Source organism: Cucumis melo, chromosome 4 (genome assembly GCF_025177605.1).
Source record: "Cucumis melo cultivar AY chromosome 4, USDA_Cmelo_AY_1.0, whole genome shotgun sequence".
Classification (NCBI taxonomy): domain Eukaryota; kingdom Viridiplantae; phylum Streptophyta; class Magnoliopsida; order Cucurbitales; family Cucurbitaceae; genus Cucumis; species Cucumis melo.
In genome coordinates this window covers 22,303,298-22,404,949 of record NC_066860.1, presented here as the reverse complement: position 1 = coordinate 22,404,949, position 101,652 = coordinate 22,303,298, and the positions used below count along the sequence as shown (strand labels likewise).

Here is a 101,652-nt window from a genome sequence, read left to right as displayed (position 1 = left end):
CTGCAATATGAGTGAATTGAGGAGATCTCAATTCAATTACAAATCACAATCTCTCTTGCTTCCTCCGCTCAAGAAAGTCAAGACTAAACTTCTTTCTACAAGACTGACTTTCCATCTCCCGCCTAGCCCCTTTTTAAACTCTCTCCTTCTAACTACTCAACTACCTCTAACAGCTTCCCTTCTAACTACTCAACTATCTCTAACAATTTTTAGTAACAACTTACTTGCTAGTGTTTATTTAATTACAAGGGTGCCCCTGCTTTCTCATTCTTTCTTTTATTCTTTCTGCTGTACTGGAATAATATTGGAGGTCTAACATTACTCCTCCCTTCCAAACTCACCTTGTCCTCAAGGTGGAAGTCCGGATATTTATCAGCAACATCAATATATGGTTCCCAAGTTGTTTCATGAATTGACAGCCCATCCCAACGTATCATCACCTCCCATTCCCCCACCTTGTTTCGACGGTAATCGAGGGCTTCCACCGGGTGTGTTTTCCAAACAAAATTCTCATCCAACTGCTGTATCGTTGGTTGTATGTCAGTATGCTCTCCTACCAGTTTCTTTAGTTGAGAGACATGGAAAACAGGATGAATTAGTGCGCTCTTGGGTAATTCCAGCTTATACGCCACTGGTCCGATTCTCTCCAGGATTTTGTAAGGACCAAAATATTTGGCTGACAGTTTCTCATTCCTCTTTCGTCTCAATGATAGCTGACGGTATGGTCGTATTTTCAAAAAAACAAGGTCTCCCACCTTATATTCAATATCCCGGCGTCGTTTGTCTGCGTATTTCTTCATTTGTTCTTGGGCTAATCGCAGGTTTTCCCTTAAGGACAGTATCATTTCATCCCTTTCTTTCAGTTGTTCGTCTAAAGTAACGTTAGGCGTGACTTGCGTACCATAAGACAATAATGGGGGAGGTTTCCGCCCATAAACCACCTGGAAGGGTGTCATTCCTAGAGCCTTTTGGAAGGTAGTGTTATACCAGTATTCAGCCCATGTTATCCACTTAACCCACTCTTTGGGTTTGTCATTGCAGAAACATCTCAAATATACTTCAACCCCTCTATTTACTACTTCGGTTTGTCCATCTGATTGCGGGTGATAAGCTGAACTTCTATTTAATTTTGTTCCTGCCAAACGGAACATTTCTTTCCAAAAATTGCTAAGGAACACCCGATCCCTATCTGATACGATGGAGGCTGGAAATCCATGTAGCCGAACTACCTCCTTAACGAATAGCTCTGCGACTGTCTTTGCTGAGTAAGGATGTTTTAATGGTATGAAGTGGCCATACTTACTCAGCCGGTCTACTACCACAAAAATGACTTCGAACCCGGCTGCTTTAGGTAGTCCTTCCACGAAATCCATTGATATATCATTCCAGATTAGTGTAGGAATGTTTAATGGCAGTAATAGGCCTGCTGGTGATAGGCATAGAGTCTTGTTTTGTTGGCAGATCAAACATTCAGCGCAGTATTTTTTTACAACAGCCTTCATGCCTTGCCAATATAATTCTCCTGAAATACGTTTATAAGTGCGGAGAAAACCTGAATGCCCTCCTACTGCCGAGTCATGATAGCTATGTAGTATCTGTGGTATTAATTTGGACGTTTGTGATATTACCAGCCGGTCTTTGTATTTCAACATTCCATTATGTATTTTGAACTTGCTATCTTGTAGAGCCATGTTGCCATTCATTTCAGCTATAATTTTCATCAGCTTTGTATCTTTTTCCACCTCTTCTTTAATGATCTGCAAATCAAGGGAGACTGGGACTGTTATGGTACACATCTGCACAGTGGGGGTTATTCTTGACAACGCATCAGCCGCTTTATTCTCGACTCCCGGTTTATATTCTACGTCGAAGGTGTATCCCAACAATTTAGCTAACCATCTTTGATATTGTGGTTGTACCACTCGCTGCTCTAACAGGAATTTCAGTGATTTTTGATCCGTTCGCACGATGAATCGATTGCCCAGTAGGTACGGGCGCCAACGCTGCACAGCTAGTACTACAGCCATTAATTCCCTCTCATACACTGGTCTGCCCCTGTCTCTGATGGCCAATGTGTGGCTGTAAAACGCAATGGGGCGCTTATTTTGTATTAAGACAGCTCCTACTCCATACCCTGAGGCGTCAGTTTCAATCTCAAATGGTTTATCAAACATAGGTAAGGCTAATACCGGTAGAGCTATCATTGCTTTTTTGAGCTTTTCAAATGCTTGTTCTGCCTCCGTATTCCAATTAAACCCTCCTTTCTTGAGTAACTGGGTAAGTGGAGCTGCCAAGGTACCATAGTGGTGTACAAATTTTCTGTAGTACCCCGTCAATCCAAGGAAGCCTCGTGTTTCACGTACGCTTGTCGGTTTCGGCCAATCAGTTATGGCTTTGATTTTTTCTGGGTCCACTTCTACACCTTTGTTTGATATAAGATGTCCCAAGTACTCTACTTAAGCCAGGCCAAAGCTGCATTTTTTTCGGTTTGCGAAGAGCTCGTGTTTTCGTAGCACTAAGAAAACAGTCTCTATATGTTTCAAGTGATCTTCCAGGTTTCGGCTGTATATTAATATATCATCGAAGAACACGAGGACAAACCTTCTCAAGTATGGTCTGAAGATCGAGTTCATCAAGGATTGGAAGGTGGCCGGTGCGTTAGTGAGCCCGAACGACATCACTAAGAATTCGTAGTGTCCTTCGTGTGTTCGGAAGGCGGTTTTCTCAATGTCCCCATCTATCATTCGGATTTGATGATACCCGGCCTTCAAATCGATCTTGGTGAATAGCGAGGCACCTCCCAATTCGTCAAATAATTCCTCCACTACTGGGATTGGAAACTTGTCTGGAACAGTAACATTGTTCAAAGCTCGATAGTCAACACAGAATCTCCAGCTACCGTCCTTTTTTTTAACTAACAGCACTGGGCTTGAATAAGGGCTTGCACTCGGTCTTATGATTCCCGAAGCCAACATCTCGTTTACCAATCTTTCCATTTCTTCCTTTTGATGGTATGCGTATCGATATGGTCTGACATTTACCGGATTCGTACCTTCCTTGAGATGTATCTGGTGTTCTATGCTTCTCCGTGGCGGCAGCTTCTCGGGCCATTCGAATATGTCTTTAAACTGATCCAATATTGGGAGCAGTTTTTCTTCTATTTCTCCTTTTTCTTCCTTATGCAATGTTATCGGTTCAGCAATTTCAACTCCCATGGATCTGCACTCGATTAGATAGCCGTGATCATGCTCCTCCCAAGTCTTTACTAAGTTTTTCAAACTTACCCTTGCTTTAGTGAGGCTCGGGTCGCCCTTGATGCAAATCTTTTTCTTGTCGTCATAGAATGTTAGTGTCAAGTTCTTCCAGTCACACACTGTTACCCCTAGCGAATATAGCCATTGCATTCCGAGAATCACATCAACTCCTCCAAGTTCTAGTGGTAAGAAGTCCTCCTTTACTGTCCAGTCTTTCATTTGAACTTCAATCGATTCACAGATCCCTTTCCCTTGTATTGCTGTCCCGGATCCGAGAATTACTCCGTAGTGGGCGGTTTCTTTGATCGGCAATTGCAATGTAGTGACTAGTTTTTCAGACACAAAATTATGTGTGGCGCCGCAATCGATTAAGATCGCAACCTCCTTACCTTGTAGTGTTCCTCTGACCTTCATTGTTCCTGGGTCATTCAATCCAACTACCGAGTTAATTGACAATTCTACGCAGGCTGTTGCTTGTGGTTGTACTTCTACGGTTCTCAATTCGGCAGTATCGGTTTCAGTTTCCTCCACAATTTCTAACTCTTCATTGTTGTCTTTTACCACAAACATTCTAAGCTCACTTTGTTCTCTCATTTTGCACTTGTGATCAGCAGAATATTTTTCATTACATTTGAAGCAGAGTCCCTTTTCTCTTCTTAATTGGAATTCCGCATCCGGCAATCTCTTAGACGTTCCTTCCTTCCTTGTTTCTCCCGAATTTGGGCTTTTCAACGTAATCGTTCTTATCGGAAATGGAGCATTAGCTTTGTTTTCCTTATTTTGCTGATGGTAATAGTGTTTCGTACCTGTCGATGTGGGTGTCGAGGATTTCCCGCCGATGTACCCATTTAAATTTGCTGCGTTTCTCAGAACCTCCCTGTCTTCCACCAATTGCGCTGTTCGCATCATCTCCGCCAATCCTTTCGGTCTGCAGAGTATGACTTCGGCTCGAATCCACGGAAACAGACCGCTCATGAATGTTTCTTCAACGACCCGATCTTCTACGTCGGATAGGGGTGCGACTAATTTATCGAATAGATTTCGATATTCTTCCACCGTCGTTTCTTGTTGGGTCCTTAAAAATCGGCCGAAAGCGGTACCTTCTCTGGTCGACTGAAATCGAATCAATAATCGCTCCTTCAAATTCGTCCAACTCACGAATTTCTCCCTTTCCTCTTGGGCTCGGTACCAGTTCAGAGCTGGTCCGTCGAAACAGATCGTCGATACCAACATTTTCTCCGATTCCGTCAGCTTGTGAATCTGAAAATATCGCTCTGCTCGGAACAACCACGATTCCGGATCTTCTCCGGTGAATACCGGCATCTCAACTTTCTTGAATTTGCTTCGATCGTTAGAGTTTTCGTCCGGTTCTTTTTTTTTTGTGTTGATTTCCTCGACATCGCGGCTGGAAGATGCCTTGTCATTCTTTGATTTTACCGTCGGCGAGTTCTGGGTATCCGATTCGTTCATCCGTTCTCCAGCCATCGATCTTTCTTTCGCATTCATTTCCATGTATGACAGAATTGCTTGTTGCTGTTTTTCGGACTGCAGGCGCATCATTTCCATGTTTCTTGTTAATTCGATCAACGTAGATTCGATCACTGGCATTTTTGCTAATTCTTTCTTGATTCCGGCCACTTCTTGTTCAAAGGATTCCATTCTTTCTTCAATCCTGGTTTGCACCATTCTTCCTTTGTTTCACGGATCGTTTCGGCTCTGATACCAATTTGATAGGAACTGAATTTCAATATGAAATTCTAGTAATCTTTATTAGTAATTCTCTGCAATATGAGTGAATTGAGGAGATCTCAATTCAATTACAAATCACAATCTCTCTTGCTTCCTCCGCTCAAGAAAGTCAAGACTAAACTTCTTTCTACAAGACTGACTTTCCATCTCCCGCCTAGCCCCTTTTTAAACTCTCTCCTTCTAACTACTCAACTACCTCTAACAGCTTCCCTTCTAACTACTCAACTATCTCTAACAATTTTTAGTAACAACTTACTTGCTAGTGTTTATTTAATTACAAGGGTGCCCCTGCTTTCTCATTCTTTCTTTTATTCTTTCTGCTGTACTGGAATAATATTGGAGGTCTAACATCAAGCTCCCTTTGTGTATTCAAATACCTTATCCATCTCAAAAAATTCAATTAAATCAGAAGGAAATAAAGAAACTCAAGATTGGGTTCTTGATTCAAGATGTTCATTTCATAAAGGGATGATTTACAACATACAAAGTTTGGGATGAAGGCCTAGTATACATAGAAAATGACGATGCTTGCAAAATTATAGGCATTGGATCTATTACACTTAAACTCAAAGATGAGACATTAAAACTTCTTAGGAATGTGAGGCATGTTCCATCCTTGAAAAGAAATCTAATTTTCCTTATATGTTAGACTACATAGGCTGTGAATAAAGAGGTTCTATAGGGTGGTTTAAGATATTGAAAGACTCCAATATTGCCTTTGTTGGTATAAAAATCGGTGGACTCTTTCTTTATTAAAGAAGTGTCCATGAACCACGTTGCCTTAATTGCTTCTAATGATAAACTAATTGAAGGGGACTTATGGCATAGAAGACTTTCTCATATAAGTGGAAAGGGATTGAAAATATTGTCAAAACAGGGCATTATTCCTAAAGGAGTAGCTGAAAAGCTTTCATTTTGTGAGCATTGTGTAGTCGGAAAGTCCACAGAACAAAGCTTTCAAAAGGCTAATCACAACACCAAGACATCCTAGACCACATTCATTCCGACCTATGGGGACCCTCACAAACACCATTCTTTAAACAATTGTAATTATTTAATATATTTTATAACTCAAAAACCATAATTCTTTTATATATGTGTGTATGTGTGTGTTTAAAGAAAAGTTTTGGGATGATCTCTTTCTTTTCGACAAAACAAAACCCTAATTTTTCCTTTTGATTCTATTCCTAACTCTCGCGTGGTGCACTCGCTTGAGTTTGGAGTGCACTCGCTTGAGTTTGGAAGTTGTGTTTGCTAGCAGTGGTTTGATACGGCACAACAACGATGATCACATTTGTTTTTCCAACAATTTGAAAGCAAAATTGTAATAGAATTATTCTTTTTGCATCAAGAATTGCCTGCACGAAATCTTATCATCGAAACTTCTGATTGTGTTCCTCTCTACTGGATCCACGAGATTGAATTTCGTAGGGTTGAAATTGTCAATCCCTTGTTCGGCTTCAAAGAAATTGAAATGGAAGTACCTTGTGCTTCCTCGTGTATAAAAGTCTACATTGATGGCGGAACCACCTAAAACTGTAGCTCTCGCATTGAAGGCTTGAAAAGCTGACATCGGACAATTGTCGGCAACACATTCTTATTTGTGACAATGTTGTCGGCGGTACACGCTGAAGTTATGTAATTGTAACCAATTTTCCCTTTTTCCTTTTTCATGGTCATCATGATAGAATGAAGCCTGTGCGCTTGATGAAGGAAACGAATGGAAACAAAATTTTGAGGCTGAAGAGAGCAAGGAAGAGAAAGAGCTTAAATGTCCCAACCAATGTCATTGATCTATAGAAAAGGAAAAGGCGGTCTCACTAACAACGGAAGTTACGTCTTCCAAACCTTTGGAGTTTTGGATCGCTCTATGGGTACGAATATTTATTGCTTTAGTAGCATAATTTTTATTGATGAATGTAATTTTTGTTGATGAATGAATGGTTTATTAGTGAAATAATCTAAAAGGGATAGATGAAACCATTTATTTTCAAGAGTTGTGTAAATCATTTATTTGGGGGAAGGGTTAATTTAGGGAAGGGTTAGTGTTATGATAATACTAGTGTTATGTTAAATCTAGTTTTATCATAACCCTTGTTTGGAGGAAGAGTTTAGAAATGTAGTTTTATGATAAGAGGTTTTTGGGGGAAGAGTTATGTGGGAAGAGTTATGATAATGTTATGAATAAGATGTGTTTGGGGGAAGGGTTATGAGGATTTTATGATAAGATGTGTTTGGGGGAAGGGTTAGGTGGGTAGGTTTATGTGAAATTTATGATAAAATTTATTTGGGGAAAGTGTTATATGGGTTGGGTCAATAAATTATTTTTATGTAGTATAATATTTTTTAAATGAGATTGTAAATACGATAAAAAAAATCTTATTGCATACTTTTTTACGAAAGCGTCGAACCTGTCTTATTGCAAATAATTTATTGTATGTGTAATGTTATTAAATTAGTAAAGACAGTTGTCCAATTTATAAATAATTTATGAACATATTATGAAAAATTTATTAAAATTGATTTTTTAGTAAGACAAATTAATTATTTCCTATTTGTAATTGGCGATAGCGATGTCCCCCTAATTTGAACATATATAATTACCTGTTATAACGTTTGGGTGAAATTGTGACTATTTTCTTTAATTTTAAATAAACATTATGAAGGAAAAAAATAGTTGTCTACAATAGCAAAAGCATAAACAGTCAAATATCATACAGAAAAAAAAGTAAGCAAATAAGAAGCAAACCAATGTCGGTACAAACATAAACTATCTCGTGATGTCTCGTAGGAGGACTCTACAAAATCCCTCATTTCATCCTCAGGCATGAGCACGAAATCCTGAAGGTCGTCCATATGAGACAGAAGATGCCTTTGTAATAGCGCCCTATCCAAACTCGTTAGTTTCGACATCTCACGTAATATGCGAAAGAATTCCGTGGGCAGATGGTTATCATTGGCAAGGGCGCGTACAAGCCACTCCACAATCATTCTGAGTTGCTTGTTTGTTTGGTCAAGCGTCAGATCTATGGCTTCAACATCCACCTCTCGCTGACTTCCCCTCTTCCTCTTGGATCCACTCAATCCGGTCCTACCCTCTGAAGCGCGAGAAGGTCGTCCTACGACAGGTCAATCTTCTGGCTGTACACAGGCGGGAACTCCTCGTTTCCATCTGCCATATCAAATCCATCATACCCGCCAGGCTCGTTAGACCCACGTCGGCGAATGTCTCAGCGAACTGACCCGTTGCCTTATCGCGACCAAACACATATGTAAGTTCGTTATAATACGAAAACGGTTTGTTCAGGAATCCTTTCGCTGCAGGATGCAACTGCGGGGAAAAAAAAGATCACTTATGAGTATTGATATAAAAATTGCGAACGTTGTGTAACATTTATATTATTTTCTTTACCCTAACCCAATTATCAAATAATTCTTTCTCCGCAATGATACATTTCTGTTTATCGTTCCACCCAAAGCCACTACACACTGGCCCCCGCATTTCGGCAATGGCCTAGAATGTCCGCTTTAGTGTCTTTATTCTACAGTCAATTACAGTCTTTGCGCAGACCTGACATCCAGGTAGTTTCTCCGCCATCATGCGTACCAACTGGGCCAAGTAACCTAGCCGGAATGTACCATTATCCGATTTCCATCCCCCAATTGACACCAACTCCATTAAACACTCCACAAGAGTGCCCTCCTTCTCCTTAGTCCAAACATGTCTCAGGGCACGGTTTGAGGTTGCATACTGAGAATGACAAATTACAAGAAATACATGGAGTACGTTAGTAATTTCACAATTTCACATTTAATAGTCATAAACAAAAGGCACACGTACATTTCATATGCAACAGTACATTTTACAGGTGATAGAAATTTGCATACAATCGATGACTTGTAATGTAAAATTGTCTTATCTAAGCATTATGCAACTGCCAATCAGTGAACATCGATTCGGCTAGTTCTTCGCGCCACTGAGACCACTCGTTTTTCACCTCAATGTAGTGAATGTCTTCTGAAGCGATGGTCGTCGTGTACGTGGAGTCCCCCTCGTTCACGTAGTCAACGTCGTCGCAATATGTCATTTCTCTGTTGATCAAATTGTGGAGCAAGCAACATGCTAGTATGGTGCGATACTGGACTTGCAGGGGATAGTACGACTTTCTACAAAGAATGGCCCCTTAAGAACACCGAAGGCGCGCTTAATGACATTCCTTGCCGAGGAATGCTTCATGTTGAAGTACTTATTTGCATTTGCTGGCGCATTTGCAGCACCATGCCACTCTTGCAAATGGTACCGCTGGCTTCTATGCGGGACGAGAAACCCCTCCGCGTTTGGATAACCCGTATCGCACAGATAATAATATCCTGTTATTAAAACATTCGTTTAAGCGCTTTGAATAGGTAAGTAGAAAGCGGCGTTGTTTTATTATAAATAAGATATACCCTTTGCACTTGTAGTCTATTTTCTCGTGAAAGGGCATCACGTAGAATCCGTGAGTCTGCCGCAGATCCTTCCCAACCGGCGAGGACATAAACGGAATCCCCTTTCGTGTCGTACACGCCCAGTACGTTTGTGGCAATTTTCCTCTTATGCGTTCTAAATGTAGGCCGATCTGTTGCGGGACGTTCACCTTTATGTATGTCCCGTCTAACTCGCCAAGGCAATTCTGCAGGTTGTAATAAATATGCCGATATAAGTGTCCCGTACATTAAGCTCAAATACATTAAACTTGTACCATGTCCACCTCGAAACACTTCCAACATTGATCATTGCAGTTGTTTGTCACCGGAACAGGTCTCTTTATCAACTCCTCGTATAGTCGGACGACAACCAATAGTACAAGGTTAAAATATCGCGATACTGTCTCACCGAACCGTACAAATTCCCTTTGAATGATGCAGTTCTTCACGTCATGGGTAAGGACGTGCAAGAACATTGCTACCATTTCCTCAACGTCGACAATCTCGGTGGACGAAAGACCAGATACAGTCAGAAGTAAATGACATAGAATTGCGAAAGTTCGCCTGTCCATTTGCATGCTTTGGCAACACACAAGATCTGAGTCGTGTATCATGTGAAAGTATGCAAGCTGCCTTATTCTATGGCGTGTATCGAACGGTGTATGTGTGATGCGCCTATTGTCATTCATTAGTAGCTCCAACGTTAGTAAGATCTGACGTTGGACCAACGTGAACACAGTTAGGACGCCAAGGAGTGTTTGTTGATCCATTACAAACTATGTAAAGTTTCCTAAAAAATATGTACTAAGTGAATTAGAAAAATATCCATATATATTGTGAAAAATTCCTAAGTAAAGCTTATTACGCACTTACTAATACCATAAACTTAGTAACTTTACTTAAAATTTACGTACAAAAAACAAATAACATATATACCAATGTTTCAATCTTACTTCCATATGTAAGAGAAGAACGTCTTAATTTCAAAACTTTTTAAGTAAAGATTATTTGGTACAAAAAAAAAAAAAACATATGTACAAATATTATTTTCAAACTTCTTTTTTTTTTGGTATGTAAGAGAAGAACATCTTATTTTCAAACTTTTTAACTAAATAATATTTGGTACAAAAAACAAATAACATATGTACAAATATTATTTTCAAAGTTTTCTTTTTGTATGCAAGAGAAGAACGCCTTATTTTCAAACTTTTTAAGTAAATATATTTGGTATAAAAAACAAATAACATATGTACAAATATTATTTTCAAACTTCTTTTTTTTTTTTTTATGTAAGAGAAGAACGTCTTTGGTTTGTAAGTAATAAGATGTTAAGTTAATTGCTTTATTTGTGTTACTTAGAAGGACTGTACAAACATTGAAAATTTTTTATTCAAAAAAATTGTGAACTAATAAACTATAGTATGGTCTTAAGTTAATTGCTTTATTTGTGTTAAGTGTTAATTAGAAGGATTATTCGTGTTAATTAACCGTCTATTCTATTCGGTAAAACAACTTATTTAATAATTTAGCATAACCGTTTAATACTTTTTTGCTCCACAATTTGTTGCATGTGAAAGTTAAAAATAAACAGTAATTTAAATCATAGAATGAAAGAAAAAATTATTAATTCATTAAATAAAAGAAACGTCCATGAAAGAGTATATATTACATAACCAATACTGTTTATGTCTTAACTACATAATTTATACTGTAATGAAAAAACGAATACATTATCAAAATTACATATGACTAAGCCATAATACCTCTTATAAGGGTTGGATGACCGCAGACGTTCTGAAAAAAAAAGAAAGAAAGTTAGGATACAAGCAAGGTTGAAAAATTGAAGAAAAATAAATGACAAACGAAAGGAATACATACCTTGTACATAAAAACACTCACCCGAAATTGAAACGTAAAAAAAAAAAAAAAACAACGTTGGAAATAAAAATTCAATTTTGAAAACAAATGATAAATAGGCTCAGAATTTACAAATCGGTTCAATAACTTGAACCAGATTCCATAGTTGTAGACACATCAATTAAGATGGATTAAAACAAATAACAAAGGCAAGAAATATATATATCAAAAGAAGGCAGACAACAAAAGCATAAACAGAGGGGAGAAACAAAGCATACACATACGACATAAAACATAAGACAAACATACCAAGTAAGTTAAAAAAGGCAGCAAAATGAAGGCAGAAAGTAAGGCAGAAACCGTGAGAGAAGAAGGCAGAAAGTATGATTTTTAAAACAGTATACAAAAGGGCAAAAAACATAAACATTTGGCAACAAACAAGGCAGAAACCGTGAGAGAACATGGAAGAAACCATTTACCTACGAAAGATGAATTTGAAATACAAAGGAAATGGCCAAGCAATGATAAATGGAAGTGGTAAAGCATAAGCATAAAATGAAGGATTATATAGAGTATGTAGGGAGTTAAAATGCAAATAAATGACCCAACCAAGAAAAGGTAAGGGAATCTCAGAAAAAGCAGGCTAGAAGATAAGTCAAACAACAGTCAAAGTGGATATTGGAAGCTATTCTGCAGCTAAGTACACATGAAAAGATAAGATAAACAATTGAAGGGACAAAATAGAAATGAAACAAATCTAATTCTGAAGTAACTCCCTACCATGCTCAGGTAACAAGAAGCAACATAGTAAACCAAACTAAACCAAACAAAGTAACCTAAACAAAGTAACCGAAACAAAGCAACCCAAACAAAGCAACTGAAATAAAGCAACCAAAATAAAGCAACCGAAAGAAAATAGGATAAGGCCAACATACATTTTTTAAGAAAAAACTTAACCAAAAGACATAATGTAATCCCATATACATCAGCAATTAGTAATTAAAGTAGAACAGATTCCACAAATCAAGCTACATACATATATGGAAAACAAAAAATGTAACAAAATCAGTGTATGTCAATCATAAAACTCATCATCGGCTTTGAAATTGGATTTAAAATAGTCCAATACCTCCTTACCAAGCTCGACAACCATTGGCAGACAACGGTGGTGTCAAAGCATTTGCCTTATCAGTGAAGGAATGACACTAAGCGAAGCGAAACATCCACCCATAACAATGGAAACTCGAGCGGCAAGGATTTTCTGTTAGGGTCGTCTTCAACAAAATTTATTTGGAGGCAAAACCCTATACTCCAAAAGGTTGTCGTGTTTGAAGCCAACGCCGTGGAAGGGTCGACTTCAACAATCACGACATACCCTTTTGGGAGTGAGAGAGACGGATGAGAGAGATGTAGATAGAGATTCGGCTACACGAAATCCTCCCCAATCGACGAAACGCAACGAAAAATAAATTTACATGAAAACGGATCAAGGAAGAACATAGAACGAAATAAGAAGAAAAAAACATTTTGATGAGGGAGAATAGAGGGTCGTCAGACAAATGAGGGAGATGTTCGGATTGAGGGAGAACACAGAACGAACGAGAGAGAAGACGGATTGAGGGAGAACACAGAACGAAAACAGGTCAGACCAGACCTTGTAAAGGACACCGTGTAAAATACCAAAAATGCCCCGTCAACAATGCGCGTAATATATTTCGTAACGCGATTTGGTACACGATCGTTTACATATGACTACCCCAAAAACTTTGGTACACGATCGTTTAGATTTGGCTACATGATCGTTCACATTTGGCTACACGATCGTTTAGATTTGGGGTTCCAAATCTAAAATTTATTTTTTCAAAATTTGGTATACGATCGTTTAGATTTTGCTACACGATCGTTTAGATTTGACTACATGATCGTTTAGATTTACCTACACGATTGTTTAGATTAAAAAAAATCGTTTAGATTTGGAACCCCAAATCTAAACGATTGTGTGGCCAAATCTGATCATGTAGCCAAATCTAAACGATCTTCTAGCCAAATCTAAACAATCGTATACCAAAGTTTGAAAGAAAAATCGTTTATATTTGGAACCCCAAATCTAAACGATCGTGTAGCCAAATCTAAACGAGCATATAGCCAAATCTAAACGATCTTCTAGCCAAATCTAAACGATCGTATACCAAATTTTGAAAAAAAAATCGTTTAGATTTGAAACCCCAAATTTAAACGATCGTGTAGCCAAATCTAAACGATCGTGTAGCCAAATCTAAACGATCATGTAGCCAAATCTAAACGATCGTATACCAAATTTTGAAAAAAAAATTTGGGGTAGTTAAATCGTGTACCTAATTATTTAATAATTATTTTAATTTATATTTAATTTTTTTAATTATGCGTCATTATTAAAAACGATTCATCTAATTATTTATAATTATTTAGAAATATTCATATAAATTTTAATATTGAAGAGCAATAACAAAATTTAAATTTGTTTGACAAAACTATTAAAATGAATACAAAGGGAGACCAGACAACGAAAGTGGGAGAATTGATGGGATTTCATGAGGGAAGACAAAACACGGGTTGAAGACGACGATTGAGGGGAAAACGAAACACGCGTTGAAGACGAAACGTACGCCGGGTTGGGGGAGAAGGAAACCGTGTTTAGGAAACCCTACAACTAGGGTTTCCATAAACCATAGGCCAGACGGGGTTAGGGTTGGGCTAACCCAAGCCCATAGTACTAACCCTTCCCCCAAATAGCCCCTTAGTCTTAACTGAAACTTTTGTTTGATGGTGAAAATTTGAGTTTCTCAATATAAATTAAAAAGGAAAGTTAAGAAACGGTAGAAAGTCGATAATGCTTTATTTTCAATCATTTCTATGAATGAATTTTATTTTGAATTTATTCCAGAGTGATTCGTAGACTAAATCATCCAATTGAAGAGATGATTTGAAAATCTTCGAAAAACAATTGAGCACATTAAATTTTCATCTTTTGTCAATTTGGATGAAGATGACAATGAAAATTTCTGAAAAATTCAATTTTTAAAACCTATTGAAGGTTTTAAGATGTAGCTTAATAAGTCATGCATTTATTTATTAATGGCTTTAATTGGATTGTTGGTTTGTGTTGTTGATATATTTTGGCTAGTAATTTGTTCCACACACATAACTTTACAATGTTGAGATTTCTTTTACTAGATTTAATATTTGATATCTGATACATACTTTATAAATATATATTTGGATATTTCACGAGTATAAGCAAATTATATCATGGTACATGTGATAGAGTCAATTCATTGTAAGTTTTGGATAATATTTCATATAATTTGACAAATTATGTTGTAGTAATGAATGCTTTTGTGATGATTTGAATTAGTCTATGCATTCTTGGATGAAAATAATGTATGACATGAATCATACATAAGATTAGAAGTAGAAAGTCAATTAAACAAAAGGATCATGAATACCTTAGAATAGAGTTTTGTGAACTAAATGGATTTGTTCATGAAATTTATTCCCCGCAACAAAATAGTATTGTTGAACTTTAAATATGTTTTGCATTTAAATATTTAGAAGTGTGGGAGTATCTAACTAAGATAGCATATCTTGTGTTTAAGGAATCTTCAGCATGATTGAAAACCCTTCACTATGTTTATTGATTATATTCATAATAGTGTTGCATATAGATTTATATATTTAAATCAGTTTGTGAATGTTGAGACACTATTGTGATCTACTTGAGCATGTCTGTTAGCATGGGTAGAAATGTATGTCGTATGTGACAGAGTTATACATGACTTACTTCATGAATCGTTGATTCATTTGGTTGCTAATTTTCATGAAATTGAAAATATTACTATTACTTGTAATTAACTTTGATTGTACAACATTATTTGCATATTACTAAAGTTTGCTAGTAGTATGAAAATATGCAAAATTCATTCTTTATGAATCTTATAGGATCTTATGAAAGTTTAAGATATTGTCTAAACTATTGAATATGTAATATCTTATAAGGCATGGGGATTTATACCCTAAGATGTCTCTAAATTAAAGTGGTATCAGAGTCATGTTGTTCTTCATTTAGCCTTGTTGATATAATCCTAGGTCGAACAAAGGTGTAGTGAAACCTTAAAAGTAGTCACAATATTATCCATGGTTAAGCTCTATTGAATAGGCAATATGCTCTAGAGAGGAGTTAGCCTAGATAAAAGTTAAATGGATGGATGTCTACTTTAGAGGAGGTTCAGTTGAAACTTTGTTCGAGGGAAGGATCGTTGGGAATGCGACCAAAGTCCCACATTAGATAAAGAAACTGATCATAAGTACATAGGTATAACTTTAGACTAATGAAAAATATTTTGAATCAAACGTGGAATTTAGAATGTCTTGATTCTTATTCTCGTACGATTAAATTAGCCACTATAGAGTCTTAAAAACTTTTGTAGCTATATATGGTCTTCTAATACATCAAGTGTATGTAAAGATGATATTCCTCAATGGTAACTTGATATAGTCAAATTTCTTTACGGTGTTCAACTAGTTCTTGAAAATTAGATGAAGAAAAAAAAACAATAACAACATTATAAGCAATGTCTCGAGTAGTGAATTGTTGATATATATGTTTACTAAAAGTTGTTTGGAGTTTATTGTGTGATTATATGTTTATATGTTGATGTGAAAGATTTATGTGATACAAACATAAATGTTAGTAATGCTATAAAGTTATCACATCTTGAAGTCATGAAATATTTATGTGAGACTAATGTGATGAGTTTAGTATTATTGAGAATGTTTTGATTTATGTCAATCACACATTGAATACTATTAAAGAAATTTTAATAGTTTGATAGTGCTTTTATGATGCTAGTAATGAGCCTTAAGAAAAGTAAATGAGATAGTGTTTCTCAATTTGAATAAGCAAAGATTAACTGTACATGACATGTTGCTACATATGCTGTGAGAAGATTGAGTATATACACACATAAGCCTGATTAAGATTATTTTATTGCTCTTCGTCATTTATTAAGATATCTTAAGGTTACAATAGATTTTTGTTTGCATTGTAATAATTGTCTACCGTACTAAATAGGTAGTGTATGAAAACCGGGTAACTTAGAATGACGAAGTAAGCTTTACTAGTGGATATGTGTTCTTAATAAAAAATGTACCATTATATGGGTCCATTGGTATGAATGACATAGAAGCCTAATGAGAGATGTACCATTGTGGGGGGCCTCTATACCAGTATGTCTGTATTAAGATTCATACACGGCCATAGGGTATTGCCAAGAATAGTGTATTATGGCAAAATAAGACATATTCGTCTGAGACATGGAGTTATGAAATGATAGTTAAATAAAAGAATTATCTTCTTGAAATATGTGAGGTCTGAGGAAATTTGTAGACCATCTCTCTAAAGGCCTAACAAGGAGAGAGTAATTCTATAATTTTCAACAAGTATGAGACTCAAACATTTGATGGTCCATAGCCCTTGGTCTATTGCGATAGACTTGATGGTCTGTAGCCCTTTTCTAGGTGGTCTATTGCGATAGACTTGATGGTCCATAGTCATTTTCTGGGTGGTTTACTATGGTAGACTTGATGGTCTATAGCCACGAATGGGTAGTCCTTAAATGGATTTGATTGATAAAACTAAAACCTTAATAATTTCCATAGCCTTTCTTTGGGGTGGTCTTGGTATGGACTTGATGGATAACTGTAAAATTTTTAAAGCTCAATTTTGAGTGGTTTGTCTTTGACAGACTTGATGAAGTTGGTCTTAATATAGACTAGTTGTGAAGTCTTCATAGCTCAGTTTTGAGTGGTCTATTATGATAGACTTGATGAAGCAATAACGTGATTGTGAAGGTGTGGCCGCCTTCTATAAAAAAGTTTAAGGATCTTTTTCTAGAGCTTTCACGTTGACTCGAATATCTATGTGCACGACCTTAAATAGCACAATTTTGAGTTGTCTAATGTGATAGACTTTATTGCAGAATCGATGGAAAATTAAGAAGTAAAACGTGTTGTGGGAGTCTCAACCATAGTTATTGAAAGTTCAAAAGGTAACTTACTTTCTTTATAAATTGGATTGTTGCCCCACCTCACTACGCATCAATTCAAATCGAAAGATATTGATGTTTAAGTTTATACTACTTCTTTCTTTGCTCAGAGAAAATGCTTTATTACTGTTTTAACTGGATTGCAATGGTAGCCATTCGTAGAGATTGTTGTTATTATTTTATATATTTTATAAGAGTTGGAAACTAATAGTTGTTATTATTTAATATATTTTATAACTCAAAAACTATAGTTCATATATATATATATATATATATATATATATATATATATATATATATATATATATATATATTATTATATGTTTAAAGAAAAGTTTTAGGGGTGATCTCTTTCTTTTCGACAAAACAAAACCCTAATTTCTTTCTCTAAGCGTTTTCCTTTTGATTCTATTCCTAACTCTCGCGTGCACTCACTTGAGTTTGGAAGTTGTGTTTGCTAGTAGTGGTTTGACACGACACAACAACGATGATCACGTTTATTTTTCCAACATTCATTTCTTAAAAACTAAAGACCAAACTCTAGGAAAGTTTAAAGAGTGGAAAATTATGTTAAAAAAACAAACATCTAAGCAAATTTTTACCTAAGAACTTATAATGACTTTGAATTATGTAGTGAGGAGTTCAATAATTTTTGTAAAGAACATGGAATAATAAGACATGAGACTAATTGATTCACCCCCAACAAAATGGTGTTGTTGAGCGGTTAAATAAAACCATAATGGAAAAAGTTAGATAACAAATGTCAAATGGTCTAGTCCTGAAAGATTTGGAGCAGAAGATGTTTCCTACACTGTTTACACTCTTAATAGGTGCCCTCATCACTCTACAAAATTCTTAACACCCGAAAAAAATGATCCAAACACCCTCCTAATCGATAAAACCTTAGAATCTTTGATTGTATAGGGTTTGTTCATCAAAGTTAGGGAAAATTAAAACCTAGAGCTATAAAATGCATGTTCCTAGGTTTCACAAAAGGATAGAAGGTTCTAGAATGTGGTATTCTAATAGAAAACAGGTGTATTGCAAGTCGAGATGTGGTTTTTAAGGAAGATCTTATGTTTATGTTTGATAAACATATTAAAACATACGATTCAAATCATAAACCAAATGAGATTGAGGTGGAGCACACACCAAACCAGGATTCAAATGAACTTCTTAACACCACTGTATAAGAAACAGAATCGAGTAGCTCTCTACAACTTACTCTAGAAGAAAGAGAAAAAAGTTCTCAAGAAAGAAGAAGACCTATCAAATTATTCTTTGGCTAGAGATAGACAAAGAAAATCCATTATTCATCCTCCTAGATACAGTAAGGTAGATTATGTAAGCTTTACCCTAAATGCTATGAATCATCTAAATGATGATGAACCTAAAACATTTGATGAGGCAGTGAACTGCCCTAATGCTAGACATTGGATAAATGCTATGAATGATGAAATGAAATCTCTAACCATTAATGATACTGATAACTTGTAGAAATACAAGTTATTATGGCCTTTTAATAATGAATCCTTATCGCATACAAATAGATGAAAACATGGAAAAAGTAAATAATTTGATTAACTTGTGTATAGCGTCTTACAGAAGAACTTTATCCTTATTATCGCGTTTTACATGTTTTATTGCAGGATAATAGGCAAAACGAAGTAGAGCTTGGCGATAGAACGTTATGCGAGATGTATCCAACCAACGCAATGACAAGCAAGGTAGGCGATCTGATGCACTAGCAAATAAATTTGGTTGGCGCGAATATCAGAAAAGAGATAAAAGGACGTCTACACGATGCCAATGCAGCTTTTCAGAAGCATTAATGAAGCAAAGGATGTCTTCTCAACATCATTCTTCGCCTATAAATTGAAGACTTTACTTTAGAATAGGGGCTGCAATCTTTGGAACGAAGAGTAAGTTCATATTCTTCCATTCTTTCTCCCTTGAGTTTTAAGTGAGAACTTAGAACAAAAAGAGAGAGAGAAAGTTCTTTCCCTACCATTTTCTACTCACAATCAGGCAAAAGTCAAAGCCGAAGAGTTTGAGAAATCATACTCTAAGGCTTGACTCACTTCTGTGTATTCCATTTTCTGTTTTTATTATATTGCTTTATAATATATACTATGTGGTTGAGAGGTCTAAAGATATGTTTATAATAGTAATTCATTTCTTCTATCATTCTCCCATTTCTCTTCTGACAACAATGTTAAATCTATTTAATTAGTTATGAATGCAATGTGTTATTAATACTAGAAAATTCAAATATATGTTTTAGAAGTTTTGTTTAGCTAAATGCATATGTCAAAGCATTATTTATTCGAGAGAAGAACAATTATGTTGGTAGCAATCGCCTGACAAGTGAAATCACATATTTAACTAAACAAACGGTGAGGAGATTGTAGTAATATAATCTCATCGCCAAATTTATCATTCGCATAAGTTGCAAAGATATCAACGTGTGCGGCAAAAGCACCAAAATGTTGCTTACTTTAATTTAGGATACAAATCATAGCTTAAGTTTAAGTATTTGGATCCTAGGAGGCAAGCAAGTATAGCAAAGGCACCGAAAGGACATTCACCTTAATTCTGAAGTTAATAAATGCTTTGTATCGCCTCGAACTATTAATGTACAATACATCGCAATTAGTTAATTAAAGATTCCTTCATGCATGCCATGCCTATGGAATTGAGTTCATTTTCCACCTCACTTTATCATCATAACCACCTTGCACGACCAAAGGCACCTTAGTGTAAATAATTAGGGGAAACTATACTGTCCATATCAATATTGTATAGATTATACTGCATGAGTTTTAGCTATGCGATAAGACCATTAGGAACATTAATTCCTCATGTTCGACCCTGTACTCACCAAGAAACCTCTCTTCACTTACACTTGGGTGATAGAGAGGAAAGCTTGTATTGCACGCATATCTTGAGATGTTTAGCAACACATAAACATGATTTACTCCTTTTATTGTATCAACCAAGTCTAGTCGTCTAATAGGTCACTCAATTAGAGCTTAACCATGACATATCCACGAACCATTGCATATGCACATAAATTAACAAAGAAATATGTGGACTCTTGTAAAGCTACCTAGAGGATGTAAGACCATACCTTGTAAGTGGATCTATAAGCTTAAAGAAGGATTACCCGATCTCCAACCTCCTAAATATAAAACTTGACTTGTTACCAAAGACTTTATTCAAAGGGAGAAAATCGATTACAATGAAATATTCTCACTAGTGGTTAAACAAACCTTCATAGGAATGGTTTTCTCATTAGTAGTTTAAGAAGATTTAGAACTTGAACAACTCGATGTTAAAACATCATTCTTACATGGGGACATGACAGAAAACATCTACATGAACCAACCACAAGGATACATTTGAAAAGATAAAGAGGATAAGGTATGTTATCTTAAAAGGTCCATATATGGTTCAAAACAACCATTAAGGTGTTGGTACAAAAGGTTTGATGATTTTATCTCTGAACTTGACTTTTACAAAAGTTCCTATGATAGTTGCATCTACATAAATTCAAATTCTCATTCCTCTAATGTCTATTTACTCTTGTATGTAGATAATATGTTACTTGATGGAAAACATAAATCAGATATCAAAAGAGTAAAGATAGCCTTGAAGGAAGAATTTGATACGAAGGAACTTGGTGAATCTAAAAGAATTTTAGGCATTGACATCACTAGAGACAGAATACAAATGACCCTAACAATAGACCAAAGTAACTACTGCTATAAGGTACTTAAAAGGCTCAATATGCTAGATGCAAAATAAGTGGTTATTCCTCTTGCATAACACTTTAAACCATCAGCAGCTAATTGTCCAAACCCAGAAGATCCAACCATGTTAAGTACATGGCAAACGTCCCTACTCACATATGGTATGTAGTATAATGTACCTAATGATTTTTGCTAGGCATGATTTATCTTACTCATCTAGTATGATAAGCAGGTACATAGCTAACCCAGGAAAAAGGCATTGGGAAGCAGCCAAATGGGTTCGTGGGTACTGAAAGGGATATATGAATGCTTAACTTATGTGTAAAATATGTCTTAAAGAACTATTTGAGCTCTATGGTTTTGTAGACTCTGACTACACTAGGGATTTGGAGAAAATGAGGTCTCTGACAGGATATTGTTTCCTGATTGGAAGCAACCTAATTAGTTGGAAAGCTTCACTACAACCTATCGTGACCCTATCATCTACTGAAACTGAATTAGCTCTTTCAAAAGCTATTTGGTTAAAAGGCCTCTTGAAGGACTCTGGCATATCACAAAAAGATTAATTGTGATAATCAAAGCACCACTCACTTGTCCAAAAACCAACAATATCACTGTAGGACTAAGCACATAGATATTAAGTTTCACTTCATTAGAGAGCAAATAGAAAACAAGAAGTTGAAGTGCTTAAAGTCCATACTAGTATGAATGCAGCTGATATGTTGACCATCACTCAAATGAAGTTCCTTAAATATCTTCAAACAATCGGGTTCTTGGAACTCGAGAAGGAGTGACTGCATCAAAGGCTTAGGAGTCAAGACACAAACAAATTTTTTGCACTCTATGTCTTTTAAGGTGGAGATTTGTGGAGTGTTCAAATAAATTAGTTTATTTTCTTTTTAATCTAAATGTAAAAGAAATCCTTTTAATCTCTTCTTTAAATAGAGCCTTAAGGGTAGAAGAATAAAATACCTTTTTCAAATTGAAAAGAAATTTCTATAAATAAAATCTTCTCCCAAGTACGATAAATGTAGGTTGCTGATAATCAAACCACTTTAAAAATCTCCTAAGTTGATTCTTCTCTTTCTTCTTCTTCCTCTTTCACTCATTCTTGTATCGCTTCTTAAATCTCTAAATGCACGGTTCTAAGACTGAAAGCATAAATAAACAGAATTAATCTTGGGCACTCTAAATTTCAATCTCAATCGAGTTAGACCTTGACTGGGGATAATCTCGGGACACGCTTATAACGAGATAGTACAATTTCAGGCGAATTCTCAACAAGACAGATAAATCTTTTCTCCTTTTATTCAAGTTTATCCTACTTTATTCTAATACTGATATTTATATAGATATTATTTTCATCGGTAAGGGAAAGAAGTATAAGAGAAGGGAGAGAGAAAGTAAGGAGATAAGATAAAGAAAGATTTAGAGAAAAGATCTAATTTGACTATGGAATTTCACAAATATCCTAAAATAAGATCTTTTTACTTAATTAGGAATTCACATATTTGTAGGACAATTTTTAACCATATGATTAACGTTAATTATATAGGTAATTCGAAATTAAGAAGTATATTTTGCCTTATTTACATTATATTTATCATTATTGTGTAAATTATAACTTTTTTAATTATGATCTTAATTAATGTAAAATCTTAATTATTGATGAAAAATGTTACCTTATATAATTTATTTTAAATTATCATTAAATAATATATCTTTGAATATGGAAATAATTTTTAAAATTATCTTTCTTAATTATTCATCAGCCGCGTAATTCTTACATCCTCATCTCCGTCGTCAACAGTCATTCTTCTCTGTTACATCCGCTGCTACAATTTTATCTAATTTCTCTACCAATTTCGGTACATCCTCTGCTGGAAAGTTATCGAATTTTTTTACCAATTCCATCCAATTTCATTCATCTCCTTATATTTCGTCCATCACCGATTCTGATTCTGTTATTCACAGAATCTCAATTTATTTCGTCCTTTCGTTCTCCTCATGCATCTGGTTAATTGTCTTCCTTAATTCATTATATTTTTCTGTACTCCATTAAATCATAGTATTCCTAGAACGTTTAATGTTATATTCTGGAATATTTGTTTTAGGACATATACCATTTCATATATATAACAATGCATATATTTTTACATATAGTCCCCAAGAAATTTCAATTGCCTGTTATGTGAATTAGTTTATATATACCCCTTCATATGTACAATAATGCATATAAATTGAGATACAATAACCGATTAATATGACATGTGTGTTCTGATATTTTTTAAATATATACCCCTTCATATATACAATAACATACAGTAATTGACGAATATGATCTGTGTGTTATGTTTTTTTTAAGATATATACCCCTTTTTATTTACCATAATACATATATATAGATATCCAGTAACCGTAGAATATCATATGTTTTCTTTAAGTAAGCCTGATTCTGTCACCGAAAAATCTCAACATTCTTTCAATTCCAGTACATTTAGTTTCCTTATTCACGTAATCTTATTTCCTCCATCACCGATTCCGATTTTGTTCTTCACCGATTCTCAGTTTATTTCATTTTTTTTTTTGTTATCCTCATACTTTCGGTTAGTCGTCTTTCTCAATTCCTTATATTTTTCCTTACTCCATTACATCGTAGATTTCCTAGAACGTTTTAAACTTCGATTCTGTAATATTGCATTTAGATATATACCACTTGATATATACAATTTATAAATATATGTTGACATACAATTTCCAAAAAATATGATATATCGGTTCTGTTATTTAATGTATATATACCCTTCATATATACAATAATACATATAAATTGACATACATTTACCGAAAAATATGATATGTTAAATTGATTAATGAATAGTATATATGAAATAATACATTGTATATTTTATAAATGAAAGATTGTGTTTTCAATTTGTTAAATTGAGTAAGAAAAAATTACAGAACATGAGAAAAGAATCTGTGTATGTATTATTGAATATTATATGCAGTAGTATATGTATAATAAATCACAAAACATAAATGTATTATTCAGTAGCATATGTGAAAATCAAAATAGGAGGAACACTACCAGAATATATGCTATGAAACGGAAGAAGAAAGAACAAAATTTTGAAGGAAAAAATATTCATGCTACGAAACGGAAGAAGAAAGAATAAATTTTTTAAAGAAAAAAATATATGATACGAAACAGAAGAATAAATAATATACGGAAAAAAAAAGACTAATTGTATCACAAGAAGGAAATCGGAAGGGAAGAAGAAAGAACAATTTTTTTCGTAATAGAAATCAAAGAAGAATGCCGGTACCGGAATTGATGATCGTGAGAAATTAACTTTTGGTTGGACAAGAAATTGAAAATATTTATTTGCAGGATAATTAAAAATATTATTATCATATAAGACAATAATTTATACCATATTTAAATCATTCTAAAGTTAATAAATATTACATTAATAAATACAAATATACATGTATTAATAATTAAAAAAAAGTTACAATTGATATAATAAATATGGTTGTTGATAATTAAGGAAAATATTATTCAAGATTAATGAAATTTAGGTAATAAGGTAAATTCGCCCATTCTTTTATGAAAAATGTTAGCTTATTTAGGATTTTTATGAAATATATTAAAAAGTATAATATCATATAGCAATTTAGACTATTTGAATTGAAACCCTAAGATAAAAGTCTATCTCAACAAACATAACTAAATATAATATTATTGTTTTTAACCATATCATAAAAAATATCATACATTAATGGATTGTTTTCAAGTATAGCAAAATATAACGTTGATACATTCTGATATACGACTATCATCTATCACGGTAGAAAACTGATAGACTATGAAATTTCGTTATATTTGTAAATATTTTTATCACTTTTCTCATTTAAAACAATTTTCCTATTTTAATTGGCACATCATTTTTTAATTCAAAACATAATTTCTGATCTAACATAAGAACTTTCACTAATATGATATTGCTTACTTTGCATATAGATTTATAGATTTGCTTCGGGAGGCAAGTAAGAGGCTTCGTATATTATAGATAATTGTCTCACTTATAAATCTATGATTACTTACAAATTTGATTATTGTTGAATTTTATTTGGTAATGAATTATTTGTAAAACGTGAGAGATTAAAATGTGTATTTTAAGGAGTTGAAGCTCAAAATAAAAAAACTATTTTGTAAAGAAAAAGAAAAAGAAAAAGAAAAAAACGTATATATGAAGCATAAGGCGAAAGAGATTAAAAGACGTTTTGTTGGTGAGGGCGATGGCGTGTCAATGTCATTCACCGACGGATTTGTTGATATTCCATCATCGTTGGGCTTTGTATTTCTTTCCATTTTTCTCTCTAAGTCATCGTGTTTATCGACGCAGTCCAATACAAGACTGTGTGGATTTGGAGTGAATTTTTGTCCAACCAAATTGGAAGAACTGGAGAAGGTAATGGATAGATCTGATTCGTCTTCTGACGAAGAAGACGATCGCCAGCGCCTTGTCGAACACAATGACATCAAGCCTCACCCTTCTCCTCGTACTCACTCCACCACCTTCGACATTGACGACGATCCCCATTTCCGCCCTCCCATTCACAGGTTTCCTTTCTCCATTCCCAAATTTGCATTTGACAAGAGGTACTACTATCTTTTAGCCGCCGCCCTCCCTCTATGCATTCTCGTTCTATTTTTCTCTGTCGATATTAGAAGTCTCTTCTCTACTACTGTCTCTTCCACACTCAAAACCTCCGATTCCCTCAGTGATCGAATGAGGGAATCAGAATTGACAGCTTTGTATTTGTTGAGGCAACAACAGCTGGGTTTTTTCCATCTTTGGAATCACTCCTCGTTTCTTCAATCTAACTCGTCTTTCAATTCGACCGCTTCTAATAATTTGAATTCAAATTCTGCTCTTATAGAATATATCAAATCTGCTCTATTGAAGCAAATTACTCTGAACAAAGAGATCCAAAACGTTCTTCTGTCCCCCCATCGGTCTGGCAACTTATCAGAGGTAGTTGGTGATGCTCTCCCCATGGACACCTTCGCCCTTGATAGATGTAGAAAGATGGAGCAGAAATTGTCTGATAGACGAACGATTGAGTGGAAGCCCAAATTAAACAAGTTTTTGTTCGCTCTATGCACCTCGGGGCAAATGTCTAACCATTTGATCTGTTTGGAGAAGCATATGTTCTTCGCTGCTATACTTAACAGAGTTTTGGTCATTCCTAGTCATAAAGTTGATTATCAGTTCAGTAGGGTGATAGACATTGATCGTATTAATATGTGCTTGGGTAGAAAGGTTGTCATCTCTTTTGAAGAGTTTTCCGAGATTAAGAAGCACCACTTGCACATTGATCGGTTCATTTGTTACTTTTCAAAACCAAATCCTTGTTATGTGGATGATGAGCATATTAGTAAGTTGAAGAACTTGGGGATCTCTATGGGCAAGCTTGAATCTGCTTGGAATGAAGATACTAAGCATCCCAATAGCAAGACAGTTTCAGATGTTGAATCCAAGTTCTCTTCCAATAATGACGATGTTATAGCTGTTGGAGATATTTTCTTTGCTAATGTAGAGCAAGAGTGGGTAAATCAACCAGGAGGTCCCATTGCTCACAAATGCCAGACTTTGATAGAACCAAGTCGTCTTATCAAGCTGACAGCCCAGCGATTTATTCAAACATTCTTAGGAAAGAATTATATTGCACTCCATTTTCGGCGACACGGGTTTTTGAAGTTCTGGTAATACATTTACAATCAATAAGTTAATACAAATTGTATTGTTTGAATCTGTGTTTTCTAGATGACTGCATTATCAGTTTCTTTAGAGAGGGATGGTTAAGATTTTGTTTATTTTCTGGAAGTCTTTTGGCGTACAATGTTAACAAACGGTATCAACCTTTCTAGCTATTTGAAGTACTTTGGTAGTTAGTTTTTTTAGGGAGATTTCATATCAAAGTTGGTAATGAAATTTTCTGTCTTCCAGCAATGCAAAGCAGCCAAGCTGCTTTTACCCCATTCCTCAATCAGCAGACTGCATAATTCGAATGGTTGAGAGGGCGAACGTGCCGGTAATTTATCTTTCCACAGATGCAGCAGAGAGTGAACATGGGTTGCTGCAGTCGCTTCTTGTCTTGAATGGGAAGCCAATACCACTTGTTAAGAGGCCTCCTCGTAATTCAGCTGAAAAATGGGACGCCTTGTTATACAGGCATGGGATTGAGGGAGACTCTCAGGTTAGCCAAAAAATCTCTAATTTTTCTTGTACAAACATCTTGGTTTTATGGGATGACAAGTTGATTTAATACTCAACCTTTTCATTATTAGCGATAGTTTTTGTGCAATAACTAGTAGAGTTTAGAGTTATTGTGTTAATGTTGCTCCAGTACTTTCAGCATGCACTGTGTGATTGTGTCCTAAGTCGTCCATATGAAAATTGAACAATCCGGATCAAGTTGTGTAGTGTGGAGTAGTATTTCCCATATAATTGACATGATATCTTCCTAATTTATAGTTAAGGTCTATTCATGATCCAGTTTAGATGTTGGTTTATCTATCTGATTCTTCATTTCGTTAAGCATCCTGAGCTCAACACCAATGAGCAAATTTTCATTGTGTAGGTGGAAGCAATGCTTGACAAGACAATCTGTGCTATGTCTAGCACGTTTATCGGTGCACCTGGGTCAACATTCACAGAGGACATTTTGCGCCTACGAAAGGATTGGGGCACTGCATCTCTGTGTGATGAGTACCTCTGCCAGGGCGAGGAACCAAATTTCATTTCAGAAAATGAATGATATGTAGAGGTTCGATGATGTATAGAAACTGTCACTATTATCATCCTTTTTTAGGCTTGATCTGGAATTTAGTCTACTGTATGATAGCACTTGGCGAAGTTTACACGAATTCTTTTCCATGTATCAAGACCTCTCTTTTAATAAGATGTTCGCGGCTGTAATCAGTGTATATAGAGAATTACTTCCATATGCAGCAATTGTTTTGCGGGTAATTGGCGGTTGGGAATTTTGTTCACTTATCTTTCCATTTTCATAAAACAGGCAGTGCAATCAATTTTGCTAATCAAAGTCAAGGTCCATTAATATCAAGTCTTTTCTTTTGTTAGTGTGAGTTGTGTATGGTTTCAGGAAGGACGTTGAGGTTTACCGAGAGGTCTATTCTTAATTGGGTGTCCTCTGTTCTTTATGCGGACTTTGTATGAAGATTTTCTGTGTGACTAGCTTGTTAGTTTTATGAAATTTTATTTCCAGAAAAAGAAAATGTATTGTGGACAATCGAATGACCATCTAGACACATCCCGAGAGAAAGTGAATGAAATTTTATTACGTTGTGTGTCCAAATGCGCCCTAGCTCTACATGGAAATACATGAAAATACTTTCAGCCTGTGGTAGAGTAAATAAGATCATTGAATCAAATGGTTCTATTAAGCGACGTGGGTTCATGTTATGTGTCCAAATGCCCCCTAGCTAATGGAAATAAATGACAATACTTTCAGCCTGTGGTAGAGTAATTAAGATCATTGACTCAAATGGTTCTATTATGCGATGCGGGTCCTAAAATAACTGCTCAGCTCATTGATTGCACCACCAGGTTCACATACTATGAGTTAACTATACAGCATAAAGCTCGAAAAGCAATGTGAACGTAAAATACAGAACATTGTCATGCTTCTGTCCATGAAGGTGAAAATCGCAATGTGACATCAATGCAAATGATTAAGCATTCCTTGTCGTAAATTCCTTAAAGAAGAGAATTTTATTTTTGGCGAGAAGAAAGCCAGTTAAGATGTTTTGCATGCATCAAGATCATCGGTTCTAAAAGATGATCCATGATCACTTCCAAATGTTCTCCTGCTCATGTTGGATCTCTGCACCAGCCGAACCAACGCTTCCACCACCTCCGACATGGGTGGTCTGAATTCAGGCTCAGGCTGCCATAGAAAAACAAAATGAACTTTCGTTTAGCTGATTGGTAAGGTTGATGTGCAGTATTTTGGAAGTTTTGTGCTTCTTAACTAGTAGCTGTCTGAAGTAACAATTTTGAATTTAAGGCTTAGTACCTGGACGCAGAGAGCTACAACATCTGCAAATCTTGAGAGAGACTTAACAGGATAGAGCCCTTTCAGTGCAGGATCAACCATTTTTGTCAAGGCATCAATATCATGGAGCTGAGGCGTAGCCCATCGAACCAAGGATTGCTCAGCCCTTGGTCTTGAACTGCAGTGAAATGTGATAAAGAAAATTGAAAAAACAAAACCAATTACTCTTTCATTTCAGGATTTGAGTGAAATGTGATGAAGAAAATTGAAAAAACAGACCAATTACACTTTCATTTCAGGATTTGAGTGGGCCTATTTTACCTATCAAATGGCTTACGTCCGCTTAGAAGTTCTAACATCACCACTCCAAAGCTATATACGTCGCTTTTTAATGTATATTGACCAGACATGGTAACCTCAGGAGCACTGTACCCAGATCCTGTCTGCTGATCCAATGCCTGAATGTTTCCAGAAAGAAAATTATAAATAGGGACCTATTCAATGCCTTTTCCAATAAATTCATTACACATTATGCAACTTGGTGCATCAACTTTGGTTGTATGCACGTGCGAAGTTGATTGAACTAATAATCATGAAAAATACAAAGTGTATAACTTGTGAGAAAGTTTTAAGAAGTTCACCTGATCTAGATTGGTTATAAAGCTAGCCAGACCACAATCGGAGAGATGAGGATTCATTTCGGCATCTAATAAGATATTGGCTGACTTGATATTTCTGTGAACAACTGACGGGGAACAAACTTCATGTAGGTACCTACAAAAGTTCTCTGAAACTTCAGATGTTTGAATAACAAACATAAATAAATTTATGTCTAACAAAGCTCTAATCAGTTCAGAATGGCTGACCTTAATACTTTGCATATTTATGCTTCCGGTTTTACTTTTAAAGGTATACATAAGCATCTTGGGAGTTGTAAGCATGTCAAAACTTATCGATAGTACTAAAATTTGAATAAGCATCAATTGCCTAATTGATAGATATCATCTCATAACTTTATCATAGGGAGACAAATAACCTCCCAGAAAATGAACTTACTCTAAAGCACGGGCCGTCCCTAAAGCAATCTTGACACGTGAGTTCCAAGTCAGTGGCTTGCTATATTCATCTGATATGTGCAAGAAGTCATGTAGTGACCCATTCTTATGGAACTCGTATATTAGCAAATGCAGGCTATGCTCTGAGCAATAGCCCATTAGCTCGGTTACATTCGGATGATGCAGCTGAGATATATTAGCAACGATCTCCGTGAAATCTTCCAACAATTCTCTACGGAAGGCAGCTGAATCTATTTTCTTCACTACAAGAACCTGTATCATTTTCAAGAGATGAACAATTAATCAAGTTGTGTTTTGTTCTTGCTTCCAAATAGTTCAATATAAACATATTAATTCAAGAATGTTTAAAGTGAGATTGAATTTGCATATCAAATTGATCTAAATTCATATCAGATAGATCACAGATGGACACTAAACGAACTCATTATTCTATCCAGACTTAGATGCAAAAGAATAGGTTAAAGATACCTTCCCATCGTTGAACTGAGCCCGATAAACACGTCCAAGTGATCCCTCATCAAGAAGGTTTTCTACATTGAAACTACCCGTAGCCATTTGCAGATCTGCTATTGAGTATGATTTCACACTTAATGGAGCAGTGACATTGGTCTTTTTCACCACAGGTATCTTTGATGTATCATTGTCATCAAATGATTTATGACGATCAATAGGTGGGGGTTTGAGATTGATTAAAGCAGGAGATTCCAATTCTTTTGCATCAAATGATGATGAAGTATGAACAAGCTTCATCTCTGCCAATGCATCTATCAAAAGAGTTTATTTTGTCGCAATACAAAAAGTTGAGAGGCAGGCCAATAACTTCGACTTTTTAAAACTTCATAATCCCAAAATTGAAGATGTTCAATTACATGTGAGTCAAAAGTTTAGAACTTCTCATAGAATAATAGAACTTCAATTCAATCAATTCCACTTTATCATTCATTGAAATTGAAAAGAAGAGAGAGAATGGATACATCAGTATGGGGGAATTAACGATGAACTCAAAATGCAATTAATTGGAAACTAAGCATTACAAACAAGTTTTATCTAGAGTGTGTTTGTGGTTTTTTCCCTACTTCTGATAGGCATTGCCAACAGTTTTATTTTGTGTCATATGAAAGAGAATTTCATTTGATGGGCCAAGCCACTTGATAGAAAAAGCCACAGCTTTTGTCCACCGTCAATTTACAACTGATATATGCTATCAAGTGGCTTGGCCCATCAAATTAGCTCATATATCACTTCAGTAGTCATAAAATATATATTGCTAAGCTCCCAGTAAAGACAGCAATAAGATGGATATGATCAATTAGGTAATGGTATTGGTAGCTTCTTTCAAACCCACCAAGTAGTCCACAAGAAGCTTCTGATGACGTTTAGCTATAGAATTTTGATTGTCTTGAAAAACTGGTTAAGAGAAAGGAAGAGAAGGTTGATGTTAATTATGCTATCAAGTGGCTTGGCCCATCTACAGTTGTAAATTGACCGTGGACATAAGCTATGGCCTTGTGATTCTAAATTTTGTCTGCAAAGAGTACACTGATCAAGTGAAAGAGCCCCAAGGGCTCATAAGACACGTCCAAGAAAACAGGTTATTCGTTAGGAAACGAGCTTCAATATGACCCATGAGGGAGAGCCAATCCATATATTCATCTTTCTTGACACTCCCTTAAAGTTGAGGTTCCAAGATGCGAGCTCTTTCATTCACAGTAGAGGTCTGGGTTTGTAGGCATCAGAAGAAAGAGCATAAAAGTGTGGAAAGATGGAAGAATGGGGGAGTTAATGCATTAGAAACCAAGGTAGTATGGGATGCCTTTGTTCCCACCCCAACAACTGGCTTTTGGAGTGTGGTTCTCCAAGGTGCTTAAGTACCTAACATAATGTTAGCACTCCATTGATCTACTGAAAAGTTGATATCGAATCAAAGGGGGAATCACGAGAACCAGATTCTTTGTTCTTGCCAAGCTTCTCTTGTAGGCACTACCAGCTATTTGGTTGTCTATGGCACATGGTATTTTGTTTACCTCCCTTGCTCATGCGCATCACAGATAAAATTAGTTATCTACCATTCCCCCTCCAAGAAAGAAGGAACACGTAAACCATATCATTAAAGAAAAATTCACGAGTAGAATGTGGGCGGATACGTTGGGCATAGCTTAAGAAATGATGGGACGTAAAAAGGTCATGTGCAAAAGAGAATTATTTATAATGTTGGTCCAAAATAAGAAAATAGGGAACAAATTCAGAACAGCAGCAAAGTGGGGAAGAGCACAAGCCCTTTCATGGAGAAAGTGTCCATCCAGCTCCAATTTACAGAAACTAAACATGTACAGGGGAAAAGTACTCAAAATCTTTGGAAAACTAGAAAACAAAAAAATTGAACCTCTAAAGATAATAATTGATCAAAAATTATAAAACGCATAATTCCTAGTTAATAAGCAATCAGTTGAACATGGTTACCTTGCACTTCATTTGAAGCAGGAGATACAATAGGCAAGTTCCCATGCTTTTGCTTTTCTACGTCTGTGGATGGCCTCTTGGATGTTCTCTTTACAAGAAGATATGCTAGTATAGCTCCTACGACTAGCACAGATATAAGAATTCCAGCAATGGCACCACCACCGATTCCTGATCCATTGCTACCTCCACCAGCAGCATCACTACCCAGTGGGCTGTAACTGTTACCAGCCTTGTGATATCTGTAATTTTGGTTGGCTGGAGGAGTCCCAGGTGGAGGTGGGGGTGCAAATCCAAAGCTCCAAGAATTGCCACCCTCCCTGTCGTAAAGTTGCTCAAGCTCAATTGGACTTGAACATTCAGTTAAATAAAATATCTTAGAGATGATAACAATATTGGTAAGGTACTCACTGAATATTTATATTCTTCAATCGTTCAGGAACCCAACCAGTAAAATGGTTGTTCTCGACATTCCTGGTAAGAATGCAATATAAGTAGTTTGTACATGCTAAGTTCCTTAACAAAGGTAGTCAAACATAAAAAATAGTCATATAAGAATAAATACAAATTTTGTAGCGGAAGATTTGCAAGAACATCAATAGTGCCACTGAATTGGTTGTTTTGCAGAAACCTACAGAAATTTAGATGGCAAAACATGGAGAATCAGCACTAACTCCATTTGTCTTCCACAAGTAATTATGTAATACTCACATTGCGTTAAGACTGGTAAGGTTGCTAAAACTCTGGGGGAGGGCACCTGACAGAAAATTGAAAGAGATGTCCCTGAAGAAGAAAAGTAAGTTATTGACACTTTGAATTTAAAGAGAACAATCTACTATATCTTTTTAATTACTAGATGATTTTTATTTCATTTGTTTAACTGAAGCTAACTACAGTTGGAAAAGGTTTCTGAGAGAACTTTAGTAAAGAAAACTATGGTGAACAATGAGAAAATATCATCCATGCCTGAAAATGAAATAGAAGTGATCAATTTAACAGTGTGGTTAAAAAGAACTATGAAATATACTTTAATCCTTTATATTTATTTGTTACTATAAAAGGCTTTAGAAGAATCCAGTAATGCTATAACCAAAAGGACCAACAGAAAGCCACAAAAAGAAAGAAAACTATCAAATAGTTAGTTAAATTCATCTGAACTGAGGATAAAATGAGAACTCACAACATGGCCAGGGAAGAAAGCTTCCAGAACATATCATTCACTTGATTCTGAAGCTGATTGTGGCTCATGTTTCTATAATTCAAAGAGAGGAGGCGAGGGGGAAGAAAACATAAGACCATGGGTTAGCTTCGCCATGCAGGTAGAATGCATAGACGAAAAAATAAAAATAAAATGAGGACTGCGGAAGTTTCTAACAAGGAAATAAGCAAACTCATTTGAGAAATAGAATAGGGGATGCTTCCACTGAAGTTATTCCATCCAAGGTTTCTGCAGAAGTAAAAAAATTTTATAAATTGAAATGGAAATATAACTTTGTCAGAATAAACAACAATAGAAGCATACAATTTTTGCAAGTTTTGAGGGAGCTGATAAGGTATGTCAGGTCCAAGATTGTTGTTACTCACATCTCTGCAAATTGCATTTATTGATATATTATTTATATAACAAATAGTGATTAAGAAAAATAATTTATATCCATTTGATAAACAAGATCATAGGTCTTACAGATTAGTTAGGGATGTCAAACTCGAGAGCTGATATCCCATTGTTCCAGAAAGTCCTAAACCAGACAATGAACTAAAAAAAATTATATAGTTACGTACACCACAGAAATATTAAATTTCATAAAACAATAAATAACAAGTCAAGAGAGATACATTTCTGTGACCCTTAAGCCCAAGCAAGTAATGCCTTTCCAAATTTGTCCACATGGATCTCCACCACTCGAACTCCATTGTGTTAGAATTGGAGGAGAGTTTAAACTACTATACATGGCATTTAGAGCCGATACTGCAAAATAATGTAGTAAGACATCCATATTAGTAGCTGAGTGCGTCCAAATAATAATAACTTTCCAAATGGTATATCTTCTGTGATTATAGGATAAGTTGCATTTGAGTCCATACAATAATTTAAGATGCCATGAAATCTTACATTCCCCGCTTTAGGTTGAACGCCCTTGCTAAAATATATATATGTCAAAATATCACTTTTGAAGCAACAATGCAAAATGATCCCTTTAACATCGAATAGATAAGTAACATTGTTCAGGTTACAGCCTTACAGCCAAGAACTAGATACAAGGTCAGTCTTCTCAGAAAGAGAGGGTAAATGGTACAGGTTTGTTCAACCATATACTTTAGCAAAAATTTCTGCAGCTTCGGCGCAGGATAAAGTACATATACGAACTTAAGGCGTTCGTTCGTGTTCTTGCTCAATATTCATTGTTTTTCTGCAGTAACAAGGTCTATTGAGATAGTTTTCTAATCAAAATCCGACTAAGCCGTCACCAAGTACTATCACATTACTATAGGCTGCAAGTTGTGGCATGGCAAGTAGTCATTTCGCTTACTCTAAAAAAAAACACCGTTCTTAAAGAAGCTCATAGGTCCAGAGGAAGAAAGTTCTTCATATGATGAGATCTCTAATAGTAACGGAAGCAACATACTTTGAACTAGAACCCTGTATCTGCGAGAAGTTGTTAGAGTCATTTTTCCTCTTAAGGGGGTCTTCTGTTAAATCAACTAAAGTATGAATGAAAAATGTATGCAAGAAACATCCAGGTTGCTTTCCAGTATACAATGTCGGACATTGAGGAACTGAGGATGGATGAAGAAAAATGAAAGCTAATGTAAGAGAAGGAACTTCAAATGGGAGGAAAACTAAGCAGGGAAACAAGATAAAAAAGTTACTAAAAAAAAGTCAGGTACTGACCATCTCCTGGATCCGTAGCTCCATTGATAAAACTAATCCTCCATCCCAAAATGCAGATACTGACTAGCAGCAACGGCTCTCCCCAACTCCACTTCTTCACCATTTTTCTCTCAGTCACTTGCTCTCTCCTCCTCTGCCTTAAAAAGCAGAAAAAGAAAATCAGCTTCCTCCTTTTTTTTCCTCTCTCTTTTAATTCTACTCCTTACCCTTTTTTAAGAATGGGAAAAATGTTTCTTTATAGCTCTGGCAGACAGGACTTGTCAGATAGTATCCAAGGCCTTGGAAAGCTCTTTCTTTTGACACTGTTGCCACTTATTTTGTCTCTCTCGTTCTCTCTCTCGGGGTAATTTGATCTTTGCTGTTGTTCCACTTTTTCGTAAATAGAAAAAGCGAATACAATCGTGGTTGGTGGAATATTTTAATTCTTCCATCTATTCAGATGGATGGGGTTGGATATTGGAAATAATAAATTACAACAGACATTCGAGGAGGATTACCGGCTCTGGTGTTTACAACTAAAAGATAAACAAGAGATGTACGCAAGTAGTCAAGTTTTAAGTAGCTTTTAAACACATTTTATAAGCGATCAAAACCATTAATGAAAGGACTTCTGTTTCTCAACAGTTAAGCAATCTTCAGAATGAAAAATAAAAAATCAGGTAACTAATCTCTAAACTCTAGTCTCATTTGAGACGCATAAACATAAACCAAATACAGCCAGCACCAAGCTCTACAAAGCAGAGTGGGGAATATCTGAATGAGTCAAAATCGAAATCAAAGGCAAAGCCCAACAAAAGAGAAGAAATCCGGACGAATGGTGGGACTCTTAAGAGGCAGTAGAACTGCAGTGTCAGAACTAGTGCTTGCTATCATTTTACTACACTGCTGCTTTCAACGAGACATTTTGGGTTTGGAAAAAATTACTAATTAGAATCAATACAGCAAAATTTCGGGATCTAGGGGATGGGAAGTGACAAGATATAAAAATGAGCCCCCTTTTCCACAGATACAACAAACTGAAAGATCAATCTTAAAAAGAAAAAAGAGTGTGCAATGAAGACTACTTTTTAAAAAAAAATTGCAAACAATGGAAGTTTTTAACTTTACAATTAAACTCAGGTTGCTAACAAAATGTTGGTGTCGGTGATAGTGAGCAAAACCCAAGAAACTTAGGAAAAATAAAAGGGCAATAGGAGAGAAAAAGAAGACAAATAGTGGTGGACCATTGATGGGGCTAAGTCTAGATGGCGTGGTGGGTGATCACGAGCTCGCAAGAGCTGCGCTCCACGACAATTTAGAGTGGGGTCTGCCACTGCGGCATTTTCACAAACAGTTTTGCTACATAAAGCACAAAGGTAGGAAATTGGAAGGAGCCCACGCCTGCGTATTTCGCGGCCCCTAGTTCTTCCCGTCGGTGGTCGAATGCCCTCCATGAATCCATCTCATCCATTCTAATATAATCGATAATTATTGGATGAGGCTGACTGCTCTTAATTGTTTTCTATATACAAATTCGATAAGAAATATATTTGTTTAGGTGTATTGATAGCTCCACTAAAATTTCTCATATCTCAAATAATTTTTCTTTTTAAAATGAACGATTACTTTTCATTTGGCAAGAAGGATTAGGGTTGTGTGGGAATAGATCCAGCACTACCTCTCATCATTGCCTACTAAAGAGTTTGTGAATGGTTTCAAAATCTTAAAAATGACATATTTTGAGTTTTTTTCTGCAAGATTTCGTTACCTACGTGATAGAATAACGTGATTTCTATATTTAAATGAATAGATTATTATATAAGATAATAATTCTTAATTATCTAAAATTTCAATTTTTAATTAAAAGTTAGATGGTAAATTAATATTTTGTAGAAAAATTCAAAAAATGTATGTTTTGAAGGAGTTGCTTGGTTTGAGGGTTTTGTGCATGTTTGTTTCATAATTTTCATACTTTTATCTAAATAACCGATTCTTATACACTCTTACTTCTCACATAGAAGGGTTTCTTATTTGCTTAAAAAATTAATATAAAATATTTATTTTAATAAATTAGTAATAATCTATTAAAATATGTACCTAACATATTTTACAATAGAAAATTGTTAAATGAATACAATTAACGCTTTTCAAAAAATAGAAAAAATTTGACAAACTATTTAAACTGCATGGAACAAAATTACTAAAAGTCAAATTTATTACAATTTTTTTTCAAAATTTGATATTTGGCTAAATAAATTTTTTTCAAGAATTTTTTTTGTGATCGTTTAGATTTGTTTACATGATCGTTTATTTTTTCAAGATTCTTTGATATTTTTTAGATTTGGCTAAACAGTTTCTTTTAAAAAAATTCTTTTGGTACACGTTTATTTTTTACATGGTCGTTTAGATTTAACTACTCAAATCTAAATGATTTTCTCAAGATTCTTTATACGCGATTACTATTTTTTTTGTACACAATCGTTTAGATTTGGGGTAGGTAGCCCAACGACTTTTTTTTTTCAAGTCTACACGATCTTGAACAACCAAATAAAAGTTTGAAAAAAAATAGATCTTTTATATTTGATAGACAATATTGGACCAAATAACAGTTTGAAAAAAAAAAGAGAAAAAGAAGAAAGACGATGGAAAGAAATTGCATCGAAGAGAGGAAGAAAGACGGAAGGGCAAATACGGAATATTAAAAAAATTGCTAACTTCATGGGTTTTGTTACACGACCCATAAATATTTTACCGAATCGATTTTGTACAAAATGGAATAATGCAGTTTGTTGCAATCTCAAATAGTTCAAAATTGATTTTTTTCGGGTTGGTTCGGTTTCTATTTTGAGAACCGCTTTTAAAACTGAACTGAACTATTTTTAATAAATAAAATTATATATATATAAGTTTAGGGTTTGTTCCTTTTTCTTTTTTACCCGAACCAACTGCCTCCCCCTTTGCCTTCCTTCCATCTCTCTCATCTCCTATTCCTCCATCTTTCGTCTCTTCTTCTTCCATCTCTTCAATCTTCACTTCCACGTCGGCCGTCCTTCTCCATCTCTTTTATCTCCTTTGCCTTGACAGCCACCACCGACCGTCGGTCAGTTCCCATCTTTCTCGTCTCCTCTAATCTCTTCACACTCCAGCCACTACTCAACTCCACTTTTGGAACCTTAAATTTCTAAGGCCTTTGAAACTTATTAAGATTTGACAAAGATAAAGAGAAAATGAGATCTAAAAGAAAAGAAGGTAAACCTAGGATTATGATAATACGTGTTTGGGAGAAGGGTTATGGAGGAAGTGTAAGAAGGTAAACCTAGGATTATGATAATACGTGTTTGGGAGAAGGGTTATGGAGGAAGTGTTATGATAAGATGTGTTTTGGGAAAGGGTTATGAAGGAAGTGTTATGATAAAATATGTTTGGGAGAAGGGTTATGTGGGTAAGGTTATGATAGTATTATGACAAATATGTGTTTGGGGGAATGGTTACGTAGGTAGTGTTAGGAAATTTGTTTTATATATATATATATATATAAATATTTTTAATTCATATTATAAATTCAATACACAAATTTTGTATATTTAATTTACCAAATCGTCATAGTTTTCGTTAAAACAATATGCGTTAATTTCTTTACATACGACGTTCATTTTCAACATTTTTCAAGTAATCCGTACGTGCAAATAACTTTTTGTTTTTAAAATTCATATTTTAAATCCAATACATGAATTTCGTATATTTAATTTACCAAATCGTCTTAGTTTTCGTAAAATAATTTGCCTTAATTTATATAACTATAATGTTCATTTTCAACATTTTTTAAGTAAACGTTACATTTCAATAAATTGGTTTTTATGAGTGTGACACGCATGCAACCCGTAAACATGTAAATAAGTGTAGATAATAATTGGAAATACGAAGTACCGGAAATAGAAAATAACAATTAACACTTTTACCAACTATAGTTTTGTTTTCTAATGACAAATTATAATAAATCTAGTTTTAGGTTTCTCTTCTATTTATTTTAGTCTACTTTTAAAATATTAACTTTTATTTTTATTTTTTTAACGGTGATTTATATACTTTCAAAATATTTATTTTAGTCATTCTGAAACAATTATTGGGTAAAAAATTCATGAACCTACTGCCTCTATAATAAAAGATTTGTTATGTTAATTTAACCAAGCTTAATTTAATAACAAAATAACATTATGAAAGTGGGAAAATGTAGGCAAACTACCTCTAAATAATAGGTTTGTTAAAATTACAGCCTCACTAATTTTTAAGGGGTCTTTTAAAAAATATAAAAAAAGCGGCAAAATATTTACACTGTATAGAACAATTCTGAAAACGGAAAAAGCCCACAAACCCACGTGTAAAATACAAAAAATGTCCCGTCAACAATGCGCGTGTAATATATTTGGTACAACAACGCGCGCGTAATACATTTGGTACACGATCGTTTAGATTTTATTACAATTTATTTTTTCAATTATATCGTTTAATTTTGTTACACGATTGTTTAGATTTGGACACAAATCTAAATGATTTTTTTTTCAAAATATGGTACAAGACCGTTTAGATTTGGTTACAATTTATTTTTTCAATTCTATCGTTTAATTTTGTTACACGATCGTTTAATTTGGTTACATTTAAATTTGGTTACACGATCGTTTAGATTTGGATCTAAACGATTTTTTTTTCAAAACTTGGTACACGATCGTTTAGATTTTGCTAAACGATTTTTTTAAATTCTTTTGCTACACGATCGTTTATTGTTTTATACGATCGATTACATTTGGCTACTCCAATCTAAATGATCTTTTTTAAGATTTTTTATGTACGATTTTCTAGATTTTGCTATTTTTTGTACACAATCGTTTAGATTTGGTTATCCAAATTTAAATGACATAAAAAAGAAAGAGGAAAAGAAGAAAGAAGATGGAAAAAAATCACAGCGAAAAAAAAAAAGAAAAGAAGAAAGACGATAGAAAGAATAAACGACGTAAAAAAGAATCAGAAAAGAAGAAAGACGATAAAAATATTAAACGATGTAAAAAAGAATAAAAAAGAAGAAAGACAGTTGAAAGAAATTGCAAAATCAGAAAAGAAGAAATACGATGAAAAGAAATCCCAGTGAAAAAAAAAAAGAAAAGAAGAAATACGATGGAAAGATTTAACGACGTAAAAAACAATTAGAAAATACGAAAGATGATGGAAAGAAATCATAGAAAAAAAGAAGAGGAAAAGAAGAAAGACGATGAAAGAAATCGAAGAGGAAGACAATTTCATCGCGAGGAAGAGAAGAAAGATGGAAGGACAAACTTGGAATAATAAAAAAATGGCTAACTTTACGAGCTTTGTTACACGAGCTGTAAATAGTTTGGTGGTTTGTTACATTTATGTAAGTTTCCCAATTTTTAATTTAATCAAATAGTTTTTATAGTTTTTTAATCGCTGTAATCAATTTATGGTAGTTTGTTAAAATGTTACCATTTTTTTTTATTGAATTGACATTACATAGATATTTAAGCTAATCAACAAAATGCAATGAGGTTGAGATTGATATCAAAATTTTAATTTCACAAATATATTGATATGAATTCAAACATAGGGTTGATTGAAGGTAATTAAATTAAAAATTTAATTGTGTAATCACAATAAATTACCTAATTCAAGAGTAAAGGAAGAAATTAAAATTTGTGTAATTGTACCAACTTCATAACTTAAAAACATGCTATGATTTTAAAATAAAAAGATTAAAATTAATCATAAGATGCCTTAGTAGATCTAAGCCTAAACAGTGGGATTTATCCTTAGCACAAGCAGAGTTCATGTTTAACAACATGAGAAATCGATTAACAAACAAATGCCCCTTTGAAATAGTCTATACTAAATAGCCAAGGTTGACCTTTGACCTTGCTTCCCTCTCTACAATAGTAGACTTTAATCAAGAAGCTGAAAACATGGCAGAGAAGCTTGAACAACTACATAAGGAAGTCACCGATCACCTCATGAAAACTACAGATTCCTACAAGAAGGCAGCTGATATGAAAAGATGACAAGCCAAATTTGCTAAAGGAGACCTAGTAATGGTGCACTTAAAGAAGAGTAGATTCATATAATAAGGGATAAGGACTTCGCTTTCAAAATCTTTGAACTGCTCCTTATCGTTTGGAGTCAGTTATTTCTAAAAAGAAATGGCTCTTTCACAGATTAAGGGATAAGGACTTCGCTTTCAGATTATTTGAAATGCTCCTTATCATTTTCAGTCGAGTTATTTCTAAATATAAGGGCTCCTTCACGATCGTTTCGTTTTGCACCTTTGGACGGACAGTTATTTATTCCTATTATTTTGAATCAGACTTCTACTATAGCGGACCACCTACTTAAAGAAATAGGACAACACAAGTTTGAAGTAGAAGAAAAGGTTCACTTTCTTTCTATCTTTTCCCCACGTAGCGCTTAGCTTTTGCTTTAGACTAGAAAGGCGGACAAATACCAGTTCTTCGCCCTACCTAATATATGCATGTACCGAATGAACAAGGGCAGCCTCATCCTCTTGGGTTGAGCGACTTGAGCCCAATCCTCTTCCGTGATGGATAGCATACGAATGCAGCGGAATAAGGATCGAAAAAAATTACTCTATATCCAAACTAAACACTTTAGTAATTAACATGCTAAAAAGCCCTAATTCAAACTAATTTAGTGTTTAGGAATAACACTTACCTTTGAAGCTTGCAATGCTCCAAATCTTCTTACGATCATGAACTCGGGACCACCACTAGTGTTGACTCGCTATTCTTCGAACTTAGAATTGGGTTGTGAGACCCATTATGTGAAGGAATTTGAGAAAGAGATGGGTTTTGGAGGTGGATTTTGGTGTGAGATTTGGGAGAGAGAACTAATTTGGAAAAATAATTTTGAAAATCATAAAATAAAAATTTTCCAAAAGTTTTTTCAATAATTGAAAAATGCCCTTTATATAGACTAATTACATGCAAAATTACATGTAATTAGTTTATTAAGTTTCAACACCTAATAATCCACTAACCATTAGTGGAACTAAGTGTTAAGGTGTAGGGTTTAGGGTTTACAACAAAATGTTGGATTTTTTCATTAACTTAGTCCAAGGGCATCTTGGTCATTTAACCATCAATGTCAAGTCAAACTTTGACTTTTTCATGACAAAAGTCAATATTTTGACTTTTTACCATTTTATCCGTCTTGACTAATTTCGGCCTCCATTTTTATTGGTTAAGAATATACTAACAACTTGGTAATTTTTGTAAGTGTAACCCTCCATTTTCATATCTTAGAGATAATAATCATTATGCTTCCGAAAGAGGAAAGAAAAATATGAAAACTGATCTAAGAGATCCTATCCATGTATGGAATTTGCGATGTTCTGAATCCTATAATACAGCCCTCCGAAGGGAACTCGATCCAGGGTAGACAAGTAGGCGCATTATAGGAATCTCATAGTGCGACCCAATGGAAAAGATTGTGTGGTGTGTTGTCACATATTCCTCACCGACTTACTATGAACTACTTCCCTTATTCATCTTGATATGGATCCATGCAAACACACTCTAAAGGGAATTCGCTCCTATGCACGACCCAAAGCCTTGCATGAACCTCATGGTGTGAACTCTTAGGGACGCTGGAACTAAAAGTACATTACTTTTCTCTAGCTGAAATGTTTTAAGTCGTTTTTAAAGGGTACTAAAAAAATAGGATTTTATTTAGGCTAACTTAAACAAATCATAAGTCTATGTGAAACATCCGAGTATAACCATTATATCGGATTTTAACCTACGATGTCTAGGTGATAAACAAATTTTATTACCTCACATCTCTCACGCATGCTCATAAAACTATGTTAACTAGGCTTAAGAACTGATAAGATCTCATCAGGTGTTCCGTAAACCGTCAGCTTAAAAACCTCCAACCTTAGTTATCTTATCTAACTTGTTGACAAGATTGAATCAGATGAGCCTCTTGTAACTAGTTTTACAAGATATCGACCTAATTCTATGAAATTTGGTTGATATGTTTTTAACCTAGGTGAGCATGCATCTCATCTTTGTTATAGATTTTAAAAGTCTAATTCATTTAACACTTACAAAAAATTTAGAGAGACCTATAACATTCATCTAACAATATATAACCATTATATAAATAAATTAATTAATATGGATTTTTTATTTATTTAACTTTTAATTAAATCATATTTAATTAAAATAAATAAATCAATAACTAATTAATTAATTAATTTCATTAAATCATATTTAATTAAAATTAACTTAATTAATTAAACAACTAATTAATTTCCATATTAATTAATTAACATGCATACTATACATTATAACCATTATAACATACTTTCAATGCATGAACATGTTAACCTATGGTGATATTTTAAATCTATATAACATACTATATGCACATACAATTAAAACATTAATTAAAATATATCACATACATAATTAATTAAAAAATCCTAAATTGTTATTTTTGTATATATCACATACTTTCATGCAGAATTTAATTTTATTTTCATTTTTGTATCATAAATTGTTATGTGATTGTGAATCTTCTTTTTCTTTTGTCATTTGTTGTGCGATGATTTTTTATAAAACATTCTTAATTTAGATTTATTATTTTTAGCTTGCTTGAATTTTGTAGTTTTGAAACTTAGAGTTTTTTTTCACTCTTTTTGGTCCTTTGTCGTGTGCAATGTTTTTTATGTGGCACTGATTTATTATTTTTAGCTTACTCATGGTTGTTCTCAAATTTTGAGCTTCTGTTTTTTTTTCATTGTTGTGTGGTTTCTTTTATGAGATATTTTATATTTAGATTTATTATTTTTTACCTTGCTTTTATTTTGTATTATGGATATTTTTTGAAATTTTGAGTTACTTTTTCTCAATGGCTTTTGTTGTGCAATGTTTTCTACGAGACATTTTTAATTTAGATTTATTATTTTTTAGCTTGCTTACCATAGATTATTTAAAAATTTTGAGTTTATGCTCTTTTTTTTGTCCTTTCTTGTGAGATTTGTCTTTCATTTTTAATTTAGATTTCTTATCGCTTACTTGCATTTAGTATTATGGATTGTTATGATATTTTGAGTTTTTTCTTTATTTGCGATGTCTTGCATTTTTGCATTGTTGGTTGTTGCAGAATTTTGAGTTTTTTTTTTTGGTATTTGTTGTGTGATAACTTTTTTGAAATTTTGAGTTACTATTTTTTCTTTGTTGTTTGTTGTGCGATGTTTTTTATGAGACATTTTTAATTTAGATTTATTATCTTTTTAGCTTGCTACTTGCACAGTAGATTATTTTGAAAATTTGAGTTTCTGCTCTTTTTTTCTTGTCCTTTCTTGTGAGATTTTTCTTTCAGTTTTAATTTAGGTTTATTATAACTTACGTATTATGGATTGTTATGAAATTTTCAGTTTTTTCTTTATCTTTGATCCTTTGTTGTCGGATATCTTGCATTTTTGCATTATTGGTTGTTGCAAAATTTTGAGTTTCTTTTTTTTTCGTCTTTGTTGTGTGATAACATTTTATGAAACATTTTTAACTTGCATATATTATTTTTCATGATACCTTCTTTGTCCTTTGTTGTGCTATGTTTTTATAAGGCATTTTTAATATAGATTTATTATTTTTTAGTTCATTGCTTGCACCGTAGATTGTTTTGAAATTTTGAGTTTATGCTCTTTTTTGTCCTTTCTTGTGAGATTTCTCTTTTATTTTTAATTTAGGTTTATTATAGCTTACTTACATTTTAAATTTGAGTTTTTTCTTTATCTTTTCTAATCATTTGTTGTGCAATATCTAACATTTTTGCATTATTGGTTGCAGAATTTTGAGTTTCTTTTTTTTTTTTGTCTTGGTTGTGTGATAACATGATACATTTTTAATTTACATATATTACTTTTTATGATACATTGTTGTGCGATGTTTTGTATGAGACATTTTTAATTTAGATTTATATCTTTTTAGCTTGCTGCACCATAGATTATTTTGAAATTTCGAGTTCTTGCTCTCTTTTTTTTTTTTTGTCCTTTCTTGTGAGATTTCTCTTTCATTTTTAATTTAGGTTTATTGTTTACTTGCATTTAGTAATGGATTGTTATGAAATTTTGGATTTTTTCTTTTATTTTTCATCTTTGTTGTTGCAATGTCTTGCATTTTTGCTTATTGGTTGTTGCGGAATTTTGAGTTTATTTGTTTTTGGTACATTTTTAATTTAGATATATTATTCTTTCGGGTTTTGTATTATGGATTGTTTTTTGAAATTTTTGTTTTTTCTTTTTCTTTTAAAGTCTTTTGTTGCGTGTTGTTAGTTTTTGAGGTATTTTTGATTTAGATTTATTATCTTTTAGCTTCTACATTTTGTATTATTAATTGTTTAATTTAGATTTATTATTATTATTATTATTTGCATTATGGATTGTTCTACATTTTGATTTTCTATTTTTTATTTTTCTGGTGATTTGTTGTACGATATGGGGCATTTTTATTTTAGCTTGTATTTAGTATTAGAGATTGTTTTGAAATTTTTACTTTTGGTATTCTTTGTTTTTTTATTCTTCTTTTTAAATAATGTGTTTTTTAAAAGTAATGTAAAAAATAGGGTAGCGGCAAACTATCAACAAAAATAGGGTAATTTAGGTACGTGATTTTGCTTGGAAGTCATGGATGGGGTTCACGACTTCATTGCATGGACTTCATATATTTATTATGTATATATGGAGTTAATATATATCATTCCAAATTTCAGTTTCTAAAAATATTTTTTTTATTAAATACTTTTTCAATTTCAAATTTCAATCTCCAATTTGTTTTAAAAAAATATATATTAACAAAATATCTTATTAAATATTTAAATTTTCAATTTTCAAAAATATCTTCCCAAATTTCAAAAATACATTCCTTATTAAATATTTTGGAAAGATATTTTTGTAAATTGAAAATTGGAATTTAGAAATATATTTAATAAGGAAAGATATTTTTGAAAATTGGAATTTGGAGAATTAAATATTTAATAACGTATTTTGTTAATATATATATATATATATATATATATATATATATATATATATATTCTAAAAAATTGAGATTGAAATTTGAAATTTGAAAATATATCTAATAAGAAATGTATTTTTGAAAATTGAAAATTGAAATTTGGAAAAATATTTAATAAGAAAGATACGTTTGGAGATTGGAATTTAGAGATTTGAATATAATATATATATGGTATATGGTTTCCGAGTTTGTGGTATATGGCTTCGCATCGCGAAGGGAGCGTAGGTGCACGGTTTCCTTCCTACCAAGCCAATTTTTCTCAAATTCTTTGAGCCTTGTCCCGTCCGAATTCTTTGCCGTAAGACCTACCATCCTCAGTCTTCAAGCTAAGGTGTCTCTCCCCCGTTAGTGGTTCCGAAGGAACTCCTTATCAATAAGGATAGGGGGCTCGGGGGAAAGGGAAAAATGGCTACCTTCGAAAGGGTAATCTCCTTGTCCTAGAAAGAGGGAAAGTCGATACCGCTCGCTCCCTCGATAGAGAAGGTGAAAAGCGGTTATCAAGAAATTTTTCGTCCCTGGGTCAAAGGAAGGGTAATTTCTCAGATAATCAATATCTGAGGCGGCTCTACTGCTCGCTCCGAGCTAGAAGGCGGTCGACCAAGGAACCATTCTAAGCGAACACTACTAGAAAAAGACCCTTTCTTGACGGTTGATTTTTTCTTTTCTGGATGGTTTTTGGAAAAGCCGTCAAGAAAGGGGTGGTTTAATAGGAAAATCGTCAAGATTTTTTCTTGACGTTTTAAAACGTCAAGTTTTATATTTAAACTTCTTGACGTTTGTAAAACGTTAAAATTTTTATTAATTCGATATTCTTGACATTTTTTTAAACGTCAAATGATATATACTTATCCTTGACGTTTTAAAACCGTCAAGAAATATCGATAAATTCTTGACGTTTTAAAACTATCAATAAAAAATCAATTTGTAAGACTAACTATATTAGTTCATATTAAGATTTTTTTTAAATTTATAGTTATGATACATATTTAAAATTCTATGATTCATTTTTTTTATGTGTTATATTTTTTTTCAAATTTTAGCTTTATTTTTTACCCAAAACTTTAATTTCTAAAACAATTTATTTTGAAAATAACCAGATATAGAAAAAGCCTATATTCGTTTTGAACATTATTCAAACTCTTTTCACAAAATTTTCTCATTATTACAACTTCAAATATTTCTAAACTTTATATTATTTTGTAGTATAATTAGTTTTCCATTTGTTTTAAATTATGTCCGTTTATCAACATTTACACATCCATTTACAATGGACATCTAAATGTTGTCGTACATATTATAAATGACAATCATATATAGTCTAATTAAGTCACATTAGAAGTTTCAGTAATTAATTATAACTTACATCACTTTTTTTTTTTTTGAAATTTCCATAGAAATTAATATTTCCATGAAAGTGGAATCTCGGAACTATTGAATAGACTTCTATTTTGTAAATATTTTTAGCAGTTTTAACATTATTTTGAGTTCGACAGTGTCGACAAACGGCTACTCAATGATGACCTAAACTTAAGCTCGAATGGAAAAGAAAACCATCCACTACGAACAGCTTTGATACTATATAGTCAATAATTTTTAGAAAAGTATTTCTTATTCATATAGAATCAGAGTAAATTTATAAACTGAAAATTTTTCCTTAAAACATACTATAATTAGTCAAACAAAAAAAAGTGTTAATAGTCAAATATATATATTTTAACAATTAATTAATCGTGTTAATTACAACAATAATTATAAAAATTAGTTGGATTTCGATCAATCACGGTATGTTAATAGTTAAATAAAATTAAGACTATGATCCTAACTTAAAATTTAAGATTTTATTTTAGTTAGTAATAAAATTGATATAAAATTTAGATTAATAAGAGTATGGTTGAACTTTTTTTAAATTCAAGGATATTCTTAAAATAAAACTTCATCTAAAAGTAACGATAAAAGGTGATTTTGAATCCTTTTAAAAGTTTAAGGACGTTTAGAATTATTTATTCTAAATTAGTTCTATTTTTACTCCGATAAATACTGAATTAAAATAAAAAATGTGTAATTTGGACGAGATGTTAAAAAAAAATCACAGCACATTTAAATTTATTAATGTTTATAAATAAATGTTTTATTTTTTATACGTTACAAGTCATATTACACTATTTCAAATTTCAAAAAAAACTTCATTATCTCTTCTTCGAAACCCTCCCTTCACAACTTCTCTCTCATTTCTAACTTCTTCGTCTTTCTTCTCAACTGCAACGATCTCTCTCCTCTCCCCCCTTCTCTTCGCTCTCTTGTCTCCTTCGTCTTCCTCATCTTCACTCTTCCCATCTCTCAATTTCCATTCTCTAAAATGAAGCATGCACCCAAGAAACCCTATTTTGCTATGTACCCATGTTGCCGATCCACTGCCATCTTCTATTCCTAGCGCTAACGGCGCCGGAATCAAGAGCGGCAGACCCCTCGGAAACCTACGTCGTCTTCCAAAGAAAATGCTTCACCGTCCGATCCCAATTCCATGGTTCCCGATTCCAAACCCTTGCCGACTAAGTTGAAGAGCCTGCTCCCTCTTCTAACCCACTTAAGCGCAAGCTCAGTATGGAGACCGTTCCTGAGAATTCCATCCCTTGGTTGTCTGATTCTATTGCGAAGGTAGTTTACGTTGTGTGATTATGGGGGTTTTGGTATATTTTTGTCTTAATTTCGGTGGTGAAATGACATTTTCCTGTAATATGAAAAATTAATTTGGTCTTATGTTGAATCGTCTCGCAGATTAGAGAAGATGGAAAATCTGGTGTAGAAAATTTAACAGAGGAGTGTGTATCCACAATGGCAGACGTTACTCGGCTTCTAATGAAGGTTTTTATCTTTCTCGTGCTAATATGCGCACCTAAGTGCACCCCTATCCCTGCAACCGTGTACTAAAAAAAGGTTGTTGCAGTTGTTCAAAATGTCTATAGATAATTTGTATGCCATCCTTTATATTTTGAATATTGTAATTTTGTAGATTGGTGGAACTGAGTTCCGTATGCGGTTGAAATCATAAACTCAAGATTAATCATCAAGTTTTGGATCTTGTTAAGTGAAATTAGTTCTATTACTAAAGCATGAAAAAAGATAAACTTTAATAAAGATTAAAAAACGTTTGACACTTTATAGCTTGATTTGTGTCATAGACTTCTTAAAGCATGAAGTCTCTCATCATGATACTTTGAAAAATTGCATGCCTTTAGTAGTTCATGGTCTCCACTGTTCTTCCTTTTCATGGTTAACCTTTTAAAATGAATTGAATACAATTTTAAACACCATCTTTATAATCTCAGAATAATTATGCAGGGTTTATCAGAATAATTATGTTTGTTTTTTCAGATATACTGAATATTACTTTGATTACTCGTTCATTTTGATTTCTGTTTTTAGTCGATTATGGCGGCTCACTTTGGAAATTTCTGTTATATAGCTACTGCCAAAAGCTTTAAATTGCCTTCCAGATGCACCTCAAAATCAGCTTCATTCTTTGTGTTTTCTAATTTCTAGCTCACTCTATTCAGCCATGGAAGTACGGAGGTAAGTTAAGTTCCCTTTTGGAATTCAAGTTCTTCTGTGCTTCTTGTTGGAGTTTAAGAGGCATTTTTGTTGTTATTCTTCTTCTTGCGTAACTGTGGTTGTGGAATTTGGGTTTTAAGTAGTGAAAGAACTTGTATTATAGTTTTCTGTGGTAAAAGGAATTGAACCCACTTGCCATATGTTCACTCAATTTGATTTTTTACTGTAATTTGAGTCAGTTATGGTCATTTTCAAGGGGTTCAATTGCATCTGGGAAGTTGGGAAGGAGTCAAAAGGGATTTTTTAAGCCAGAACTGACTTCTCTCACTTTCTTTTTCTGCACTAATAACTTCCAAAGTTTTTGTGACTGTTAGAAGTTTCATCAAGTGTTTGTGTTTGTGTTTGCTACTTGGTTATGCTTTATAATTGCTTTAGGTTCACAAAAATACTAAAATCTGTAGCCCTGTAGTTCTATCCATTTTAAGAGTTTGAGACCTTTTTGTGTGTAGGAACTAACACAAATTGAACATTTCAAAAGTGAAAAGTTGGGTTTATAGAAAATGTAGTGCCATTTGGTTGAGTTATGACTACTTTTGAAGATGGTTTTATTTTAACTATGACTGCATTCGCTAGTTTGTTTTTTTGGTACTTCATTCACTGTCCATTTTCTCTCCATGGTCGAGTTTCTCTCCCCTCATTTAGTTTTAACAACATTCATTAGATCACTCTTTAAATCATTCAATTACAAAGGAAAGGCTACTTAAATTCATCATCAGTAAACTATTTTTTTCCTTTAGTAACAATCACTCACATCATATTCATTTTCAAGGGGTTCAATTGCATCTGGGAAGTTGGGAAGGAGTCAAAAGAGATTTTTTAAGCCAGAACTGACTTCTCTTACTTTCTTTCTCTGCACTACTAACTTCCAAAGTTGCATTTTTTTCTTGTATTTGAGGCCCCTTGAAATTTTGTTGTTTGTTGCCCTCCTGTTTTCCAGAGCTTCTTTCCTACAACGACTAAGATTGTTGGTACTCTGGGTCCTAACTCTCGATCTGTACAAGTTATTCTGCTTGTTTGACGGCTGGAATGTCCGGTATGGTTGGCTTCCTTAGCAACTCTTCTTTTGTTAAAGTAGGGAACTTTTGTTTTTCTATTCTTTCTTTGGTGGCTGCTAGTTGCTCGGTTCGACTTTTCATGGCGTAGTCCGGAGTACCATCAAGAGACTTTGGAAAATTTGAAGATGGCTGTTAAAAGCACCAAGAAACTTTGTGCTGTATGTTCGTTTTTAATATGTTTGAGTGTATATTTTATCATTTGAACTTTTCTACCATTTTCTTAGTAACTTGGCCAAAGAATAAGTAAGATAATTCTTCTGCTTTTTTCAGGTTATGCTGGATACAGCGGGTCCTGAGGTGTTGGTTGTAACTAAAGTGAGAAATCTATCTCTCTTCAGGAAGATGGGTTTGTTGTTCTAACACCCAATCAAGAACTAGAGGCATCTTCGGAGCTGCTACCTATAAATTATGGTGGATTTTCAAAGGTTGGGAAATACTGTAAAACTTCATACTAGTGGAACATTTTAGATTAGGCCAAATCCACAGCCAAACAAGGAAAATCTGTAGCCCTGAAGTTCAGGAAAAACTTTCTATGAATTAAAGTTTTATTTTAAATTGATATTCAAAAGCCCCTTGTATATTTCTAGAAGCGGCTATTTGTTGTTATACAAGAAAATAAAACAAACAAATAAATAAATCCAAACTATTATTTAATCTAAAATCATCAACTAAACTAATGTTAACTGACTATACTAATGATCTAATTACTTGTCTGCATCGTGTCGGTTGCCTGATGCAATTTACTCTCAGTCAAAATTTCATCGTATGAAGACACGTGAGTTTTTCATTAAAAATTGATAAGAGGTTGAGATTTTAATATTCTTTAGTTTATGCAAATAAGGTATTTTGCAAAGTCAAACTTCATAAAAGATAGGCGTCCTTTCCTTCACTGCATTGATTATACAGTAATCTCCTTCATATTACTAAATTTGAAATTTTCTTATATAGGTCCTTAAGAAAGGAGACACCCTTTTTCTTGGTCAGTACCTCTTTACTGGAAGTGAAACATCTGTCTGGTTGGAGGTAATGGAGCATATTGGTAGCGACCTTCAAATTTTTTTTCACTGTAAGGAATCGTGGTAAATGATGTTATGTTGAGTTATGTCTGTTGGGGATTTATCAGGTTTTCGAAGTGAAAGGAGATGATGTTGGTTGTGTGGTAAAGAACTCTGCCACGTTGGTTGGTACGATGTACACTTTGCATGCTGCTGAAATTCACATTGATCTTCCAACACTTACTGAGAAAGACAAAGAGTAACATTCTTCGGTTTCCTGTTTGTTATGTCTGTTAAGTCTCTCTAATTGATTGCTTGCAATTAGCTTATACAACCTTCACATGATTGGTAGTTCATAGTATTTTTTGATGCTGACTGGTGACTTTAGATCATAGCTACGTGGGGAGTAAAAAACAAGATCGACTTCCTCTCTCTGTCACATGCTAGACATGTGGAAGATGTTAGACAAGTATTATTTCCTTGCATTGAGTCTTCACTTTAAACAAATGATCGACTGTGGGTGATTTGACTATGTTGATTATTACAATAGAGGATATTGATTGCTAAATTAAATTTTTATGTAGGCTCAACAATTTCTTTCTAAGCTAGGTGACCTTAACCAAACTCAAATATTTGCAAAGATTGGAAGTGTAGAGGTAAGTCATTGTTAGCTCACTTTTTACTCGTATTCTTTACCATGGTTACCTTAGGATTGATTATTTCTGTTTTCTACATTGTTACAGGTGTTTTTGTTTCAGAAAACTGCCCTTTATAGATGTAATATGGCTGGAAAGCCTGCTGTTTTAACTCGTGTGGTAGACAGCATGACTAACAACTTGAGACCTACACGTGCAGTAGCTACTGATGTTGCCAATGCTGTACTTGATGGTGAGTTATTCAATTTTTAAATCTCCTTTTGTTTAAAGACCGAAGATGTAGGGATTTTTTAAGTCATGGTTCTTTTAAATTCCTCTCTACCTTCTAAAGTCACAGATCTCATAATAACTAATGCTGAAGATTGGGTTGAACTTTTTAAAATTTATCTATTTTATGTTCAATTGTATCATTATATTTAGTATAAATCAGGGTTCTTAGTTCCATTCTTGACTGGGGGTATGATTGTATGACGTTTTTTATAACCTGTCTTCTCATGAGTGTGTAGGAAGTGATGCAATTATTCTTGGGGCTGAGACATTGCATGGATTACATCCAGTAGAAACCGTTTCAACCGTTAGTAGAATATGTGTTGAGGTAATTTGTGTGTGTATGAGATAGAAACACAGTTTTTGAACCTAAGCTTTATGTAGTATAAGGTATTTCCATTACTTTTTCATTAATGAATTAATGAAGGCACAACTTTCATTTGGAGAAAACGAACATTTAACGTGAGGTCATGAGTGCACTAAAAGGACTAGAAAAGGGCAAATTAAAGGGAAGTAGAAGGAAAACACAAACCCTTGTCGAGAAAGGATAAAGTTACTAGTAAAACAAAGGAATATCTCTAAAAGTGGAGGCTGTTATGGCCAAAGAAAATGCTGCATGCTTTCCTTTATAACCACCATTTAGTGCTGCATTCTTTTGTTACTCTGTTGAGTCTCTTTAGGTAAGTTTCTCCCCTACAAAAAGAACTAAAAAGTTTCTTTGATACTATTTAAAGTAAAAAGAGAAGGGAAAACATTCTAAAATCCTGTGCACTAAGGGGCTCATGAGTTAGAAAAAGTGCACCCAACCAAAGGTGGAACCTTGATAGAGGCCAGAGTTTCTCCCCATCCCCTTTCTTTTGATAAGAACTCTTGCATTTCTCCCTATCCGTATTTGTCACATAATTACCTCGATTCTTTTAACTTCGAAACAGAAAATTTTTATTGATCAAATGAAAATATTACCAAGGAACTAAGGAAGTTACGAAAAACTTCCAATCGAGGAATTTAAACATCTCAAAGATAGAAACAAATAATTACAGTAAAATCTCAATACTCCACCCAAATGATAAAATAAAAACCATAAGCTACACAGTTATGAAGTTTCAAGGAGAGTAAATTCGAAGAAAGCTAACCTACCTAAGAACCATGAATTCATTTCCAAAGGAACATCTACAATAAAGGCTGTTTGCTACATTCAATCTCTTCCTTTATATGCTTGCAAGCCATGTACGTTAACTGCCACTTTTGTGCTTGTTTTAGCCTTTTCATCTTTTTTTAAATGGATTACACTACACTCAAAGATTGATTTAGTTGGAATTTTGTAAGAGAAAAGGAGGGAAGATACAAAATATCATAAACATGAAAAAGCATAAGATCGAATTGTATTCTGGTTTCAAAAAGCAATATGTGACATGAATGCTTCAAGGTGTGATAATACATAATGTCATAACCATGCTTATTCTTAATATAGTATTATGTTTCATTGTGCATTTGGAAAAGAATACCAGGATGTAGGTTCATTTATCAACCTTCATTGTTGTTCGTTTTAAAGAGTTATAGGTGTTTTCAACTGATAATCAATAGGTCAAACTATTAGTTTGTTTTGGTGAAGAACATACAGAAAAGAAGTAGATAATTGATACCACAGTTACTCTCGTGTGCTTTCTAATAAGCTTTTAATAATATTATTCTTTTAGGTTATTGGAGCGTTTTGGTATTTATTCACTATAGAGAGAAAAACAACTTGCTGGGAAGAAAGCTAGGCAAATTGTTCTCTAAACTGCAATTACATAGGCAAACTTGAGTGCCAATTTGAGTGCCGACACCTTTTGCTCTCCAAAAGTTGAAAATGCTTCCAATTTTTTTGATTTTGGAATATTCAAAGACGCTCTTCGTATTGTGGGATCAAGAAAGATCGTGAAGTATCTGTTTTTGGTGGGGTCTACAGAAATTGAGGTTCGTCTTCAAAAGATTCTTTACCCTCTGATTCATTTTTTTGTATGTACTTTTACAAGTTTAGCTTATTGTCTATTATAAAATTATACTTGTGCTTCTTTGGCATTCTTGTTATGTGAGAAACAAGAAAGTACTTACCCTAGTAATGCATATTTTTTTGAGCAAGAGCTTATAGGAGGACTCCATGACATTTATCCCTTGTTCTCACTTGACATCAATTCTAGAGCTTATAGGAGGACTCCATGACATTTTTCTTTAAGAGTAGCTTTTGTGCTTTTGCAAAAGAAAAGACTGATGTAGTTTATTGATTTATCATGGATAAAAGATTCTTGTCTGAAAATGAAAGAACTTTACAAGTTAGAACTTGGAAACTCGCCTAATGAATATGGATGATTGCATTTCATAAGTACTTTTCAAGTTCTTCACATCTGGATGAATTACACTATACTCTAAGATTAGTGAAGTTAAAATTTCGTAAGAGAAAAGGAGGGAAGATACAAAATGTCATAAACATGAAAAAACATAAGATCGATCTGTCTTCTGGTTTCAAAAAGCAATCTCTGACTTGCAAAATGAGTATATAAACCAATTTTCCTACACAAAGCCAGAGTGAATCCCAAGTACTCACCGTGAAGGTTGTTAAAATTAAATCTATTAGGACTTATTTGGTAACTACTTAGTTTTGATCTTAACCATAATAATTTTCATTTTTTCTAGGTAAACATTTGAATTCATAGTCAAATTCCAAAACCACTCCTCCTATCACTCTAACATATACTTGTAATTGGAACTGTCAAAGAATCTGCTACGGTTGCTCTGAACTCCAAAATCTTGAAATAGGTTAGGTTAAGGAGTCAACTGCCTCAACTGCCTCAGCTTGTTTCATCAATGGATTGGATGTGATGCAACAAACATGTTTAGGTGGGCAATTAGAAAATGCGTGTTTAAATCTCACGGAACTGTAGACTAGAGATTAGAGTATTGGGTTTTGACAAAGTTTATAACTTACAACCTATTTAACTAGTATACATTATATGTTCCAAAGTCATGGTTCTTCACTTTACCTCAAGTCTTTAAACCGCTTTGAAACATTTGCATTACTTCTTATCATGTCATCCTTACCCCTCATCGACATCTTGCAGACAAATTTGTTTAGAGAAGAGGACTGACCCTCTAGAATAGGACCTCTTGAAACCTATTCCATTTGACATCGATGCGAGGCCACTAGAAACCATGCTTGGGCATAATTCTGATGTCCATTATATGCACATTTGTACAAAGGTCAGCATTCAATCGGTTATTGTAGAGGTTGAAAAGAGCTCTTTTGCAGCTTTTGTACTACTAGAAGATGCTTTTTTTATCTCTACGATTTATTTTTTCATTTTAGCTGTAATCTTACATTTGAAGACAGACCAAAAGCATGGTGGTGTGTTGAGTGAAGGAAGAGTGTGATAAGAGGTAAGTGTTTTCCTTTAATTGAAAATAAAGGAGTTTTTTGTTGTTCTTTTGTTTCAAGTTATGTAAGATGATAGTATTTTAACGCTTATCTATTTCCCACTTCCTTAAATCATAATTCGTCTTTGATGCTAGGCTTCATTACATTTTAGATAGAATTTAATTGGGTGATGGTTGGAAATAGCACCAAAAGTTCTCCATCTTTCACAAATACTACCCTTTTTTACTAGACTATCTTTGAATTGAATATGTCGAGACCAAAACAAATAAAACTTTTAAAAGTGACATGTTTGAACGGTCAATTTTATTCTTGGAGTAAGGACAATGCTCGAATAAGGACAAATATAAGACTTATGGAATAAAAGTTTTGAAGGTTTTCTAGGTGGGGTTTAAAAGTATTTGAGAAACCTTTGGTCATTGATTCAGGTTGAACTAGGGAAAATACGGTTGTACGATCGAACTTAAACAGTGCAAAATTTTATGGCTTTCTTTTAAATTCTGTATATATATTTTTTCAATTTTTAGTTTAACCTCTTTAATAAAATTTGATATAAATTTTTGTTTTCTTTATGTAGGAATAAAGGGAAATGAAGTATAACCGAACATGGAACCTTTGCAAGCAAGGGGAGGTTTTCTGTTCCCCTCCTTTCTTTTTCCATCTTTAGAATCTTGGTTAAAATTAAAATTATTTATTCCTAGAATAAATACCATGCCTATTTTGTTTTTTAGCTTAGAAAAGCATGTTAGCCTAACCTTTGAGCATGAAGCTTGGGTTTGTGGTTGTGTTTGTTATTTGAAAATCTTAAATATGTTGAAAATGCATACTTTGATAACTTAGAAATGATTAGAAGACATGCTATCCGTTTTCTGAATATTGTGATTACTGTACATACTTAATAATATGTGCTACTGAAAAAATGACCCAACCAAAACCAGACTTGCCTAGCCCTTCGAGCTTAGCCAGTTAGGTCAAGTAAAATGCGTTGAGCTCCCTCAGTATCAGAACTTGTGTGGGGAACTCTTCACTTTTGGCCTAACCAAAACCAGACCTGCCTCATCCTTAGATTTCAGCCGGTTAGGTCAAGTAGCGTTGGGCTCCCTCAGTATCAGAACTTGTGTGGGGAACTTTTCACTTTTGACCTAACCAAACCCAGACCTGCCTCGCCCTTAGAGTTTAGCCGGTTAGGTCAAGTAGAATATGCGTTGGGCTCCCTCAGTATCAGAGCTTGTGTGGGGAACTCTTCACTTTTGGCCTAACCAAACCCAGACCTGCCTCGCCCTTAGAGTTCAGCCGGTTAGGTCAAGTAGAATGCGTTGGGCTCCCTCAGTATCAGAGCTTGTGTGGGGAACTCTTCACTTTTGGCCTAACCAAACCCAGACCTGCCTCGCCCTTAGAGTTCAGCCAGTTAGGTCAAGTAGAATGCGTTGGGCTCCCTCAGTATCAGAGCTTGTGTGGGGAACTCTTCACTTTTGGCCTAATCAAAACCAGACCTGCCTCGCCCTTAGATTTCAGCCGGTTAGGTCAAGTAGTGTGGTTTTTCATTGTTGTGTGGTTTCTTTTATGAGATATTTTATATTTAGATTTATTATTTTTTACCTTGCTTTTATTTTGTATTATGGATATTTTTTGAAATTTTGAGTTACTTTTTCTCAATGGCTTTTGTTGTGCAATGTTTTCTACGAGACATTTTTAATTTAGATTTATTATTTTTTAGCTTGCTTACCATAGATTATTTAAAAATTTTGAGTTTATGCTCTTTTTTTTGTCCTTTCTTGTGAGATTTGTCTTTCATTTTTAATTTAGATTTCTTATCGCTTACTTGCATTTAGTATTATGGATTGTTATGATATTTTGAGTTTTTTCTTTATTTGCGATGTCTTGCATTTTTGCATTGTTGGTTGTTGCAGAATTTTGAGTTTTTTTTTTTGGTATTTGTTGTGTGATAACTTTTTTGAAATTTTGAGTTACTATTTTTTCTTTGTTGTTTGTTGTGCGATGTTTTTTATGAGACATTTTTAATTTAGATTTATTATCTTTTTAGCTTGCTACTTGCACAGTAGATTATTTTGAAAATTTGAGTTTCTGCTCTTTTTTTCTTGTCCTTTCTTGTGAGATTTTTCTTTCAGTTTTAATTTAGGTTTATTATAACTTACGTATTATGGATTGTTATGAAATTTTCAGTTTTTTCTTTATCTTTGATCCTTTGTTGTCGGATATCTTGCATTTTTGCATTATTGGTTGTTGCAAAATTTTGAGTTTCTTTTTTTTTCGTCTTTGTTGTGTGATAACATTTTATGAAACATTTTTAACTTGCATATATTATTTTTCATGATACCTTCTTTGTCCTTTGTTGTGCTATGTTTTTATAAGGCATTTTTAATATAGATTTATTATTTTTTAGTTCATTGCTTGCACCGTAGATTGTTTTGAAATTTTGAGTTTATGCTCTTTTTTGTCCTTTCTTGTGAGATTTCTCTTTTATTTTTAATTTAGGTTTATTATAGCTTACTTACATTTTAAATTTGAGTTTTTTCTTTATCTTTTCTAATCATTTGTTGTGCAATATCTAACATTTTTGCATTATTGAATTTTGAGTTTCTTTTTTTTTTTTGTCTTGGTTGTGTGATAACATGATACATTTTTAATTTACATATATTACTTTTTATGATACATTGTTGTGCGATGTTTTGTATGAGACATTTTTAATTTAGATTTATATCTTTTTAGCTTGCTGCACCATAGATTATTTTGAAATTTCGAGTTCTTGCTCTCTTTTTTTTTTTTTGTCCTTTCTTGTGAGATTTCTCTTTCATTTTTAATTTAGGTTTATTGTTTACTTGCATTTAGTAATGGATTGTTATGAAATTTTGGATTTTTTCTTTTATTTTTCATCTTTGTTGTTGCAATGTCTTGCATTTTTGCTTATTGGTTGTTGCGGAATTTTGAGTTTATTTGTTTTTGGTACATTTTTAATTTAGATATATTATTCTTTCGGGTTTTGTATTATGGATTGTTTTTTGAAATTTTTGTTTTTTCTTTTTCTTTTAAAGTCTTTTGTTGCGTGTTGTTAGTTTTTGAGGTATTTTTGATTTAGATTTATTATCTTTTAGCTTCTACATTTTGTATTATTAATTGTTTAATTTAGATTTATTATTATTATTATTATTTGCATTATGGATTGTTCTACATTTTGATTTTCTATTTTTTATTTTTCTGGTGATTTGTTGTACGATATGGGGCATTTTTATTTTAGCTTGTATTTAGTATTAGAGATTGTTTTGAAATTTTTACTTTTGGTATTCTTTGTTTTTTTATTCTTCTTTTTAAATAATGTGTTTTTTAAAAGTAATGTAAAAAATAGGGTAGCGGCAAACTATCAACAAAAATAGGGTAATTTAGGTACGTGATTTTGCTTGGAAGTCATGGATGGGGTTCACGACTTCATTGCATGGACTTCATATATTTATTATGTATATATGGAGTTAATATATATCATTCCAAATTTCAGTTTCTAAAAATATTTTTTTTATTAAATACTTTTTCAATTTCAAATTTCAATCTCCAATTTGTTTTAAAAAAATATATATTAACAAAATATCTTATTAAATATTTAAATTTTCAATTTTCAAAAATATCTTCCCAAATTTCAAAAATACATTCCTTATTAAATATTTTGGAAAGATATTTTTGTAAATTGAAAATTGGAATTTAGAAATATATTTAATAAGGAAAGATATTTTTGAAAATTGGAATTTGGAGAATTAAATATTTAATAACGTATTTTGTTAATATATATATATATATATATATATATATATATATATATATATTCTAAAAAATTGAGATTGAAATTTGAAATTTGAAAATATATCTAATAAGAAATGTATTTTTGAAAATTGAAAATTGAAATTTGGAAAAATATTTAATAAGAAAGATACGTTTGGAGATTGGAATTTAGAGATTTGAATATAATATATATATGGTATATGGTTTCCGAGTTTGTGGTATATGGCTTCGCATCGCGAAGGGAGCGTAGGTGCACGGTTTCCTTCCTACCAAGCCAATTTTTCTCAAATTCTTTGAGCCTTGTCCCGTCCGAATTCTTTGCCGTAAGACCTACCATCCTCAGTCTTCAAGCTAAGGTGTCTCTCCCCCGTTAGTGGTTCCGAAGGAACTCCTTATCAATAAGGATAGGGGGCTCGGGGGAAAGGGAAAAATGGCTACCTTCGAAAGGGTAATCTCCTTGTCCTAGAAAGAGGGAAAGTCGATACCGCTCGCTCCCTCGATAGAGAAGGTGAAAAGCGGTTATCAAGAAATTTTTCGTCCCTGGGTCAAAGGAAGGGTAATTTCTCAGATAATCAATATCTGAGGCGGCTCTACTGCTCGCTCCGAGCTAGAAGGCGGTCGACCAAGGAACCATTCTAAGCGAACACTACTAGAAAAAGACCCTTTCTTGACGGTTGATTTTTTCTTTTCTGGATGGTTTTTGGAAAAGCCGTCAAGAAAGGGGTGGTTTAATAGGAAAATCGTCAAGATTTTTTCTTGACGTTTTAAAACGTCAAGTTTTATATTTAAACTTCTTGACGTTTGTAAAACGTTAAAATTTTTATTAATTCGATATTCTTGACATTTTTTTAAACGTCAAATGATATATACTTATCCTTGACGTTTTAAAACCGTCAAGAAATATCGATAAATTCTTGACGTTTTAAAACTATCAATAAAAAATCAATTTGTAAGACTAACTATATTAGTTCATATTAAGATTTTTTTTAAATTTATAGTTATGATACATATTTAAAATTCTATGATTCATTTTTTTTATGTGTTATATTTTTTTTCAAATTTTAGCTTTATTTTTTACCCAAAACTTTAATTTCTAAAACAATTTATTTTGAAAATAACCAGATATAGAAAAAGCCTATATTCGTTTTGAACATTATTCAAACTCTTTTCACAAAATTTTCTCATTATTACAACTTCAAATATTTCTAAACTTTATATTATTTTGTAGTATAATTAGTTTTCCATTTGTTTTAAATTATGTCCGTTTATCAACATTTACACATCCATTTACAATGGACATCTAAATGTTGTCGTACATATTATAAATGACAATCATATATAGTCTAATTAAGTCACATTAGAAGTTTCAGTAATTAATTATAACTTACATCACTTTTTTTTTTTTTGAAATTTCCATAGAAATTAATATTTCCATGAAAGTGGAATCTCGGAACTATTGAATAGACTTCTATTTTGTAAATATTTTTAGCAGTTTTAACATTATTTTGAGTTCGACAGTGTCGACAAACGGCTACTCAATGATGACCTAAACTTAAGCTCGAATGGAAAAGAAAACCATCCACTACGAACAGCTTTGATACTATATAGTCAATAATTTTTAGAAAAGTATTTCTTATTCATATAGAATCAGAGTAAATTTATAAACTGAAAATTTTTCCTTAAAACATACTATAATTAGTCAAACAAAAAAAAGTGTTAATAGTCAAATATATATATTTTAACAATTAATTAATCGTGTTAATTACAACAATAATTATAAAAATTAGTTGGATTTCGATCAATCACGGTATGTTAATAGTTAAATAAAATTAAGACTATGATCCTAACTTAAAATTTAAGATTTTATTTTAGTTAGTAATAAAATTGATATAAAATTTAGATTAATAAGAGTATGGTTGAACTTTTTTTAAATTCAAGGATATTCTTAAAATAAAACTTCATCTAAAAGTAACGATAAAAGGTGATTTTGAATCCTTTTAAAAGTTTAAGGACGTTTAGAATTATTTATTCTAAATTAGTTCTATTTTTACTCCGATAAATACTGAATTAAAATAAAAAATGTGTAATTTGGACGAGATGTTAAAAAAAAATCACAGCACATTTAAATTTATTAATGTTTATAAATAAATGTTTTATTTTTTATACGTTACAAGTCATATTACACTATTTCAAATTTCAAAAAAAACTTCATTATCTCTTCTTCGAAACCCTCCCTTCACAACTTCTCTCTCATTTCTAACTTCTTCGTCTTTCTTCTCAACTGCAACGATCTCTCTCCTCTCCCCCCTTCTCTTCGCTCTCTTGTCTCCTTCGTCTTCCTCATCTTCACTCTTCCCATCTCTCAATTTCCATTCTCTAAAATGAAGCATGCACCCAAGAAACCCTATTTTGCTATGTACCCATGTTGCCGATCCACTGCCATCTTCTATTCCTAGCGCTAACGGCGCCGGAATCAAGAGCGGCAGACCCCTCGGAAACCTACGTCGTCTTCCAAAGAAAATGCTTCACCGTCCGATCCCAATTCCATGGTTCCCGATTCCAAACCCTTGCCGACTAAGTTGAAGAGCCTGCTCCCTCTTCTAACCCACTTAAGCGCAAGCTCAGTATGGAGACCGTTCCTGAGAATTCCATCCCTTGGTTGTCTGATTCTATTGCGAAGGTAGTTTACGTTGTGTGATTATGGGGGTTTTGGTATATTTTTGTCTTAATTTCGGTGGTGAAATGACATTTTCCTGTAATATGAAAAATTAATTTGGTCTTATGTTGAATCGTCTCGCAGATTAGAGAAGATGGAAAATCTGGTGTAGAAAATTTAACAGAGGAGTGTGTATCCACAATGGCAGACGTTACTCGGCTTCTAATGAAGGTTTTTATCTTTCTCGTGCTAATATGCGCACCTAAGTGCACCCCTATCCCTGCAACCGTGTACTAAAAAAAGGTTGTTGCAGTTGTTCAAAATGTCTATAGATAATTTGTATGCCATCCTTTATATTTTGAATATTGTAATTTTGTAGATTGGTGGAACTGAGTTCCGTATGCGGTTGAAATCATAAACTCAAGATTAATCATCAAGTTTTGGATCTTGTTAAGTGAAATTAGTTCTATTACTAAAGCATGAAAAAAGATAAACTTTAATAAAGATTAAAAAACGTTTGACACTTTATAGCTTGATTTGTGTCATAGACTTCTTAAAGCATGAAGTCTCTCATCATGATACTTTGAAAAATTGCATGCCTTTAGTAGTTCATGGTCTCCACTGTTCTTCCTTTTCATGGTTAACCTTTTAAAATGAATTGAATACAATTTTAAACACCATCTTTATAATCTCAGAATAATTATGCAGGGTTTATCAGAATAATTATGTTTGTTTTTTCAGATATACTGAATATTACTTTGATTACTCGTTCATTTTGATTTCTGTTTTTAGTCGATTATGGCGGCTCACTTTGGAAATTTCTGTTATATAGCTACTGCCAAAAGCTTTAAATTGCCTTCCAGATGCACCTCAAAATCAGCTTCATTCTTTGTGTTTTCTAATTTCTAGCTCACTCTATTCAGCCATGGAAGTACGGAGGTAAGTTAAGTTCCCTTTTGGAATTCAAGTTCTTCTGTGCTTCTTGTTGGAGTTTAAGAGGCATTTTTGTTGTTATTCTTCTTCTTGCGTAACTGTGGTTGTGGAATTTGGGTTTTAAGTAGTGAAAGAACTTGTATTATAGTTTTCTGTGGTAAAAGGAATTGAACCCACTTGCCATATGTTCACTCAATTTGATTTTTTACTGTAATTTGAGTCAGTTATGGTCATTTTCAAGGGGTTCAATTGCATCTGGGAAGTTGGGAAGGAGTCAAAAGGGATTTTTTAAGCCAGAACTGACTTCTCTCACTTTCTTTTTCTGCACTAATAACTTCCAAAGTTTTTGTGACTGTTAGAAGTTTCATCAAGTGTTTGTGTTTGTGTTTGCTACTTGGTTATGCTTTATAATTGCTTTAGGTTCACAAAAATACTAAAATCTGTAGCCCTGTAGTTCTATCCATTTTAAGAGTTTGAGACCTTTTTGTGTGTAGGAACTAACACAAATTGAACATTTCAAAAGTGAAAAGTTGGGTTTATAGAAAATGTAGTGCCATTTGGTTGAGTTATGACTACTTTTGAAGATGGTTTTATTTTAACTATGACTGCATTCGCTAGTTTGTTTTTTTGGTACTTCATTCACTGTCCATTTTCTCTCCATGGTCGAGTTTCTCTCCCCTCATTTAGTTTTAACAACATTCATTAGATCACTCTTTAAATCATTCAATTACAAAGGAAAGGCTACTTAAATTCATCATCAGTAAACTATTTTTTTCCTTTAGTAACAATCACTCACATCATATTCATTTTCAAGGGGTTCAATTGCATCTGGGAAGTTGGGAAGGAGTCAAAAGAGATTTTTTAAGCCAGAACTGACTTCTCTTACTTTCTTTCTCTGCACTACTAACTTCCAAAGTTGCATTTTTTTCTTGTATTTGAGGCCCCTTGAAATTTTGTTGTTTGTTGCCCTCCTGTTTTCCAGAGCTTCTTTCCTACAACGACTAAGATTGTTGGTACTCTGGGTCCTAACTCTCGATCTGTACAAGTTATTCTGCTTGTTTGACGGCTGGAATGTCCGGTATGGTTGGCTTCCTTAGCAACTCTTCTTTTGTTAAAGTAGGGAACTTTTGTTTTTCTATTCTTTCTTTGGTGGCTGCTAGTTGCTCGGTTCGACTTTTCATGGCGTAGTCCGGAGTACCATCAAGAGACTTTGGAAAATTTGAAGATGGCTGTTAAAAGCACCAAGAAACTTTGTGCTGTATGTTCGTTTTTAATATGTTTGAGTGTATATTTTATCATTTGAACTTTTCTACCATTTTCTTAGTAACTTGGCCAAAGAATAAGTAAGATAATTCTTCTGCTTTTTTCAGGTTATGCTGGATACAGCGGGTCCTGAGGTGTTGGTTGTAACTAAAGTGAGAAATCTATCTCTCTTCAGGAAGATGGGTTTGTTGTTCTAACACCCAATCAAGAACTAGAGGCATCTTCGGAGCTGCTACCTATAAATTATGGTGGATTTTCAAAGGTTGGGAAATACTGTAAAACTTCATACTAGTGGAACATTTTAGATTAGGCCAAATCCACAGCCAAACAAGGAAAATCTGTAGCCCTGAAGTTCAGGAAAAACTTTCTATGAATTAAAGTTTTATTTTAAATTGATATTCAAAAGCCCCTTGTATATTTCTAGAAGCGGCTATTTGTTGTTATACAAGAAAATAAAACAAACAAATAAATAAATCCAAACTATTATTTAATCTAAAATCATCAACTAAACTAATGTTAACTGACTATACTAATGATCTAATTACTTGTCTGCATCGTGTCGGTTGCCTGATGCAATTTACTCTCAGTCAAAATTTCATCGTATGAAGACACGTGAGTTTTTCATTAAAAATTGATAAGAGGTTGAGATTTTAATATTCTTTAGTTTATGCAAATAAGGTATTTTGCAAAGTCAAACTTCATAAAAGATAGGCGTCCTTTCCTTCACTGCATTGATTATACAGTAATCTCCTTCATATTACTAAATTTGAAATTTTCTTATATAGGTCCTTAAGAAAGGAGACACCCTTTTTCTTGGTCAGTACCTCTTTACTGGAAGTGAAACATCTGTCTGGTTGGAGGTAATGGAGCATATTGGTAGCGACCTTCAAATTTTTTTTCACTGTAAGGAATCGTGGTAAATGATGTTATGTTGAGTTATGTCTGTTGGGGATTTATCAGGTTTTCGAAGTGAAAGGAGATGATGTTGGTTGTGTGGTAAAGAACTCTGCCACGTTGGTTGGTACGATGTACACTTTGCATGCTGCTGAAATTCACATTGATCTTCCAACACTTACTGAGAAAGACAAAGAGTAACATTCTTCGGTTTCCTGTTTGTTATGTCTGTTAAGTCTCTCTAATTGATTGCTTGCAATTAGCTTATACAACCTTCACATGATTGGTAGTTCATAGTATTTTTTGATGCTGACTGGTGACTTTAGATCATAGCTACGTGGGGAGTAAAAAACAAGATCGACTTCCTCTCTCTGTCACATGCTAGACATGTGGAAGATGTTAGACAAGTATTATTTCCTTGCATTGAGTCTTCACTTTAAACAAATGATCGACTGTGGGTGATTTGACTATGTTGATTATTACAATAGAGGATATTGATTGCTAAATTAAATTTTTATGTAGGCTCAACAATTTCTTTCTAAGCTAGGTGACCTTAACCAAACTCAAATATTTGCAAAGATTGGAAGTGTAGAGGTAAGTCATTGTTAGCTCACTTTTTACTCGTATTCTTTACCATGGTTACCTTAGGATTGATTATTTCTGTTTTCTACATTGTTACAGGTGTTTTTGTTTCAGAAAACTGCCCTTTATAGATGTAATATGGCTGGAAAGCCTGCTGTTTTAACTCGTGTGGTAGACAGCATGACTAACAACTTGAGACCTACACGTGCAGTAGCTACTGATGTTGCCAATGCTGTACTTGATGGTGAGTTATTCAATTTTTAAATCTCCTTTTGTTTAAAGACCGAAGATGTAGGGATTTTTTAAGTCATGGTTCTTTTAAATTCCTCTCTACCTTCTAAAGTCACAGATCTCATAATAACTAATGCTGAAGATTGGGTTGAACTTTTTAAAATTTATCTATTTTATGTTCAATTGTATCATTATATTTAGTATAAATCAGGGTTCTTAGTTCCATTCTTGACTGGGGGTATGATTGTATGACGTTTTTTATAACCTGTCTTCTCATGAGTGTGTAGGAAGTGATGCAATTATTCTTGGGGCTGAGACATTGCATGGATTACATCCAGTAGAAACCGTTTCAACCGTTAGTAGAATATGTGTTGAGGTAATTTGTGTGTGTATGAGATAGAAACACAGTTTTTGAACCTAAGCTTTATGTAGTATAAGGTATTTCCATTACTTTTTCATTAATGAATTAATGAAGGCACAACTTTCATTTGGAGAAAACGAACATTTAACGTGAGGTCATGAGTGCACTAAAAGGACTAGAAAAGGGCAAATTAAAGGGAAGTAGAAGGAAAACACAAACCCTTGTCGAGAAAGGATAAAGTTACTAGTAAAACAAAGGAATATCTCTAAAAGTGGAGGCTGTTATGGCCAAAGAAAATGCTGCATGCTTTCCTTTATAACCACCATTTAGTGCTGCATTCTTTTGTTACTCTGTTGAGTCTCTTTAGGTAAGTTTCTCCCCTACAAAAAGAACTAAAAAGTTTCTTTGATACTATTTAAAGTAAAAAGAGAAGGGAAAACATTCTAAAATCCTGTGCACTAAGGGGCTCATGAGTTAGAAAAAGTGCACCCAACCAAAGGTGGAACCTTGATAGAGGCCAGAGTTTCTCCCCATCCCCTTTCTTTTGATAAGAACTCTTGCATTTCTCCCTATCCGTATTTGTCACATAATTACCTCGATTCTTTTAACTTCGAAACAGAAAATTTTTATTGATCAAATGAAAATATTACCAAGGAACTAAGGAAGTTACGAAAAACTTCCAATCGAGGAATTTAAACATCTCAAAGATAGAAACAAATAATTACAGTAAAATCTCAATACTCCACCCAAATGATAAAATAAAAACCATAAGCTACACAGTTATGAAGTTTCAAGGAGAGTAAATTCGAAGAAAGCTAACCTACCTAAGAACCATGAATTCATTTCCAAAGGAACATCTACAATAAAGGCTGTTTGCTACATTCAATCTCTTCCTTTATATGCTTGCAAGCCATGTACGTTAACTGCCACTTTTGTGCTTGTTTTAGCCTTTTCATCTTTTTTTAAATGGATTACACTACACTCAAAGATTGATTTAGTTGGAATTTTGTAAGAGAAAAGGAGGGAAGATACAAAATATCATAAACATGAAAAAGCATAAGATCGAATTGTATTCTGGTTTCAAAAAGCAATATGTGACATGAATGCTTCAAGGTGTGATAATACATAATGTCATAACCATGCTTATTCTTAATATAGTATTATGTTTCATTGTGCATTTGGAAAAGAATACCAGGATGTAGGTTCATTTATCAACCTTCATTGTTGTTCGTTTTAAAGAGTTATAGGTGTTTTCAACTGATAATCAATAGGTCAAACTATTAGTTTGTTTTGGTGAAGAACATACAGAAAAGAAGTAGATAATTGATACCACAGTTACTCTCGTGTGCTTTCTAATAAGCTTTTAATAATATTATTCTTTTAGGTTATTGGAGCGTTTTGGTATTTATTCACTATAGAGAGAAAAACAACTTGCTGGGAAGAAAGCTAGGCAAATTGTTCTCTAAACTGCAATTACATAGGCAAACTTGAGTGCCAATTTGAGTGCCGACACCTTTTGCTCTCCAAAAGTTGAAAATGCTTCCAATTTTTTTGATTTTGGAATATTCAAAGACGCTCTTCGTATTGTGGGATCAAGAAAGATCGTGAAGTATCTGTTTTTGGTGGGGTCTACAGAAATTGAGGTTCGTCTTCAAAAGATTCTTTACCCTCTGATTCATTTTTTTGTATGTACTTTTACAAGTTTAGCTTATTGTCTATTATAAAATTATACTTGTGCTTCTTTGGCATTCTTGTTATGTGAGAAACAAGAAAGTACTTACCCTAGTAATGCATATTTTTTTGAGCAAGAGCTTATAGGAGGACTCCATGACATTTATCCCTTGTTCTCACTTGACATCAATTCTAGAGCTTATAGGAGGACTCCATGACATTTTTCTTTAAGAGTAGCTTTTGTGCTTTTGCAAAAGAAAAGACTGATGTAGTTTATTGATTTATCATGGATAAAAGATTCTTGTCTGAAAATGAAAGAACTTTACAAGTTAGAACTTGGAAACTCGCCTAATGAATATGGATGATTGCATTTCATAAGTACTTTTCAAGTTCTTCACATCTGGATGAATTACACTATACTCTAAGATTAGTGAAGTTAAAATTTCGTAAGAGAAAAGGAGGGAAGATACAAAATGTCATAAACATGAAAAAACATAAGATCGATCTGTCTTCTGGTTTCAAAAAGCAATCTCTGACTTGCAAAATGAGTATATAAACCAATTTTCCTACACAAAGCCAGAGTGAATCCCAAGTACTCACCGTGAAGGTTGTTAAAATTAAATCTATTAGGACTTATTTGGTAACTACTTAGTTTTGATCTTAACCATAATAATTTTCATTTTTTCTAGGTAAACATTTGAATTCATAGTCAAATTCCAAAACCACTCCTCCTATCACTCTAACATATACTTGTAATTGGAACTGTCAAAGAATCTGCTACGGTTGCTCTGAACTCCAAAATCTTGAAATAGGTTAGGTTAAGGAGTCAACTGCCTCAACTGCCTCAGCTTGTTTCATCAATGGATTGGATGTGATGCAACAAACATGTTTAGGTGGGCAATTAGAAAATGCGTGTTTAAATCTCACGGAACTGTAGACTAGAGATTAGAGTATTGGGTTTTGACAAAGTTTATAACTTACAACCTATTTAACTAGTATACATTATATGTTCCAAAGTCATGGTTCTTCACTTTACCTCAAGTCTTTAAACCGCTTTGAAACATTTGCATTACTTCTTATCATGTCATCCTTACCCCTCATCGACATCTTGCAGACAAATTTGTTTAGAGAAGAGGACTGACCCTCTAGAATAGGACCTCTTGAAACCTATTCCATTTGACATCGATGCGAGGCCACTAGAAACCATGCTTGGGCATAATTCTGATGTCCATTATATGCACATTTGTACAAAGGTCAGCATTCAATCGGTTATTGTAGAGGTTGAAAAGAGCTCTTTTGCAGCTTTTGTACTACTAGAAGATGCTTTTTTTATCTCTACGATTTATTTTTTCATTTTAGCTGTAATCTTACATTTGAAGACAGACCAAAAGCATGGTGGTGTGTTGAGTGAAGGAAGAGTGTGATAAGAGGTAAGTGTTTTCCTTTAATTGAAAATAAAGGAGTTTTTTGTTGTTCTTTTGTTTCAAGTTATGTAAGATGATAGTATTTTAACGCTTATCTATTTCCCACTTCCTTAAATCATAATTCGTCTTTGATGCTAGGCTTCATTACATTTTAGATAGAATTTAATTGGGTGATGGTTGGAAATAGCACCAAAAGTTCTCCATCTTTCACAAATACTACCCTTTTTTACTAGACTATCTTTGAATTGAATATGTCGAGACCAAAACAAATAAAACTTTTAAAAGTGACATGTTTGAACGGTCAATTTTATTCTTGGAGTAAGGACAATGCTCGAATAAGGACAAATATAAGACTTATGGAATAAAAGTTTTGAAGGTTTTCTAGGTGGGGTTTAAAAGTATTTGAGAAACCTTTGGTCATTGATTCAGGTTGAACTAGGGAAAATACGGTTGTACGATCGAACTTAAACAGTGCAAAATTTTATGGCTTTCTTTTAAATTCTGTATATATATTTTTTCAATTTTTAGTTTAACCTCTTTAATAAAATTTGATATAAATTTTTGTTTTCTTTATGTAGGAATAAAGGGAAATGAAGTATAACCGAACATGGAACCTTTGCAAGCAAGGGGAGGTTTTCTGTTCCCCTCCTTTCTTTTTCCATCTTTAGAATCTTGGTTAAAATTAAAATTATTTATTCCTAGAATAAATACCATGCCTATTTTGTTTTTTAGCTTAGAAAAGCATGTTAGCCTAACCTTTGAGCATGAAGCTTGGGTTTGTGGTTGTGTTTGTTATTTGAAAATCTTAAATATGTTGAAAATGCATACTTTGATAACTTAGAAATGATTAGAAGACATGCTATCCGTTTTCTGAATATTGTGATTACTGTACATACTTAATAATATGTGCTACTGAAAAAATGACCCAACCAAAACCAGACTTGCCTAGCCCTTCGAGCTTAGCCAGTTAGGTCAAGTAAAATGCGTTGAGCTCCCTCAGTATCAGAACTTGTGTGGGGAACTCTTCACTTTTGGCCTAACCAAAACCAGACCTGCCTCATCCTTAGATTTCAGCCGGTTAGGTCAAGTAGCGTTGGGCTCCCTCAGTATCAGAACTTGTGTGGGGAACTTTTCACTTTTGACCTAACCAAACCCAGACCTGCCTCGCCCTTAGAGTTTAGCCGGTTAGGTCAAGTAGAATATGCGTTGGGCTCCCTCAGTATCAGAGCTTGTGTGGGGAACTCTTCACTTTTGGCCTAACCAAACCCAGACCTGCCTCGCCCTTAGAGTTCAGCCGGTTAGGTCAAGTAGAATGCGTTGGGCTCCCTCAGTATCAGAGCTTGTGTGGGGAACTCTTCACTTTTGGCCTAACCAAACCCAGACCTGCCTCGCCCTTAGAGTTCAGCCAGTTAGGTCAAGTAGAATGCGTTGGGCTCCCTCAGTATCAGAGCTTGTGTGGGGAACTCTTCACTTTTGGCCTAATGAAAACCAGACCTGCCTCGTTCTTAGATTTCAGTCGGTTAGGTCAAGTAGAATGCGTTGGGCTCCCTCAGTATCAGAGCTTGTGTGGGGAACTCTTCACTTTTGGCCTAACCAAAACCAGACCTGCCTCGCCCTTAGAGTTCAGCCGGTTAGGTCAAGTAGAATGCGTTGGGCTCCCTCAGTATCAGAGCTTGTGTGGGGAACTCTTCACTTTTGGCCTAATCAAAACCAGACCTGCCTCGCCCTTAGATTTCAGCCGGTTAGGTCAAGTAGAATGCGTTGGGCTCCCTCAGTATCAGAGCTTGTGTGGGGAACTCTTCACTTTTGGCCTAACCAAAACCAGACCTGCCTGGCCCTTAGAGTTCAGCCGGTTAGGTCAAGTAGAATGCGTTGGGCTCCCTCAGTATCAGAGCTTGTGTGGGGAACTCTTCACTTTTGGCCTAACCAAAACCAGACCTGCCTGGCCCTTAGATTTCAGCCGGTTAGGTCAAGTAGAATGCGTTGGGCTCCCTCAGTATCAGAGCTTGTGTGGGGAACTCTTCACTTTTGGCCTAACCAAAACCAGACCTGCCTGGCCCATAGAGTTCAGCCGGTTAGGTCAAGTAGAATGCGTTGGGCTCCCTCAGTATCAGAGCTTGTGTGGGGAACTCTTCACTTTTGGCCTAACCAAAACCAGACCTGCCTCGCCCTTAGAGTTCAGCCGGTTAGGTCAAGTAGAATGCGTTGGGCTCCCTCAGTATCAGAGCTTGTGTGGGGAACTCTTCACTTTTGGCCTAACCAAAACCAGACCTGCCTGGCCCTTAGAGTTCAGCCGGTTAGGTCAAGTAGAATGCGTTGAGCTCCCTCAGTATCAGAGCTTGTGTGGGGAACTCTTCATTTTTGGCCTAACCAAAACCAGACCTGCTTCGCCCTTAGATTTCAGCCGGTTAGGTCAAGTAGAATGCGTTGGGCTCCCTCAGTATCAGAGCTTGTGTGGGGAACTCTTCACTTTTGGCCTAATCAAAACCAGACCTGCCTTGCCTTTAGAGTTAAGCCGGGTAGAACTTTTCACTTTTGGCCTAACCAAAACCATATCTGGCTTGCGCTTAGAGTTCAGTCAGTTAGGTTAAGTAGAATGCATGCAATTCTAGTGGAATGTTTTTATAAAAAATTAAAGTTTGCTGAGTTTGAGATGGAAATAATTGTCTCTTTTTCCTTAAAATTTTGATGAAATTGCATTTCTTTTTTATTTAAGTCAGATTCTTATTTTGAATCTTGAAAATTTTCTTAATTCATATTTTTGTAATGTTGGATGAGTGAAACAATGTTAGGGTATGAAATCTTGGAGGAGTGTTGGGATGAGGATTTAGGAATTAATTCCTCTTTTTTAGAAGAATCTGAATCTATATAAAGGTCTTCTTCTCTATTTCCAATCATTTGTGGTAATCTTGTAAGTTCTTTAATTTTTGGTGGAAATTCTAGTATACTCTGAGGTAATTCTTGCTTTCTTAATAGGTTTTGTTGCTTGTTTTCATGCCATTGGTTAGTGTTTCTTGGTTGATTATTAACTATTATTCTAATTGGATCTAAATCCCAATTGTCCATACCCAAAGTGAAATCAAGTTCTTTAATTTTTGGTGGAAATTCTAGTATACTCTGAGGTAATTCTTGCTTTCTTAATAGGTTTTGTTGCTTGTTTTCATGCCATTGGTTAGTGTTTCTTGGTTGATTATTAACTATTATTCTAATTGGATCTAAATCCCAATTGTCCATACCCAAAGTGAAATCTTTGTGTATAATTGAGAGATTCTTCCACTTTAATTTTGTATTTACTACATAGGTGCTCTATCTTGAAATGCAAATGACTTAACTTAAGTTACTCTCCACCTTACAGTCATGCAAATCTTAGATCTCTCAAAAGTTTTCCTCTTTTGTTTCAATTAGAAGAAATAGAAGATTTATGAAGGTAGAACAATTAACAAGTAGAAGAAGATGAAGAGAATGGTTAGTGAAAGAAGAAAGAACACAAAGGTTAACTGGTTCTGATAGGTTTATCTTCTTTATTGCTTTTCAATCTGTGTGAAGAATTTTACCAAAAGAACTCTCTCTCAACTTCCTTTATGACTTCTTTTGCATGTAGAATTTTAAAGGATGTGCTTCAACAATGAGCCTAATGATTACATCAGAAAATAGGTATTTTTCTTTTATTTCTTTTTGTCTAACCAACTTGGTTAGCATGTCGAAGCATTGCCAGAGGTATGGATCTTGACAACATATGTTTCTGTTTTCTCAATTTTTTTTCTAATGAAGTGATGCCTATTATCTATATGTTTTATTATGTTGTGAAACGGGTGATTCTTAGTTAGATATATTATGCTTTAGTTATCACAATATATTTTGATTTTTGCTTGTTTGATTCTGAAGTCATTCAATAACTCTTTTTCTCTCAAAGTTTGAAGTCCCCCACATCACATTTGACTTATGGAGAGTATTGTAAGCTCTATTTGGACAAAAATGTGATTAATCACTTTTGCTTGCTTGTGTTATGGAGTTTCTTTTCTTAGCTTGAACGTTGTTTCAAATTTTCAAGTTTTAAAACATGACATAACAAAAGGAAACGTTAATAAGCAAGAAAAAACAGTACACACATACATATATATGTGAATACGTGAGTCAAAATTCATGTAGTTTTGCTTTCAAATTTTCAAGAATGAATTGACTCAATTGAATTCTAATTTTGTTCGTTCCAATTGCACGATTGAGTTCGATTTCTAAAAGATGTAGGTTGGAAAAGGAGGTGAGTTAACATGAAAAGGAAGAACCATAACAAGAAGAGCACTGGATTCGTGGAGAAATGGGAGAGAGACTCCATGGCTCCCATTTGTGAAACTTTTGCAATCGATATTAATGTCGATCTTGACAGGTAATGTTAATCTGTTTAAGTTGAGAGGTTTTGACTACTTCATGAAAATAAGTTTGATATAGTCCCTAATTTAATGTTGGTCCGGTAGAGATACAAATATAAGATCCGATCTTGGTTCTTTTTGCATGCAATTCTTGTGGATTGTTCTGAAAAAAAAAAAAAAAAAAAACTAAGTTTGCTGAATTTGAGATTGGGTATGTAAATAACTGTCTTTTTTACCTAGAATTTTTGATGAAATTGTATTTCTCTTTTGTTTGAGTCAAATTCTTCTTTTAAATATTGAAAATTTTCTTGATTCATGTTTTTGTAATGTTGAATGAGTTTGAAACAAAGTTGGGGGTTGAAATCTTGGATGAATGTTGGGATGAGGATTTAGGAATTAATTCCTCTTTCTTAGAAGAATTTGAATCTATATAAAGGTCTTCTTCTCTGTTTCCAATCGTATGAGGTAATCATGTAGGTTCTTTAATTCTCGGTGAAAATTCTAAAATACTATGAGGTTTTGTTGCTTTCTTGGGGGCTGAATTCTTGCTTTCTTAATAGGTTTTGTTGTTTGTTTTCATGCCATTGTTGAAAGTCTTGAGGTATTTCTTGATTGTTCCCATGCTTGGTTTATCGTAAGAACTTCTTGATTGTTTCTTGGTTGATTATCAACTATTCTTCCTATTGGATCTAAAACCCAAATGTCCATACACAAAGTGAAATCTTCTTGTATAAGAGTATTATTCCACGTTAAGTTTCCATTTACCATACAAGCGCTTTATCTTGAAATTCAAAGGACTAAACTTGAGTTATTCTCTGCCTTACAGTCATGCAAATCTCAGAACTATAAAAAAAATTTCTCTTTTGTTTTAGGTATTTAAAGAAGAGAATTTCTCTCTTTCTCTTTCAGGGATAGAAGATGTTTAAAGGTAGAATGATTAATAAGTAGAAGAAGATGATAAAAAGAAAGGTTTGGGAAAGAAGAAAGAACTATAGAGGTTAACTGGTTTGGCTAGGTTTATCTTCTTTGTCGCTTTTCAATCTGTGATGAATTTTACAAAATAAATCTTTCTCAACCTCACTCATGACTTTTTTTGTATGTAGAAATTTAAAGGATATGCTTCGACAATGAGCCTGATGGTTAATTCAGAAAATAGGTATTTTGTTTTTATTTCTTTTCGTCCTCCACCTTTACAAGTAACATGGAAATTGCTACTTTGGTCTATTTGTCAAGTAGTTCAAATTCGATTACATCAAGGCATCATATGAATTTTGTTTTCTCTAACGACTTGGTTAGCATGTTGTAGCATTGCCCGAGGTATGGATCTTGACAACTTCTATTTCTCTTATCTCAATTTCTTCTATAATTAAGTGATACCTAATATCTGTGTATTTTATTATGTTGTGAAACTGATGATTCTTAGTTAGATAGATTGTGCTCTTGTTATCACAACATATTTTTATTTTTGCTTGTTTAATTTCGAAATCATTTGATCACCTTTTTTCTCTCAAAATTTTAAATCCCCACATCACATTTGACTTATTGACAACTAAAGAAACTCCATGAATATTGATCGAGATATTAGAATTGTGAATCATGAATATTGCCGAATTACCCACTTGGCCGCATAGACCATCTCTTCGCCGCATGACATTCCTTTTTGGCTGCATGCCAACCTCTTAAAAGTTTCTTGACATTTCCTAAATGCCTAGCTTTCTTGCCTAGTATAATTTTGGCCATCTAGCCTTGTCTTATAGAGGTTGTCCTGATGCCTCTCGGAACATACCACATCTCAATCTTTGGCTGCCCAACTTGTCTTTTTAAAGGTTTTCTCTAATGGATAACCCGACTCAATCAGGGACAACAGCTCCTATCGCCTACCCTCTTCTCGTCTATAAAGAAAGTTCCACTCCCTATCTTAACAGCATATTTCATAGACTGATTAGTATTGGGATAGACATTCCTCCAATGCATCGGCAAGATCTCATGGATGACCTCTATTAACTTATTTGACCTATCAACGGCTACGTGGGCAACCGGATAAGGGCTCCTTCCTTCTAACCTACTTAGACGGGATGCTACCGCGGAGTGGGACTCTTTAACTTCTCATTGTGATAGCTAGGGAGGGCTAGTCTCTGTTCTTGCTCTGAATTGGTCCTTCGCCTGGGGCTCCCGATCAAGTTTGACAGTAGTGGAGAAAGATTAGTCTGCCTTGTTCTTGCTTTGACTCAACTGGGAATGGACCTTCCTCTGTCAGTGACCTTTCTTCCACTGAAATTTCTTAGTTTTGGCTCCCTCCTTTCTAAGTCAAGTCTCTCTCGTAACTCTAACTTCAATCTCACCTTTCTTACACTCTTCTCCTTCTCACCTTTATCTTATGGTCTTTTCGAGAAAGTTGATGACTTCCTTCGTACCTTTCCAGTCCTTTCGCTATCGCACCTTAATGTCGACTCAGTTACATCTTTCTTCCTACGCTCCGGAGGACTACTACGGAAAAGGCAAGGTTAGAAGCATTAAAAGACTACCTACTAAAGAACTAGGCCTTACTAAGAACCTACGACAAAGGAAGAAAAGAGAATAGGCAAGGCGCAAAGAATATTGCGTGATGAGGAAAGACTTTGACAAAGAAGAGAACTCCTCATAGACGATTGAACCTCTGAAGGAGTCTTATGTACTGCCTCTGATCTTTCTATATTCTATTCTATAAGAAAGCCTGCTAATCTAAAGTCTTTACAATCATCGAAACCTTTGGCTAATCTTTTGTTTTGATATTTACAAGCATTAAGACCTTCTCATATGTAATTTCATCTTCTTTTTTTCGATATTATCTTATATCTTAGTCGCTTGGCTTCTAACCGGTCAAACTATGATTTTGATTAGCATGAGGTAAGATTCAGAAAAGAAGATCAGAGAGAAAGGTTCAAAGAATGTTGACTACTGAAACTCATATTCATTTAGCCGGTTCCTCTATTTTGGTTGTGTTATCAACACGTGCAAACTCAACTCTATGACAAGAGAAAACGATCGACCCAAGCCATCGGCAGAAGCCCATAGATGATCCGTCCCCACGCATGCATCGGTGCCTACGTAGCGGTAAAGGCCTCCATCCATAACAGAGGTCACAGGGAGGGAAGTCGCCATCCATAGTGGGCTCTTTCCCTTTCCCCTCTTTAGGAAGGAATGCTCTATCTAAAGTAGGACCATCTGCCATCTGGTGTAGAAGTTGAGGAGAAAGGCTGAAGAACCATAGGGAGTCTTCTTCCACTCATTTTTAGTTCGGATCCATATCATATCTGATTAGTGATAGCGTACGAGCTGGAATTCCTTTCTCCTATCGCAACTTCTCTATTCTAAGTCCTCTCCTCAACTTCTCATGAGTCCGCTAATGAGGTAGGCGTTCCTTTCGGGATCCGTAGTTAGGAAGTTAGAAATCCAGTTTTCAGTCTTTCTATTTGACTTGGGAATGGTCCTGCTGAGGCAGCAAGCACTTCAAGAACATAAAGAATCATAAACGGATGCAAGAACCCGTCATCGAGCCTGAACTGCCTAATAAAGAAAGGGAAAGAAAGATCTGCGTACGTGTGTGGATCAGTCACAATTCCCATCAGTCAATCAATCCGGTGGGTCGTGAGGCCTAAACTCTGATCTGTGGTAGTTTAATTGGGCTTCAGAGTTCTAGCTTCACTCATACTGGCAGGAAGTCGTCTTCCTCTTGATCTTCCTCGTTACACTCAATCAAGAAAGTAGACAAAGAAAGTCGAGTCTTCTTGCTTACCTCTTTCTTGCTTCTTTCTTCTTTCTTGGATTCTCCTTGCTTGAGTAGTTTCAGAAGACTAGATCCGTTGATCGTCTTTCGTCAGCTATTCATGAGCATATCTTGGTTTTGACTGGCTGGTTACTGGGATCCCATCCCTATTAATGCTTTAGAAAGACTTTTCAAAACAAACATACTGAAAAAGAGAGATTTGACTCTTTCATGATTCTATAGACCTGACGCATACTCAACTCCCAAAGAGCTTCAACTACTAAAGCAAGAAAAAGAGAAAGTGGTCCGTGGTAGTTCCATTACTGAAACAAGAGCCAACTGCCTCAACAATCTACTAGGTGACGAGACAGATTCCTATCCTCTTTCCCGCCTAGTCTCAGTCAATGAAGATTCGCCATCTGAATAGTCAATTGCTATCAGAAATTTGTCCTCATGTCCTACTGTCCTACGAACCAACGAATTACTATCATCATACTAATCGGGAAAAGTTCTTTCTCTCACGCAATTCCCCCGTCCATCGATCACGCAAGTACGCATCCAGTCAGCACATAGCGAAGGGTTCATCAATGAAAGAATGACATATAAAGGAGTCCAATTTGGGATTGAGATTCAAGGTCAATGAGTAGACGGGAAGGAAAGAAGCCTCATTCGGAGTCATTTCCTGACTATAGGTAGTAATATGCTCCACCTCCATCGGGAACATCAATCCTCACCCACATGAAAAAAGAGTAGGACAAGCCTCAGTCGGTAGTCATTCTCATGGAGGAGGTCCAGTGTGCCATTCTCATATGAAATTGGAAGAGCTGAGGCCACGAGCACTCGACTAGGTTCTCTCGTCTTGCTCTCACGAGTGCCTTCACTGACCTCTGGGACGGATGCCTTTCGCCTCCTACTCTTATGATCTCGAGCGTTTTCCTTCATTGATGAAAGAAAGGATTGAAGATCTCCCGCGCCCACTTCGCGGTACGTAATAGAGTTCTCAAAGATGGGTTCTTTAAGAATAGTGGTACGAATGTCTCAAGCAAATGCAAACCTCTACTAAGGGCCCTTGAAAGTGAATGAGATTCGTCCCCTCTCATCTCAGGTCCTAGTCGTCGATCTCCAAAACCAATACCAAACTCATTGGAGAATCAGACTGATGAAGGAAGAAGAAGAACTACCAACTCAGAAGAAAGGAGGGATGACTTCCCGTCTTTGAACCTTATTTACCTCCTCAGGCTAGTCTTTTCGTTCTCGATCCACTATGGGAGTTTCAGAAAGAAAGCAGATGAAAGAAGCCACGACCCTGCCCTATATCCACCGTCCCCGGACCTGCAACCTCGACCCTTGACTTGAGGCCTCATCCTTGTCCGTGGTAGTTTAATTACTGCTGCGGAGAATCAGCAGCCCATTATCTAACTCTTCTTGTTCAAGTAAAGAATGTGTCAAACGAGGCTAGGGAATCCGCGGCGGATGTCTTCATAGAAGATTCATCTCTTTTCATTTTTCCTTCATCTGCTACTAGGAATCGATGAGGCTGCTTAGCTTATCTTATGTGGTTTGGGCATACAGATTCGACTAGCATTCACGTGGATAGCATTTTCATGCGTGGAGAAATCACCCGAAAGCACGGGATTCTACTTTCTTTTCTTTCGGTCCTATCCTGAAAGGGAATATGGAAGAAAGAGAGAAAGAAGACTTTTCATTCTCAATGAATTAATGAAATGAATGAATCCCGACCCATGAACTCGCACATTCACTATCTTGGAACTCTCGTAATAGAAGAGCAAGGATGAAGAATGGCAATGAATTAACTCACAAAGCATGAATCATGATACAAAGAAGAAAGAATGAACTCAATGAACTCATTAACTCATTCTTTTTGATTCGATATTGAGAAATCTAAGAACATCACTCAATTTGAGTTTTAGATAGTGGTTGCTTTTTCTCTATCTTTCTTCTTCATCTCTTTCGAACTTGTATCATATCTCTCCCGATATCAAGAGGGACAAAGTAACTGGAGGTTGAGGGACGAAGTAACTTGACCGTAGGGAGAGGTGAAAAGAATATTGACGACCCATTAACGCTTTCCCTTTTTCTTTTGGCTTCAAATCCATTGTTGAATTCATGTTCTACCTTATAGTGGAAGTTTCCCAATTGGGATCATCAGAAGAAAGCATGAACTCAGAATATTCTTTAAGGGGCGGGACCCAGTTGAAGCAGCTTAACCTCGGACAACTCTCTTTGCATCTCCTATCTTCTCTTTAGAAATTAGGAGCCAGGCGAGAAGCTTAGTAATCCCCCTCATAAACCAACAAAGAAAGCTGCTGGCTTTCCCCTTTGAGACCCGTTCGAAGGCACGAAGCGAAGTCGTAGGAGGACCGTAGGAGGTAAGGCGCGGAGCGAAGGCAGCTTATATAATATAAGGGAAGAAGAAAAAAGTCAGAAGCTTCCTACGGTAAGGAATGTTCGGAGGACGGAGGACCATTAAAAACCTGACAAGAAGAAGGAGCGCAGAGAAAAAGACAAGGAAAAGACAACTCCTGAGCGGACGAATCCTCTACTGGGTTCTAGTAATATGGAATCCTTGAGTCAAAAGAACCGGAGCGGAGGCAAGTTTGTGATGATTATAAGGAATAGTACAAGTGAGAAAAGAAGAAGATAGAACTCCACTAATTGTCTTGATGGTTGTAAAGATCATGAAAAAGATTAGCATGGAAGCCAAGCGACAAAGAAAAGAAGAAGACAAGACAACTCCAAAGGAGTTTACGGTTTTGATGATTTACAGACTATTAATGGAATCTTCTTCAGAGGGGAGCCTTCACCTACGATAATGAATAGTCCTCCAGACTCCAGACCACTAAAAAACTGAAATCTTAACTTGTTCCATTGTATAAAAGAAAAATCACCTCTTTTATCTGAATTTCTTTGAATTTGGTTAGGTCAATACTCCTTTCTTAGTAGAAAGAGCTGTTATTTGACCTTTATTTTACGTGCAAACTAAACCATATTTGGGCATGAAAAGACAAGCAAGAGTTGAGGACGCAGGTAGGTAAGCCACTCGGCTCAGGAACAAGAAGGGATTGACTGTCCCATTTCAGACAATATTTCTCTTTCCGAGTATGATTTGGAGCGACTTCCAAAAGAAGAGAAGACTCGAGGTTCAAGCGGATCATCGCTGCCCCTTCCCAATTTGAAAAGGAAGAGTGATAGGAATTTTCGCCCGAGTCCATCTCTGAATCATAGTCTTAATAGTGCGTCGAAAATGAAACTACCACGAACCGGTGGGCCTTTCTCGTTATAGATCAGATGATGCCTCATCTCACCTAAGTCCTCTTATTTATGATGGGGTGTCCTGTACGAGCTGTTGATGAAAAAACCGCTTTCTTCTACTCTATTAACACCGTCTTCCTCCTATTTCCTATTAATTAAGGCAAGAAACCGAGTTTCCTTTGGCGAGTGAGTACGTGTTAGACTCTTTTTCTTGAGTTTGGTATGGGGAATCCTTTCTTATTAATGATATAAGGTTCAAACTCCAGATTTAAGGGCACCCTAGGGTAGGATACTGAAACTCAATCTACTTCGTATGCGATTCATCAAGGGGACCTGAAAGAGGTGGGGTTTGCTTCCAATTCTGCTTTCATACTTCTATTAATTAAAGCGAGCGAGCAGCTTATTCGCTTTCAGCAGTGGGGTTGGCTTCCTCGTTCTAGATCTGGTGCATTATGGTGGGGAGTTTTGATTCTCTTGGTCAATATTCTTTGAACCTCCTGCCTCATTCAAGGCCGACTGATGACTCTCCGGCCACAACTCACTCTGCTTGGGTCCGGCCCGTCGATATATTTCACTCTTTCTCTCTCATTTCTTATTCAACTTCACTGTCTTCACAGAATGCAAGAATCATACCCATGCCTCCTCCTTTGTTATTGTATTTAGGTTTCAAATTTTTCTTAGTGGATTCTGACTAAGCTCAGTTGTTCTAGCCGCTAACTCTGCTTCATTGATGAGAATGGAGATTGATAAACCACCTATAGGGAAAGGTCGGAGCCCTTGCCGTAGTCTGTATGGTCCCTTTCTCTTCCAAGATAAGTGATGCTTCCTCTCTGGTCTATTCTCTCCCAAAAGTAGAGAAGTTTTTCTCCGCTTAGCTATAGCTGGCCATCTACCCTCTTTCAGTATTGGGTGCCTTCTTTTCTTTGTCTGAGAATTTGGATGATATTCTTTCTCGGTAGTTCTAGCTTTTTCTATCTTTCTTATTCTTCTCTTTCTCTTTCGGATCTCTGAATTCATGTGTTAAGCAAATGATCTGAGATCCTTTTTTACTTTCATTCATTGCCTTTTCTCGACTTTTTTCTTGCAAAATGTGAGTTTTTCTATTTTGACTTGCTCCCCTTCGTGATCGAATGAGAATGGATAAAAGGCTCGTGGGATTGACGTGAGGAGGTGCAATGAAATATGCGAGGAGTTGAGAGGCCAAAGAAAAAGGTTTTGGGACAGACTAGCCCGAAAGCTAAGATGTCAGATACAAGTCTCAATGGGGGAGTCAGATGTTGAGGAAGAGAAAGAAGGCTAGGGAAGAGATCTTTAGTTGGATCCGCGAAAAAGGAACTGACCGAGTCTCATTCATTAGGGTCTTGAGCGAAGCTCCTCTCTAGTATCAGATAGATAGGGATCCGTTCAGTCATAAAGGTAGCATCCATCAGAAGTAGGGGGCATAGATCTTTCCCGTAAGCAAGAGTTGGCTTCGTAAGCTATCTCTTTCTCTTTCAGAAGTCACTCCAGAAGAATGAGAATAGGAAGAAGCGCAAGAAAGTAGCTCATCCATCAGTCACACTCAAATCGGAATTCGTATGATAAGAAGGAGGAAGCCCAGAAGCTTTCCCAGATTGACCGCAGAGTGGGAGTTGAGTTGTCCGATTTACCTAGTTTCAGAAGAAGAAAGAGAAATTGAAGAAAACTCGGGTATCTTTCTCCTTTTTCAAGGTATCCTTCTCCTTCATTTCTCTTGAGAGATATAGGTCGGCTTCGTCCATCTCGCGATCGTCCTCCCCTAGGAATATGTGCTTCTAAAAGATCTTTTATACTGTGTCCAATCTTTCCTTTTCCGCATGAGCTAGGCTTTCCGATTATTTTGAGGTTTCAGAGGCAGAATAATCTTTTTCATATTCTCTACAATCATCAATAAGGGTGAAGTTTCTTTCTATGTTTTGGACAGGTGTGCATTTGCTTAGCACATTCATTCTGTAATTCTGAATCATGAAGGAGTAGAAATGCAGAGTTATTGGACAAACTCCCACCATTAGGCTCGTACAAAGGGCCTAAAGCCAGATGCATCGGCGAGAAGGTTTCATAGTGGCTCAACTGAGTTTACGAACGAGAAGGGAAAAAGGCCCACTGGTGGAAGCCACCACTCTTGAGTTTAGGTGACTCTTTCTCAACTCCTACGGAGCCTTGTTCTTGCCATAACTTTGATTTTAAGAAAAGGAGGATGACTTGGGTGCAACTCAGCTGGTCCACGTGTTGTGGAGCTTGCTTTGCTGGTTCAGTTCTTCTTTCTTTTTGAATGGATAAATAAGGCTAAAAGCCTGGCTTCTCACTTCTTTTCCTTGGATTGTTAGAAAATTCGACCCCTTCCTTAATTGAATTGAGTGAAGGGGCTTTCAATTTGGCTTGGTCTGTAGATCGAATGAGAGATACCGAACACATCTTTCATACTCCACTTCAAAAGCAAGAGCTGAAACCGCAAAAGCAAGAAAAAGGGAAAGCGCGTAGTGGGCGTGGGTGGACACTGGGACATCAAGAGCCATTCCCCGTTTAGTGGTCTCGCCCTCTCGTTCATAAGCTCATCCTATCTTGCACTCCTCTTCGCTTGGCTTGGCTTGATCTTTATTTGGACAGTCGATTCATTTCATGTCTAGTTCTTTCACCGTTACTGAAAAAAGGCGCTTCATTTCCCTTTTTTACTTTCTTTCTCAAATCAACTTCCCTTACAACGGGGACCTCCCTAGGACAGTTGATTGCTACCTTTCTCCTAGGGGTCGGTATTTGAGTAATGCCTTTCTACCTTTCTATGTGCCTGCTGAGGACCACTTAGACTGCTCCTGCTAAAGCAAGAAAAAGAAATGGTAGGCTTTCCTTCCTTTTCTTCCGTCGAACAGGGACATCAAACCTTCGGTCGAGATTGAATCCTCCACGAGCCACCTTGGGGAGTTAGTTTTGTTGGGAGTTTCCTTTGTCCCGTTCCGTGGTAGCTTAATTAGTCCTTATAGGATGAGTCTTCCTCATCTCTCTCCCTGCTCAAGAAAGAAGAAATTGAATAAGGCAATGTCCGTAATGAGATCTTTCACAATCAGTTGTAGAATAGGAAGAGTATGAAAGGGGCGAGGCAACGGCTGGGCTTAGAGGAGTCTCATTCAACTCAAATTCTTCTCAAATTGCAATGAATAAAGTCAAAGACTTTGAGAAGGAGTTCAGGAGGAAAAGAACCAAAAGGTGATGAACATAAGAAGATATGTCCTTATTACCCTCTCCAAAAGCGAGAAAGGAGAAAGAAAAAACATACAGCCCGAAGATATAAGTTCTCGAATACAAAGACTCTTCTGGTGTACGACTATAGTAATCACACAAGAGAAGCACTAAGACAGGCAAAGACACCAACATATAGCTGTATTGAATGAAAATGCAAACAGGAAAAACGCAACAAAAAAAATAAGGGAAGCCTTTTCAGAATGGCAGGGAAAACAGTGCAACGCCTCCTTTCACAAGACATGGAGAACACTCTGTGTATACGTAACAAAAGAAGACAAGAACCCCTATGTATGGGGACTATTCTCTCTAAATCAAATTCTACAAGAAGCAAAAGCCTGCCAAAGACACAAAAGCCTAAAGGAAAATAATACAGAAGAAAGGACGAATATAATTTTTGAAAAATTGGGCGAATGTGAATAATTTTTTGATTTAAGGAAAGACACGAAAATGGCGAGCCTCCTACTCCAAAAATATCATTTTGTCAAAAGCCTTTGGGAAGACGAACAGTGTGAGAAAAGAAGAAAAATATCCCCCATGGAAATCTTTATTCATTTTTTAGACAAAAAAGGGTGGCCAGAGCCATATCTACCGGAGCAACTCAAAGAAAAATATCGAGCCCTCGACTAGATTGCTGTCAACCTACTCTTCGAAAGGCGCCTCAAAACAAGACAACTTTTTATTTATGGAAGGCCAAATACACAAAAAAGGCTCCTTATAAGCTTACTAAAAAAATAGGTTCAAGAATTTATAACGTTGGACACAGAAAAAACGACTTCTCCAGCGCAAATGACTTTTTTGATCTCTGGGTTATTGATGAATTCACTGATGACTCCAATAAATACGAGAGTGAGCAACGGATAAATCCAAACACCCTACTAACCCTGCTCGACGGGCAAGAAACCAGACTTGATGCAAAATATGAGAAAACTTTACTAAAGAAAGCAAACGTCTCTATTATACTCCTCGGCAACGAACTACCCCGCGAATTCAGAAAGCCGGACAGCCCCCTCGAAAACAGAATCATACCACTAAACTTTAAAACACACTCGGAGGACGTCGACCTCGATGAAGCAAGAATTTCCACCAGCCTTTACGGAGCAATTTGCATGCGGGCTGCATTTTACTCTCAAGCACAGATACCGAATCCCGTGCTCAGATACAATTCACTCCAAGTGGTAGAGAAACCCGTTACTTCAGAAATGACAGAATCTTTACTCTTTATAAAAGGATTTGAAGAGAACCCCTTACACCTCCTAAAAACCGAATACCCTTGTACACGAAGACTGGTAATACCCTTTACACTCTTAAAATGAATGAAAATGAATTTACTCAATTTTGCCATTGCCCCCCTTTCCAAATACGGAGAAAACTTTGAAGAGCTTGACAAAGAGTATCCACCCCAAGCCATTTACAGGACGGAACATGAAGACAAAATCGATCACACTATTTGGCCCATCATTTTAAGAAGACAGCAAGGCAAACAAGAGGATTTACTTATTATTCTACTTGAGCTCACATAAAGAGAAAGGCAATTCGCAGAAAGATACAATGAAATTGCTGAAAGATACCCCCACATTTCAACTTTCTACACCTGGATGAGAGACTACCCACTGATACTAAAGCAAGCGGAGGAATTTTATGAAACACTAGCAGAGCTACTTATAGGATTTCCGCACGAGCACCATTCTGATGGAGAATAATACTAATACTGACTTAGAAGTTTGGTACCGTAACTCCGACAAGTGGGCCCATAACTCTGATAAGTGGGCCTGTAACTCTGATCGAAATATTGGTACCTTTTTCATAGATTTTATAATTAACTTTGACGGAGTAAAATCTCCCCAAAAAAGGGCTCAAGGCCCGATCCGCCGCTTTGCTACAAAAACCAGGGTTAGTACCCTTTACACTCTTAAAACGAATGAGAATGAATTTACTCAATGTCGCCATCGTCCCCCTTTCCAAATACAAAGGAAACCTCGAAGAGCTTGAAAAAAGTATCGACCTAACCCCTTTTTCAAGTCCGAAATCGAACACAAAACCGATCACACTATTTGGCCCATCATTTTAAGAAGACAACAACAGCAGGACAAAGAAGAGGATTTACTTATTATTCTCCATGCCTTAACAGAAAAAGAAAGGGAATTCGCTCTAAAAAACAGAGAGACAGAGACCGAAATTTTTCCAGCTTTCTACTCTTGGATGAAAGAATACTCACTGCTAGTAAAGCAAGCAGAGGGATCAGAAAATGAAGCATTGGCTGAACTACTTATACGACACTGCACAAGCACAATCCCGACCAAGTCTGACTTAGAAAATGCGGGAATCTGACTTAGAAAATGAGGGAAGAAGAACCTAATGGAACTCCTATTCTTTTTAGTTTCGTACCGGATAATTCAGTTTCGGGTCGGATAATTCAGTTTCGGCCTGAAGAGATAAGGTTTCACAAAATTTTCTAGAGTGAAATCTCTAAAAAAAAAGGCTGTTGGGCTGGATTCTATGACTTTTGAGTCGTTTCTCGTCCGTCCCACTACGCGGTAAAAAGCTGAGCATCAGGATTTGGTCATTTGGAAACTGTTGAAGCCCAAGATAAGGATGCCTTGGAAGAAAGAAAGTTTAGTCAAGAAAGTTTGAGTTCCATCCTTTTACCTTATTAATGAGGAAAGCCTATCCTAATATTCATATTCCAGAAGACTACTCCTCCAGAGCGGTTTGAACGTCAAATAAGAGAAGAGTTCACTTCCTAGTTGGGAGTCAAGAAATCCATAAATATGCCTTTTGTTAGGCCAATGCATACAGATCCCTCTCATTCTCGATCAATCGAAGAAGCCTCTGCTTCAAGAGCTGAAACTGAGACATAGGCTTTCTCTTTCTGGGAGTTTTGAGGCCTTAATAGTAGCCAATTCCGTAAGGACCGGAACAAGAGCATCGACTTCTTCCCCAGCTGCTCTATCTACATCGTCCCTGTTGAAAGAGAGAATGGAAGGGGTTCGTAATTGAGCGAGACTCCTTGTTCATTGAGGCGGACAGGAAGAAAGTCAACCGCTCGACCAATTGATCACTATGAGAAGAAGAAAGAAATCGAAACTCAAGCGACTTGATCGTGGGAAGTTTCTAGGCAGGCCCAAAACTTGAGGCAGTTGCTGTGTCAGTTTCGAAAGTAGCCTTGTTCTTGCTGCTGAGGCAGTTGCTTCTTGCATATTATATATAATATATTCACTCATAGAATTGATTCTAATCTCCATCTCTCACGAAAAGTAGAAGACTGAGTTAGGTTAGAGCAACTCCACCTCTCCTTCTTAGCAAGGTAAGATAAAGCAATCACTATGAGATAAATTGAGGTAGGACTTATTAGCAAGGTAAAGCAATCACTATGAGAATCGACCATATCTCCAATCATCCATCTTTCTCCGACCGAGGACTCCCTCTTGCACTTCTTCCCTAGCAATTGCTCCAGATTCCCCCTTCTAGGTAGGCGCTCTAGATCTGAGAGGCGAAAAGCTTGTCTTTAAGGAGAGGTGGCATCCCTTTCAGTTGAAGCTGGATCTGTTCTCGCTTAAGGGAATGAATACAAATACTCAACTGCCTCAGACTAGACTGGGTCTGCCTCTCCATCTGGAACAACTGTCTCTGCCTCTCCCTCTTGTCTCACCTTGATCCTCGTCTTTGTCTTCTCCTGCTTAATCTGAGAGAAAGGGGATGAAACTAGCTAAAGAAGAGGACAGATTCCTATCATATGTGACTTCATCTTGCCTGAACTTTGCTTTTCAATACCGACAAAGGTGAAAGAAGGTTTTCGGGTGCCATTTCATCAGACTAATCTGTAGAATCAAAGCTCTGGGATAAACTCCCCAGCAGCATCAGATTGATTCAGAGAAGGGAACCTCCATCACAGGTCAGGGCAAGCCGCCCTACTTACTTGATCAGCTCTTTCTTTCATCCTTGTTTAAATAGGAACGAAAAAAAGAAAGCTCTAGATGAGTTGAGGACGCACCGTTCGGTCTTTACGCTTTGGCGGTAGAGGTAGCCCACGGAGAAGGCATCCTTAATCTTGCCTCTCCAATTCTTTGAGCTTAGGCTTTCTTCCGAACAAACTCATGAATTGAAGAAATAGCTGAGGCGAACTCTTTCTATCCCATTTTTTTTCCTTCAGCCATAATCAAGGACAGACAAGCTAGGGCATGAGAAGGGGCTTCCCAGGTCGAATTCTTGAGCCAAGCAAGTCCACTCTTTCATCCTTCTTTTTTTTTTTTTTTCCTTTTTTGATCGAATCTCGAACCTCAAATTTCATTGAACCTTCTTGTGAGGAAAATAGTATGGCTTCCTATTGGAGTGGAAAGGAAGGAGTTTGAAAGGATGTAATGAAAGGAGAGGGAGAGAGAGGCCACCCTGGATCAGATCCTATACTGCTGAGGAATTCGATGTTGAGGCAGAGTCCGCTGCTTGCTTTTCTCTTCTTTCTTCAGTTGCTCTTGCCTTAGTATAAAGATAGGTAAGGAAGATCGTCAGATTCAAGAGGGACTGCAGACGGACGATTGGCTTTAGATTCAGACTCTTTGAACTTAGTTGCTGACTCCTTTGGGACCATCAATACCTTTATCGTCTGACCTTTCTTCCTTAAGAAAAGACAAGAAGAATCTATTCCATGATCAGTCCAATCACCTGGACCCATTTGACCAATGACTTCCAAATCAACCCCTATATTTTCTTGCCATCACACTCACTCGGATAAGTAGAAATTTCAACTGGTCCCACGGAGCGGTATTGCATTCTTTCATTAGTTACCATTCTAATAAGAAAGTGGGACTCAGTTTCTAGACGGGATGGACACGTTAGCAGTGAGAAACCCATCACGGAAAGGTTAGAATAGGATCTCGATAGGGATTAGGATAGGGTAGAAAGCTAAGAAGCTTGACTTAAAATGAATCAATGAGAATAAAGTCAAAGATTTTGAGTCAAAGAATGATCGAAATTCATATTAATGAATTAGACAAGGAGCAAAGAATTTGCGAATAAAGGCCATATTAACCTCTAATTAAACTACCACGTACTGGTAGAAAAGCCAACCACGGTGAAGGAAGTGCTCTGGAAAGGGCGGGCTGACGAACTCGGGAGTGGAAGAAGTTGATGTCCCTGGGAGTCCGCCTGAGATCTAGATCTTTCTCTTTTTCTTGCTTGAGGTCTGAGATCGGATCTTTCTTCCATTCGTGACTCGTGGCATTGAACTTCCTTTTCTTATAAGAAATCACCTTCTTTCTACGATGAAAACTTAGCGTAGGCTGACGGCCTTGGGAATGGTCAAGAGATTAGAAGCAACCACTACGTCGGCAGCCTTCCTCATCACCCTAGAAAGAGCCTGGATTTTGAAAAGGGGACCTATAATTCCACTGACTCAGCAAGAATTTGAGGTGGGGCGGAGACTGAATTTTCCTCTCCTCTGGGACAAAATTTCTTTTGACTTCTGATTCCGCTCTTCTCTCCGAGGATCCTGTAATAATCAGATTGATTCTCCTTTTGCTGATGAAAAGAGTCCCGTCAATTCTTCCTCTTTGTCGAGTTTTGCGCTTTCTTTCCAAAAAGAGAATGAAATCACGTATTTAAAGAGTTAGAAGATGGGAATCCAAGGATTTCTCCTTCAAGGCCGACGACCTTTCTTTCCCGATCAATCGAAGAAGACGAAGCCTACTAAGACTTGTTCTGAAACTACTTCTTGCCTATACTTCTTCTGGAAGAAGCGGTACGTGGTAGTTTTATTGCGGAGATTGAGAATTGATGTTCGGATCCTATACCTACTCAGCGAGCCCGAACTTGACTGACTCTTCTGAGAAGAATGAAGAAATCATCCTCGGATTCCTATCGGTCTCATTCCGATGCCGATTTCCGTGGAGAGCGAGATAATGATAATGACTCAACCTCTGCCATCTAAGGATACTACTGAGAATGCTCCCGGTCCGTGGTAGTTTAATTTTCGACTACCCAAGATAGTTCTTTCTTTCTTCACTGTCCCTTCTTTCTCTTTCTCTTCAGAGATATTCAGACCCATCTAGTCAGGAAAGACTCCTTACCCCGATCCCACAAGGGCAGCCACAGACTTTTTTCTTATTCAACGTCCTTAACTTTTTTCCTTTTTCCCCCGTGTAGTGGGCTGCGGAGCTTATCTTCTTATTTGACTCTTGAGTCGAGTTCTTCTTTCACTCTTTCCCATGAAGTGGGAAAATGAAGAATGAATGAGAAATCGCTATAGGAGAGATGGAAAAAAATCAGTCAAATCATCAACTTATCGAAATAAGTTCAAATGGGTGAATGAAGGCTCAAAGAATTTGAGGCTTCTTCTACCTCATCACCTACTAAACCTATGGAATAAGACGGAAGAGAACTGAGAAACCCCTACTACGCGAAAGCCTATCCTGATCCTAGGCTTTTTCTTAGCCTGAACAAAAGGTTTGATCGCTCTTTTCAAGATGGAGAAGTTTCCCTTCTAATTAGCTTAAGAAATGCAATTAGGACCCTTATTTTCTTTGCGCTGATTCCTTTTGGGGATTTTGCAAGATCGACTGATTCAGATCCTACTCAATCAGATGAGTAATTCGATAGGACGAATCAGGGGGCAAATGAATAGAAAGAGGCAACACTAAGAAATGAGAAGTTGAATCAGAGTACGTACGATCACTTGAATTAGACTTTTTCCGAAAGTACTTCCATGAGAAGCTAAGGACCCCATTGGTGGCACCAAAATTGTTTCCTCGATCAAGAGGTTATTAGTCTCAAAGGAAGAGGAAGTAATAGCTCGACGTTCAAGGGCACATACTAAGTTTACGAAGAAGAGGAGAAAGGGTCGATCTTGTGCAAGGATGTAGAACGAGAGAGAAAGAGACCAGTGACAACTTTTCTTGCTGTGGAAGTTGTTGTTTTTGCTCTTTCTTCAGTGGTTGATGGAGAGGTTCTAGCTTTTCTTGTTCTGGTTGAATAAGTGGCAGTAGACATTAGCAGCTGAGGCTGCTATCTCTCTTGCTCAAGCAAGGCAAATATGAAGGCTTAAGACGAGAAATCCTGGGATTGTAATGTCCCAGTTGGTTAGTCTCTAATATTGTGATTTGACTATTTCATGATTCCAAATTCTTTAAGGAAGAAAGGTCAGACTCCGAAGTTAGATAATCAGTCGTAGCCCATCCAATAAGGAAGAACAGACTCAAAAATCAGATAAGACTTAAGGCGCGAAGCGACAACCTACTAAACCTACGACAGAACTGGAGGCAAGGGGCGAAGAGATGATACCGTAGGTCAGACTATTACAAAGAAGAAGAAGATGATAAGACGATAAGACAATCAGACGATATGGAATCGTCTTTCGAATCGTCTTCTAAATCTCATATTACATTGAACCTTGCCATAGGTTGTTCTGACTTTTAGTATTAGTAGGTAAGACGATACAACGATAAGACCACCGGAGGTAAGGAATCCTTGAGTCCTTCGGTCTTCAGACTTCTAACAGAGGGAGAATTTTCTTTCGAATCTAGTAATAAAACATCCTTTCATTCTCAATTTCACTCATTCACGAGAAAAGCATGAAATCTTTGATGAAGAATTTCTCAATCCTCAATGGTTGGAAACTGGTTGATGAATCAGTCTCTTGAAGTGATTGGAAAGTCTTTGACCAGGGAGTGAGTCACTTTTCGCTTATGCTAGCAGCAAAAAAAGAAAAAAAATCAGACAAGAAAGAAAGATTATCTTTATATAGAGAGAGTTGAGAAAAGAGCGAAAAGAGGTCATTTTCAACCTTTTTTCCCGGGTTTTTGCCAAGTGAGAATCTACCCACCGATTCATCTTTGCTTAACACATGTTGGTTTTTGGCAAGACGATCAGATGAGATTGAATGCTCTGAATCGTCTTCCGAATTGTCTTCCTTCTGACTTTTCCCTCTTTTTCTTCTGGGGAATCTTCCCCCTTATCTTTTTCCAGATTTCTTGGAAAGATCCCTTGAACTGTGACTGGGCTGCACCTTTGATTCTGAGTACTTTATCTAAGAGTTCTCGATCTGAGTAGATCGTAGATCAGATCATATCGGCTTTTCCTTTTCTTTTCCTTCTTTATCTGGGGAATCCTCCCCCTTGACTTTATCCGATAAATTCCCCTTGACTGACTTAGGGATCGAGAGATACTAGCTCGATATCGTCATTCCCTTCTTTGAGATCGGAGATCGGTATCGGCTTTGCCTTTGATTTTCCTTCTTTCTCCGAGAAATTGTCCTTGACTTAGGGACCGAGAGGTCGAAATTCATACCCTTCTTTATCCTGTGGGGAATCCTCCCCCTTGCCTTGACTTTATCTGACTGTCTCTTTTGTCTTCCTTCCGGTCGGTGACCTTTGCCTTAGTTCGTGGTAGATCCGAGGAGATTGTAGATCGGATCGGTATCCGGTTTGCCTTTTGTCTTCCCCCTTATCTTTATGCTGTGGGTAAACCTTCCCCTTTATGTAGTTCCCTTCTGTATCTTGTGGGGAATGCTCCCCTTTAAGTAGTTCCCTTCTGTATCCTGTGTGGGGAATGCTCCCCTTTAAATCAAGAAAGTTTCCGATAGGCACTGGAAAGTCAAGGCCGATAGGCAGTGGGATTTCCCTTTTTCCCTAGATTCGAGGAGCTGGGGGGAATCTTCCCAAAGGCTGAGAGGCCTTGAGTGAGCCCTTATTCGAGATCGGAGATCGGATAGGGTCCTCCTTTAACTAAAGGCCGATAGGCTGAGAGGGACTGAACCTATTTCTTAGCCTTAACTAAAGGCCGATAGGTCGTGAGTCGGCTTTGACTTTTGTCTTCCCTAGATCCGAGGAGATCGTAGATTGGATCGGTATTGGCTTTCCATTCTTTCTCCCGTGGGGAATCCTCCCCTGTCATAACTAAAGCTAAAGGTCTTCCGACCTCGACTGCTTCCCTTCTTCCCTAGGTCCAACGAGAGGAGATCGTAGATCGAATCGGATGCCTGTCTTCCTTCCGTCCGACATTACCTTCTTCTTCGATCGTAGATCAGATCGGTATCGTCTTTGTCTTCTTTCTCCTCTGGGGGAAGATTCCCCCTTAAATAAAGGAAGTTGCCGATAGGCCGAGAGGAGTTCCCTTCTTCAAGATCGGATAGGTACCTCCTTGAAATCAAGGAAAGGAAAGGACGATAGGCTAAGCTCTTGACTCATTCATTCCATATTACTATTACTAAAGCCCAGAAGATGATTCAGAAGATGATTCCGTCTGATCGTCTTCTTTCCTCAATATTCTTTGAACCTGATTTTGCTTTATTCATTGGGGAATCTTCCCCCTTAAATAACTAAAGTTCGATAGGTACCTTCTTTAAATCAAGGAAGTTGCCGATAGGCACTCAAGGAAAGGGCCTTTAGACCTAGAGTCGGCTTTGCCTTTTTTCTTCCTTCTTTTCGGTTTTGCCTTATCTTATTATATTAGTTCGTGGTAGATCTGATCTCCTTAGATCGACTTTGCCTTTTGTCTTCCTTCCGGCCGGCTTAGGAGCTAGGAGTACAGAGCTAGGAGATCAGATAGGGGCCTTAAAAGAAATCAAGTCAAGGCCAAGGCTGATAGGCCAAGAGTGGGCTTTCCCTTCTGAGAGATCGTAGATCGTATAGGTACCTTAAAAGAAAGAGACTAAGGGCCGATAGGCACTGAAGGAAAGTCCAGGCCTTTAGCCTGAGAGAGACTAGCTCGGTATCGGCTTCGCCTTCTTCCTTAGATCCGAGGAGATCGCAGATTTGATCGGTATCGGCTTCCCCTTGACATTGAAAGGAATGGGCGATAGGCCGAGAGGGGGCTTTCCCGATTCGTGGTAGTTTAATTTTCTTGGTAGATCCGAGGAGAGCAGATCGAATTTGCCTTTTGTCTTCCTTCTGGGCAAGAGTTCTGGGCTTTTCTTTCTCTTATGATATTAGTTCTTGGTAGATTCGAGTAGATCTTCGATCGGATCGGTATCAGCTTCAACTTTAGTTAGGGGCCATCCGACCTTGAGTCTGCTTTCTCGATCCGTGGTAGATCCGAGGAGATCGGATCGACTTTACCTTTTGTCTTCCTTCCTTCTGGGCCCGGGAAAGCCTGCCTTTTATATAGGGGCCGATAGGCACCAAATTTCAAGAAGGATACTACAGGCCGCTAGGAACTTTCTTTAAAGACTCTCCCTCGGTCATATTTCATTTTTCCTGGGCTGCTTCTGGCTTTCTTATCCTCTGAATGGAAGTTGTTATACCTATTGTTCCCCCCGAGCCCGGGACAAGCCTGTCTTAAGCATGTCTTTCTCGCTTTTTCCTTTTTCCTCCTTTCCCCTTAATAACCCCTATCCACCGTAAAGCACTTATGTAATCCATAGAGCGAGGGCTTTCTCGGTGCTCTACCCACTGAAAGCAAACGTGGGCCCGAGTTTTGAGTTTCAGAAGGGCCCAAGTCTGAGATCCTGCGGGTCGCAGGGGTTGAGATCCCTGGGTTTACAGGGGCTTGGGGTCTTTAGCCTTCCCTCAGTGAACAGAAAAGTGCTGGAGTTGTACGTATCTACTGCCTTGCCAACTTGTTCAGGGGATCAACCCAGACTAGAAGAATGATCCTAGAGCGTGGCGCCTCAAAAAACAAACTTTTTGTGAATATCTCATCAGCTCCGTCATGAAAAATCATGAAAGGAGGCGCCATTATGGTTCCTCAAGTGGAGAGCACACCCCGGCAGTCTAACCCGGTCATCTCGCCAAGATAAGAGAGTACGACGCCGTGCAAGGATTTACCTCTTCTCTTTTCCCTTCCTCTCCATCTTGTTTCTCACCTGACCTTGCATAGTTTCGATCTGTCTGCAAGAACCCGATTAGCTGATTGATTCTTTGTTTGTATGAGTGCGGGACGCTCCATGAATTCACCAATAAAAAGAAGGAGCCCCCATACAATAGTCGATACAGGCTTTCGTCCCGTAAAGCGCATGGGGGACGTTCTAGGATGGAGGATGGGGTTCTTCTAGGTATGTAGTAATCCATACTTTCTACTATTCACTGATTCGTTCTGATCGAAAGAAGGACTTACCGACCTCGCTTCCTTCCGACAAGGGCTCTGCTTCTGAAACTTAAAACGTCGGACCTTAGTCGCTTTATACAGAGGATCCCAGAGGGCTTCATTACTCAAGAGTCGTAGGATTTCCCTCCCTGGTACCCATGTTAAGGTGTTTTTAGAAATTCTCCTTACAAGAGATTCCGTACAAGTGTAAGTTACTTTTCTAAGAGGAACATTAACTATGATGCAGATTCAATTGGCATCTCCCTGCTCTATGGTCTTTACATGATCGAGTCTAAATGTCCCTTTCCCAGTACCTATTACCTTCAGTCCCAGAGCTTCGGATTTTGAACTGCATCACCTACGCTTTTTCCCTTGGTACTACGATCGGAGATCGGATCAAAAAGGCTCTTTTCTGGCTTTCTCTTTTTTGTCCTCCGTCCGGTCGGCTTCAATATTCTTTGAACCTTCTTTATCCGTGGAATCTTCCTTTTCCGCCTTTCCCTTAGTTCATGGTAGATCCGAGGAGATCGAAGATCGGATCACCTTTCCCTTTTGTCTTCCGAGAGTAGGCTTTGCCTTTTCTGTTTTCCTTCTGGCTTTGCCTTTTCTTTTCCTTCTCCTCAATATTCTTTGACTCTGAAAGTAGTTCCCTTCTAAGAGATCAGATCAGTGATCGGATATGTATTTTTGTTAAATCAAGGAAAGTCAAGGCCGATAAGCCGAGAGTCCTTCCCTTCTTTCTCCTCAGGGGAATCCTTCTCGTTAAATCAAAGAAAGTCAAGGCTGATAGGCTAAGCTCTTGACTCTGAAAGCCAACTGGTAAAGCTTCTAACCAAGAAGACGATTCTCCAGACGATTCCATATCGTCCGTCAACTCCTTCGGAGCCTTACTGAAGGTGGTCTTATCGTCTTACAGGGAAATAATCCGTCTATCCCTAGCAAGCTAGCCTACTATTTATGGCACACTGGGAAAAAAGAAAGATTCCTGCCATGGCTCCACCAGGTAAAGGGTCGAAGATGACCGAGTTTAGAACGCCTCAATCAATGGTCATAAGTATGCTTATTTGTTAGCCATCAACAGAAGAATCAGTGAGACACATAAAGGAAATAATAGGCTGGTATATTTCGATCGAAACAAAGCAATTTATTTAAATTCAATCAGGCTATTGGCGAAGATGAAACTGCGCTTCTCAAAACTAAGCAACTGCGAGCAACTTAATTCGGGTGTGCCCCTGCTATCGGGAAAGTTCGGGCCAAAGGGAGACTATTCTTGTTGTTCTTACTTCATTTCCCTTTTCGAACACAAAAAGATTCCCTACCTCACTCAAAGCAACTAGACGACCAATCAATTAAGGATCGATCACGCGCACACGGTCGTCTGGTGTTGAGGGACAAGTGCAAAGAAGATTCATTCAAACAAGAGGTCGGAAGACCAGATTCTGCTCATTCAGTAACTCAAAGGAGGCAGAATGATCCAGACAGAAAGAGTCAGATCGACTGATTGTTCTTATTCCTTCTACCTACGATCGGGTCTTCTTATCCACAGACTTTCCAAAGTATGAATATGCGAGAATATAGATAAGAATTGAAGGACCTCAATCACTCAAGAGTGAACATAGAGGAGAGAGAACCCACCGGGTCGGTTAGGAAGCTGCTCTTCCAAGGGAATTAGTAATAGGAGAGAAATAAGTCGATCGCCCCCCTTCGGAACAAAGTTAGTCATAGAAGTTATGGACCTGAAGGGAATCAGGACGGATGGGGTTCGCGGGTCTGTTGAATTAGAGGTTGAAGAATCTGAGAAATGAGGACTCTACCTACGACAAAGAATCTCCTATTAATTAAGCTACTTCGAATCGGTTGAAGCAGTAGATAGTTCAGCTGTTCTTCCCGAAGTAGCCGCTGACAGATGAAACTATAGAAGAGGAAGTAATAGTTTTCGTTGGTGACAAGGCTTATATTTTCATCTCGTTAATTCACTCAATCACTCTATTTTATAAAGAATAAAGCAAAGATCCCCCGTTATAGAATACATAAAGGACACGCTCTCAGAACCCACTAGAAACATCAGTTTCAGTTGCCAGATTTAGGCCTTCCTTATGAAAGGTCTTAGGATAGTCGGACCTCTTAATGGAACTCAAACTCTCATGTTCCTGCTTTCTTTCAGGAACTTAAACTTTCGCTACTTTAAGTGGAGAGGTCGGACTCATTCATGGAATGGACATTTGTCTCATTCAACTCTCTCCTTTCAATCGAGACCTTGTTCATTGGTTGAACTTCAAACCTTTTTCTTGTTCTTCCGATATCTTTTTCTTTCGTCCTCCGGACTTCCCTGATTTATGGATGTTCATTGATTGCGCTCCGTCTGATGGACTCGTTTTCTCTAATTTTCTTAGAGATATGTGCTTCGCTTCTCCTGCGTAATGGGTCAGTTATAGGTCGAGTCTGATTCCTTTTATTGCCAAAGGCTAATTAATTCAATGAAAATAGATAAGAAAGAGTACAGGGAAAAAGTCTCTATCTCTTTCGGTAGTGGCAGACAGGGAAGTAGTCTAAGTTTCTTCAGTAGCAGTTTCAGTTCTTCTTGAAAAGCTATTATTCTAATAAAAGATCATATATCCACTCATATTCCCATTGGTAGGAGAAATGCTGAGATTGAACTCAAGGTCAAATTCGTAGCGAGACAACAAATAGTCAGAAGAATCGGCAGACAGGGTAGAAATCAATGGCCGTCTTCTCAGTTGAAGCTGAATTAGAGCGAGGGCAAGGTATCCCAATTCAGGAGGCAAGAAAAGAAGGAAGCATCGAGTCTTTCGGGGACATTGGTAGCCGTAGGCTAGCCGATAGGCGCAAAGCAGAGGCTATCAGTCCGTTCGGAGAGGCGCGAATAAACGACTGATTAATATAAAGTAAGAGAGAGCTCAAGCCTCGAATCCCGTAAGTCGAAAGATAGGAGAGACCACTTATAGCTGCCGAGATAGAACTATTTAAGTGAGGATTCTGAGTTCTTCTTTCTAGCTCCATGAAAGTTTGGCTTCAAGCTCAAGTGCAAGCTGAGTCAACTTCTACAAAGAAGAAGTCTAAGACCCCCTTTTTCGTTAAGAAGCGTAGTCACGAGACTAGAGAGAGAATGAGAAAATCAACTCTTCGAGTAAGAGGAATCCATGTGAGGTATAAGTTTCCGCTCTTGCATTAGATTAATAGGTTTCTCTTTCTATCTAATAGGAGTAACTATGAAGGGGAACATCCAAAGAAAGGGGGGAATCTGTCTCTGTCTAAGTGGAATAGGAAGAAGTACTAATAGAAAGGTCATCTTTCATTCATAAGTAAGAGAACTTGATAAAGAGGAAGAGACCTCTCTCTATCTTTCATAGGAAAGGGAATGATCTATCAAAAAAGAGTGGACGGTTAGACCTTTCCCTTGAGATTGAATAAGTGAAGGTAGCATCTCTTTTGAAAAGGCTAGGTTTTTTCTCATACAGGTTGAGGATAAGGGCATTCTAAGTAGTAATAATTGAGAAAAGGCTTGAAAGAGCTTGCCCAGAAAGGATTGGATTAGATAACCTGGAGTTGGGCCTGAGCATATCCGAAAATCTTTCACCCTTCGTGAAGCCCCTGCGCTTAGTAGATAGAATGACCGTAGATGTGTCTGCTAAAGATGATCCTGGAGCTCGGGTGGTAGAATGAGCGTTCAGGATCCAATGTGCTTATCCACTCACCTTAGAACAGCGGGCCTAGGCTCCCACACGGGGCGGTAGCATCTCGAGTGAAAGGCAGCAGCCGTCATGGCCGCCGAGCAAAAGGCATGATAATGATGCTAGCCGGTCATGCGCTACTTTATCCATAGCACTTAGAACTGTGATACCTCCTTCGGTTCTTGCTTGCCCCACCGGTGGCCTCTTATAGAAGACATAGAAAGCCTCCTGACGCCAGTCGAAGTATAGACGAAGGAGATAGAGAATAGATTAGTAGCTAAAGCGGAGTTGATGCAAATGAGCTTCCTAAGTCTCCATCAGCCTAGCATAACAGGGAACCCTTGCTGCGAGACTGCCAAAGCATCTAATTCCATATCTCCTTTTCATGTGGAAATGGTTCATAGTCAAATGTAGAAGGAGCGGAGCCCTAGGAGAAGGCGTAGTAGGCTTTCTTTAGTGGGCTCCCTCTGCCATAATGAAAGAGAAGGAGTAGTTCTCTTTTCTTCTGATTCTTTCGTCCGAATTGCTCGAAGTGATTTCCCATTATTTTCTCCTCTTATGACTTTCTTTCTTCATTTCATCTCTAAGCTTTCTCTTGTTGGATAGGCTTTCTTCCCTTTAGTAGATTTGCTTCATCAATATTCTTCTAGTGGTCTGAAGTCCTTAGATCATTCTTTGAGCCCGTAGTTATGATCAAAAAGGTCATTCTGACCTCCTCCTATGGAGCCTTTGTTTTGAAATATTCTTTGAACCCTTTATGAACTTCGTTGCGCTCCTAATAAGGGATAAGGACTTTGCTTTCAAATTCTTCTCATTTGATCCTCTCCTTCTTAGTCGAGCTACTTTACACCGGTCCGTGGTAGCTTAATTTATTTAGTCGCCCTTGTTCATTCAAGCTCCTTTTAATTTCAAGAATAAGGAAGGAATTCGCTTGAAAATTCTTTGAGCGTCTAGAGGACCTCTTTTATCCACTGATTGTAGTAGGCGGAGGACTTGTTCATTCCTCTCCTTTGAAGGGAGGGAAGAAATCTCCATTTGAGTGATAAGGCGACAGACAAAAAGCCTTATTTGGATATTCAAGTGTCTCAATTACAGAAAATGGAAATGAATGTGCTTCAGTTTGCCCTAGTTCCCCTTGAAAAGGAAAAGGCAAAAAGAGAAGAAAAGAAGAAGACAGAGATTTCAGAAGCTGAGCGGGGAGGGAGAAGAGCCGTGGACGACCCTATATAACAGGCTCCTAAAGGAGGAGCAACTGTGCTCTTCCCAGAAGGGAAGGAGTCAATGAACAAGGGCTGATTAAATTAAACTATTCTGGACGAGCACAACTACCAATGAAAATACCTACCTAAATAGGCCCATAAAAAAGAGAGTAGGCTTCTTTCCTCGTAAGACGAATCTTTTAACTTCTTTCTCGTTCTTCTTCCCAACCATATTTACAACTCCGACCCTCACTCTCTTTCCTTTTTTTTGTGTAATGTCAGTCAAGCTTCTCAATACTTTAATCTCGTAGAGGCATTAGCACTAGCTTAGTGAGTTCGCTCTTTCTTTAGTTGCCCTCTCGACGGTAAACCTCTGTTTGAACATTCTTTGAGCCTTGCTTCGTAAACCTTGTTCATTGACTCCTTCTTAGTGGAGCTGCTTCGCATCGCTCCATGGGAGTCTCAAATTCTTTGAACCTCTCTGCTCTGTTAGGAGTCATGAAATTCCATATGAACCTGAACCTCTTTTCTTTCATCTTCTTTGGATTTCACC

General features: G+C 36.0%; 3 protein-coding genes and 2 pseudogenes across 7 annotated transcripts; 4 read left to right on the top strand and 1 right to left on the bottom strand.

The window, feature by feature from the left end:
• Positions 1–25,454: 25,454 nt before the first annotated feature.
• On the top strand, positions 25,455–28,228 carry LOC103502751 (O-fucosyltransferase 36-like). The gene is made up of 3 exons (XM_008466818.3): positions 25,455–26,938; positions 27,183–27,432; positions 27,817–28,228. The coding sequence occupies exons 1-3, from the start codon at positions 25,479–25,481 to the stop codon at positions 27,991–27,993; spliced, it is 1,887 nt and encodes a 628-aa protein (XP_008465040.1). The 5' UTR covers positions 25,455–25,478; the 3' UTR covers positions 27,994–28,228.
• A 489-nt stretch (positions 28,229–28,717) lies between these two features.
• LOC103502750 (protein STRUBBELIG-RECEPTOR FAMILY 7) lies at positions 28,718–37,222 on the bottom strand. 5 transcript variants are annotated; one of them, XM_008466812.3, is made up of 17 exons: positions 35,886–37,221; positions 35,680–35,816; positions 34,623–34,755; positions 34,471–34,542; positions 34,309–34,374; positions 34,162–34,233; positions 33,967–34,038; positions 33,498–33,569; positions 33,352–33,417; positions 33,198–33,260; positions 32,790–33,106; positions 30,798–31,093; positions 30,310–30,581; positions 29,895–30,027; positions 29,575–29,711; positions 29,275–29,431; positions 28,718–29,145 (listed from the first exon to the last, which is right to left on the bottom strand). In XM_008466812.3, the coding sequence occupies exons 2-17, from the start codon at positions 35,780–35,782 to the stop codon at positions 28,996–28,998; spliced, it is 2,181 nt and encodes a 726-aa protein (XP_008465034.1). In that variant the 5' UTR covers positions 35,783–35,816; positions 35,886–37,221; the 3' UTR covers positions 28,718–28,995. The 5 variants fall into 5 exon arrangements, with proteins under 5 accessions (XP_008465034.1, XP_050939274.1, XP_008465035.1 ...); XM_051083317.1 differs by having other exon boundaries at positions 35,680–35,812; XM_008466813.3 differs by having other exon boundaries at positions 30,798–31,081; positions 35,680–37,222.
• A 12,139-nt stretch (positions 37,223–49,361) lies between these two features.
• LOC127148967 (pyruvate kinase 2, cytosolic-like) lies at positions 49,362–71,430 on the top strand (annotated as a pseudogene).
• On the top strand, positions 62,719–66,802 carry LOC103504356 (pyruvate kinase 1, cytosolic-like; annotated as a pseudogene).
• A 311-nt stretch (positions 71,431–71,741) lies between the features above and the next one.
• LOC127149046 (uncharacterized) lies at positions 71,742–73,163 on the top strand. Its single transcript, XM_051083762.1, has 2 exons — positions 71,742–72,190; positions 72,635–73,163. Exons 1-2 carry the CDS (start codon positions 72,037–72,039, stop codon positions 73,144–73,146), a joined length of 666 nt encoding a protein of 221 aa, XP_050939719.1. The 5' UTR covers positions 71,742–72,036; the 3' UTR covers positions 73,147–73,163.
• Positions 73,164–101,652: the final 28,489 nt, after the last annotated feature.

Excerpts from the sequence above, each read along its gene's own strand:
- LOC103502751 (XM_008466818.3), top strand. The coding sequence starts at position 25,479 with ATGTCATTCACCGACGGATTTGTTGATATTCCATCATCGTTGGGCTTT. Across the intron at positions 26,939-27,182 it reads CACGGGTTTTTGAAGTTCTG|CAATGCAAAGCAGCCAAGCT; the intron begins GTAATACATTTA and ends TCTGTCTTCCAG. Across the intron at positions 27,433-27,816 it reads GGATTGAGGGAGACTCTCAG|GTGGAAGCAATGCTTGACAA; the intron begins GTTAGCCAAAAA and ends TTCATTGTGTAG.
- LOC103502750 (XM_008466812.3), bottom strand. The coding sequence starts at position 35,782 with ATGGTGAAGAAGTGGAGTTGGGGAGAGCCGTTGCTGCTAGTCAGTATC. Across the intron at positions 33,107-33,197 it reads TTGAAGAATATAAATATTCA|GGAGGGTGGCAATTCTTGGA; the intron begins GTGAGTACCTTA and ends ACTTTACGACAG. Across the intron at positions 30,028-30,309 it reads GGGACGGCCCGTGCTTTAGA|GTACCTACATGAAGTTTGTT; the intron begins GTAAGTTCATTT and ends GAACTTTTGTAG.
- LOC127149046 (XM_051083762.1), top strand. The coding sequence starts at position 72,037 with ATGAAAACCAGACCTGCCTCGTTCTTAGATTTCAGTCGGTTAGGTCAA. Across the intron at positions 72,191-72,634 it reads CTTAGAGTTCAGCCGGTTAG|GTCAAGTAGAATGCGTTGGG; the intron begins GTCAAGTAGAAT and ends TCAGCCGGTTAG.